The sequence below is a fragment of the Diospyros lotus genome, chromosome 7 (genome assembly GCF_014633365.1).
Source record: "Diospyros lotus cultivar Yz01 chromosome 7, ASM1463336v1, whole genome shotgun sequence".
Taxonomy (NCBI): Eukaryota; Viridiplantae; Streptophyta; class Magnoliopsida; order Ericales; family Ebenaceae; genus Diospyros; species Diospyros lotus.
The window spans coordinates 34,656,516-34,799,008 of NC_068344.1; the positions used below are offsets into that span (position 1 = coordinate 34,656,516).

At 34.8% G+C, this 142,493-nt stretch overlaps 13 protein-coding genes and 1 pseudogene across 32 annotated transcripts in view; 3 read left to right on the forward strand and 11 right to left on the reverse strand.

Annotated features, from left to right (window-relative positions):
• The window catches only part of LOC127805891 (strigolactone esterase D14), a 1,549-nt gene extending 993 nt beyond the window's left edge, over positions 1–556 (reverse strand). The window contains exon 1 of the mRNA XM_052342719.1: positions 88–556. Coding sequence (XP_052198679.1) covers positions 88–479 — 392 coding nt within the window. The 5' untranslated portion in view covers positions 480–556. The remainder of the gene's footprint in view (positions 1–87) is intronic.
• Positions 557–18,456: 17,900 nt separating this feature from the next.
• Positions 18,457–22,371, forward strand: LOC127806042 (uncharacterized). Of its 2 annotated transcripts, none has more exons than XM_052343000.1 (4): positions 18,457–18,699; positions 18,918–19,115; positions 20,304–20,403; positions 21,903–22,371. In XM_052343000.1, exons 2-4 carry the CDS (start codon positions 18,936–18,938, stop codon positions 22,157–22,159), a joined length of 537 nt encoding a protein of 178 aa, XP_052198960.1. In that variant the 5' UTR covers positions 18,457–18,699; positions 18,918–18,935; the 3' UTR covers positions 22,160–22,371. The 2 variants fall into 2 exon arrangements, with proteins under 2 accessions (XP_052198960.1, XP_052198959.1); XM_052342999.1 differs by having other exon boundaries at positions 18,461–18,699; positions 18,895–19,115.
• Positions 22,372–22,738: 367 nt separating this feature from the next.
• On the reverse strand, positions 22,739–30,361 carry LOC127806041 (fe-S cluster assembly factor HCF101, chloroplastic). The gene is made up of 16 exons (XM_052342998.1): positions 30,199–30,361; positions 29,921–30,067; positions 27,806–27,948; positions 27,670–27,720; positions 27,092–27,247; positions 26,415–26,558; positions 26,192–26,334; positions 25,921–25,990; positions 25,726–25,821; positions 25,461–25,550; positions 25,280–25,333; positions 24,737–24,860; positions 24,103–24,227; positions 23,490–23,612; positions 23,250–23,318; positions 22,739–23,086 (listed from the first exon to the last, which is right to left on the reverse strand). The coding sequence occupies exons 1-16, from the start codon at positions 30,341–30,343 to the stop codon at positions 23,081–23,083; spliced, it is 1,686 nt and encodes a 561-aa protein (XP_052198958.1). The 5' UTR covers positions 30,344–30,361; the 3' UTR covers positions 22,739–23,080.
• Positions 30,362–31,536: 1,175 nt separating this feature from the next.
• Positions 31,537–45,231, reverse strand: LOC127806043 (VIN3-like protein 1). 12 transcript variants are annotated; one of them, XM_052343006.1, is made up of 7 exons: positions 45,036–45,231; positions 37,709–38,152; positions 37,499–37,540; positions 36,722–36,779; positions 34,757–35,388; positions 34,020–34,327; positions 31,537–33,048 (listed from the first exon to the last, which is right to left on the reverse strand). In XM_052343006.1, the coding sequence occupies exons 5-7, from the start codon at positions 35,212–35,214 to the stop codon at positions 31,931–31,933; spliced, it is 1,884 nt and encodes a 627-aa protein (XP_052198966.1). In that variant the 5' UTR covers positions 35,215–35,388; positions 36,722–36,779; positions 37,499–37,540; positions 37,709–38,152; positions 45,036–45,231; the 3' UTR covers positions 31,537–31,930. The 12 variants fall into 12 exon arrangements, with proteins under 12 accessions (XP_052198966.1, XP_052198964.1, XP_052198962.1 ...); XM_052343004.1 differs by lacking the exon at positions 37,709–38,152; XM_052343002.1 differs by lacking the exon at positions 37,709–38,152 and having other exon boundaries at positions 37,499–37,565.
• A 1,296-nt stretch (positions 45,232–46,527) lies between these two features.
• LOC127806044 (uncharacterized) lies at positions 46,528–51,078 on the reverse strand. 3 transcript variants are annotated; one of them, XM_052343016.1, is made up of 3 exons: positions 50,518–51,078; positions 48,516–48,559; positions 46,528–46,768 (listed from the first exon to the last, which is right to left on the reverse strand). In XM_052343016.1, exon 1 carries the CDS (start codon positions 50,989–50,991, stop codon positions 50,518–50,520), a length of 474 nt encoding a protein of 157 aa, XP_052198976.1. In that variant the 5' UTR covers positions 50,992–51,078; the 3' UTR covers positions 46,528–46,768; positions 48,516–48,559. The 3 variants fall into 3 exon arrangements, with proteins under 3 accessions (XP_052198976.1, XP_052198977.1, XP_052198975.1); XM_052343017.1 differs by lacking the exon at positions 48,516–48,559 and having other exon boundaries at positions 50,499–51,078; XM_052343015.1 differs by lacking the exon at positions 48,516–48,559 and having other exon boundaries at positions 50,518–51,076.
• Positions 51,079–53,028: 1,950 nt separating this feature from the next.
• On the reverse strand, positions 53,029–54,769 carry LOC127806045 (protein SODIUM POTASSIUM ROOT DEFECTIVE 2). Its single transcript, XM_052343018.1, has 3 exons — positions 53,961–54,769; positions 53,609–53,684; positions 53,029–53,374 (listed from the first exon to the last, which is right to left on the reverse strand). The coding sequence occupies exons 1-3, from the start codon at positions 54,150–54,152 to the stop codon at positions 53,238–53,240; spliced, it is 405 nt and encodes a 134-aa protein (XP_052198978.1). The 5' UTR covers positions 54,153–54,769; the 3' UTR covers positions 53,029–53,237.
• A 9,067-nt stretch (positions 54,770–63,836) lies between these two features.
• On the forward strand, positions 63,837–72,428 carry LOC127806046 (probable ADP-ribosylation factor GTPase-activating protein AGD14). Its single transcript, XM_052343019.1, has 15 exons — positions 63,837–64,042; positions 64,189–64,330; positions 67,177–67,238; positions 67,402–67,489; positions 67,597–67,655; positions 67,770–67,866; positions 68,108–68,542; positions 68,868–69,186; positions 69,270–69,652; positions 69,736–69,900; positions 69,999–70,097; positions 70,190–70,273; positions 70,592–70,769; positions 70,884–70,926; positions 71,760–72,428. The coding sequence occupies exons 2-15, from the start codon at positions 64,232–64,234 to the stop codon at positions 71,905–71,907; spliced, it is 2,259 nt and encodes a 752-aa protein (XP_052198979.1). The 5' UTR covers positions 63,837–64,042; positions 64,189–64,231; the 3' UTR covers positions 71,908–72,428.
• A 494-nt stretch (positions 72,429–72,922) lies between these two features.
• Positions 72,923–80,132, reverse strand: LOC127806047 (uncharacterized). 6 transcript variants are annotated; one of them, XM_052343021.1, is made up of 13 exons: positions 79,946–80,132; positions 77,985–78,270; positions 77,049–77,122; positions 76,124–76,283; positions 75,983–76,007; positions 75,754–75,843; positions 75,215–75,386; positions 75,060–75,133; positions 74,391–74,460; positions 73,972–74,043; positions 73,772–73,905; positions 73,511–73,584; positions 72,923–73,222 (listed from the first exon to the last, which is right to left on the reverse strand). In XM_052343021.1, the coding sequence occupies exons 2-13, from the start codon at positions 78,175–78,177 to the stop codon at positions 73,164–73,166; spliced, it is 1,197 nt and encodes a 398-aa protein (XP_052198981.1). In that variant the 5' UTR covers positions 78,178–78,270; positions 79,946–80,132; the 3' UTR covers positions 72,923–73,163. The 6 variants fall into 6 exon arrangements, 3 of the variants coding, with proteins under 3 accessions (XP_052198981.1, XP_052198980.1, XP_052198982.1); XM_052343020.1 differs by having other exon boundaries at positions 75,060–75,386; XM_052343022.1 differs by lacking the exon at positions 79,946–80,132 and having other exon boundaries at positions 75,060–75,386; positions 76,124–76,249; positions 77,067–77,122; positions 77,985–78,132.
• Positions 80,133–82,302: 2,170 nt separating this feature from the next.
• LOC127805704 (ABC transporter G family member 39-like) lies at positions 82,303–89,403 on the reverse strand. The gene is made up of 24 exons (XM_052342459.1): positions 89,228–89,403; positions 88,893–89,013; positions 88,721–88,800; positions 88,410–88,494; positions 87,872–88,031; positions 87,717–87,793; positions 87,578–87,628; positions 87,378–87,468; positions 86,835–87,136; positions 86,297–86,578; positions 85,898–86,211; positions 85,657–85,817; positions 85,439–85,542; positions 85,194–85,353; positions 84,982–85,110; positions 84,795–84,901; positions 84,382–84,714; positions 83,999–84,289; positions 83,829–83,912; positions 83,603–83,736; positions 83,293–83,517; positions 83,044–83,215; positions 82,713–82,967; positions 82,303–82,632 (listed from the first exon to the last, which is right to left on the reverse strand). The coding sequence occupies exons 1-24, from the start codon at positions 89,401–89,403 to the stop codon at positions 82,375–82,377; spliced, it is 4,152 nt and encodes a 1,383-aa protein (XP_052198419.1). The 3' UTR covers positions 82,303–82,374.
• A 7,688-nt stretch (positions 89,404–97,091) lies between these two features.
• Positions 97,092–100,158, reverse strand: LOC127806049 (leucine-rich repeat extensin-like protein 4). Its single transcript, XM_052343024.1, has one exon. It carries the CDS (start codon positions 99,864–99,866, stop codon positions 97,605–97,607), a length of 2,262 nt encoding a protein of 753 aa, XP_052198984.1. The 5' UTR covers positions 99,867–100,158; the 3' UTR covers positions 97,092–97,604.
• Positions 100,159–111,442: 11,284 nt separating this feature from the next.
• Positions 111,443–118,843, reverse strand: LOC127806063 (probable sulfate transporter 3.5). The gene is made up of 12 exons (XM_052343054.1): positions 118,528–118,843; positions 117,675–117,882; positions 116,635–116,806; positions 115,422–115,487; positions 115,185–115,298; positions 113,583–113,699; positions 113,350–113,476; positions 112,968–113,254; positions 112,689–112,879; positions 112,467–112,537; positions 112,074–112,150; positions 111,443–111,639 (listed from the first exon to the last, which is right to left on the reverse strand). Exons 1-12 carry the CDS (start codon positions 118,841–118,843, stop codon positions 111,484–111,486), a joined length of 1,902 nt encoding a protein of 633 aa, XP_052199014.1. The 3' UTR covers positions 111,443–111,483.
• A 1,197-nt stretch (positions 118,844–120,040) lies between these two features.
• On the reverse strand, positions 120,041–125,290 carry LOC127806064 (probable sulfate transporter 3.5). Its single transcript, XM_052343056.1, has 12 exons — positions 124,950–125,290; positions 124,508–124,715; positions 123,308–123,479; positions 122,914–122,979; positions 122,690–122,803; positions 121,864–121,980; positions 121,619–121,745; positions 121,234–121,520; positions 120,936–121,126; positions 120,751–120,809; positions 120,497–120,573; positions 120,041–120,172 (listed from the first exon to the last, which is right to left on the reverse strand). Exons 1-12 carry the CDS (start codon positions 125,263–125,265, stop codon positions 120,041–120,043), a joined length of 1,866 nt encoding a protein of 621 aa, XP_052199016.1. The 5' UTR covers positions 125,266–125,290.
• Positions 125,291–135,359: 10,069 nt separating this feature from the next.
• Positions 135,360–139,111, forward strand: LOC127805705 (probable sulfate transporter 3.5; annotated as a pseudogene).
• A 1,744-nt stretch (positions 139,112–140,855) lies between these two features.
• Positions 140,856–142,493, reverse strand: part of LOC127806062 (probable sulfate transporter 3.5) — a 5,375-nt gene continuing 3,737 nt past the window's right edge. Inside the window, exons 8-12 of the mRNA XM_052343053.1 lie at positions 142,207–142,493; positions 141,906–142,096; positions 141,720–141,790; positions 141,462–141,538; positions 140,856–141,185 (exon numbers count right to left, since the gene is read on the reverse strand). Coding sequence (XP_052199013.1) covers positions 141,021–141,185; positions 141,462–141,538; positions 141,720–141,790; positions 141,906–142,096; positions 142,207–142,493 — 791 coding nt within the window. The 3' untranslated portion in view covers positions 140,856–141,020. The remainder of the gene's footprint in view (positions 141,186–141,461; positions 141,539–141,719; positions 141,791–141,905; positions 142,097–142,206) is intronic.

Consider the following 142,493-nt stretch of genomic DNA (forward strand, 5'->3'; position numbering starts at 1 on the left):
TATAGAAAAATTATCATCAAACTAATTAATTTGATAATATATATACATATATTCATGGTTTATGCACATATATATGTATATATGAACCTGGGCGAAGCTCCGATCAGTATGAGCCTCTTGAAGAGTTCGGGCCTCTTGATGGAAGCAATACATCCGATCATGGCAGACATGGAATGACCAACAAAAACCGACGAAGATCTGTGCAAGTTCATCTCCTCCATGAGAGAGATCAAGTCATCAGCAAAAGCATCATAACTGGAGTACTTCGCCGGATCAAACAGGCTTGGGTCTTTCACGGCGCCGGAGAAGCTCCAGTCGAAGAGGACAACCCGGTGCCTCTGAGCCAGGTCCGGGAGGATCTTGTCCCACAGCGACTGGTCTGTTCCTAACCCATGAGCCAGAACTACAGTTTCGCCGGCGCCAGATCCGACGGTTCTGGCATTCATGGCGACTGAGAGAGCTTTTCCGAGAATCACCATGGCCGGAGAGGTGTTGGAGAAGGAGAAGAAGAAGACGGAGACGGGAGTGAAAGAGAAGGAGAAAGGCGTAGCTTTGTGGGTTGTACCGGCTGTCTTATATAGACACCATAAGGAAGGTCCAATTGTACACAATTTTACTTATATAAAAAAATTGTTTCTATATTATTTAATTAGTTATTTATTTTAAATTTATGGTATATATATATATATATAGTTTTTTATTTTTGAATTTTAAGGGTATTTTAAAATTCAAAGATTTAAGCAGCACTGAGTTTGCCTATATATTATATTAAAATATACGTCGTTATGATAGATTTCTCTTTACTAAGACATAAATATTAATTAAACAACTCATATCATTTTTGTCTCAAATGTCATTTTCATTAGTGGATATAAGCACATAGGATTAATGTTGAAGACAGTTTAATGAGCGGTTTCATTGAGGTCACAATAATATTTAAGAATTTTATTTAAAGCATACAGTAAAATATATATTGTTTCAATGGTTATTAAACTTTGTACTAAAGTACAAAAATATTACTGAATTTCAATTTGTAACCAAAATGTCACTGAATATTAATTTAATATACAATTTTATAATTACAGTAGATTGTTGTTAAAAAAGACTAATAAAATGTTAATATTTTTTGTATTTTAGTGTAAAGTTTAGTGATATTTTTATACTTTTGTGTAAAATTTAGTGATCATTTGTACTATTTACTTGTTCATATAGTTAGACACATTAACATCTTATCAGTTTTTTTTAATAGCAATTGATGACAGATATAAAATTTTATACTAAATTGAAGTTTATTGACCTTTTGACTATAAATTAAATTTTAATAACTTTTTTGCACCTTAATATAAAATTCAATGATCATTTATACTATTTAACTTTGTTTCAACATCATTACTTATACGAGGAAAACAATCACTCTCTCTTCAACTTTCTTCTTACTCATGGAGATAGCAGAGTAATGCCATCAACCTAAACTTAGTTATTAATTAATTAAAAATATATGATCAATTATTTACTTATAATGTTTGTTAAAGTGAGTAAGATAAAATTACATCAAGATAACTTATCTATGAGATCCAAAACAACTTATTCGAAAAGAAAAAGAGATAAATTTATCTGAAAAATCTAAGATAAGAAGTCTAGAGAAATTTAAAAGCACAATAAAAAATATTTTTGTTCATAATACTTTTCATATTTCATTTTTTTTTGTTCATATATTAATTAACAAATATTATCTTACAGTACAACAAATGATTTATGCAGGCTTTTTGGGGTTAAAATTAATATATATTTATATTTATATATTTAGGTTGAAGTTAAAGTCAAACAACAAAGATGGAAGTACATAAAGTCAAAGAGCATGCTCCGACTCCTTAGGTTGCGGCTTGTGAACGAGGGTGAGAGGAAGAGGATGACTCAAAGTGCCCGGCCGGCAAGTAAGTAGACTCCAACATACAACATATATATGTATCCAATGAATTGCTTCCAATAACAAATATTAATTATTAAAAAATAAAAAAATATATACATAAATATTATAAATTTTTAAAATTTGGGACTCGTAATTTTTGGGACCTAATACCATAACATACATATGAATATGCAAAGCGTATGGTGGGAAAGCAAAATTGCTTTCACTTTTGTTGCGGCAGTCAATGTGCTTTAGAGGCAGGAAGGAAGATAGGTTGGGAGTCAATCGCGGCACCAAGCAATATTGCATGTTAAGAGGAGCTTCATCTTTTGTACGGGAGATTTTACAGAAAGTTGGATACCACTTAATGTACTGTTCGACCTTATGGTATATATGTGTGTGTGGGTGTGACCATATATCACAGAATTCGGCTATAAGGGCCACATTTATATATATATACCTACCCAACAAGGATAAGTTTGTGCTAGTTTTGGAGAGTTTTTTTTAGAGAGCTCTCACTGTTATATTTGTGGTTTTAATATTATTTTTACTATCATTAATTATATATGTTTAAAACGTAAAGAAATTAAAGATATTGTAATTCTTAAGATCAGGTAGAAATTAAGAGAAAAAGAAAGAAAATATGATACCTTCATATATATATATATATATGTATGAATTTGTCTGCGTTTTCATGGCATCAAAAGCCAGCCAGAATCTCTTGGGTAGGCTTCCCCCCACCATGATCTTCTCCTATCTCTGCCTACCCCAATTTAATGCACAAGAACCTTTCTTTTCCCAATTTAATGCACAAAAAAGTTTATTTTTGCATATGAATACGAGAGGAGAGGAGACGAAGGTGCCCACCCCATGGTTCATGAAATAAATGCAGAAAACGATGTCTCTCTTAGTGGAATTATGTGACAATATTATTCTTATTTTCATAAATAAATTAAAGTATATTGAATAGACAAATATATCTTGAATTTTAGGTTAATTTTTAATTTTATCTTGATTTGATCTTTGCTTCAATTTGATCATTAAATTTTTAATTTTATTTCAATTTTATTTTCGATCTAGCAAGCATGTGCCCAAATTTACGTGGTTGTTGATGTGTCAAATAACTAACAACTTAACTAAAACAACATTGTTTAAGTCATTTTGATGTTTTGGCCGTGCATAAAACACCCCTCGCCCTACCTTTTTTTGCGATTGCTTACTACGATTTCGAAAAAGACCACGAGACCAAGTTGACAGTGTAATACCTAAAATCAAAATAAGTAATATATTGAAATATCTCAGATTTCGTAATATTAGAAGAGTCAAGTTTAAGGGTCTAGAATACAATTTAAGCATTTTAAACGGCCGAATCAACTGTAGGGAATGCCCTGGAGCTTAAATGTTTAAGGAAAATAATATGTTATTGACGAGTGTTCCGAGATAGGATTTATGGTATTAAAAGAAATCGAAATCGAGATAGTTTTTGGTACCGCTTTGGTTCAGGCTAAAAAAATTGAATGATTGTAAGGAACCTTCGGGAAATCAACAAAACTTTGAGGGGGCTTCGATTTTATGCGAGGACCAATCTTTTTTTTTTTTTTTTTTTAGTTTAGAGGTTTGGAGTTCCCTTTATCTATGCAAGGACCAATCTTGAGGTGGTTTTGGGATGAAACAATAGTTCAGTGAGGACTCTGGGGCTAAATTGTCCTTATCGAGTAAACTTTAAATTATTAATTTCGCATTTTAAGTATCGTAATACAAATTAATTAGGTGTTTGAGGATGTAATTTTAATAAGAGAAATTGCCCAAGTGAAATATAAATGAAATTGGAGTTTAAATGTGTAATTTTCTATATCTATTGATGTAATATATAGTGTTATATATATATATATAGATGGGTGTGTGCGTGAAGGCCATACCCTACAACTTCATGGCCATACCTTTTTCTACAAGTGGAGTTTTACACGCAAAGAGGAATGGCTAAGGCGGGGGAGTCGGTGGGTGCATTGCTTATAAATAGAGGGAGAGATTGAGGGATTTGGAGGGAGGAAGAAGTGAAGATGGAAGCTGGGCATGGTACTAAGCAGCAACAGTCGCAGCCATGGCAGCAGTAGGCGAAGCAACAAGTACAGGTGGCTGACGGAGAGTGGGAATGGCAGCAGCGGTCACGGAAATGGTCGGCGGCGTGAAATGGCAATGAAAGAATAGTTGTTGCAGTAGTTAGGAGCAACCATGGCAGTAGACGGCGGTCGCGAACAGCAACAATGAAGGACTGGTGAAGTAAGCAGCGGTTAGTCGGTGGTTGCGCGGCGATCGGGGGCGATTGTCGACGACGGGTGATTGGTGGCTGTGCCCACATGGTTATTGTAATACCTGGGAATGATTTGAGGATATAAACAGTATTTAATGAAAGGCATAAATGGAATTTGCAGAAAAATGAGATTATAAGGTACACTAACGCAGCTTTGGAAGACCGAATTTGTCGGAGGGAGTACTCTGGACCCTAGATAGCCAAGGAAAATGGTATAGTATCGACGAGTGATTCAAATTATGATTTTTAGTGATGAAAGAAATTGGATTAGGAATAGTTTTCGGTACACCTGTCGACCAAGCTGAGAAAATCGAATCGACGTAGGAGACGTCCAAAAGGTCAACGAAGCATGTCAAAGACCAATATTTTATGTATAGAACAACCCTTAAGTGATTTCGGGTTAAAATGAATGGATTTAATGTCAAAACGATCAATCGGGCCTAAGTGTAATTTTCTAAATTTGCCTGAGGGACGTCAAAACGATAACTTTTTGGAAGTTTCAAAGGTGAAATGAGAAGTACATGACTTGTGGGCCTTAATGGTGGTAATGGAATGATTAGGGGCTCAAGGGAAAAGACAGAAATGCCACTGAAAGAAATCAAGGGGTCAAAATGCAATTTAGGAAAAATGGGTAGTGTGAACGCAGCAAGCCAAAATGGCCGCTGCAAATCCTAGCACATGGAGGCCGATCTCGGCGATGGGACGGCCGGGGAGGAGCTGGGGGAGGTTGTATACGGCCTGGGGTTTCTTGTAGGCCAATCCATGGCCGTTGATTGGTCGAAATTTGGCACGTTTTTGGGGATAAACAGAGGCCGAGGGTTTCGAGTTTTAAAGCCCAAATCGACCGTGTTTTTGAATGTTTTTGAGAGAGTAATTAAGTGGCTTTTGATCCTTGCATCAAGGAGAAGATTTTGGGAGTGTTTTGAAGCATTTGAGGGCTGTTTGAGTAAGGCCGAGAATCGGAGGCAGTTCGTCTCGCCGGACCTGCAACTCACCTTTTCAGGCATTTTTTGGTGGCCTTTCGGCCTGAAATCGGTGGCATCATGATCGATTCTTCGTGGGCTTCAAGGGGGTACCACTTTTGTGGCCATCGGAGCAACCGCCAGCAGTCGGTTCAACGAAGAAGACGATGGAGCGTGCGGCCACGAGCCAGCTTCCACCCGCACCCACGCGCTGAGCACGTGAAAGCGCGTGACAATGAGCTTTATGGTAATTTCAATTCCAGAATTTTTATTTAATTATTTGAGGATTTATCATGTTGAAATATTTGAAAAAATGGTTGAGGAAATAATTATTATGGAATTATCGAGGTGAAAATTGGGAGAAAATAGAGGAAATTATTGAAAATTTGAGAAAAATGAATTTTGATGCTTCCTTAATTAAATGTGGTGTTTAGGAAATATCTTGGCTTGAGGTTGAGAATAAATTCAAGTGTTTGTGATTTGGCACGCATAACGAGGTTGTGCACTAGGATCGAAGCGATCCGAATTCGTCGAGGTGAGTGTTCGCCCCCAAAACTTGATTTACTGCGGGTGCTTCTACCTTAAAAACTTGGTGTTTGTTTTATCTAAATGTGTTGTGACTTCTTGTAAAATGGTTTTGTTGGATGCAAACGGTAACTGGTGACAGTTTGTTTTATAAGGGAGCTTCGTCCCTAAATATTTTGAAATTGGCATTGCATTTTATAAAACTGTTGTTTATATGATGCTTTGAATTGTGAAATGTGGCATTGTCTTGAGTTTTGTGTGTACGTATGGAATGTCAGCCTAAGATGTTGTCTGGATAGTGTAGTCATAATTCTCCAAGGGCGTGATGAAATAATAAAGGTATCTGATGTTGGTGTGCATGTCAGGATAGCCGCCTTGGTTTCCGTGCCAAACCGTTTGGTCAGGGAGGTTGCACTAGGACGACTAGGTGGTCCATACTGTGTTGTTCATGTGGGAAGTCAGCCTAGGATGTTGTCTGGATAGTGTAGTCGTAATTCTCCAAGGGCATGATTGAATAATAAGGGTATCTGATGCTAGTGTGCATGTCAGGATAGCCGTCTTGGTTTCCGTGCCAGGCCATTTGGCCAGGGAAGTTGCACTATGATGACTAGGTGGTCCATGTGAAATTTTGGATCAGTTGAGATTGTATGGTAGTTCCTAGATGCTTAGAGTGGAAATGCAATTTAGAGAGATGCGTTGGCTTGCCCCTCTTAAGCTAGAACCGCGTCGTGTCGTCGTGTCGTTATGCTGGCATAGCTTTTAGAGAGATTGCTCTTCTCCCGTAGTAGGGTTAAGCGTTGGGGATTCTCTTGGGCTAGGGCTTACCGAGTGTATTGGTTTATTTCATGTCTTGCATTCATTCATGAAAAATGTGTTTTGAACTCTCACTTAGATGATTCATCATCTAATTTGGACTATGTCCCTGGAATATTCAAACGTTCCAGGTGAAGGCAGCGGTGCGAAAGGAAAGGAAATTGCCGAGGAGTGACGGCAATTAGTTGATAGCTTGTAATATGTCGCTTTCAATAAATGTTATTTATTTTGAGAACATTTTGTAAGTGTTGGTTTGATTTTATATTATAAATAAAGTGGTTTCGATTATGACCTATTAAAGTTTCGATCTAGCTTCCGCATTTTAGTTGGTGAACCTGTCTTAGTTTATTGGTGGTTCATAGTTGATATACTAAGAAGGTGTAACGGGATCTTCGGGGAACGGTTTTGTGATGGGTTTTTATTTGGAAAAAAAACAAATATTCCCGAAATATTACGTTACGTATCGCTCCAGAGAAGTGGGGTGGTATAGTTATTCACGCACAAAAGGAGGATGAAGGAAGAAGAAAAAGGGAAGAAGAAAAAAAAAAAGAAGGAAAAGAAAAAAAAATAGAGAAAAGGAAAAAAATAAAAATAGGAAAAAATTTCGGAAAGTTTTCATGTGTTTTGTCATGCCTCTTCCATGTTTTGTCCATGTTAAGCAACAATGATATTATTAAATTATTATTTGATTACTATTTTGTCCATTACTGTCCATTGCATTATTTAATAACAATATGCAACAAGTTGTGTACATCATATTATTTGATAACAATAGGCAACATGTTTTGTCTCTTAGTATTTTAAATACTGTGAGCATTTTCCCTAATGTATACATTTTTAAACCATATTTTTTCCATTGCGTTTTATGTAATATGCTACTTCACGAGAAAGACAAATTTATAACAAAAAAATATGCTACAAAAACATAAGGTTAATGTTTTATGCAATATGCTACAACATCTTTATGTGTTATGTACTGTATTGTATTCATGCATAGTGTTGATAAAAACATTATAATGTTTTTGTTAGCTTCAAATGATTTTGATTCCATTATCATCCACCAACGTACCCTAAACCCAATTGCATGCATGCACCTCCAAACAAACAAACATGACTTCAAAGTTCTCATTATGTGTGTTTGTATTCATTCATGCGGTTGTTTTGCATTATGGTGACAACATAGCTCAGATTTTTTTATGGGTACATTTGTTTAATGTCCATTTTTGTCTTATGGTGACAACATACTAGTGGAGTTATAGCATGAGGGTACATTTGTTAGTGAACCCGTGATGATGTATAGGGGTGGTAAGGTTGTTTTGATTCATAATATGGAAGGGTTGACATTGAGGTATTTCGTAAATAAAATAACAGACTTAGGGTATAGTTACATAATAAATGTGGCATATCAGATGCCTAGATCTAAAGGTTGGGAAGGGTTGGTGTTTATGGTTTAGGCCTTGATAATATGGACAACATGACTACACATTATTTTATTAAGGGTGAAAATGATGATGGAGATAAAATGAATGCTAGTGATAACAGTGGCTGCCACAGTATATATAATGACACTAACGATGATGACAAGACACTAGATAATAGTGAGGAAAGGGAATTGACTGTTAGGATGCGAAGCAAGAAAAAAGTTAATATTTAAACACAAGGAGTTTGACTTTTGTATTGGTATGATGTTTGACAATGGTGTATAATTTAAACAAGCTATTTAGAAGTATGGTATCGATTAATGGTATAACATAAGGTGGGTGAGAAAAACTAATAGAATGATAGAAGCCAAATGTAATGAGGTGTGCAAGTGAAGGATATATGGCTCTTAGAACAAGAGTGTGAGAACTTTTACAGTGAAGAGTTATGATTCCAGCCATACATGTTTTAGATCCATGAGCAATAGGCAAGCCACAACAGAGTGTTTGGCAATAAAATATTTATCAGAGTTTAGGAAGAACTCGAACTATCAAGTGCAGGCAATGGAGAAAGATTTGATGGAAAGATATGTCATGTCTGTCAATAGAGTTTCTTGTTATAGGGAAAGGAAAAAGGCTTTGAACAAAATTGGAAGAACCCTAGAAGATCATTATGGATGGTTGAGAGATTATATTCTTGAGTTAAAGAGAGTGGACCTTAAAGGCACATTTGAGATGAGAGTAGATAGGGATAATCAAAATAATAAACTTATATTTAAATGGTTGTATATAGGTTTCAACAATTTGAGAACAGAGTTTATTAAGGGTTACAAGCTCATTATCGATGTTGATGGTACTTTCTTGAAGACTCTAATTGGTGGGGCCCTTTTGAATGCAATTGGAAGAGATGAAAACAACTAGATGTTTCTAATTGCATGGGCAGTAGTGAGAGCTGAGATTGAAGTGACTTGGACGTGATTTTTATCTCTATTGGCACAAGATCTAAGGATGGACACTAGGCTTAGTTATACTATAATCAGTGACCACAAAAGGTTAATCACTAAAACTTGTTTATCTTTGTCTTTTATTTAGTTACAATGATGTTGCTTGTTGTTGGTGTTATTAACTCATTATTTGTTTGTCTTTTATATGGGGCTTATTAAATGTTGTGGCCAATCTATTCGTACATGATAAGCATCGAAATTATGCAAGACACATCTACTCAGACTGGAAAAAAGTGCACAAGGGATAGGAGCTGAAATTTCTATTTTGGAAGGCTGTGAATGCAACTTATGAGGTTGATTTCAATGCTACTATAAAGGAATTAAGGGCCAAAGTACCACAATCTGCTAAAGCTTTTCTTGAGCAAAGGGGTGCACCACTCATGTAAGGCATTTATTAGCATTATTCCAAAATGTGATAAGGTGGATAACAACATTGTTGAAACCTTTAATGGTTATGCCTTTAAGGTAAGAACAATGCCTTTTATTTGGATGTTAGAGGAGATTAGGCCATCACTTATGGAGAAGATGCACAACAAAGTAAACATGATGCTAAAATATGATGACGTGTTGTGTCCTAAAATTAGGAAGAAGATTAAAAAACTTAAGTTAGATTCAAGATGGTGCACTCCTAAACCAACTCTAAACAATAACTTTCAAGTCAAAGTTGGGGAAGATCAGTATATTGTGGATTTAAATGCTAGTACATGTTCATGCAGATTATGCAATCTTAGTAGTATTCCTTATAGTCATGCTATATCTTGCATTCATTACATGAAGCAAGATGTAGTTGATTATGTGGAAGACTATTTTTTAAAAAAATGCTTATTACTCGGCCTATAAGTATGCATTGGAGCCTATAAATGGTAAAAAGATGTGGCCTATTGCTAATGGAGAAAAAGTGAAATCCCTACTTTACAAGAAGAGTCTTTGTAGACCAAAAATTAGTAAGAAAAAAATAATGGATGAGAGAGATACATCCTCCCAAAAGATGTTCAGAGCTGGGGTTAGAATGCAATGCCAAATTTGCTATGATTATGGGCACAATAAAAGGGATATATAAAAAAAGACATTTCTATAACTTCTCCATCTAGACAAGACAATTTAGTGAGTTTTCTAAATCATTTAGTTTTACATTCTTCTTATGTTACATTTGACTATTTTGAGTTCTAATGCTTTTTTGAATATTATAACAGTCATAAAGTAGAAAAAAGGCCAAAGAGAAATAAGGTAGTTCATCTCAAGTTTAGTGTAGTCCCAATTCATCACATGCTCATTTTATTCCTGTTGAGACGCAACAATAGATGGAAACACAAGCCAGTTAAACAAGTCAAAGGCGAGTAATAAACAAAGAGAGAGCTCAAGTATAATTGTTATTAATCATTATCAATAGTTTTATTTGGTTGTCATATTTTTATTGTTGAAATTTTCGTTTGCTTTCTGTAGACTCGAAAATGATATGGAGTGAAGATGTTCTCTAAGACTGGAAATATATATTTACGGGTAAATATAAAACTTCTCAATGTGTTCATTTCAATTTTAATTTTCATATATTGAATTCTAATTACTATTTTTATTATTTTTCATAGATGTCAAAACAAATAAATGTTACATTTGTTAGTGGGCCTTCTACAGCAACAGTTGCTGCTAAGGTAGTCTCCAAACGAGCAGTTAATTTAGTAAGGAAGTCATCCAAGATTGCAAGTGTAACATCCCGCTCGAGCGATAGGAAGGACCGGAACAACTTACGCTGATGGGCCTACGCGAACTTCCCAGAGGGGTCACCCATCATTGGATTGCCCCAGGTCAAGCACGCTTAACTTGGGAGTTCTTTGCCAACATTCAGCCCAAAAGGTATCCAGCTGGTGTTGTTTCCTTTCTTACACTATCCTCGATATATACTAACTTCTCTGGGCTCTCGGGGTATTACATTCTCCCCCCCTTGAACACATGACGTCCTCGTCATGCGACCTTACAACCGGTCCCAGATCTCCCCCCGATGCATGGCCGATGTGGGATTTGCCTAAGGTGCCTACACGCACCCCCCATTGGGACTCAGCGTCCTCGCTGAGGTTTGCCCCACCACCGCGCTCAGAGGCTCGGGGGTCGACTCTGATACCATTTGTAACATCCCGCTCGAGCGATAGGAAGGACCGAAACAACTTACGCTGATGGGCCTACGCGAACTTCCCAGAGGGGTCACCCATCATTGGATTGCCCCAGGTCAAGCACGCTTAACTTGGGAGTTCTTTGCCAACATTCAGCCCAAAAGGTATCCAGCTGGTGTTGTTTCCTTTCTTACACTATCCTCGATATATACTAACTTCTCTGGGCTCTCGGGGTATTACAGCAAGTCAAGTGAAGAGTGGTTCTAGTAAGAGTATTGATCATACTGTTGTTGATTGAAATAGTAATTACAATTGGTGTATTGTTAATATTCAAAGACAAGACGAGTTTACAAAATGTTATGATGTTGACTGAGATTCACAAAATAGTTGTGGTGTTGATAGATTTGCTATGCAAGCTTATATTTGGATTTTCTCAAACTGTTTGTGTTATGGTAAATATGTTTTTTTGTGTATTGTTAATGATGAATAGCATGTATTGATAATATGATCTTATATTATATTTTATGTATTGTTAATGATGAACATCATGTTGTATTTTGGGCTTAAGGAATCTAAATTGTTAATCCATGTACATTTGTTTATGATTTTATGATGCATGTTAGTGCATTAAGGATATGATTGATGATGACGATGATTTTTCTTTATTGATGGGGGCTTGTACATGGTTTAGTTCAATTCCTTTCCTTTCTCTTGCCAGTTGAAATGTGCAATGGTATATGTGTGGCCTTTGTCTTTGAAATGTGAAATGTGCGTATATACCTTTGTTTATGTGGTCTTTGTCCTTATTGATGGGGCCTTGTATACTATGATTGTTGAGAGTGATGGTGTTAGTTTGCATATACATTGAGATTACATGATAATCATCTTAAGTAGAACAAGCCAACAAACGTTTTTATATTACTTGATGACTATTACATTAATTTACAATTATTCATACACAAATTACACTAAAGCCAAATATTTGAAACTACTTCTTTCATTTTTCATCAACCATAAAATTAACACAAAACAAACTAACCTTAACATGATTACTCCTAACAATTTGATTTTCTTTCGTTTTATACTCTCGAAATTACATTTTCAATTGAAAATTTTCTTTCAAAATATACCTAGGGTGTGTTTGATTGCATTACCTAGAATTTAATACTAGGTAATGATTGCCTAGAAAACAAAAATTATCACACCTCCTTGGAAAATAAATTCCATAGAAAGAAGCTTTAAATGCTTATACTATATACATATTTTTCATAGAAAAGTTAAGAGTATTTGATTACTTCCATAGAAAATATGTGTAATAATAACACATTTTCTATGGTAAATGTGTGCAATTTTCTCAAACTTTAGTAACTTTTCCTTTCTCCTTAAGGCTTTTTCTTCAAAAATTCTTGTTTATTCTTATAGCATTCTCTCCTCAACTATGTTTGCCATGTTATGTTTGATTTCATTCAATTTGTCCAATAAAACACCACATAATACTTTCTCACGAGTCGTGTGTTTATCATCAATCAATTGAAACCATTTGCAATTATCATCCAATCCACAAAATCATCAAATAATCAATATCATTCACATTAACATCTTTTTCAGGGATATTGATAACAAATTACCTTCCAGAATTGACATCTCAAGAATTTCCTTCCAAGATTAGACTTACTCCATCATGTATAGCACCAAATAGATACACCATGTTGACACACAGTTCTTTGATGCGAGATAAATGATTTGATTGAAGCTTCACCCATTTTCAAATTGAATGTCATCTTAATTGAGACAAGATAGTAAAATTTAATTCAGTTCAATGATTAGCTTTAAGTTTCAACATTACCAATATCCTCCAATTTATGCATTATAAAATATGTATACAACATTATTAAATATTACCAATTTATACATAAAAAATATTATTAAATATTACAAAGTCATAACAAAAGCAGATAAAGTCATAACAGAAAGACATATTACATTTATAGTGTGTTTGATTCCACACATTTACCATGAAAAATATGTAATTATTACACATTTTCTATGAAAAACAATCAAACACTATTAATTTCTCTATAGAAAAATATATAAGGTACAAGCATTTAAAGTTTATTTCCATGGTATTCATTTTCCAAGGGGGTGAGGTAGTTTTTATTTTCTAGGCAATATTATCTAGAATTAAATTATAGATAATGCAATCAAACACACTTTTAGGGTGCGTTTGATTGAAGGGTGGAAAGTGAGATAGAATTTCAATTCCATGGAATTTCAATTCTCACTTCACCCCCTAGGAATTTCAATTCCTTGATTTCAAGGAAAATCTCAACTTTTTGAACTAAAATGGAATTCGAATTCCATGAAAAAAAAAATGTTTGATAGAATTTCCTGGAATTTGGATGAAAAATGAATTTCACCCTCATTTTCCATCCCTTATCAAACGCATCTTTAGTGGAAGCCTACTTAAACTACTACTTCTTTACTCTAAATATCAAACATAAGCACAAAAGTGGAAGCCAGAAACAATGGAAAATAGGATTAGTCATGTGATTTGAAATATAGCGACAAGAAATAGACATAAATTTGTGTCGATTGTATAAAACAATAGGAATCAATATGCGATTCCACCAAGAGATAGAAAACAGGTTGGTCGAGAGACAGAACACAACCTAGAAAGAGAAGTTTCGTACCTGAGAGAAAGAAGTTGATGCCTAGCGAATGCCAATGGTTTTTGTGACCGTCGCCATTGATTCAGTCACCTTCGAACCCGTGCCACCGTCAATTCCAAATCCGTCAACTCCGTCGTTGCCTTCGATTCAATCACCTTTGAACCCATGCTCTTCCTTCATCGTCAAACCCTTGCGTCGCCTTCAATTACAGTGAGTTTTCGTCGGCGACGGCTTGGTCTCATGGTCCTTTTCGAAACCCTAGTTAGTAATTGCGAAAAGGGGTGGCGCCGGGAGGGGGAGTGTTTTATGCACAGCCAAAACGACATCATTTTAGCCATGCTCAATGATAAAAAAGACATAAACGACGCCATTTAACTGAGTTGTTAGTTATTTGACACATCAGCTGCTACCACATCAACAACCACGTAAGTTTGGGCACACACTTGCTAAATTGAGAATAAAATTAAAAATTTGATGATTAAATTTAAGTAAAGGTCAAATTAAGATAAAATTAAAAATTAACCTAAAATTTAAAATATATTTGTTTTTATTATAACACCATGCATGCATGATATATTTCACTCTCGGTCTTGGTTAAGATCATCTAAATTGGGCCGTTGAAAGTGAAAAAGTGACTAAGAAATGGATCCTTAATTAAGCTTAATTCTGAATTAATTGCGGTCATCCAATACAGTTGCATTGCGTACCATACATCAGAAAAGAAATGAAAAGACGAAACTACTGTGAAATTGGGAATTGGGATGGCGGTTTCAACACTCAAATGGCAAATATATATATATATATCTGATGTTTAAAATATTAACATTTTTATTGATGGATAGGATAGATGATGGAGCCTCAGCCTCGACAATAAAGGAAGGGGCAGGGCAGTTGGGTTGGGTTGGATATTTCCAAGACTTTAATTTAGAGGGGGAGAGAGAGAGAAGGACAGATAGCACTCGAAGACGCAAAAAGGACCCATTTGTCCGCTTGTGTTTATTGCGTTTGTAAAGCTTTTGGTGGCAATGAGTCCAACGACCACCTTTTCTGCCCAATTAATTCCCCCACTGACACTCACAGTCCTTCTCCGAAAATGATCTTTTTCACAGAATTAAGAATTTTTAAAATGGATTCTAGGGGTTGTGTTACTGTCTTCAACACGTGGGACAAATTAAACGGACAACTCATTTTGCATTATTGGTATTATTATTATTATTATTATCAAATTAAATGTTATTTAAATATTTAAATTTAATTTTTTTATTAAAATTTTATATTAATATCTTATATATTTTTATGATATAACAAGACATAAATATTAAATTTAATCGTACAAATAACATTTTTATTATTATAAATAATAAAACTTAAGAATATGATTGGATGGTCAAGTCCAATTCCTTATGTTTCTCTTAATTTTGAGGACTAAATTGAATCATTGTTAAAAGCCCAATAACGTCTAAAATGCCCTAGAATGTGTTGATCAAAGAAGACGGATATATCGCTTTAAATTATGTAAGAAAAAAAGATTAGAGACAATTTTGGTGTGTCCCTTGACGAGTCTTGTCTTTAAAAAAATTTCATTATAAGGCCACGCATGATGATGATGCAATTGATAATTATTTATTAAAATTTTTACATAGTAAGATAACCCTCCATAATTCAATCCTACTTCATTAAATTTTTATGGCCCTTTAATAAACCTGAAAAATCAATTACATGGAAATTTAAAAAAATATACAAAACTCACAAGAGAGAGAGAGAGAGAGAGAGAGAATGGGTTAATGGGAGTTTGAATGGAAAGTCATGCGGCAGCTTTGTCTTAATTGATGGATGAGATGTTGCATAGGGAAAGGGAAAGGCAGGGTACATTGAACCTAAAAAGTTAAAAGTAGCCCTTTTGATTGTGGCATGGGCTGAAGGAAGAAAGTAAACTGGCTTCTGCCTTTCTGCATTTAAAGCCTCAAATTGAAACAAGGATTCTAATATTATTAGATTAGATTCTTGAAACTAAATAAGGAGTCATTCTACGTGGCCAACGAATCAATCGAGCGACTGGCCAAAAAAAAAGATTAAAAGACAATTTTATCCTCATTTATTTTATAAATTTGCAAAGCGGGTCACTGTCTCCTTTTCTGCCCATCTCCCTTGCCATGGCCACTACCTCGCCTCTCTGATGCGCCTCACTGCAGTCGTCTCGCCTTGACTTGCCGACAGTTGATGCAGCGATTGTCGGCGAGACGGCGATGACAAAAAGGCAACGAAGAAAAGGCGAGGCAACTGTAGTGAGGCACGGCGAAAAGACGAGGCAACGACCATGGCAAGGGGAGGGAGAGAGCAGGGCGTGGGGGTAAAATTATCCTTTTGTCCCTTTTCGATAAACCTGTGGGTAAGTCTGTCGAGTTTTCTAGCATTTTTCCTAATTGAGAGAGAGTCCGAGTTTGAGTCCGAAACTTGCAGTTGAGATAGTGAAAAGTCAAATTTGTCCCTATTTTGAATTTTAAATTGAGGGCTTAAAATATGTGGTCGAGGCCCGAGGGAGTCCTTTGGAGGTTTTCACAAGACATCTTGGACTTAAAATCTCCAAGACGTTGGGTCAGCTCGACCCACCCAGGTTGGTATATAAAATGGCAGCAAATCCTACAGTAGTTGCCTTCCCCTGTTTCTCTTTCCTTCTCCCCTCCGTCTCCTCTTTTTCTTCGGCCAATTGACTGTCGTTTCAGACGTCGACGACCGGAGTTCTCCAATTTAAGGTAAGCACTTAAAAAGTTTTTTAGAAAAAAAATTATTTTTCAGATCTCAGGCGCTAACGACTGGAGTTCTCCAATTTAAGGTAAGCACTTAAAAAGTTTTTTAGAAAAAAAATTATTTTTCAGATCTCAGGCGCCGACGACCGGAGTTCTCCAATTTAAGGTAAACACTTAAAAAGTTTTTTAGAAAAAAAAAAATATTTTTCAGATCTAGTGATCATCAAATTGAGTTGGTTTTTGGACCGAGATAATTTCAATGGTCGGTTCCGATCATCAGAAACTGCCATAGACGGTGGCCGGCCAATGGCGACAGAAATAGCCAGCATTTTTCCCTGATTCCGCGCCTTACCCAGATCTATACACTTTTGAAGTGTGAAATATTATAATTAACGGGCAAAGTGAGCTATTTTAGAAAAGTTCATACAATAATTTAACAGAAAAAAAAGGGAGGAAAGTATACAGTTAATTTACTATAAATTAAAATTTTCTTAAATTTAGGCTTTAAAATAAAGAAAATTGCTATTTCGCGGAACAACAGATTTTTTTTATCTATTCTCCCATTAATTTCGTCCAATAAATATTTATTTACTAATTTACTTATTTATTTAATAAATATTTAAAATATATTTTATGTAGGAGTGAGTAAATGTTCAGTTAAATAGAAAAGAACTAATTGAATTTGTCGATTTGGTTTGATTATTTTATTAAAATGGTTTGATTCGGTTACTTATTGTAAGAAATTTGATTTTCTTTGTAAGAGTAATTGAATTAAATGAACCGATCAAAATACAAAACGTCGTGATTTTGATATTTGCAAAATGTTGTCATTTTGTATCCTGTCGCTTGCAAATGAAGAAGGGAGAGTAGGACCCAAGCTGGAACTCGAGAGAGACTGACACCAAGAGAGAGACTCACAACACAAATCGAATCCTAATTGGAACCCTTATCAGTTTTGTGTTTGTCGTCGTCGATATTCGCCGTCAGCCGTCTTTCCCTTCGCCATCCCCTGCGTCTTCTTTGTTAGACCCATACTAACGACCGACCCGACCCACACCTTTCCTTCACTTCCTTGTTTTTTCCTTTCCTTGTGTTTGGACGATCGACCCAAATCGACGACTGACTGTCGACAAAGGTTAGGATCGACATTTAGATTAGGATTTTGTATGGTCTTTCAATTTTTTTGACTTTCAATTAGGCTAGTTTCTTAATATATTTCCTTCGTTTGCATTATAGATTTTCCGTTGGTATTTTCTTCATCCTCACACACGAGTTTGTATTTTCTGTATGTATTTCCTTCATTTCTTCTTGTTGCAACCCTTTTAACTTTCGAGGTTGGTCTTCCATTGATTAAATGTGCATCTTAAAATTTGAAGTGTTCAAATGATAACTTTTGTTTGTATATCATTGTAGTTCAATTACTTAGCCATGCTGCATAATAGGTACACAGGTTCTGGTCAGAACTGCAAGCATATCAGGATTTGTGGATGATTATATGACCTTTCTTCCTCATTGTAAATGGTTTTGTATTTTTCTCTATCAATTTTTGCTATTCCTTTGTTTCTCTTAAGCGTAATCAGTATGTTCGGTTAGTTTGATTTTTTCCAGTTTTTTGTGTTACTTTGGTTTTTGATTTTCAGTTCAGTTTCTACAATTCACTTTCAGTTCCCGATTCAGTTATTATGGTTTAGATTCGATTAGTTCAATTTTTAGTTAATTCGGTTATTTCAGGTGACTCGATCGGTTTAGTTCGATTTTATCGCTTGGTTTGATTATTTCAATTAATAATTTTCAATCGATTTGATAACCAAAGTGACCGTATACACACCCCTTTTACGTTTATATCATTTATAAATAATTTTTTTGGAGTTATTTTAATTTTAAATTTTATAGTTATTTCTATTTTAAATGAATAAATAAGATATTTATTAGTCCATTGTGGGAGAGTTGGAGGCTTGTTGGCACTGTGGCGCGGACGGAAAGAATGTCGCCATCGGACAGGTCTAGGGTTAGGGTTTTGGAAAAACCTGAATGGACTTCACCTTTGGGCTGGGCCGATCTTTTATGTCAAATTTAGGCTTTTCTGTTGTTGGGTCAACAGTGAATTTGTACAACTTTTCACGGGAAAGGAAATTCCTCAATTTTTCATCCAGGTTCCAATCTCGGAGTCTAGATCTGTCGCCACAGCGACACTCGTTGAGGATGAAATCACTGTGCGAAGATAGTCACTGACCGGGTAAGGTTTTTCCAATAATTTATGGAATAAGAAGAACCCCCCTGTTGATCTCTCCATTAATCAATACCAACTTAGGGCTTCTGTTTGCTTTCTCAATCTCCCTCTTTGCTTGTCGTGCTTCTCTGAATTCTTTGTTACTCAATTATGACTATCTGGGTGATTGTTTTGTTTGGCCTTGCTTCTGACTATCATCAGGCTTGGGTTGCGTGATTCTACAGAAGACACCGGCGTCATATATGGGTGAAACTGATGATAGTATGAAGTCAAAGAGAATTGTTTTTGTGACTGTGGGAACGACTTGTTTCGATGCCCTTGTCAGAGCAGTGGACACTCCACAAGTTAAACGCGAATTTTTTAGGAAAGGGTATACTCATCTTCTCATTCAGATGGGCCGCGGGACCTACATCCCTACCAAGGTGTGTTGAATTTCATTTCTAGGTTTAATTTTTACTTGGATTCGTTGCTTTTATATCCAGTATAATGTTTTAACCATTTTCAGATGTGTATGATGTCTTCTTTCTTGTTCTTCTCCGTATTTTGTTTTCTTTCCTGTGTTCCTGAATCCGTTGAGTTCCGTGAAGTTGAAAGAACATTGCAAGCTGAAACTGAAGAATAATGAGAATCATTTCTGATATTTTCCTAGGGGTGGCAACTTGTACCTCAAAAGGTAAAGAAGTTTGAAAAATACAAATATAATTTACAAACTGACTTGCTACTTTTTTGGCTTTTTGACGAGCAACTCCAAGTTACTTCTAAATTGGTGGATCTTTGATAGTGATTCTGAGATTGCTGCATAATTTGTGAATTGGAAAAGACAAATCCTCTGTTTTAGAGATTTATTTATTTGGTTTGAAATATAAGCTGAAGAATGCCACAGAAATGGAGAAACAGAACTAGCAAGATCATGTATCTGCGTACTAGATTAACATGGCTCTATGATAGTGGGTTCCATTAAAGTATGTGAGATGACACCAGACTAAAATGGATTAAAGATATTTAATAATGTGATTCTACTAGAGAGATGATGAAATCAAATATGAATGCCAAAATAAAATCCAGTCAAGAGGGAGGAAAAGAGAAACTGGCAGTTACAAAGTACAGAGGCTGGCTCTTTGGTTGTGAAGGGAGGATAGGAAAGAAAGAAACCTGATCTTCCATTGTATTTATTGAAGGTAATACCAGAAATCTTAAAATATGTATTGGTTACCTCACTTCAAACATTTGGTAGACATACAGGGGGCAAGGGTGAATTCAGTTAATAGGTGGCCTGGGCTAACCTCACTTTGAAGCAGTCTTGGTTTATGCATCTTCTTCTATACTCTATTATTGAAGTCCAATACTTGTCTGGCTGTCCCTTTATTTATTTATTTTTTTATATTATTATTATTATTATTATTTTATTATTATTTTTTTTTTTGGGGGGGGGGGGTATTATTTTCTGTCAATATGTTTAAGCAGTTCTGTAATGGCAGATAATTTACTTTTTTACGAGCGGGTGTTAAGTTATTATAGACTTGCAAATGATAATCTTTTCCCATCAGACATTATTTAGGTTCCTGCTGTCATCTTAATTCTTTCTCCGCATCAAATTATTATCTTTGCAGTCTAGTGGGGAGGATGGGTGTGTGGCTGTAGACTACTTCCCTTTTTCACCCAGCATTGCCGACAATTTGAAGTCAGCATCTCTTGTTATCAGTCATGCAGGTAAGCGTATGCTCTTATATTGAATAATTTTAATGATGTGAATATTGTAATTTTCCTTCAGTGCCAGGTTACTGTTTCATATTCTCCCCCCAAAGGAATTCAAGTTTTTTGGTAACATAAATAAAGAACTATTGAGAGCCTAAAAATTGAGCAATAGAACATATATGTGGCCTTGCATCTTCTTTTGGTAACTAAGGATAAATTTGAATTAAAGAGATGCTAATGGGGTGACACCATTCAGGTTTATGCATTTCCTATTATAAAGTTTAGAAGTGTATAATAAAACATGAACATTCACACCAAACAAGGGTCATAAGCATGCATCAGATATGACAATTAAATATCATCGCATAAAAGTGTAAGGATTCTGAATTTTGTGTCAACCAGGCCACAACCATAAATTTACCAATGTGCAACACCAATAATGACAATTAACTAGTATGAAGAAAGATAATAAAAGTTTAAACAAAGTTGAACAGATGTTTAACATTAATAAAGGAAAAGTAATTCTAAAAAATTAAAGGAAAAAAAGTCATTCAGAGGAAAGGAGGGTTAGCCATTTCTGACATGTCCAGTTTCTACATGCATTAAAGCAGCGTAAGATCATATCCATAATCACAAAGAATTCATGTGTTAAATTTCCAGTCTCTTAAAGCAGCACTGCATATTCCTGATAGTTATAAGTTTTGGCTACATTGATCCTCTTTTGCATTTGTGCTCCGTGTGCAACAAAATTCTCTTGCGAGCAAAACGGCAAAAGATGATCCATCCATCTAGCCAACCTATAACAATTGAGGTATCTGCACTTCTGGAGGTTGCCATATATCTCACTTCTGCATATGGTGTCCTCAACACCCAAATCTGTAGTCATCATGAAACATATGTGTTCCATGAATTATCTACCTAATCTCATTTGATCCTTACATTTTAAAACATACTAAAAGTCAAATCTCTCTCTCTCTCTCTCTCTCTCTCTTGTCTTCTATACATCCAACAATCTTGAAACATTACGAGCATATATAGATAAGTTTAAAAAGAATCTATATTTGACAAATCCCTGTGAAACCTTCCTATGTGTCTTTGAGGTGGCAAACACAAGAAGCTATAAGGTTTTTTCGAGTTATTTCAGTTTATTATAGGTGGGTTCTTATGATGGAGTTCAATTGCCAGGAATGTAGAAATAAAAAGAAACAATGAGTTAAGCATTCATTGTGCGGATGTATGCTTCTGAATTTGCAAGCAAAACGGAAAAGCATAAAATAATGAACAAGTGAAGTCTGTTGAACTCTGAATCACTTTTCTTTTTTTTTTGTTTTGGAATAACTCTTGTGTGTGATTCTTGAATATCTTCAGTTATCCAGAATATTATATTTTATATTGCTCATAAATTTAATCATGTTTAAGGGCGCCTTTTACTCCTTAAGGTGTGAGAAACATGAGGATTGATGAGAGAGGTGCGTGGAGTATCCTTTTTGAGACTGAATTTAAGATTTCTGCAGGTTCAGGGAGCATATTTGAGACGCTGAAGCTGGGTAAGCCTTTAATCGTGGTGGTAAATGAGGATCTGATGGACAATCATCAAAGTGAATTAGCTGAAGAACTAGCAGAGAGGAAGCATTTGTCTTGTGCTCACCCTCAAACACTGTTACACACTATCACGGGTATGAGTTTGGAGGCCCTTGTTCCATACCATCCAGGTGATGCCAGACCAGTTGCTAAACTCATAAACCAGTTTCTCGGCTTTCCAGATGATTGATCTAAGCTCATAATAAACTTACACGTGAAGAGATGCTCGACTCCTGCATTCTCTTTCATATTCAATGAGTTTGGAGAATGTGGTGAAAATTGTGATCTGCTTATATTTTGTTTACAATTTTTGTTTTTTTCTTCTCAAAGAAAGTTGTATCCTTTAGGCTCTTTTCACAAACGTTACGAATAATAAAAGGAATCTCGTATTCATGTAAGAAATTTCTGTTGCAGCCACCCTGTCATCGCAGATGGTGATGTCTTGCTTTTCTTGTACCGTTGGCGACTAGATTGGCAGCCAGTTGGCCGGAGAGGAGGAGAGAAGGCGCTGTCGGACGAGAGGAAGAGAGGGTACAACCCGAGTGGGTCGGGCTGACCCGGCGTCCTGGACTTTTTAGTCCAGGACGTCCTGTAAAAACCTTACAAAGGACTCTTTAAACTAAATTATTTTAACTAGGCAAATCAAAGAATAAAATTTACAGTTTGATTAATATAAAAATATTGTATATATTTTATTTTTACAGCAAGCTCAAAAAAAGATAAAATAAAAGAAATAATTAAATAACAAAACAAAGGAAAACATTATAAGCGCTTTGATGGGCTTTATGCTTTTACAATCTAGTCAAAAGATCGCTCTTCAATTAGTCAAAATTTAAGAAAATAAGCAGGTGGAAGTTTGAAACTATTGTCCTGTGATTTGACTGCTTATACATAGATGCATTAGAATTAATACCCAGTGGATTTTTTTAATTATTTTTTCTTTTTGTTAATTAACAAATGAACTGTGACACGTCATAATTCCGGAAATTCAACAGTCAAATAAAATAAAATAAAATAAAATGAAAAACTTCCAAAAGCCTACATTACTGCTGCACCTGAAGAATTATCAAATCTTCCAGTCAAAAAAACTCCATGTGGTTCCCAGTTGAAGCTATGCCTGTCGGAGAGAAATTAAAGCAATCACAAGTTTGATTCTAATTTAAATACTGATTAGTTAATGAAGAAAGAATATAACTCAAACTCAAGACATATATATATATAAATATTGTGGCAATTTCCATATGTTCCACCATATAGAGTCATGTTTGAGCTTTTTTCACCTGTGCAGGAGTTGGTTGAGGAACATCGACTAGGCGCTCGATTGTCTGCAGCTGATCATAAGGGGCGATCTGTAGCGTAAGAAAGAGAGCCATAATGAGAGCAGATGCGGCGTGTGTTCATAAATAACGCGGTTTGATTCCAGTAAAAATGGCAAGTATTATTCCATCGATGAAGCATAAGCAGAAGTGAACGTTTTTTTGGCAGTTTAATTGGTTGGCAGAAATGAAAAGGTAGAAAACCTGGCTAAACCCATCTGGCCATGTTATCGATACGGCATAGTTTCCCATTGGACGAATTTCTTCGGGTTCAATATCTTCTGGAACATCGGTGTATTGAAGTTTCTGCTCTCCGGTCCATTCATCCTGTCAAAACCCAAAAGGAAGAAACAATGCCACAGCTGACTTGAATGGAATAGATTAATAAAGTCAAGTCATGCATTTGGTAGATAGATTCAAAGAAAGGAAAAAAGAAACTATCTGAGAGAAAAGACAAGAAAAGAGTAATACGACTTTTGTTTCCATAAAGTAGCATTTTGTTTTGAGTACAATTAGGACTAACACAATTCTCCTAGCCCTGGATCACAATCAGTCGAGTGCTCCCTCTAACTAATCCATTTGATTGACTCTCCCAGATTACACTGTAAAATCGTATTCTTATTTGTTCCAACAAGTTGAACTGAATCTCAGACTTGTCAGAGAAACAATGCGCATATTTTGTACCAGGGAAACAATCACAAGCAAGGTAGAAATGCAGAACTAAATAATGATCCATAATTGAATAAAAATAGAAAACGATCCATGTTGAGAGGTAACAAAAATGGTAAGATGCTTCGTTAAAGAATTTTCTGCATACCACACTTTGGGCTGAACGATCATTTCGTCTCACTGTTGCAGGATGCAGAAGGAACTCTTCATCTGAATCAGGCACCTTGACCCTGATTGCCTTAATAGACTTGTCATAGGTGACTGCAGTTGAAACTGGATAAAAGGGAAGATATTGTTTCAGTTACTAAGGCCAAGGCCAATAAGTTTTTCAAGCCTAAATTTTCTACATTTTACATCATTAAGCTACCGAGTCAAACACCAAGCATGGCCTCCAATTATCATTTGATGTTGCCTTGACGCAAGCATTAGGTAATATGGACGAATTCTCGCCCTCCTTAGGTTCTCAACTTGAAATGATACAATTTTTAGATCTGAATATGTTCTTTGCCTGCATGATTCAAAAAAGAACTTCCAAATTTCTCATAGAAATTTCATTATTTAGTTAGGCCCTCCCAAACCCATAGTGGTGGCCCTGATGATGGGAGACTTTTGCACTATGGTATCATTATTATTATTGTTCACGAGCTTAAGAGGCTTATCACTAATTTTGACGTTGAAACATGCACCGTTGGTCATTATCTGGGAAAAAAAAGTTAGCTATAAGTGCTTTGGTCCTTCGCTAATTTAACACATCCCTGGGAGATAAAAGGGATAAAACACACCTTGCTGACGAATCTTGGCACACTGTTGTACAACACAAACTCCAAGGTCTTGGAACGTTTTGGCAATTTCACCTCGAGGATCATCTACCACTTCAGGCATCCCACTATCTCCAGAAGCCGATAGCTGGCACAGTAAAAGAAACCAAATAACAAGTTTAATGCTCTTGCACATGCAGGTAGCTTTCTAAGAATGCATGCTCATTTTATGTCTTAAATTCAACGCAGAGAAAATAAGCTCAAGTGAACATCCCTCTGTTCAAGATTATGAAATTTTATGGGTTAAGCTGCCTTAAACAATTAATATGGGTCTTGGGATGTGAAAACTTGCACCTTCCACAGGCTACAAAGAATAAGCTTTCAGAAAACTAATAGTCAATATCGGAAGGCATTTGGAGTTTTTCAACAAATAAAAGTTGAATATAATTACAATAATACAAGGGAAGAGGCTTATGTACCAAAAAGGAGGCTTATTGAATCAAAATATGCAGAAAGCAGATAAGAACATTTCTGTACTCGCTAAGAAAATTCAATGTAAGTACTCACAGTTGGTCTGATCGGAAGGTCAAACAAATGGGGGATTCCAAACTGCTGAACAACCTGCAGAATAATGGATAAGATGATTAGAGAAGTATAGGAACGCATACATCTTGCTATGTGTCTGTGGGAATGAGCAAATATTTTAAGTGACCCAAAAAAAGTTGCAGATGCGGAATTAGGTGCATGCCTGGGAACCTGAACCTCTACCAAATGGATAATACCGTTTTCCATCAGCGTCAAAATGGCACATATTCTCAACTACAGCAACACATGGAACCTGAAAAACAAATATACAGAGTACAGAGTGCATTTATGAATGGCCAACAGTAAAAGAATGGATTTATACTATCACAAACTACCCTTTCTTTCCGCCTACAAAGAAAAAAGAAATTTCAGATGCAAAACCAGTTTGAAATAAGGGTAGGTCTTGAAACATAAGCAGTAGCAGATACCTTAAGCTTTGAAAACATGCGAACTCCTTTTGCAACGTCAATGAATGCAAGCTTCTGTGGTGTGGTGACAATAACAGCAGCAGTTAATGGCACAACCTGCAAGTTGATATTCCAAGTCAAGAAGAATATAAGAAGTTTGCCACACAGCAATCTCTCTAGAAATGTTGTAGAAAATGAGGGTATTATAGCAAGAACCTGGCACAAGGTAAGTTGAATGTCACCAGTTCCAGGGGGCATATCAATCACAAGGTAATCCAGCTCTCCCCTGCATAGGTGAAAATAATGCCTATCAAATTCACTAAAATGAGTAACAAATTGAAACACACTAACATCTATTTCCAAATAGCAGTGAACTTGCTGATTGATGCATCAATAAACAAACAGTTAGTTTCAGTTTCTCTATAACATCTACTTGTCATATCTTGTGCCTACTGAAGTTTTAATATAAATGGGAGGCATACCATACCACTCAGTTGTAGTCAGTAATTGGTTGATAACACCAGAAACCATTGGTCCCCGCATTATTGCACGACCTTGCCCAGCAAATCCAAATGATACCAACTTGACTCCCAAATATTCTGTTGGAATAATGGTTCTCTTCTCTGCATTCTATAGGACATTTGTGAATCCATAATTGCAGTAATGCAGCTAGTTCTATATCAATTTTTTATTCAACATTAGAAAATTACCATTTCAAGCAGCCTGTTTTCAGGGGAGACCATTGTTGGTAAGCTAGGACCATAAACATCGGCGTCAAAGATACCAACTCTAGCACCCATACCAGCCAAAGTGTAAGCTAGATTTACAGCTACAGTTGATTTACCCACACCTCCCTGTAGTTGCAGCAGTTTGTATGTAAAACTAAGATATTTTCATGAACAAGTAACAAAAAGACAACACCCAGAATTGTAACAAGAGCTGATACTACACTTTTGAGCAACACTTTTCTAGAAATACAACATAATATATGTCACCATATTTAACATAATATTCTATCATCCTTTTGAAGAAAGAAATTTTCAGAGTGGATTTTTTCAGCAAGGCCCAGGAAATACAACAACGGACTTGGGGGAAAAACCAAATTAATATGGCTCCATGCAATTGTTTATTAATTTTATGATTTTACAGAAAAAGGCCACGGCCAGTGGAAAAGGTCACGGCCGTTTTACTTGGTCACAGACTCTAGAAATGAGCATTTATCAGAATTGTAAACAACCGTACAGAGAATTCCTCCCACAGGTTTGTATGGTTGAAGATATTCAATATAACTGTGGCAAAAAGTGCCGCCAGAAATGATACGTCATACATAGAAGATTAAAAATCACCAATAGACAGAAAAAGAATTCCCATCATGCAGAACTTCTACCTTGCAACTTGATACTGCTACAATATTAGAAATTGTCTGTAGTCCTAGTGGAAGGTCTCCAGCAAAAACAGGGCGGGCTGGTTGGGCTGACATTATCACGTTGACTGTTCTAACCCAAGGAAGTGCTGCCACCACCTCATTTGCTCTCTGCTCAAACTGCCAAGACAATGAAAATTTGCTATTGATCGTACGTTTTGATATACTTAAAGAAGTTAAAAGCCCATCCAGATTGGAAATTGAAAAGTACAGAATAGAAATTCAGAATAAAAAAGTTTATCATGAATTGGTAGTTTTCTCTCTCTCTCTCTCTCTCTCTCTCTCTCTCTCTCTCTTCCTTTTTTGCTCATTGTACTTTGTCTTGAAAGGCCCAGCTTCAATGCATCTTCTTGAAGAAAATTTGATGACACAACAACAAGAACAAAACAAAGAGAAAAAAATAATGGAGAAAAATTCATACAGGCTCCTCCAAAAATTCTTGTTTATAACATCGTTAAGTAAATGAAAAAAAAAAAAAAAACTACTGACACTTGAAACATACATCAGTTGTGATCAAACAATGGTGGTTGTGTTTCATTTACCATGTCCTTGATTGGACATGCTGGTGTAGTGAGCTCTAACCGAAATGAAACCTGAAAACCAAAGTTGGAAAATTGGATCAGGACATCAAACATAGATACAGGTTAGGTAACTTATCACATCCATTTGTAAATTGACCTCTCCTGAAGCTTCATGGATGTGCAGATCCTTCACAAACCCACATGAGACAATGTCTGTCCCAAAGTCAGGATCAATAATTTGAGACAAGGCTTTCAATACATCAGCTGCAGCTGCCTCAGTTGGAACTTCAGAAGCACCAGCTACATTAATAGAATACAAGTTATGTTTTCAATTCATACCAAACTGTCGCAGAAAAAAACACGTGTTCAAATAATAAAGAAAAGAAGAGTATGGAAGGACAAAGTTGTAGAATTATACTACAATATGGAGGCATAGCCACAGGAAGCAAAAAAGCAGGACACTAACCAGGCAATTAGAACTCAAGAACTGTTATCTAGCATGGATATCATAATTGCTTCTTGATCTATTTATCAGATTTTAAACCTAATGAATTAAAATCTTATGCAATTGGGCAATACACAGGCCTGAAGAAAATATTCTTTTTTAGTTCAGAGAGGGTGGATATAGAGGTGAAGAAGCATGTTTTGCACACAGGTGATAGAAAGGACCAACATAAGCAAGATTGGCAGTAGCCGCAGTACAAATGACATTTGTCAAGATTGTCTAAGCTCCTTGCTTCTCTGTAGTTTTATATAATCCTTTTAATCTTCAGAATTAACAGGGATCAAAACTCAAACTATCACACAATTCATCAGTATGATCGTCATCAATTCAAAAAATTTCAGCAGGCTCCATATAATTCAGGATCAAATCCCTCAATGTATGAGCTCAAAAAATATAATCATTCAGGGCCAGATGCTCGGCCCTCCTAGGGTTGGGCTGGGATGAGTTGAGATGGCTACCAACCTCAGATGGGGTGTTTTCTGTACATTTTGCTTTGCAGGGTCTTCTGATGCAAGGCCCACGTGTTCCCTGGCATCATTTGGTATGGCATAGCAATGGTAATCTTGCTCATATGTTTATTTTTAGGTTAGTGATTAGAGAGCAGTTATATACTCTTGATGGTATTAACCTTTTTTTGCCTTTTTCAAATGGATGCTTTCTTTGCAGGGAGGCAGTGAAGTGTCCCAGTCATCTTTTCTTTGATCGTTCCTATTCCTGTCGGGTGCTGTCCTTTTTTCGTTGTTCGAAAAAATTTGGATGGCATTGGCGTCAATGGGAGACAAGAATATTATGGGTGGCGGCAAGGTGGAATGGTAAGAACCCTTGGCAAGTTGCTAATCGTTTGGTTTTGCATGCTACGGTCTATTTTCTATGGTGAGAATGCAATAACAGATGCTTTAGGGACTAAGAACGATCTGCGTCCTAATTGGTGCATCAAATCCAGTGTGCTGTCTGGATAAGATTAGCTACTATTTCTTTCCCTCCTACTTTATAGAGTCGAGCTCTGTGGCACTTTTGACGGCTTCCAAATGACCAGTCTTCTTTACTCTACTAATTTGAATTGCTTATGGTATTTGAGTTATGAGTATGCTTATGCACCCTAAGTGATTATTTTGATGAGTATTTTGGGGTTGTCAGCACAACTGTTAACCTTCGACTACCTAAGCCAACATTTTTCCTAAATGGATTTAGAAGGTGACGCTGGTGAAGATTTCCTCTGACGGTTGTACATATTTCTCTTAATGTTAGGAGGATTGTACATTTTTATTAGTTGTTTACATCTTCTAGTTTGGTCTTTTGTTGTGAGACTTGGGGTATGCCCAAACTTAAAGCTGTAAACGCTTTTTGGTTGTTTTCAATAAAAATTCTTATTTACAGGAAAAAAAAATAATCAAAATTCCTAGGAACGTCTCACCAGCACACTTAATTTATAATTTGGAGAGAAACATATAATCAAAGATGAACTTCATCTTTCACAATTCTTTTTCAATTCTAAGAGTGAGTCGTTCAAAACCAAGCACCATTCGGCATTCACAATATACCAGCATATTCCATTCCAATATATATATATATATATATATACATATACATATACATATACATATACATATACATGTATGTATGTATATAAGATGTGGAGCTTAAAAGAAATTACCACAAGACACTAATCTATGGCACCATATCCACAACAAATATAGAGCTCCAAAAAAGGGTTTTTCTAAAATGTGAAAAAAAAATTCAGGGTTTTTGGGGGAGGTAGAAATTCACCTTCAACAGAAGCAGCTCTGGCTGAAATGGAGCTCAAGAATGGCCTGTTACGGGATGCCCAAATATGCTTTACATGTTTCGGAGATTTAACAAAACTTCTTGTTATAGTGGAGAGGTGAAAAATCTTCTCCGACGGAAGAAGTACACCTACAAGAAGATAGCAAGTTGAAGGCCAGAGTTCGTATTGGCAAATATACACAAAGGAAACCGATACTTAAGAAATTAGTGTGCCAACAGACGTAACTCAAATGAAAGGGAACAGAACAGGTATATATTACCTTCTTTGAATTGCGATTTTGGGTTCTGAAATGTGAGATGTGGAGAAGACGGAGCTTGAAGGAGCTGCATCTCTGAGAGCGAGAGAGAGAGAGAGAGAGAGAGAGAGGGAGGAGGGGTGAACTGCGAGTGTTCTGTGAGCCTCATGTTTCTATGACAAGTAAGATGATCGGCTTGAATTATCTTAGATAGAAACGTCGCCGTTTAGTGACCTGCTTGCTTCAGTCGCAAAATGGCTGCCACGAACTTTTTTCTTCATACATACATGACGATGATTTATTACATTAAATTTGATCAATCCTTATAAGAAAAATAGTAACTTACTTGGGACTATGTCAAATGTTAGCTCATTTTTTCTTTAAACAATAGTGTTATTATGACCATCATATTTATTATTTATTTATATAATAATATAATTACTCGATTGAAATATGGAAGAGGTTTTGGACCTTTGAGCTCTTGTAGCAGAAAAATGTAAAATATTATAAGCTACTAATGGGCAATTTTTTGGGTAAATTAGAATTCATCCAAAAATAATGACCTTTAACTTTTGTTAATGTAGATATCATATTATCAACTATATTTTTATTCTAAATAAATAAATATTGATATCATAACATCTATAATGTCAATTAAGTTTTAAAAGTTATATTCACAATACAAATTCATACTAAAAAATAATGTGACAAAACTTTACATCAATATCAAGATAAAGTGTTAAAATCATCTTTATGCAAAATAAAAAAAATCATAGAATAATTATAAATAAAGATAATTGAGAAAATAGATTATAATAAATATTAGTTCATAAATATATATATATATATATTTTATGAATTAAGTATTCAGACTTTGTCTGCCTAGTTTTGGAAGAGACCGACCTTCCCCTAATTCAACTTCCGGATAAATTAGATGTGATCACAAACTTATACATTTTCAAGCAGACACGCGATCAATCCTTGTCAAATGGGACATGTTTTTCTCCATCAGAAATTGATCTCTCACCACTCTTAAGAAAACTTGAGAATTTTAGCACTTGTGCTATACCCAAAAGCAAATATATGTTAAATATACGGGAGAAATGGGCAAGGCAACCCAGTGTGTTACATTAGTTCTCCCTCTATCGTAAGCATTGGAATACCGATATAACTCCTGGTGTGAAATAAACAAACAATATCCATTCTGATAATTGAATGGTAGAGCAAAGTATACTCGAACATGACTTGAGGGAGAGAGCCACAAGCTGACTGCACTGCATCATCATCCTAACCAATAATTAGACAAATAAGCCTGGAATGGCCAGGAGCAAGATCTCAAAAAACATAGCGGCAGAGAGAAACTAAAGATAAATCATCCAAATTTTCATCAAAACAAACCAGAAATGCAACGGTGCAAAACATTCATCAACATTCTACAAATCATATTGAAAGACAATAAATAAAAAGAGCTACTTGATCTTCATGCCTAATTCTCCATTGCCATGTCAACCTCACTGTTTCAGAACTAATTGATTGAATGACCAAATCTGCCTGCTGAGAAAATCAGGAACTATCCCTGCAAACAGCTACTGAAAACCCTCTAATGCTGTCCATAATATAAATGAATTGCTTCCAATGGTGATTAAGAAATGCATGTACAGATGACCGGTGAAGCAATCCGCAGTTAAGTTACCAGAGTTTAAGATGAGCATCAATTGAAAAGAGTAATCCTGTCCTGAATAACGCCTTTGAGTTGTCAGTGCCACAGTTTGCTACAAAAACCATTGCGCTGCCTCTTGCTGGATACGATATCTGAAAAGGAGTCAACCAGTTGAGCAGCTAAGCCACTTGGATCATCAATCAGGGTTTGAACAAAGGTGTTGACCACCCTTCGTTCCTGCTCAGTTGCTCTCAAGCTAAACCATGTTAAAAATTTCAGCCTGAAATCCTGTTTAATGTGACCTTCACATTCCAACCACCGAATGATCTTCACACAGTATTCAAAATTCTCATCCAAGCACCCTGTTCCTTCGGTGACACACAATGGTGACCCATTTGTTAGAATGCTATTGCAGTCATGTGTATCTTCGTTTGTGGCTAGTGACCTTGCTAGCACTTCTGCAGATGCACCATGTGCCCAGTTCTGAGAGTCACCACTACCATGTGATCTTGCTATACCATTCTTCCCAGTGCCATGAGAGAGAGCATCATCCTGAACTAAAGTGTTGTCCTCGTCATCCCTAGAGGATGAAGGAGGGGTGAGCTCCTCATTGAGATCAGGCACTGAAGCGACATTCAAGTCTGGAACAGCTGGCAGCTGATCCTTGGAAATTTCCAGAGGCTTAATCATATCATTAACTTGACAACATTCATCTATGTCTATCCCAGAAATGCCCTCAAGGCAGCCCTGTTCTTGAGCTTGAACCAGGTGCAGGATCTTCCCAAGGTCTCGGACCTTGAAGCTGGAAGAACATTCAATGGCTGCTGCAGTGTTAGGCTCCACCCTGACTTCAGAACTTCCTCCATTTTCAGATTTCGGGGCATGCGAACTGGGATTCTTTTGAATTATCTCAATGCTCTTGGTAAAACATTTTGCCTCAGAATGTCCCAAGTCACCAGCTTCTGTGTACGAAATTATCCTAAAGGAGTACTCTGTGCATGGTTGCAGGTTGGATATCAAAATCTTTCTCTCTGTCCTGGGGAAAACACAAATAGGCTCTTTTGGGTGTGTCTCATTTCTGCTCTTGCAATACCACAACTTGTATCCCTCGATATCATTAACTGATGTGGCGGATAATTCTATCAAAACAAGCACAACTGAAGAAGCTGTCACTTCTTCAAAGTGAAATCTACAAGCTGCAGGAAGTGATCCCTCTGCCAATTGGAAAAGAGAGGAAAAACAGGAGTTCGTCATGTTCATAACTATAGATCAGAGGAAAAAGTCTCTTTACTGAATTTTTTTCTCTTTATTGTAGATCTGTCATCTGTGCGCATTCTATATTTCTTATATTTTTAGAATGTTATGTCACAACCGCAGTCCCACAAAATCCACCAAAGCCCTAAAGCATAAATTCTCTGTTCATTCATGTCCAACATAAATACATGTAACTCATTTCTAAACAATTAACTACTTTTTTGCCTAAAAATTATTTGATAGGAGATGCTTCTTAAATATAATATTCTCCTTGCCTCATTCACCAACACCGCTCCCCAAGCATCCTACTTTCTCAATCTCTATTGTTCTTTCTTTTGGTTTCTCTACATTATGATTTTTTTTAATAATTTAATGAATTGATTCATTTTCCTACTCTTGATATTGATGTGGCTAGCTAAATGTTTTAACTATCCCATTCGATTTTTTATTCATTACACAGTATTATATTACTTTGTCTATAAAATTACTATCTTTCTAATATCTAATAAACTAAATGAAGGGAATATTTTATTATTTTATTCTCTCACCTTCTATTATGTGGATTCAAACTCTAATTTATTTTTTTCTTAAGATTTTATCTCTCTATATCTCAGTTTATTCATATATTAAGGTGCTCATTAACATTTTTTCTTTTTACACAGCAAGCAATTAGAAAGATAAATAGCCTTCTAAAAGATATATGGCAATTTATAAACCTAGTCGTATATGTGCATGATTATTAATTATATTAATGAACAAAAAGTCATTACTGTAAATTTAGCAAAGCATAAAAGCTTTTACTATAGAATGTCAGTAGAAGAACTAAATAAGAGGTAATCAAATACAGTATTTGTCAAAAATTTATAGTTTTAATAATTTTTTTTCATGCCATGCTTTGCACTTGTCAACTGCTAGTTTTCATGGTAATTACCTCTATAATTGTTTGTGTCAGAAACAGCACCCAGCCATTCATCTGCTTTGTCAATTGCAAGAGTGCAGAGTCTTTGAACTTCTCCTGCAATAGAGAGTCTACTGACAATACCCCGTGCCATCTTGACTGACAATCCATTCACTGGACCCACCTCCGTTTCTAGCTTGGCCTTCACATCACTCACAATTTCATGCAGTTCTTTAAACTTGGAAGTCCCATCCAGGAGCCTGTAACTCAAGAATATCCTATAACAAAGGACATCAACTCGGCGAGCATCCTTTGCTAAATTAAGTTGCTTCTTCCAACATCTGCCAGAATTAATATAGTTACAGCATTGGAACTTATTTACCAACAATTTTTATTCAAGGAAACAGTTTTTTCATGTTCCATCAATCAAACATAAAAAGACATAAAAAATAGCAAGCTCTTTTCCACAGCAAAACAGAACTGGTGTAACATAATTTGAACTAATTCTTCAAGGGAAAACGCATGAACATGATACAAGAGAAAGAAGAATTGAAAACATTGTTGGAAAAAAAATTAAGCTAAAAACACACATCAATTTTGAGTTAAATAATAATGAATTCTTTCGCTGAGATAACTTGCAAGAGCAGACACTAAAATCAAGAGTGTTTTTTACTTTTTCTTCATCATTTTTTTTTTACTCTGTGTGTGTGTGTTATACAGTGAAATTACAGTTTATTTCAGAAGTTATAAAGTGCTCAAACGAAACTTACCCAAGTATTCCTGAAACTTTACCACATGATGCACAGCAATAACTCCCATCTAGCTGCATCAACTGGCCAAGATCAACAACTCCCACCTTTTGATGTTGGAGTGCACACTCAATGTGACAAGATAAACCACAGGAGTCTTTGTTGCCAGATTCAGATGTGCACACCAACCAAAGACTAGGATCCTTGTTGTCATCAAATAAGTGACAGATGCAACAAGAGCACCTCTTGCAGAATGTGTCATCGATTGACAGGACAGCTCTACATGCAGAATTTTTACAGATCCATGAATTTGAACAACCAAAATCCTGACACCCTGTAGCAGGTGGAATCCGAACAGGGTTTTGACCTTTCCTCTGATGTTTCCGTGAAGAAGGCTGATCCTTAGCACTTGAAGACATTTTTCTCAGCTCCTGATTCTTCAATGTCTTCTTGCTTGTCTTTGGAGGTTGTTCAGACATTTTGCATTTAGATGATGCTGTGTATTTCTTCAATGTCTTCTTACTTGTCAAGGCAACTTAAGAAATCTATCCTGATTTCAGATACTCTTGCAGAAGTTCTGGAGTTCTTGAAGAATCGTCTGAATGTCCAGATCTCTTGGGGGTGCTTTGCAGATGGACTTCGAACACCAGAAACTGGTGGCAATTAACATACCCACTGGAACGTGAGAAATTTTATGCAAGGGCAAATATGAAAAAGAAATTAACTAAAACACGCTAAATATAAAAGTCAGCATCACTGGGACACAATATTGTGAAAATGAGAATCTCCACCATGTTCTGCTGGGCTTTTTTGTTAAGTCATCCTAAAAAACCAGAACTCGTTTTTTTTTTTTCCCTTTTTTTTGTGGGGGAATAAGTAATCATCCATAAAGAGAAAAGGCCCCCTAAGGAAGTGAACCCTGTACAGGAAGAGGGATTAGCACCTCAAGGAACAAAAGGCCAAATACCTATGGGAGCTAATGGACAGCTCAACCAGGGCACCTCAAAAAGGCTCAATACTTGGGACATGAAGGGTTTTCCTTGTCCCCAGAGAAAGGGTATTGAGAATGATTCCCTTCAAAAAGGCTATAGACAGCTCAACCAGACACAAAAAGGAAAGACACCCCAAATATGGCACAATCTATGATCAGGGAATCAGGATTCCAACGATGCCTTCAGATAATAGAAACCAGCACTAGTTTTATTTGTTAAAAGCGTTCTCCCAAATAGCTTAAATGGTGTGAAAGAAACAAAAGGAAAAGAAACTTGGAAAGGATGGAAAAACAAAACATAGGGAACCTTATGGAACAAATCAGAAGCTTGCATTAAGGTAGAGATAAACAGAGCAGAGTGACCACGCATGTATGAAACAATATTGGATCTGCCACAGATGAGAACAAGTATAACAATATCAACCATCTTACTTGCCCATCTGTGTACTCATAGGGGAACAATAACATGCTCATGGAGATAGTTTTACAAAAATTGGACAGCCCAAGAAGATATACACACACACCCATGAGTTATTATACCAGAATAGCAGTGCCCCATGATCAAACAAAATTGCTGTCCAGAATCAATATGAAATGCTAATGCCATAATAAGAATTAAATAAAATAAAACTTTAATTCACTTCATGACTCCAGAAAAATCAAGCAAACTATCCAAATTTAAAGATCCATGCATGAATTGCATCTACAGGTATAGTTTATCTTTTCCTCTGAATGCACCTACAGATATTCTGAGTAGAAATAAAGAACAAAGAAACGAAATGTGCATGTGCTCAACTCTTGAATCAACCATTCTCAGACAATAATTACAAATCAGTAAGTACCCAGCAATTAAATCACCACGGCACGACCTTGTGAGATAAGAAAGTGGAATATAATTATCCCATTCAAATTGCTCCTTTCATCCCTTTTTTTATGGAAAATTATTTCAAATTGCTTCTCCAACATAATTTAAAAGAAAAATAGGAGTTATGTACCTTATCTGGTGCTTCAACAAAAAAAGATGAATTTTCATTAATGAGTTGGAAGGATGTTCTGCAATCACAAAGGCATGATTTGCTAAGCTGTAGCTGGGTTCATCAGGGAAATTAATTACATTACACATGCTAACACCCCGCCCCCCCCCAGCAATTTTTAATTTTTTGACCAGTGAACACCAATTGCAAGAATAATGAGAAAAAGAAAAACATTTCTGATCCAAGCTATCGTAGATATACTTTGTACAAAATCTTTGTATGTTCACCCTAAAGAAAAATAAACAGAGCCACTTCATCTAATACAAGTCAATATGTGTTCTTGGCAACAGTATTTAAGGGTATCTTTCAGGCCAGATAAAGTCTGTTCACATTCTTTCTTAGGAAAAAAAAGAAAGCAAACAAAAAAACAGCAGATATGCATCAGGCAAAGACTACAACTCAACCTAATAATTTCTCCATGATTAGGATTTTCTTTTTGTGCTTCAAAATGAAGATTATTTACAATTCAAGATCACTTCTATTTATCATACAGATCTGATGCACCGATCCGTCTATACAACAAATATGGCTTTGAAAATAACACATTATACAACTACAGCAATAATTTTGCAATATTCAAGAAATCAAGAACCGTATAAAAATTAAATCATAAATAACAGTATCGGAAGAAATTTTATCTTTTCATGTAAAATATATTGATGGAAGTCCCATATGAAGAAGAGATTCCACAAAAAACATTACCAAAAACAAAAAATCAACAGTCATATATCTTCTTACCAGCAAAAACGACGGGTTACTGAAGCCATACTATATGAACCTCTGCAACAAAACAGAAGAAGATGGACTGAAATGGGAAAAAAAATAGGTTACAGATGAAAAAAGTAAAAGAAAAATATTTTCGATAAAGAACATCAAACTGATAACACAATCTTGGCCCTAATTGAAAGAAAAAGAGAGGAGGTAAAGATTTTCAGAAAACCAACATACATCATGTCGAAGAGCAGCCATAAACTCAATTGAGTCGGCGGATTTTCAGAGAAGAACCCATACTGGAAAGCATAGATCATGCGGAGAAGCAGCCATAAACTCAATTGAGTCGATGCTTCTAGGGCTTGGAGAAGACCTTTTAAAGCCTCCAACCTCCATTTCATATGACCTTTATACCCTTGGTCGGATTAGTCATCAAATGGTATCAAAATTACACTGCTGTCCTTAATAATGATGGGATCAGGTTATTAATGTATCAGATTGCCTCATGCCAAAATTGCTAACGGGTGAGCAAGAACTGTATTTCAACTAGCCGCTCATTAATCCCCGTTGAGAAAATTAAAGGGCCCTTGCCAAAGGCTCAAGGTGCACTGAGGCAGAGGCACAAGAGGGCATGGAGCGTAGGCGCGAGCCTTTTGGATGCAAGGCGCACATTTAAAAAATCTGTATAAAAATACTTTTACATAATTATTTTCAATATATATCTATAAAGGGTAAATGTAAACTTATAAACTCATAAATAACAAATAACCAATGCTGCTTAACTAAATAATGCGGTGTTTTATTTCTTTCGGAATTTTTTTCTGGTTATTACTGATTACATTTTAACAAGTCCATCAAGAAAAAAAAAAAAGAAAAAAGATTACATAGGACCAAAAGGCATACACCTTGAGCCTCAACATGAGGCACACCTTAGTGCCTAGGCATGCTCCTCATGGAGTGAGGTGCCCTCAACTGAGCCTTGAGCCTAGGCACGCCTAGGTGTACCTCAAGCCCATCTTTGACAACTATGCCCTTGACAAGGACAAATCCGCCTCAATCCTTCTAAGATAACAACAGCACCTCTTGAATAACATATTTTAAAAATGTAGCCATGCCCCTAGTTTTTCCAAATCTAAGAGGTCTTTTTGCAATGATGGAAGCACCCATATATCTAAAGAACATCGTAGACAGGACATGATTAAATATTTTTTGGTTGACATCATAAAAAGAGAAGGGGCATGATTTTCTTATGATGCTTTGAATAAAAGGGCATCCCAGATACACAAGACTCCTTGTTGTGCAAGGGTCGGGGAGGGTGTTATCAGGACCCTAGTCCTAATTGATGTTTTCTTTGGAGATAGAACTGAAAATTGAGGGAGAAATAGCAAGAATAAAGGGGGAAATAGAGTATCAGGGAGAACAAACTGAAATGAGGAAGGAGAATGACAAAAATGAGGGGGAAATCAAAGAGAACAATAGGGAAAAATAGACAGAATTAAGGAAGAACGGAGAGACTTCAATAAATTCTTGATAACTTGTGACATTGATCTGCACTGTGAGATTACAAGTTTATATAGAAAGCTAACCAACAGTTATTTGTGGCAGTCATCATATCCTCCACTACTAATAAATGCTTCTAAATCACTCCACTACCTCCCCACAACTCAATTACTCCTAAAACATAATTATAAAAATACTACAACTGCCCCTAATTAACTAGCAAGTCGTGACAGATGTTTTTATGCAAGTCACCTTACCCTTTCTTTGCAAAGAGGCTATTCCCACAACTCAAACAACAACAACATACCAAGCCTTTATCCCACCATTGCAATAAGCTATGTGAATTCTAGTCTTCCATGCGTTTCTATCTATGGCCTTATCTTATGTAAGGCCCATATAATATCAAATCAAAGTGTCTCCAATCAAGTTCTTTTGGTCTTTCTCTACCTCTTTTCATAAATATTTGTTTCATTCTGTCCACTCTCCTTACAGAAGCCTCTATTAATCTTCTTCTCACATGTCCACCATCTTAATCACGTCTCATGTATCTTATCTTTTAATAGAACCTACTCCAATCTTATTACAAATAGCCTCATTTCAAATTTTATCTTTTCTAGTATGGTTGCACATCTATCTTAGCATCCTCATGTTTGTTATACCCATATATTACACATGTTGGTGTTTTACTACCCAACATTTTGTACCATAAACAAAGCTAGTCTTATAGCTGTCAAATAAAATTTTCCTTTTAATTTTAATGGAATCCTATTATCACATAAAAATCTATATGCACTTTTCCATTTTAAACCTCCTCTATTAGTTCTATGGGTAAAATACTCATTAATATCCCCCATCTTTTTGTATGACTAATCCAAGATATCCAAACTGATCTTTTCTTTGTATTGTTTGATCTTCTAATTTTTACCATAACATTGCCCACACTTATATTTTTATCAAACTTACGTTCCATATATTTAGATTTCACTCAATCTAAAACCTTTAGATTCTAAAAAGGTTGTTAGGCTGTAGAAAATGATTTTTGATTTTATGTCTCCAATTTTCTATAAAATCTCTGGGCATGTTCAGTTATAGAAAACATTTTCTAAATTTTCATCTCCAATTTTTTATTGAATTGTTGAATCTCCAACAAGAAAATAGAAAACTCAATTTTCTAATTTTTTTCAAGTTTATATTATGAATTGGAAAAACATCAAAAGATATATTTTCTAAATTTTCTAGATATGAATGCTATTACATTCTGAAACATAAAATGTTAGAGCATGCTTAGTTGTAAAATTAGAGTTGAAAATTAGAAAATGTTTTCCACAACTAAACAGACCCTCTAGTTTTCATTTTCCAAAGAAAAGTTGAAAAACACGTCCAGATATTAAAAATACCGAAAACTAATTCCAATCTAGAAATTGGAACATACGTTTGAAAACAGAGATGTTTTAATTTCTTTTATATAAGTTATAACTTGTGTTAAAGAAGGAGATAGAGATGATTTGGGGAAAAATGTTGGAAAACTATGCTTTCTGAATCTCCAAATTAATAGGGAAAACTTGGAAACTCATTTTTTAGGCGTTTTCTAAGTTCAGTTCAATTTTGGAAAACTGATTTTTCTGAATCTCCATTTTCTATTTGGAAAATTTTGTATTTGAACAAGTTTTCTAGTTTTCCATTTTCTGTGGAGTAATTTTCTAGAAAACTGGGACTGGTTTCCACAACTAAATAGTCCCTAAAGCATTCCTCCATGTCTTCATCTTAGAATACACCATAGCACAATGCCCTCTGCAAATGGCATACACCATAGCACATCTGCCTGGACATGTTTAGCGACTTCATTCATAATATGGGAAAATGAACCCCTGTAAAAAAAGTTTCTTTTTCTTTTTTTTTTTCTTTTTCTTTTTTCTTTTTTCTTTTTTTCTTGGACGGAGGTGGGAGGTGCTACTATGTAAGACAGCATCAATTGGTACTAGAATCAATTGAGAATGGGAACGATAAAGCCAAGGCTTGCACCATATACTGTAAAAGATGGCATGACTGGTGCAAAAAATTATGATGGTTGAAGAGTGTTGCAATACTTCTTAATGTAATATGGTTCTACAAAAAATTTTTAATATTTATTTACCTTTTTGTTACTTATTTTAATAAATAGAGGTTAAAAAAATAATTTTAATTCATTCCAATAATGTCTCTCCTATAAAGAAGAAAACCCAAAGGATATTTAAAAAAAATGGAAATCCGGATCCTAAATATAATATAGACTGCACAATATTTTGGAATGTCTTCTGGTAGACAAATCAATTGAGAATAAGCTTCTCTTGCCCATGCTTTTAAAGAAAATTGTAGGTTATAGTTTAACCCTCAAAATCCACTTCATAATTTTGCAAGGGTTCTTCAAAGCCCACATTGCAGCCACGAAGTAAAGATCTAACCCTGAATTTTCTTAATGAATTATGCAAGGCTTCTTCAAAGCCATTAATGGAGATATAAATACAGGTCCATGAAGGAAATGTGCAAGGACAAAGAAACTTTAATAACCCACAGCAGTGTATAAGCAAGATTCTGATAATAAAGAAGGGGCTGTAGAAAAGGATTTCCAGTTTTCTATCTCTGATTTTCAATAAAATCTCTAGCTTTCATTTTCCATAGAAAATTTGAAAAATAAATTTAAATGTTAGGAATACAGAAAACTAATTTCTAATCTAGAAAATTGGAACACATGTTCAAAAAATGATAGAGATGTTTTAATTTCTTTTATCTAACTTCTGTTAGAGAAGGAGATGGAGATGAATTGGGGAAAATTTTTAGAGAACTGTGTTCTCCAAATCTCCAAATTAATAAGGATAAATTAGAAAACTCATTTTAGGTGTTTTCCAAGTTTGCTTCAATTTTGGAAAACCACATTTTTCAGATCTCCATTTTCTATTTGGAATTTTTTTTGTTTTTGATTGAGTTTTCTAATTTTCTGTTTCCGTGGAGTAAGTTTCCAGAAAAGTATCCTACAATGGATTAGTTTGAAAGGGGCATCCCCAATGCACGAAACTCCTCAGTTTGAGAGGGTTGCTCTTGTATGCAGTGTTACCCTTACTTTGCAAAGAGACTATTTAGTATTTCCACAAGGGAAAAAGAAAAACCAACACCCCATCCTCCATGACAGGTTTCACGTGACTCTAGGAAAGGTATCTGAGTTATTATGTGGTTCATCACTACAGATTTGCCAATGATCTCATATATTTCTTTAATAGCCTCTCTTTTAACTTTCCATGAAGTTTCTTCACGTGTTCTCATCCTAAGTTCCTAACCTACTGTTCATTGTGCTATAGTTACCAAGATTAATGCTGATATCGGTAAGTTCATATAGATTCAGAAATGTATAAAAACACAGTATATAGCTCATAAGAAAAGACAATGAGAATACAGACACGGACAGGATACAGCAAAAAGAAAATTACTATTACATACTTCCAACATAATTCTATAAAGTGCATATTATTATACCACAAATATAAAAAAAATTACGTTAAATAGTTGATAAGTCATCAAAAAACTAGATTAAAGATACAAGTCCAAGTAGGTTGTCATTCGAAATATTATTGGTGGTCTTAAAAATATTAACATTACTAAAAAAATACACAAAAAGAAAGAACAGGACTTTCTAACTTTTTTAACTTTCAACTTATCCAATTTCATCTAAGTTAACAGTACCCAACATGCTACTTGGCGTGTCGGACACATGTTTTAATATGTTCAATGAGCACACTTGTCCCTTTAGTCTTGGATATGTATACAGGATATATTTTGGAATGCTCATGCTTTGAACACAGTCAATCAATAATTTTTGATTTTCCATTTAACTCGCAAGAAAGTTTCACTGACCTGTCTATGACAAGAATATCTAGTCTTTTTCTTTAATTTATGTCTCTAACATGACATGATCACACCACCTCCAGCATAAGTTTCACAAGGTTTCTATATCAATAACATTAACTGGTAGATATTATCATAGATTTAATTAGCAGCTCCGTTGTAACTATTTGTTAGATTTGTTCCAAATGTCCTTTTTTGTTTGCAAAGACAATTGTGCAGTAATTTTGGATTTTTCATTTAGCTCGAAATAAGTTCTAAAGACTCATTTATAATAGCAATTTCGGGTCACTTTTTCTGCTTTAGTTCTTGACAAAAGCTAGAGGTTTAAGCATCTCACCTAAGGTCCCCTTACATGACATTAGTAATCTAACCATCCACAGGAGAAGAGCATTTCTTTGGTCACTGAAATATGTATTATATTTTTTTTTTGGGTTGTGCGGGGGGGGGTTAAATCTCTTAGCATATGATTATTCTACTTACAAAAACACCTTAATCTGACAAGGTAATCAATTCTCATGCAAGAGGCAGAAAGGGAATCAATGCATACTAGTACAAATGTACAATGATTTCACTGCATTATATGTATTCTTACATCTCGCATCTTACAGAGCACCAAATATTCTCTCAAAACCACCAATATTTATGGCTTTACCTCTTATCTGCAGTTCTTCAAAATTGATCATAAAACTCTTTTTTTGTGGTATAGTAGTTACTTCATGAAAACAAAATGTAAGCAGTTCAAACTGTCATATTGTCATCCTATCTTTGATTCCAAGCATTACTCTACCTATACCTTCTCATATGATGCAATTGACAAGTTGCAAACACCCTTGGATCAACTTGAATGTATTTAGTCCATATTAAAACTTAGCTAGAGAGAACATTCAAAGAAAATGTCGTATATGTGTTAAACACCAACGCTCATTAGACACTCCCCAAAACATGTTAGATACCTGTTGAAATTTACCCTACTACTTTCTTAACTGGATTGACATGTTTTAGTCCTTGGAGTCACACGTGCTAGCAAAAAAGATATTGGTAAGAAAAGAAAATGTAGGATTTTATTTTCTCTACATACTTTATAGACAATCCTACCAGGGAGTAGGCAAAAACATGAGCTAGAAAATCAACAGCAATGATATTAAGAAATTTTTTTGTTAACAAATTATATTAAGAAATTATCCATGCCAAAGATGGGCATTCATATCTAAGATTGATTATGACAAGATCATACCAAATATTCCCCTTGGTTGCATTAACAGCTTAAATCAGACTCCATTACATTAGAAATTACAATATAAAAAAGAATAAAGGATTGTGTTGTTCAATGCCTAACTCAATGCAGTGCAAGTTCAAATTTGTGAGATCAGCATGTCATAACTGAGCCACCACCCTTCATTCACCCTATTTGTAGATTGGTCCACATTTGTGGATGGGCAGGAAGAGACCTCTAAGTAAGGTTAACTCATGTCCCCATTTGGCAGTGATGAGTAGGTTGGCCTTTGATGGTACTTAGATCGTGTGATTATCTCATTTGGTGTTAGGCTAGGCAATCCCAAAAAAAAATGTCCCGTGCAATGTGGAACAGAAAAATACAAGTACTTAACATCAAAATCCAGGGGCAAAAACTCATGATTCTAAATAAAACTACACAAAAGAAACTGCAAGTATGAACTAATACAACAAAATGTATTATTTATATCTTAAAAAATTCAACCTTGCATTGTCTCACCCAAAAAGAAAAAATGTAAACACGAGAAAAAAAAACATAACATGTATGATGACATTGTAATCACTATCAAAGCGACGAGCCTACTTGCTCCAAACAAGACGCCCGTCTGAAAAGAAACCAACCGATGCAGAACATGAACAGGCACCAATCACATGCATTTAGCATTTCCAACAACCATTTGCAGACTACAATCGACACATTCCACCAATCAACACTAAACGGATCCACGCAGCTTGTACAGAACCATTCGAATTGGGGCAAAGCATTTCACAAAAATTCGCAAACAAAATGTCAACACAATCAGCAGAACACAACGACAACACATTACGTGCAGAGCAATAGGGATCTGAAACACGTAACTAATCAGCATGAACACAAATCATAAAACCACGCACGTCCAACAACAACAACATATAACACGTAGAGAATGAAGACAAGAAGACACAAAAAGAGCACCTGTGAAGAATGTGAGAAGAGAGAGAAGACGAATCTAGGGTTTTTTTGGCTTCGGAGGTTCCTCTCTCTCTCTCTCTCTCTCTCTCTCCGTGGAAGAACAAGACTTTGGTTCGATTGTTAGTTGGTTGTGATGAGTCGTACGAATTGGTTCTATGAATTGCGTTTTCACGCCCGGCTCCGAGCGGAAGGCGGCCGTGGAGTCACGCGCCGCGGCAGAGCGTGGGGCCAGCAGGATCAGTTGAAAAGCGGAAGCAGTTGATTCCGAACCAAAAGTACAAGTAGCACTTGTTCGGCTTCTGATTGGTGCGTGGTCTCACTCGCCTCGCGAGGGCGTGAGGTTCTAACAATTCCCAAACGTGCCTTGCAATTTGTCTTTCGATTCGATTTTTACTTGAATACGCTTTCATTCATTCAATCCAATCGATCATAATAATAATAATAATAATCTGTTCATAAATTAGACAATTATTTTGATAATACATTATTTAAATTCTACAAAAATAAATAAATAAATAAATCTTATTGTCTTGTCAACGTGATAGGAGCTACAAATACCTCCGGTCTTTGGAGTTTAAAATTTCTATCATGATTTAATGAATTAACACCAATTCTAAACAGAAAAAGTCGTGGCGGTCACCGTGAGAGCCAGCTTTGAACAAGTTATGAAAGAAGACGTCAAAGAGAGCTGAGAGTTTGAAGCACCGGGGAAGTTTTACGCGCAGGAGGAGGAATGATCTTGCAAGGTTGGGGAGTGAATCGGCTTCGTGTGATTGGTGGGTCAAATTCAGAACGATTGATATTTATTTATTCGTTTTGAAGTGGTGAATATCACAAGCGTGCGCGGCCTAGCAAGGACAAGTCTTCTGCCGTCCAAACCTAACACATGTTTCTTTCCTTTATTATTATGGTCTTTGCTTCGTTGAAGACCATGAAATTCACAAGGTTAGGCAAAGGGTGTGAAACCAATTTCTGTAAAAATGGGTTAAGACCGGTGTGTCACGTAGAAGAATATCAGTAAATATTAAAGTTTAAATGTTAGGCAGAGGAAGACCCCGTACAGCAATTATTCAGTAACTTGTACGTTCCTATGTTTCCACGAACTATAATGTTTAAAAAGCTAATTATTATTATTATTATTATTATTAAATATCGATGCTAACGCCAGAGTTTTGGAAAATAACGGCAACTAAATTTGTTAGTTGCAACATTGTGAATCATTGTAAATTCAGTTTCCCCTTTCATGCAAAGAGGCATTTAGCATAAATGGTTAAACATATTGTGCCTCTGCTTTCAACTCCTTCCATGACCAATCCATATGTGGCAAGAACCTTTTCAAAATCCGTTCAAGTTATACAGTCTAAAACCATCCACTTTTGGTTAAATTTTCGGTGAGAAAGCTGCAATATTTATGCTAAAATCATGTCATATAACATTGACTAGATGCAAGAGTATTTCCAAATTTGCAGCTAAATATATAAGTAGAGGAAGAGGATGATTAAATGAGGAGGGGGGAAACAGCTTAGCCAATACAAAGTTAATGTAGTACTCATGGATAAGTAACAGAGTATATGTCTGAATATACAGCACACCACGAAGTGGGAAATGTTTCACATAAAGCATTTGCCTAGACTTTATTCACTATAACGCCTTAAGCAAGCTTTTTTGGTCATAATCCCCTAGCTTATCTGTCGAATCTACCGCACAATCTATAGCTCAAAAGCAGCCGATAAGATCTGCAATAGGAACGAAAAGGTGTTAAGTGAACATGTGTTTAGTCCATATGAAAGTAAAGGGAGAACAGCAGCTGGTATCGGAACGGGAGAATGAAGATCCACATAAAAAAGCAAACAAAAATCCAGTGCATCATATAATTGTTCATCATTCTGATAAAAGGATCGACCATGAAATATAAGAGCACGGCCTTATCGATGTCATAGAGCAAAATAATTTTATAGACAAATCAAGTCATCTAAAATCTACTTTTAAAACATACATCTTGATCTTATTATTTTTTTTCTTCTTTTCCTTATGAAATCAACAGACAGAGTTATAACCACAGTGCTCTCTAAGTAGCATCACAATGGGTGCTCTCTAAGTAGCGGGCCCAATCTGAAGCTTAGTAAGACTGAGAGCACACAATGCCCATGATCACCTTGCCAGTAGCGATACTTAGCTTAGGGGCCAGTTGAGAGTTTTCAGTTTACATATTCAATTTTAATTTTTATTTATAGTGCATTTGCACTCGTGCCATTCATTTGGAATTTGGAATTTCAAATTTCAAATCCAAATTCCAAATTCCAAATTCTTTATTTGAATATTATTGAAGACATTTGGATTTTTGGGTCCAAATAAAAGATGAATTTGAAATCACTCATGTTGTGGTGCTATTTCAAGCAAAACAATTAAGTTTATCGCAAGTCAGTCTCATTGAATTTGATTAACACCCAAATTACGCAAATCTTTTACATTGATCCAACTGTAAACATTTTGGTAATATTTTTTATTAGAATTGTAATGTGAAAAATGTTTAAGCATATACTTTTAGTTTTATTTTAAATTTTTTTTCACATTTTCTTTTTACAATTAAGTTGAAGAATTGAAATTGAAATCCTTCACTTAATATACTTATCTGAACCCTTGAATTTGAAATGTAAGAATTTCAAATCATACCATTTGAAATCCATTAATCCAAACACAACCTTAAAGAAAATGAAAATTAAACATGGTGTTTGATAACTTTGTTTTGATTTCAATTTTGCATTTGATTTTTTTTATTTTTGTATATTTTCCCTACCCGTTCACTGCTGGAGACCTACCAAAGGTCACCAACAACTCCTCTGGGAAGTTGCCAGCAACTCCTAGAAGAGATTGTCCCAGCCAGGAATAGAAACTTGCTCTTCGAGGCTGTATAGCAGGAGAACAACAAGAAAGGGGACAAGTCTGTCATTGGAGTTTGTTTGATGACTTAAAATAAATTGCAAAACTAAAAGATTAATTTGATGGGCTTGATCTTTCCAATCCTTGCATTTAAGGTTGAAGAATTTCTTTTTGATTGTGATCGCTCTTCTACTGATTCCTTGCTTGGCTATTTGTTAAGAGAAGCTATTTGCCCAGGAAGCCTTCTGGGAGTCCCTCTTGTTATGGTGGTCGACGACTCCCATGGGGGTCGTTAGCAACTAGCAACACCAACATTAGGGTCAGGCGACTTCCTGGTGATATCAGGGCACCAAGGGTGCCGTTGGGGAGCGAAAAGAAAATGAAAACTGTTTCAAATTTTTTCACAAATTTTAAAGATGAAAACAAGTAATCTAAAACTTTTTTTTTTTTTTTTTGGGTCAAAATAATGAAAACAGAAGGTGAAAACTAAAAATAAAAGCTCATCCAAATGTGCCCTTTGGAATTTATAAAAATAAGTCCCCACTGCCCAAGACTTCTACTCCACGAGGATTGGGGAAAGATCATGTTTGAATGCAACCTTACCATTGTTTTGCAGATAGGCTATTTCCACAACTTGAACATATCACCTACCAGTCAAAAAAGAGTAATCTTAATGTTGCCGCTCAAGCTTGTGTTCTATGACTGAACTATTTTCATTATAAAAAAAAAAGAACTCTAACTTCATGATGGAAACTACAAGCCATCATCTAAAATAGTAATCTGAATCTGGCCAAGTTGGTGATGCTCTCCTAATATAGAAATTGTAACACTAAAAAAGGAATTTCAAATGACTAATTTTCCAGCCATATAGTTTATTGCTTTGAAATTAAAATGCAAACAAAAAAAAACACGAAATCAAACCCCCTATCAGTGCCTTCATTGAGCAACTAGTTAAACATCAAACCTGAACTTTCAACTTAATAGGACAACCATGACAAAAAATACCTCCAATTCTACTGGGTTGTAGTTCTTGCAACCCCAAGAAATAAATGTTATAAGATTCACTAAAAAAGGATGTTTAAAAGTCTATTTGTAGTAATATAAAGTTAAATTTTAGATTGTGCAATATATTTCCATAAGTAAAAATTTGACAGAACATGCAAACACATCCAAACTCATTCAGAATATCATAAGATCATAATTAATCGAAAAAAAATTTAATTATCACAATTCATAATTAGTCCAAAAGAGTCAATGAAGCAAACTTAAAGTCGAAACACAATTAGATTAATTAACCCAAAGCAATGGTTTGATTTCTTTAGCAGAAGCATCTAATGTTTTTGATAATAATATAGGCTAACATAGATTTTATGGACGGATATCCCGGCCTTTGATCTAGTGTTTGGGGGAGTTCAGATTCAAAAAGAACCCTGCAGTTATATTAAGGCTTGCCATATTACACTGTTGCTGAGAGATAAAGGGTGCATGTAATGGAGCAAACCTTGTACAAACCAAATATTGTACAACATCTTGGGCTATGCATAGATATACTTGTCCATACAAATGGGCAGCATCTTTTGATGCCTTTTCATACATATCTTTTCAGAAAATGCACACCGAATGACTAGAAAAACCACCTGCCACCTAGAGATTCCAAGCCCTTTTGGGAAAAAAATAGTCACTTTCTTTTTTTGACAAAGCTTAACAAACAAAAGGTAGCAGAACGCATGATAAGAACCAACTATAGGATAAAATTGAATAATCATTAAACAAGAAGCCACTACCCAATGAAATCACGCGGATAAAATAATATTCTTTCATGGAGGCAGAATTCCGTTCTAGCAAAAGTACTCAGACCCATCATGATTAAACATATGCCTTTCTGGTTATTAAATAGCTATCCACAAGAAAGTTCATAGTAGAAAGATTAAAATCAGACAAAAATCACATGAATCAAAAGGCTTAGCTAAATCCTTTTTTACTTAAATAATTCCTCCCATCAATAACAGTACAAAGTCCCCATCCTGAGTTCAAGCTTAAAGTTAAAACTTGGGACCAAAAGCATTCACTGAAACAACATATAAAAACCAAAAGAAACCCACCTTCTACCATAATTCACAAATACCGACAAATTATAGGTCGCAACATGGAATGTGTCATCAGTCCAGTCCACCACATTGCATAGATTCGGTATTACTAAGTGTCTGGCAACTGGAAAACATTAAAATTATCTACGGCCAATGTCTTCAAGAAGTAGATGCCCAACATTGAAGTTACGTCCAATAATGAATCCAAAATATAAATAAACAAAAAACATGATAATATTCAAGATTCCAGTAAAGTAGAGAACACTAGCAGAGTGATGCAAATTCAATTTAAAAGGTTCAGAAGCCAATTTTAAGCACTTGATTGCTCAATATCACCAAGCTTTCTCTAAAAGCAGCAATAAACAACTTGCTATTTAGAAGCCTTTTCTTTTCTTCCCTCTAAATTCAACCGAAATAGTTTTCCGTGAGTGCGTAAACAGTGCATATATATAAATGTGTGTATGTGCATACACGTGCATATAAGCATGTATTCACATACTGGATCAGAAAAATCGAACCTACGAATCGGAGCGCTTGCCCTCGCACGCTGGACTCTCGACAAAGTTCTTGGAGGGGTATTTGGCGGTGACCATGCCGACCTCGAACACCAAATCGTCGCCGCTGGACCGGATGCCGGTGATGGACCACCACTTGAAGAACGCCCGAACCCTAATGCCGTCGAGATCCGCGATGCGGCCGGCCACGATTTTGCCGGTGATGCGCCTGGAGTAGGTGGCCTTGTAGTTGTCCGGAGGGAGGGTGAGCTTGCAGTCGTCGCCGAGGCGGATGGCGAATTCGCCGGAGGTGGTGTTGAGGCTGTAGCCTAGCACGTCGGCCGGGAGCAGGCCGGTGGGGAAGCCGTAGTTATTTAGCTCGGCGTGGGCCGTCGACGGCGAAGGTACAGATGACTCATCAAGGATAGCATTTGAAGAGGAGAGGTGAGAGAGGGAGAGGATAAGGAGAGCAACGACGAAGAGCGGCTTGGCGGCCATGGCTGGATTCGTTGAGATTTTGTGATTTTTTTCTCAGAATTGGGGAGGCAAGACGATGGAGTAGATTTCGAAGTGATTGGGGAATATTCGTGCAGAGGTACTGAAACGGTGTCGTATTTTTGCAGTTTACGTTGGAATCGAGGAAGGATGGGATTGAGTGGGATTACGACACGTGTTACATCGAAGTTGCCGTCATGCCTGATTCATGCGCCGTTAAGAGCGCTACGTAGACTCTTTTACGAGAAACTTTTTTGTGTTTCAGATTATATTAAATTAGTAAAAATTTTAATACGTCATAATATATCATTAAGTTTTAAATCTAGACAATATAAATTTACTTAGAAGTGTTCAATAACATTATCATTAAATTAATTGGGACATTTCCAAAATTTAAAAAATTATTTATTAATTAAAAGGAATTATGTTACTATTTTATAAAATTTAATGATATTGAGTATAATTTTTAAAAATCAAGAAACGAACTTTTTACTTATTTAATATTACATATGCAAACGTAAATCTAATTCATCCATTATTTAAATTTTAAAATTTTTTCTTCTGTAAGTCAAATTTTAAGTTTGATGTTATATAAATGTAATAAAGTATTTATGAGAGTTGATATCTTATCTGATGCGAGTTAATAGGAGATAATGTGTGACCTCATCACGTTTCTTAAGATTCACATTTTTTTTTTCTTAAATTATTTGTGTTAGGTAATTGTTATGTTGTCTGACGTGAGCAACATAATAATTTTGATATATTTATTACTAGAAAAAGTCATCTCTAAAACTCCATAAATTCTATAAAAAAATAAATATCCAAAAAACATAAAGGGTAGTGATAAACAAAGTTGTAGAATTTTTAACAGGGTTAAAGTGTTTTGCACAAAAAAAAAAATGAGTATTCAACTATTTATAGTTGAGTTAAGTAGTGATAACTCCTAATTTCTTAATATTAATACTGATCTTATTAAATATTATTTATTATCTATTATAAAAAATGATTACAAAGGTATATTTGCCCGTCTTTATAATAAAAAAAAAAAACGCCCAACTAGAGAAATTTTGAAAAACCCTAAAGATTTTAATTCTTGGATAAGTGTTTTACTTTTTTTTCTTAAAACTTTTTGAGACGGCCTCGTGAAAATCCTTTACTTGAGTGAATCTCCTAAAATCATTCCCTTGTTGAATTTTTTTTTTTTTTTTTTGTCCATAACTCTATCTTTTAAACTTAATTTTTATAGATCTCATGAATAGGTTTAGACTTAGGTACATATCAAAAGCAAGAAAAAAAATTGATGATTGGAGAAAAAATACACTACTTTGAGAGACTTTTTTATAGAAATAATATAATTTTATTTCTATAATAGTGAATCATCATTTTAGACTTTTGGTGTTACTTTTATTATTTTGTTTGTTACCTCTTTAGCTCAGCCGCGCGACCAGAAAGAAAAGGTCAAGATGTACAAAATTTTTATAAATAGGCATCACTAAAATAATATAGCATTGACATTAATGCTTTTAATTATAAACTATTATATTGTACACATCATTTCTTAACAACCATACATATGTTTCAAATTTTGAATTGGATCGATGGAAAAAATTTTAATTTAAAGATTGAAGATCAGATCAATTATTTAGTAAATTGGATCGAAATGAACTGCCATATAGTCTGGTCTAGTTTAAATCATTCTAACAAAAAAATTTATTCTTGTTTAATGTGCATCTTAAATATATATATATATATAAGACATTTAATTTTTTATTCAACAAAACAATTAATTTATATTTATACACACACAGACACTTGGTTCCATATTAGACTAGACCAAGATTGAAAACCGAAAATTGCTATTTTCAAATGGAAGACATAATTGGAACAATTTGAACTTAGATTAGATGGGTATTTTCAATCCGGACTAAAATTTATATGCCCCTACAATATCTGTGTTAATATTAATCTATCGTCCATAACTAGGCTTCATATATAGAAGATCTGGACTACCCAGTTAGACTAGATCAACAAAAATAGATCTTGAAATCCAATACCGTCTGGGAATTCATCTTCTTCATAAAAAATGAGAAGAAAGGGAAAACAGATTGGGAAATTTGCCATGTACGTGTATAGCACTAATTTCACAGTGATGGTGAAGAAGAAATAGTGAGATTGTAAAAGAGTGTGTATGTGTGTATATGGGGGGAGGAATGTATCAATGAGATATATTGTGTGGCATGATCATGAAGCTAGCAAGGTGTAGGAGGAGCTGCCCAAAGCTGTGCATTCTTGATCTTTGAGACACTCTCCAACACTTCAAGAGGAATGATATCTCCAGTCACCACCACCATCTTGGTTTCCAAGTCCACTTGGTAGGAGCTCACTCCTGTCACCCACCCACAAGTCCAGACAAACACAGTAATACGTATATATATATATATGTGTGTGTGTGTGTGTGTAATATACAAATGGATGCACACATGGACGAGACTGGACAGATATTTTAAAGTCATTCTCGCGGGTCCCTTAGATGGAGAGCTTATTAAGAGTGGCCAAGCTTGGAGTTAGAATTTTTCACAAAACAAAAAGAAAACTAAGGTATTTGTACAGCAAAATTTACCTTCCATCTTTGAGATATGTTTCTCAACCTTTCTTGCACAGCCGTGGCAGTGCATGGAAACCTTTAGCACCACCATCTGCACCATTCATCAACACAAGTTCAATGAGCTATTGTGTTAAATTTGATCCACTACTAGAACTCAACAACTAATTTAAACATGATCCTTTTCTATGAATTTTTAACAAATCAATGCTACAATACAAGAAATTAGGTGCTATTCTTGAGGGTTGATTTGATAATAAAAGACGATTTTTATAAACTTTTCACCAAAAATATATCAGAAAAATGGAGATTGCGAGCTAAACGGAAGGTAATTAAGTAGAGCAAAGATGGAAGGAAATTAACCTCTCACCTTAGGCTTCAATTGGAAAGCCAGGGTCTGGGGAGCTGCAAGAGCATCCTTCAATCTCTTCACTTCACTTGGAACCAGTGGCTGTCTCTCAAACTCATCTGGGTTTTCTAAAGAATTGATGCAGAAACAAGAGCTTGAACCAGAAGAAATACACAGGCAATCCAGCACCTTCCCAAGACGAAGCTTTCCCATGTCACCCAGCTTCTTCGTTATCTCACCCACAAGCTGAATGAGTCTTATTTAAACTAATACCCAAATCTGGGACAAGTTCACCAGCGTGAAATGACAAGCTTAAGGTCAAAATTTTCTAGGGAAAATCAAAATTAAGCTTGGCAGAATCCAAGAAGCTATATATTGTTGTGGAGTCTTCAACACTCAACAAGCATTTTTCTAGGGTGGATCAACTAGCTTGAGATTTGGAGGACAGTGGCATAAAGGCTCTTCCAACCACAACCAGGTTTTGCCATAGGGTATGCTGAGGAGCAAAGAGAATAAATTGTACAAAAAGCTTGCTTGAAGTTCACGTGAAGAATTAGCTGGTTCGTGCGACAATATTCTAATTAATGAAAGAAACTACATGCTTCTTGTGAAAAGCCAAGAAAAGAGAAGCTTTTTCACGAGGAAGCAAAGAGGAAATATGCCATTTATGGAGGAGGAGGATCATGTCAGGCTTTGTGGCATGCGAGCATGGGGCACAAGCTAGAGATGGTGGGTATTTATAAAAGGCATTGATATATATATATAAGCTCTCACACAATGCACAGTCTTGTGATCATAATCCAAATCAAAGTTTAACACAATATAACTGTAAGGAAAGCTTATCTTTGCAGAATTTCTGGACAGGAAATGTTGTTCACAATGATGTGGCATTAGCATTTATATACATTTATAAACCACTTTCTTAATTTATGGGTATTTTAATATCTTCTTAATTATTTTGTATGAACATTTTTCGATAAGGACAAAATGTCAGCTTCTTGTGGGTTTGTAAGCAATATTATGGCAATAATGACATTGCTAAAAACTTTCAAAATTAAGTACTTGATGCTTCTTATTTAGTATTACTATTACCAATTATAATCGCGTATTTTGAGTGTTGATTACTTCATTAAAAGGCCGACCTAACAAACAAATTAAAATAATGTGGCCGGTTTAGATTTCATCACTTTGTAATAAACAATCCATCAAAGTGGTTAGTATTTCCAAATTTATTATTGTCATGTCATTCTTCAAATAGGTTTTTTATATAATAATACCATATATTCCTATCTGAAATAACCATTATTTCAAAGCTGCTGAGCAACCAAAGAATCTAAGAGCTCACTATCTTCTTTTACTGTCTCAAGCAATGAGAGACGATAGTATCAATCTACAGAGGCGGCAAGAGAGGTGAAAGGGTCAAAAGTTGTTGAGAAACCTTGCCTTGGCCCTGAATATAATAAGTGGGAAAGTGGACAAGGGTCCTGAATTATTGTGGCCTATGAGCTAGAAAGGGCCCTTGAATTATTGGAGGACTGGGATTGTTTTTCTTCTTCTTCTTAATTTATTGTGGTTTAGTGGGTCTGTTGTCAAACAGTTTGCTCCATGTGATAATGGCAAGAAGCAGAGGAACCTTGATGGCACAGTCACGTTATGGGCATGTGTCCATCACATGAATACTTGCTAGCAACAGCAAAAGTTGGGTTGGTGTTGTTTGCTTCATACCAAAAATAAGAAAAAAAATATATCTATTTCGAATTCGTTTAGTGTGTTAAGTTTAAGATACGGACACAAAAAACAGTAAAATTTAAAAAAATTAAGACTCAAGAGTACAATAATGCATGTACATGCACGTTATGTTTTTATTACTTTTATATAATTGTAGAAAATTATAATTCATAAATTTAAATTTTACATAATTATATAAATAATTAAAATAGTTAAAAAATAACTTATCCTTAAATTTGCCAGGTACTATAAAATACAAATTGGTTTTAAAAATTGCTAAAACTATTTTGTAAAAATTTCAAAAAAAAAAATCATATCTTATCTTTAAGTGTGATATGTCTGTTTAAAATGTTACATATGTATGTCTGTAATTTTTTTTTTTAAATTTTTTTATAAGATCACATGTTGAACATACTCAAAGCGATGGCAACTATCGAGACAACACGGATTCATCAAACACGAACACGACTTCTTTTCTAACGTGTCTATCCTACTTAAATTGTATGAAATAATATGAAACATCGTCTTATTGTCATAAAATATAAAAATTCATCCAACTCAACTAATATTATGAAAAGTAAAATATATAAAAGCCAAATAGAGAACTTTGCTAAATAATTATCTTAATATTTTTAATTCTTATTTTTGTGTAAAACTTTGGAATTACTTTGACAATGAGTTTTGAAAAAGAAATTAAATAATTAAAATTCATATAACCGCCATAAATTAAAGAACTGTTTGCCATCTCGGCGTTGGCGTTGGCGTTGGCGTTGGCGTTGGCGTTGGCGTTGGCGTTGGCGTGCCCATTCTGATCACTAGGCAGAGGCTTTACAGATGGAGAATGGAGTTAGGATGAGAAGGAATTCCAGAGATAATTGTTCTGACCCACCATCCAGCCTTAAATTGACTGAAAAATAGTGTCTGATTTGACACTACATTTATTTCAAATCTTAAGTTTGATATTTTGTATTAAATTTTAATATTTTATATTATATTAATGTAAATATATAAGAGGTTATGAAAATAAAATAGATTTTTTTTTTAAACAGTTTCTGTAACAATAAAATTACCCCAAAATGTGTTACAAAGATGTTTATGTAATTTTAAATGTTGAATGGGGTAATTTTATTGGAAAATAATTTTATTTTTCACTTTTTTATTTTCTTTTTTGAGTTTCACAAGAGAAATTCAAAATTCCTACAGGCAAATAGCAATTTTTTCTCCATCTAAGATGAAAAAAAAAAAAAAGAAAAGATAATGTTGAGGTCAAAATACATTAATGAATTTATTAGTGCGGGAGAGTGTCTCCATGATATAACAAGTGACTCGTTCACATTTGACTTGATTGCGAGTGATCTACTTGCAAGTGATTTATAAGAAAAAAATTAATTAGAGGCACGAGTGGGTGTCCTGCATAGACCCTTTGATGTTTAAGTTAGACACCGAATAACTGTAAAGAACTAAAAACAAGTAAAATTACAATAGTATTAGAGTTTTAAACATATCTAAATAAAGGGGGTGGGCTCCCCTATTTATAAAATGGAGAGTAAAAGAAAAGCCATGTATTTTGGCTGACACTTCAAACACTCATCCAAATTTATCAACAAGTATATTAGAGGTAGGTTTGACCAATTCTTCATGATACCATATTAATTTAGAGATTAAGTCTTTCAGGATCTATAGTCTCCCACGAGGATCTCTCACATGGTTTAGAGAAAAATTTATAGGTTTGGACCGTCCACTAGAACTTCTCATATATCTTCTTGCTAGTGAGTGAGTTGAGAGATACCGTGAAAATATCTCTTTTGATAGCATATTGAAAAGGGCTTCTAGGGGATTACTCGTCCATATCTGCTTGGTTAACAAACTATTTTTTAGTGTAAGTAACCTTACTCAACTATGTATAATATCTCACATAATCTCTCGATCCATTTTACTGTATGGTCTCTTGCATGTCCCTCAACCAACTCAGTCACACGATTTCCGACATGTCTCTTGGCCCATTTGGTTGCACGATCTCCTGCATGTCTCTCGGCGTTAGCAATGTGGTGTCTCGCATGGTCTTACTATGTAATGTGGTCTCTCAACCACTTGATTGTCAAGAGACCCTCACCCGATTAACCCATTTTCTTAGCCATTCAACCCATTTTTCAGTCACTCTGTTGGGTTCCTTCCATTAGCCATTTGACTGCTTACCCAATGTGCAGTGGCCTAATTCATCAAATTTGGGTTCATCATTGGTCATAACAGATATAAAATAGAAAAAGAATAGAGATAAAAAAATATATAGAATAAATCTTTTTAAGTAAAGGCATTTTTCATTCATATCAATTGAAATATTATATAATTTTATTAAGTAAGAATAAATAAATTTAGCAAAAATATATTTTTTATTATTATAATTAAAGATGTTAAATGAATAAACTAAACTAGGCCGCAGTATACGGGTTGATGTGTTGGGCTGGGTTGTGTTTCCACTCAAGGGAGCAGCCCAGCACCGTTCATGGGACCAACCCTAAGTGATTCATGATGGGGCAGCCCACGAACCAATTTGGGTCACCCATTGGGCATCTTGATGAATCAATTATTATTTTATATTTTATATATTTTTCCCGTATTTTGTAATATGGTTGTCATTTTTGTGATATTTTTAGTTGGTCTAAATTTCATTTCCTTTTTTTCTATAAGTTAACTTAAAACAAAAAGCACTTCTAATAACTTTAGACACTCCTTTCTTTTATTATTTTATTATGATAGGTTTTAATAAGATATATATTTTAATTAAGAGTTTTAATTTATATTTATAAATTTCTAATATATATATATATATATTTTCCTATCAAATCTTAGGGCTCAAGCCATGTTTAGACATATTATAATAGTGTTTATGTCAAATTACCCATTTAACATTTTTAGTTAGTGTCTAAGAAAGTAGACTTAGGTCTAAAAAAAATAAACCTAAGAAAAAAATTTCGAAAAGACCATCGGGAGATCTTCTCAACAGGGTAGTCCCCAAGCGACTCTCAAACAACTTTTCCAGAGTGACCTTAAAAGATCTCGATGGGACTCTCTCAAATGTTTTTAAGAGACCTTTTTTGGAAGCCTCTTCTCAATATATTTGAGAGATCTTTTGAATCATGGATCAACAAGAATATGTCAAACTCACATTCGACGTCTCTGCTTTAAAATTCAAAATAGACAATTCTAAAAGATGTAGATACTTTTTCATATATTAACTTCAACTTATATAAATAGAGAGTGATTCATCAAATTGATGTATGATTATAATTTTACTCAAATTATATTTTTACCATTTCTACATATTCTTTCGATGAAACTAACTTAAGCATTAAAAGACCCTTGCAAATTACAAACTATGCTCTTAATTGACTTATATTTTATAATTCTATTGGAGATTAAAAACTCGAGAAAAATATTTTTCTATAATTATAAATTAATAGTATCTTAATAACAACAGTAACGAGAACAACTAAAAAAGTGTTATTGAATATTTGAAAAATAAAAGTAACTTACTAAAAATTACAAAAAATAAACATAAAAAGAAAAAAAAGTCTAAAAAGTACCAAATATGAAGAAAAAAAACAAATGCTTAAAGAAAGCATAATCTTTTTTGTATTTTTTGGTTTGTTGACTTTTGTGGTCCAAAAATGACTGTCTTTTCCCTCCTTTTCAACCTTTTGAAGTAAAAAAAAAAAAAGTATTGAAATAACTTTTGAGAGGATGTTGGGCCATGGATTTAGTTTCAATTGGACAAATGGGCCACGGCCTATCCATCATATTTTGTTGGGCTTTTGGCCCAATTTGGGCCCGAATGATTATAAGGGCCAGATGACCCTTATAATCATACTAAATGAGTTATTATATTGTCTTATCTTGTCTTTGAAAAAAAAAAAAAAAACTTTTAAATCATATCATTACAAATGAACACATGATGGAACTGGAATCTATTGGTAAAAATATTTTGTATTTGGAAAAGGGTAAATTACAACAAAAATTAAATTAAATTTGTTACAATTTTAAAATGAAATTTTAAATTTTGTAATTCACTAATTGAATTTTTAAATTTGATATAATTTCATAACAAATTTTTAATTTTTGTAATTCACCAACTAAATTTACAAGTTTGTTATTATCATAAAACCTCAATATAAATCTTTAACTTTTAGCGTAAAAAAATATCAAACCATGTCGAACAATATGTGTCTTGTTAATTTTATTTATTTATTTCTCAATTATGTTTGAGTTTTTCGTAAGGTAAAAGTTAACTTTTTCTATTGGCATTCTATGTAACAGCCTTATAAATTTGGTAAGTAAATTATAAAATTAAAAATAGATTAAAAATTTGTAATAAACTTAAAATTTTAATAATTACAAAAAATTAAAAATTTATTTTAAAATTCATTTTTTTTTAATTAACCTTTGAAAAATACTATTTTGGATAATATAATTAGGGGTGTTTAAAACTAGACTAGATTAGATCGAAAAATTCAATTTAGTTTGAGACTGAATAAGTTCACTTGAAATTCTGATCCAAAAAACTTGAAAAATCAATATTTGATTCGATTTTAAATTTGAATCAAATATCAAATAAATTATTATATATATTAACATATATATATATAAGTACCTATTGTTATAAATATTATTATATTTATAATAGTACTTATTATTGTTAATACTGTAATACTAATATATATTTGCTGTTACATATATAAAAATTAAATAAGACCGAACTAGATCAGACAGACTTAATCGAATCAATTCAATTCGATCCCGCTCTAATACAATTCGATCTTTAATTTAATTTTTTTTTTTTTATCAATTTCCATTCTGATTGGGTTCAATTTTGTAGGGATAAATTCTAACACCCCTAAGTACTGTCACGTGACAAGAATGGCGGCCCTAGAAGCAAGATTTAAGAATAATAATAATAAGCAAGATTTGTGGTGGATATGTATTATATAGTCATAAACTATAATAAATGGCTGGCATGCGTTGGCTAATTATGGCTGCCTTAGAAAAGTTAGTTCATCATGGACCTGAATCCTCTGCATCTCAACATCTTTCATAAACATTGCCATCAATTAATATTTATATCAGCCTCATGTTATTCGAATAATAATTAAATTATTTAATATTAATGTGACAATAGATTAAGACACGTGAAATCTAATTAATTCTCACTCTCAAACAATATAATTATTGCCTGACATAGATAATAAATTAAATTTGTATATTATTTTATATTTTAAATTATAATTTATTTAAAAATATATATATATAAGCAAATTTGTCATTAAACTAATGAGACAAAAATTTTGACTAGTTTGAAAATGTTAAAAGATGGTTTTTATAATTTCACAATTTATCTTTATGATTATGTTTCAACATTCATTATACCTAAAATTATTTAAGTCATAATTATCATTTTTTTAATGTCTTGTCTATAATTTAGAGGATTAATTAAAAAATATCTTAATGTTTTGTCCATCGTGTTATGTAATTATTACTAAAGTAATTATAATTATTATATAATTTTACTTTAAAATTTATTTTATATTGAAATTAAAATTTAGCATGAATTTAAAAGAATATATGAAAAATACCTCAAAAGTTATATATTTTAATTTCTCTTAAGAAAAAAAATTAATTTTGAAGATCATAGTCAAATCAATCCCTTATATTATATTTTGTGAAAAAGAAAAAGGAATATAACTTTGAGAGGGGTGCAGAAAAGGTAAATACCAAAAAATAAAGGTAACTTTTACTATTTTTCAAATTTCTTTTACCTAGTAAACCTTAATTATAGAAATACCCCCAGATTCCATCAGATTCTCGTGCGGCCCTTTTGGATGGACCACAAGGGATCCGGATTAAGATGGTTGAGGGTGCAATCACTATGTGCTCTATTATGGCTCCTTCAATTTGCTTTTACTTTTCTTTCTTATTTTTAGTTTTCTTAACAAAAATAAAAAAAATTATAGACATGAGTGTGACATTAATGGATTTGAAATACTCAATTTTTTTATTTATCTGTATTATTCACATTTGTAATTTTTATTTGAAAACAATTAGTTAAATATTCATATTCTTAACGTAAAACTCTCATATTTTAATGCTAATTAAGGGTGTTTAAAATGATTGAATTGACTGAAATTTACTAATTGATTAAATCAAATTGGGGAGTAAAATCGAACCGAACCAACCAATTAACTCGAAAAAAAAAACTACCCGATAATCTAAAAAATAAAACTTAAACCATATAAACTAAATAAACATAAAAAGTCTAAGTAATCGATATAAAATACACAAAATCAAAAAAAATGATGTCATTTTTATAAATATCAAAATAATATTATTTTAAAGTTCGGTCGATTCGGTTATTCCAACAAAAAAATTAAACTGAAAATTGAAAATCAATTTTTTTAAAAAATTAACTGAACCAAATTGATGCAAAAAAAAAAAATTGAATGACTAAGTTCAGTCGGTTCAATTGGGATAATAACTAGTCAACCTATAGCTCAATAGCTTGTTTTTCTAAAATTTTAATTTATCTTGCAAGTTTGATGTTATAAATATAATTTTTAACTTGGGATGACCGTCCTTACTCGACCTCTTGTGTCATGTCTTCGATTATGCAGGGGGAAGTAAATCGAAAGTTGGGTTTTTGGCTCTTATATAACGGAGGAATCAAACTCACAACCCATTAAACTGTACCGGCGTATCATTCATCCTTTTACTATCTAACCTATGTCCTGAGGGCATATGATTTCTAATATTTAGATCATTGTCTTTATGCAGTTCCCTATAGCTCGTGCCTTTGATTTCGACAAAAGAGGTAAATTGTAGGTGAAGGATTTGCCTCACTGTATAAGATAAAAAATTAAACCTATAATCTACTGATACAAATATCAATTTATCGTAGCCTATTTATTTGAACCGTGACATGAGAACTATATCATTTCTAACCTTGTCAATATTTGGGTGATCTCATGGATAAAATTCTATTAATGAGGTATTTTTTTAGCCTACTATTTGACTTCTTCAACAGGTCAAATTTTTAAAGTTTAAATTAACTCATTCCCATTCTATTTTTATTTTAAATTAATGCTAAAACATCCCATATTATCATAACAAGGGAAGTGGGATTTTTTAAATCTTAGGTTCAAGTCTTGTCGTGTGTAAATTTTTTTCCTTCAACTACTTGTCGGTATTTTTTTTAATAAAAAAAAATCACCATCACCTAACTCCCAAGAAGTTTCCTTAATATGAAGGTACATTAATAGCTTCCCCATCAATTAGTTGCATGAAAATGATATAAAGTTGGGAGTGTTCTAACAGAAGAACAATTGATCTTTTAAGAGTTTGTTTGGTAGTCACTTTGTGATTAGGGTTTGAATTTTTAATTCTAAATTATAATTAAAGGATTTTTTTATTCATAAATTAAAAAATTGAGTTTTTCATTTTATAATGAGAAATTGAACTATTCAATAGAAAATTGGGGTGTGGGAATGACTATAACCAAACATGCTCTAAGTTTTGTGTTTTTTTTTTATTTTTAATAAAAATATTTAATCATTAAGAAAATATAAAAACCTAAAAACAAAGCCTATTTTGTACAAGCAAACATGTCCCAATTGTTTTAGGATAAGTTTCACATAAACTCCTTATAATTTGGGTCATTTTACAAACACCCATATAATTTATTGTTAATATTTTTATTTATTACTTGTTAAAACTTATTTATTTATTTAAATAATAAGGTAAGATTTGATTAGCAAATAAAAGAGGTAATCAAATAATTTAATTGCTCAATTATAAACATGCTTGTGCTTGTTCCAAAATAATGTATATGTTATTTAAAATGCTAAAAACTAATTTCAAAATACTTAATTAAAAATATTTAATATAAATAAATAAACTCGAATCTTGGGACCAAGGATCCGGACCTAAGCCCAACAAAGTCTCTATCAGGTGGGCTTGTCTGGAGTCTGACTCCTAGCCATCCGCAAACTAACAGATTACAACTTGTGCGCGGCAAATGCGTAATTAAGCGGAAAATGGAGGTTGATTTAACCGCCTACCGTACCGCAGTCGCCTCTTATGACCAGACTGGCCCTCGAGCATTTTCTATTTTCTAAAGTTGAAAGCAAAGACCGTCAAATTAACAGATCCACTGCCGTTTTCTGCATCTACCCGCACCGTATTCCTCTCTCTCTCTCTCTACATTTTCAGTAGTAAAAGCGAAGTCTCTCTCTATCGTCTCTCTCTCTCTCACACACACGCACACCGTTGGCTGTCCAAAGAAAGGCCTCGTCGCTTCCGAATCCCGCACCGTCGCTACAACCGATCAGGTTTCGTCTCTCGCACTCCCTTTCTCTCTATGTGCATATGATTTCTCAGATCTGATGCTTGTCGACAGTGAATTTCGATTTAAGTTTGATCACTTCACTTTTTTTCTGGTGCGGATTTGACGTGTTTGTGTTGTCTGGCTGTGAAGGCGTAGGGTTTTGAATTTCGATTGAAGGTTTTGTTGCGGGGGAATGGCGAATCGAGTGAAGGAGGACGAGAAGAACGAGAGGATTATACGGAATCTTCTCAAGCTCCCCGATAACCGCCGCTGTATCAACTGTAACAGTCTGGTATGCCTGCTTTTTGAACTTGCTTCGGGCCGGATGGTAGGGTTTTGTGTGTGTTTGTGGTTCGAATCTAACTGCCTGACAGGATATTGGAAGCTTAATTTCTGTGTGAGATTCGTTGGTTGTAGGAGGTCAAAAACTTGGTGTCTTTTGAACTTAGTTTCCTTTTCACTTCGGATGGAAATGGAGAATGCTTTTCCTTGCTTCTTATGTTTGTTAGTACAGACTTATAGTAATTGGCATTGTATGACCAAGAGAATTGGGGATCCATTTGCTTTGAATCGAAAGGGGACTTAATGTGTTTGTGTCATTGGTGACACGGGAGTTTTGTTTAGGCCTACTTCAGGTTCAGGTGGATGTTGGGTGGTTCTTGGGCTTACAAGGGCTTAAAGTGGTCAGGCCTAATAGCTCTAAGCTTTTGGGTGGAATGATTTGTGCCCGGGGTGTGACCCCTTGTCATCACTGCATCCATCCATCCATCCATTTCCGTTGGAAGATGTTAGTTCCTAAAAATGTTTCTGTATTGTGTGACAGCATGGAGATTCTTGAATGTTGATCATTTACTACTGAGTTGCGGACTTTTCAAATTTATTCGTATCAGCCTGGATATAGAACATTTCCAACACTTTCCCATTATTATACTCTTGTTATTGGAGAGTGCATTAAATTAAGTTTTACTGCTAGGATCTCTCTGATAAGTTGTGGTGAATTTTGTTATTTTGAGATTCTCATTGTCAAAGAAGAATGTATTGAGATTTGAAAGAGTGTACCTGGACTTATTAATGATCATAAAATGCATTCTTCTCATTCTGTATGAGATTTGCTTATTAATCTTTTGGTCATCAGCACATACTCATTCCTAAAACTTGGCATATCTGTTAGCACTGTCTAGCATTTTGAAATCTCTGTGCAACATAATGAAAATGAACACAAGCTAAGAATAGACCGCTATGAGTTAGTATGTGAGCTGCAATGGTATAACCTGTACTAAAGATGAAAATATGATCCCATTTTCTTGTTATGAACTTCTTGATTCTGACATGCACTCAGGTATTTTGGTCCTTATCATCCTGATCCTGTAACCTATATTTCTTATTTACCACTAAAATAAAACCACATCCCAACTTCTGAGACATATTAGATTCATGTCGAGAAGTTTGGAGCAGTATTGTTTTACTGACAAAGGGCTTACAGAGACAGATTCATATTGTTGTATGGTTGATGAGGAGTTAGAATGATTAAATTTTAATGTTTGATATTAGGGTTTAGGAACCCATTATTGGGGATCTGGATCACATTCCCTAGCAATTCAAGGGCACAAAAGAACCACAATCTGGAACATGAGATCTAGATCACGGTTCTGGGGGGAGGAGTGGACTCAATTACTATGGAGAGAGATGTGGTGGTATGGCAGTGCTTCTTTGTAGCTTCAGATTGTGTTGGGGTCTTTTAGTTTAGATGTAACTTCCATGACTAGGAGATTGTTTACTCAATTACTTTATTTGGCATCCTTAATGATTGTTCTCTAAGTAAACATGGTTTTCCTCCTTTTGGCACTTCTTGCCAATATAGTTTTTTTAATGAAAAAAAGATTGATCTCCAACTAGACAAGGGAAGAATAAGTGAAATTTGGTTGTTATGAGAGGAGGATTTTTCTGCATGAGCTTTATGAGGTTCATAGAATGGTACACTTTCTTAAACTACCACATTGAGACTTAAGGTTCCTCTAGGATGGGTGTTTGAGCCACCATGTTGTGAATAAGCCATCATGTTGTGAATAAGGATTGAAGTGATCGACTGTTTCAGTGGCAGTGTATCTTAGCTTTTGAAGGTGGAGATGCCCTTGTTCCTTGGGCTGCAGCTTGTTGCTCCTTTTCTGTGCCATATGGTGCCTTTAGAGCAAGCAGAAATGGGCATGTTTCATATTTCCATGACGAGGTTAAGTGAGTTTAAGAGACAATATCCACTATCTGTTGTGACAATTCCCATCCACAGTCACGCTCAAATCTCCCTCAAGATGGATACAATCCTTCACACATGGATAGGACAGAAAGTAGGATACAAGAAAACAATACAAAAGCAAGGCACTCACACACATGATGAGATTTATCCTGGTTCAGAACTCCTAATGGAGAACCTACATCTAGACTAGGATGATCTCATCCTATACTATCTTGAAATCGGAAAACCAAGATTACATGCACTGATTACACTCACAACCCTGTTACCAAGCTGCCCTACCCGGAGATTACAAAGCAATGAACACTTTCCTCTCTCGCACATACACAACACATACTCTTTCTCTAGATAGAAAGAAAACTGATTAGAAGAAAATGAGACCCCTGGACCCTTTATTTATAGACTATAGAGGGCGGGAATTACAAGGATACTAACCTTGGTAGCTGCCTTATACACGTGGTGGTTACCGTTACAATCCCTAACTACTATTCTTCTAGAAGCTTTAATCTAATTCCTTCTCTTTGACCTTCCTCTCCCGCGACCATATTTCTAATCCTTAGGCAAATACTTCAACACTATCTATTATGTACTTATGTTTAGGTTTTGGATTAGATGTGCTCGTAGATATATAGCATCCAGCTTTCTTTTGTTTAGAGCTTGCCTGCCCTATATAAGGCACTTTCTATTTGTGAATTTTACTTTCTTTTTTTAAAAAAAGGAACCATTATTGTAGGTTCTGTATGGATGGTGTTATTATTTAATTCTGTAGGATTTAAAATTGTTTGAAATATTGTTATTATGGATATTTGATAGTGCTTATCACTAATAGTTTTCTTATGAAAAACATTTGATCTTTGACAATGGGGCTAAAATTGTCTTCTGCATAACAGGGACCGCAATATGTATGCACAAATTTCTGGACCTTTGTTTGCACAACATGTAGTGGAATACAGTAAGAACATTTTTTCTTTGCATAATACTCCTATGTTTATGAGTTATTTATGCTTATCTGAAGAGGAGAAAGAATTCAGGAGTGGGGATAGACTTTTAGTATGGTGTAGATTATGGTATTGGCTCAGTAAAAGCTAAATCAAATATTTATTCATAACTTTCAGTCGGGAGTTCACACACAGAGTCAAGTCAGTTTCCATGGCTAAATTTACTTCTCAAGAAGTTAGTGCTCTTCAGGCAGGGGGAAATGCGGTATGGATGCATATATCAATAGAAGTTCTGCATAGTAGTACTTCATTGTCAATTTCTAGTAATTTCTGCTTTATCATGACAAACTCAATTTTGTTTTATGTCAACAGCGTGCAAAGGAAATATATTTCAAGGAATGGGATTCACAGCGTTCAGTCCCAGATAGCAGGTTATTACTTGTTTATGTGCTTTATGCTATATTTTTTTCCAATAAAATTGCAATTCTAATTTACATATTGGAAACAAAAGCTTCAATTCTGATTCATTTATTTGCTGCTGCTAGCAATGTGGAGAGACTTCGCGACTTCATTAAGCATGTTTATGTGGATAGAAGATATACTGGCGACAAGAGCTTTGATAAACCTCCAAGGATGAAGATGGTAAGCCACCCCCCACAACCCACCAGAAACAAAAAAAAAGAAAAAGAAAAAAAAGGAAAGGGAAGCAAGCATAAACACTCAAAAGCAAACCTTTCTTCCTCTTCCTTCCTCCTTGAGGGATTACTTAGGATAGAAAATGGTCATTTTATAAGGTAGTGATCGGATCATTTTAGTACTTGTTAATCTGCCACTCCAGTGGTTTTTTGACGCCATAAAAATGATACATTTGTATGTCATGCAGGGTGAAGCAGAGGACACTTATGAAAATAGGAGAGATACATACCAGGGTGGATCTAGAAGCCCCCCATATGAGGATGCATATGAACGTCGTTATAGTGACAGACCTAGTCCTGGTGGAAGAAGTCCAGGATATGATCAAGAAAGCCGGCAATATGGTGATTTCGGGAGAAGTCCTGCTCGTACTGAGATAGTCAATGACTGGCGACGTGAAGATAGATTTGGAAATGGAAGGAAATCTGATGACAGCAGAATTTCTGATGGAAGTTCTAAGCTTGGAGGAAGGTCACCTGACCACCAGAAGGATCCGGATATGTCCAGTCCTCCTATAGTTCGGCCTGTTAGGGAGATTTTGGGTGAAAACATATCTCCCCTTAGAATAATTGAACCCCCAAAACACACTGGTGGCAGGGCCATTGATGGATCTGTGCACGCACAGGTGAGAATTCTGCTTTCTTAGGTTGCATCCTGTATGTGCTCCCCATATCTCATATTCTTATTTTTAACTTATTAGTTGTGGGTTATTATTTCCCTTTGTAGCAATTATTGTATGATTTAGGTACAATATTTTTTTCATACAACTGCGTCATATACCTCCCCTAGACTTATGTGCTGCAGCGCCACATTTTCTAGAGTTGAAATTTGCTCACCTATTCAATTTTTATGGAACCCAATTGCATTGTTAATCAGTGATAGATTATTTTCTTTTTGCTTTGACTTCCCCCTTGAGAGAGTATGCAACTCATTTAATGTTCTAATTGCAGAGAACTGCTTCTTCCAGTAGTTTGGCATCCTCCAATGGGAATGCAGCAGAAGTTAAAGTGGAGAGTTTGGGTACTTTAATTGATTTTGATACTGTTCCTGAACCACCTACATCTGGCGCAGTTCTTCAAACACCATCAGCAGCTACTGGACAATCAGTTGTGCAGCCAACAGCTTCACCTAGTGCTGACAACTGGGCAAATTTTGACTCTCCGGCGGAGGTAAAAGTAACCCAGGCATCCTCCAAGGCAAATTCACTGGAGTCTGTACTGTCAGAATTGACAGTTCCAGCATCTGTACCAGCTCAAGCAGCTATACCTGGTAATAGTGGCATCCCAACAACTTCATCTGCAAGCAATATGTCGGCATTACTGTCTTCTGATATTTTATTTGGTGCACTGCAGGGCAAATGTCTATCTTCCCTTCTGGCAATAGTAGCACTCTAGCTGCAACACCAGTAAACAACTCAACAATGTTCCCCCCTGTAAATGCTTCTGTACTGGCTCCTGTTGGACAGATGTCTGCATCACCATTTGGTGTTGATGTTGGTGCTCCAGCAGTTGCGACAACAAACATCCCAACATTTCCCAGTGGTGGTGTTCCGGTAGCAGCTGCTGGATTGACAACAGTATTGCCCTCAAATAATGTCAATTCTGTTGCCAAGGTCACTAACGGAGGGCAGTGGCCTACCCTGCTCTCTCAGCAACAATCTTTCTTTCCTCCTGCTGGTAGTCAGGCTACTGCTCAGCCATTTGCTCCAACAGTTAGTGGACACCCAAGCAGTCAGGTCTGCCCCGTAGCATGTCTTTTTTCAGGCATGCATAATAACACTGCCACCGTTATCTGATTATCTCTGTGCAATTTATGTAGCCATGGAATTCATCTCTTACGCCTAATGCACAAGGGCCTTCTACCATGCCAGTTGCTCCAACATCCCAGTCTGTCTTGAGACCCGCAGCTGATGTTACCCTTGGAGTGGTAAAGCAATCCCTTTCCCCAGAAGTTATGCCTAGTGGAAGACAAGCACTACCAGAGGTGATAGGTTTTGTATTTGATTTGTTCTTTCATCTGTTGTAAGATAGTTTTTATTTTTGATTTTCCATTTCTTACAGTCAATTGTACTTTGTCTGCAGGATCTGTTTACTGCAAGTTATCCATCTTCTGTGCCACTTCCAGGCTGGCAACGTGGTCCTCCCCATGGATTTGGGTTCAATATGCAATATAATGCTGTGGTATCTAGACAAGTTCAACATCTTTGCTTCACATTTTTATCTTGCTTAGCTAAATGTACTTTATTTGTTGTAAATGCTTTTTGTTTTTACAGCCTATGCAAACTTTTACACAGTCATCAAGATCAGTTAATCCATTCGATTTGAGCAACGAAACATCTCAAATTCAAGCTCCAACGGTATGCCAAACTGTTCATTTTAAAATTGAATTTGGTCCCAAACTGCTTTTGAGTCAGCAGTGTCATTTGGATGCATTTAGTAATACATATATTGAAAGGACATTAATAGAAGATGGACTGTGTGATTCGGTACTTGCATTTTTTTGAACCAATTTGTCTCAATATGCTGCTGAAATTTATGCTTAATTGGCCTGCTTGTGTCATGCCATGGGGTTGAATTTTGTGCTTTTCAGATAACTTTTTGCAGTTCACATTCTTAAATTTTGTATGATTTAATGGAAGGTTTTAATTATATACCATGTGTTTTCTGTACTGTAGTTCCCTTCCATGGCATCCTTGCAAGGTGCCCTGCCAAACATGGTGGCTCCAACACAGGCAGGTTTATTACACAATTCTAGTCTTGGAACTCCCTCACCAACATGGATGCCATCCCAATTATCTTATTCGTCTGTCATGCCTCCCCAGGCACCATCCTTTACATCTGCAATTCCTCCAAGTAATGTTTCCGCTTTTTTCTGTTCAAAAGAAAAGGAAAGAAAAAACTTCCTTGCTGGGCATTAATTGTATCTACCATTTAAATATTAAAACATTTTTCTTGATGATATTTCAGGTGCATACATGGGGCAACATATACCTAATAACTTGCCACCTAGGTAACCTATGTTCTACTGTATCTTTGTTAGCATTATCAGTGTTTACTTCCTAAAGGCAGGGCTGCTAGCTATAGCAGTTACTTGTTTATTTAGCGAAAATGTTCAAGAAGGTTATAGCCAATTGATTACATTTGCTGCAAGTCTCTTCTATCTGTTTTTGAGTTCCTAGAAATGCATGGCAACTTGATTTCTAGCATAGACATGGGTGGCAACATGATTCCTAGAATGCATGGCAATATGACTCCTATAGCACAAATAAATAGAGGACAATGTGCGGATATAAAGCTTCAGAACTGTGGCATGCTACTACTGCCAACATTATTTGAAGTGTTCTCATTACAATAACTCTCTGTTAGTCATACACACATACATCAAATATCTTCTTTTTAAAATTTTAAATTTTTGGAAAATGATCCATGTTTCCAAGAATGTTTTGCAGTGCTTATGTTGAGGGCTCACCAGACAGGTAGCTCAATGTTAATTATGTGTTGCTTGTGAAGCATCCTCAAGGGGTCTCAAATGTTTGGATTTTATATTCTAGATCAGGAGATTGAGGACACACCCTGGAATTGTTACAGATGTTGTTCTAAGACTGTTCCAGGATGTCCGTCTGCAACCAGAGATGCCTACTCCCTACACAATTTTTGTTAATTCGCCTCTGTAGTTGATATTTACCCTCTTCATTCATTATTCTGCTTGGTCAGTATTTGCCGCTAGCATTCTTTGTCTAGAATTAGCCAATAGTATTAACTTTAGATAATAAATTATGTCCTAGTGGAATTTATGCCATCCACATACCCTATTTACTGAAGTATTTTGGGAAATCTCTGCAGGCAGCAACCAGTTGTGGGGTTTGGAGGCGAGGGGGCTGGATTTGGATCCTTGAATCCAAGCCAACCCCATCAGCAGCTTGGTGGAATTTATTCAGCACCCGCCACCCCAAATACTTTCTCTGCTGTTGGAGGGAACCCATTCGGGTAAATCAAAAGATGACTATGCCTTTCTGTCTTTGGGGCAAGTATCATGTTGCTCGCTCCCAGGCCACTAGGTGGAAATTTTGGGTTCTTTTGTTGTTGTAGATTAAGTGATCCAGCCAAGTGTGAGGGTTTATTTGTTGGTGCTTTCGTTCGGTTCTCCTTACTGGCCATGTAGAATTAGTGTGGTGCTGTAAGGAAAGAAGCTTTGAGAGAGCAGTACATAGAGAGATTAGGAGAAATATTATACAACGATGGGCATGGCTTGTGCCACCTTCAAAGTATTTATGGTTTATCGGCTGTGTTCCATCGAGCAAAATCTATGTGCAGCCTCTGCCCAGGAGTTGTATCAATATTATTAGCTTTTTATTGGCGTTGTATGGTTTTGATATTTTCTTGGTAATTGTGGTGAGTTAATTTTGCTGGTAACTTTTGTGAGACGATTGTGCCTGTAAAGCATATTTGGTGTTCATAACATTATTGACATGAATGTTGATATTTATAAACCATTTTGTGTGAATAATGTAATACGCGGTTGTTGAGTCATTTGTATATTCTTGTGTTTAAAACTTCTTCCCAGGGTTGTGGTGAGTTAATTGGCACATGGGTTAAGAATCTAACTTACTATTTATGCTCTCATTTTGAAGAATTAAAAAGTGAAAACATCACGAAGCTTAATTTCACCGGCAACATAAATTTTAGATATCTAGATTTATATTTAAAGGCATTCCTAAGGTTTTTAACACACAATTTTCTCTAGTTTTTCTCTTCTTTTGTTACAATTTTTTTTTCTCATTTTATTTACTAGGTTTATTGATGCATTTAGTCATTTATATTTATAGGCATGTCAAAGGTTTTAAGACACATAATTTTCTGTAGTTTTTCTCTTCTTTTCTTACAAATTTGTTCACATTTTAAACCCTTGGCGCATTTATTGATCTTCTCACATGAGAATTTTTAACTATAGGAAGCAGCATGTTATGTCCCTAAATCAGAAAAAAAGGACAAACGTATACTTATAGTTGTAGGACGCTTGAACATAATCTTGTATTTCAAGCCCTAGGATTGTGAACGAATCTAGTAGCGTTGCAAGACCGAGAACAGAAATGTCCATCTACTTGTAAATGGAACAAATCAAATTTGTGCAATATAGTCCTCATCAAAGTATTCGACGAAGTGTGCTGCTTCGTCTCCAAATCGGCTGATGCAGAGGAAAAGTGGAGCTATCTTTGGAGCTGGGAAAAGAATTGTTCAAGAACTGCATTAAACCGACTCAGCTGTTTCCCGGCTTTTCCATAGAACTGGCCCTACCAGCATCCATACTGCCAAAAAGCCACCATTTTCTTTCAGTTGATGACGGCATTTTAAACCCTTAAAAGGCATAATACTCTCCAGTTAAAAGGGCTCATAATTTTTTTTTCTTTGTTGGGTTAGCTATCCATGAGAATAATATCTCACAAATCATGCGCACCAATTAAGCAAGCACATAACAATCTGTGTATGCACTTGTCCCAAAAAGTTTTGAATTCTACGGCAGAGATTGTAGCACTAGCACCATGCGAGAAAAAAAAAAAAGAAAAAAGAAATTTGAGTTTTGGTCAAGGACTCACTATAAAGACTTGCTGCCAGCCATTCATTCACTATTCTGACCCAAGTACTGGTCCAACCAACATCAATTGTCCACCTGCACAATAGGAAAAGTAGTTCCTTAACTGTCACGTCCAGATTTAGAAATTTCTTCTTTCATGGTTTTAGCAGAAACTTTTTCGAAGTTTCATTCTGTTTTGAGTAACAATGTAATTGTTCACAACTACTGCACATAACAAATCTTTCATTTAAATTGAAAAATTCTGCTAGATATTGTAACTCACCTTCTCATGGTATGATGAGGATTCCAACTAACCAATAGCATAGCAAAATACATGGCTCCAGTGGCAAAAACGAAATGGAAGAAGCCAAAACCATATGGCACGTCATCTTCGGCCTCTGTCTCATCCTTCTTGAGCTGCAACTTTTGTTATTAGATTCAGAGTAGTACTAAAATAATTGGGAGAGGTTCACCGAGACATACCTGAAAGCATTTGGAATCAATGCCTGTTGAAAATGTTGCAAAAACGATTGTAAGTACCGCAACAACAAAGCTCTGTCGAGATATGAGATCCATTGTCATCAAAAGGGTGAAGATCCAAACACTTGTTTATAAAAACTGTGCAAATCTCTATGTATAAAAGGCTACCTAAATCTAATGTTTGGTAGTTGATGATGAAGGTCTCGGTCTGGTGTATTTTGAAGTGAAAATATATCAACCTAGCATATTGAAAAATAACTGTGATGAGCTATGACAGTAACTTTAACATTGCTTTTGATGGAACAGAATAAGAGTGGATCTATCGAGGCAGTCAAAAGTTGAGGGGTTTCAGCGAATGCCTATGCTATGTTTAAAGTCGGCTGGAAGGAAATTGGTGGAGATTTCTGAGAAATCCAAATTACTATGATGTTGAGCCAGTCCTCCTTGTTTCCAGCTTCTGCTTTCTTGATGCATTTTGTTTCTGGTGGTTCACTGTGAAAAACAAAGGTGTAACTTCTAAGTCCAGAAATCAATGGAACATAAAACCAGAAAGAAAGAGCTAAAAACTGTACTGTTGAGAAATTTTAGAATTTGAAGATCGGTAGAATAAAATTCTCCCACATTAGCATGGACTATTTATCATTAGAGTTCCCAGCTTCCATCCAAGAAATCTGAGAACTGGAAACTGATTTTTGAGGAAAAGAGAATATTATATCCAACTCCAGTTACTTGTCCTTTTGAGCAAGTAAGTCTATGCCTATTGACAGAACAGGTTGCATTTTTCTTCAAACAAATGTTTGAAGTTCCACTGTTTGAGTAAGTTCATAGCAATATAATTTTAGAGAGAGAGAGTGAGTGAGTAAGTTCATAGCAATATAATTTTAGAGAGAGAGAGAGAGAGTCAATTCATTGCTTATTGAACATCTTGGCCGAGTGTGGGCTTAGAGAGGCTGAGTGTGTCCATTGTTTCGGAGGGTTTCATTTCAGTGATTGCATCTCACACGGGGAAGGCTAAGGTTTATGAAGAGGGCATTTTTACGATTAGTAAATTGATGACTGTGATAATAGAGATAGAAAATTGAAAACCATACCTTCTAATGGCACACCAACAAAGGAAAACCACATAAAGTCCCATTAATCCTGGAGTTAAGAAGCCAGCATTCACCTGTTTCAGGCAAAATGCACAAGTACAGATTTTACTGGACATTATCAATGCACTAGAAGTTACACTAAAGATTGAACTTACTTTTGGGTGGAGAGAGGCACTGGTCATGAGTTGGAGGAGTACAAGTGTCCAGGTGATGAAAAAAATATTAAGAAGGCATGACGAGTCTGGGGCATACCAAATGTACATCAAAATGATCCCCAATATGCATACTATATATGCCGTAGTTGCAAGTAGCATCACATGGATATGGCTGCAGTGCGAATTTCACTCAATACTAATAATAAATGTCCAGAGAATTATAATTGGATGCTGAGTGCTTAAAAAGCAAATATCTGATGTTTCAAAAGTTCTTTGCTTTTCTTCTCCATTTTTTTTTTCTTTTTCTTAGTACTTTCGGAATTGCCTAGACGATAGATTTGCTTACTCGGGCTACCATCACTTGAAATAGGCAACCCAATAACAGCGACATGTTGGCAAAGGCCAGGCTAGTATGTTTAAGCAATGAGCCAACTGCCTGAATGATTTTATGCTGATCATATTAGCTAAAGTCAATCAGTCGTCAACTCTATGCAAAGAGAGTTCTACATTAACATAGGTGTGAATTAGAGGTCACTTACCATCTAACTGCACATTTTTCAGATTGCCAACTATCGTTTAGCCATGTAATGAAACTGATTATGCTTATTAGCTGAATTAGTAGGAAGACCCTGTAAAGGATGATCAGAAATACGTAAGCAATTGGACTGAAATAATAAACCCAGCTTGCCCCTTTTGAACGTCCGCACCAGTTAATTCCGAAAGCAACGCATAATTTCAAGAGAAGTAAAGAATAGGAATCAGGTATACCCTGCGCCAAAATGTGCTACCTCTCCTGTAGGAAAAATTAATGTATCACAATTAATAGATGATTCCAAAAAGAAACACAGGTATAATACACAGGAGAAATGATATATCAGGAGCCCTGTTTGAGGACAGAACCGAACTAACCATAAACCCGAATAACAGCAGAGGGAACAAAAAAGGGAAGCACTGTAAGCCCAAACAACAGGACAATCTTGGCAGACCACCATCCAGAATGCCACAGTTCTCTAGCTTCACACAACTTTGAGGTACCTGCTGTAGAAAAAAACATCACAAAATAGAATATCTGTCTACCGTTGAGGCTTGTATCCGACAGAAGTGATGGAACATTATAGGAGTAAATCATAGTTGAACTACTTAGCAAAAAAAAAAAAAAAATCAAAGATCTGACTAACTAATGGCATCCGGCATAAATCACGGAAGTTAAATTTTATTTTCCCAACAAATGCAGATTGCATTGTCACCAAATTTCGAATTTTATAATTCCAATTGTGGTCAATCTCACAAGTTTCAATCCTCAATCTGCTTGTTTTTCCATCATAGGCTCAAACTCCAGCACGGAAAATAACAATAAGAATAATAATTTAATGCATACATAGAGAACAGATAGCAAAACTATTATTGGTAGCCAAATGGCACAACATTGGTGGTCCAACCTTGATGCAAATTGTTTTTCTTGTGTTTCGGGGCCCAAAGAAAAAAAAAAAAAAACAGAGAGAGGCACCGCAACTTACATTGCACAAACTCATTATTAACGCATAAAGATCATTTTGCATAAAAATTCAGTGAAGGACTTGATATTTCAAGAGATTTCTGGACTTCTCTTGAAACAGTTATCCTACTTTTTGTGTTTTCTGCTACAGACCAGGCCAACTTAGAGGAGAGAACTTTCTTACGTGGGATCTAAAAAGTTGCTATCAACTAGAAAAGATTTCAGAATTGTTGAGCAGAAATTTTTTTTTTTTTTGTTTTTTTTTTCAAAGACAGAACACGCTTAAAGATTTCAGAGCTGTTAGAAGAGATGAAGTAATGTTATTCAATTGAAGGATACAGAACATCCTAAGCTCACTCTCAGAACTCCTTCTGTACCCAAGCATTCTTTGCCAGCTTCACATCCTTTTAGTCCTGTATACAAATCAACTATGTGAGTATCCCGTGGAAAATATTGTTCTGGACCTTAATGTAATAGAGAGTTCACATGGCAAAAAGGGCATCAAAATTTTGGCCGGTCTTATGATACTGGTTGAACTTTGTCAACTCTATAGTGTACTTTGTAGGCACCATATGATGTGATTCTCATCACATGGTCACTTCAAAAGGCATGAGGAGAGTACCTCAAACTGTCAACATGCCACATGAGGAAGGTAATGCAATTTAAGAAACACGGCAGGAGATCATTGAGATTGTAATAAACCTCATATGAAATATGTGGGGACAATCTTGGGCTTTGAAGCTATCAGGTTCTGGAAAAGTTAGTGGTACACAACCTTGCCCTGTGTTGGATACACTATTCCATGTTTTAACATGTGATGCTTAAGTTGCAATGGAGCAACCTTACTTCTACGACAAGGCCTGCTTTCCTCACAGGAAATTAAACTCATTTCTCCAAAAAAGTTCAAGATAATGGTAGTTTATGAATGCTACAGACCAATCCAATAGGACTGGTGCTGACCTTATAAAACTATAATGGGACTCCCAACTTGTTTCTTTTTTCACTCTTTGTCTGAACGCAGTGGTCATGCAGGCACTCATCCCTTAGAATCAGTAAACATCAGGATTTCTCCAGGATCAAAGCGAGACAATATCAGATATGAGGCATTTTATTTCTTTTTTTAGATAAATAGGTTTTAGGTGGTCTTATATGAAACTGTAACCTGACATCTCGGTGGCATGATCCAATCAGAGTTATAGTCTGATGAGTGATGGCTAGCAGAATAATTTCTTCAAAGCAAACAAACAAATAATTCAAGAAATTAATCCATCTTACTTTTCATTGTTGTCAAAGCATTATGGCCATAATCCCGAACAGCCCATGCAAGCAAAGTCGCAATGAGAAAGATAAAGCTATAAACATATCTGGCCATCCAAGGATTGGAGCCACTATAGAACTGACTGCACCAAGTGCCCCTCATGAGCTTGGCATACCGTTCCATGGTGCTATTTTTAATGGCCTTCTCCATTTTGTGATTCAGTGTTGGTTATTATCTTCCATCACATGCAGCATCAACAGATGGTCAGGGACCTAGTAGATTGATTCCAGTGGCTCCTCTCAACTGCAATGCAACAATCATGATGTTTAGTAAGACATGAGGGGATTGCCTTTTCCACGTGGGACAAGGTTAAAAAAAAAAAAAATGAATGACCAAGTTTCAACAATTACAAAGCTTTGTTTTAAAGATGGACCTTAGCCAATTATTATTTGGAAATCAAATTCTTAAGCAAATCACTACTCGAATAGAGGGTCTTAAAGTAAACTTGCCATTCTTGAAGTGATGTCCTAGTTCATTCTAAGAATTAATTAGTATTCTTGGGGTTTCCTTTTGATTTCCCCAGACCACAAGAAAAGTCAGCTCCTCCCCAATTTTACCATAATTCATATAGAAGAATGTTTATATTAACATTACTGGATATGAGAGAGGGTTGATTTCAATATTAAAAAAAAAGGTGCCTCACAAGGCCGAATTTCAGGAATCCAAAGTATATGCACTACTATGGATGTACAATATATTAGCTGGTTGACTAAAATTTAATGTAACACCAGTACTGCTAGCAGTAGTTGCAGGAGTGACAGGTAATCAAACAGAAAACAACACATAAAAAAGGAAAGAAAAAGGGCAGACAGCTAAAGAAAGTGACGTTTTCCATAGACAGCACATGGCTACACTGGTCAAATGGCTGGTGTGCCGAGTCCTACAATGCAGTCACTTAAGCTAGAAATACACTTAGCAGTATGATGTATAATATGATTGAATAATATGATCAAATGGATGATGTTATCTATTACGTCAATGTTATGAAATTGAGTCAAGGATATTACATCTTGTTTTGGGGAGGATTAAATTTGGACATAAAACTTCAACCATAAGACCAAGATATTTCTTCTTTTATGTGGATGAAGAAACCTCATTATAGGAGTTCTTCGCCGTTGAAGCCTTTTCCAGTGGTAACTAGCATCGACCAACACTCTTACATGCCTATATTGGTAACTGGAAGTGGAGAAACCATTTCTATATTAATCATTAGAGAAAAAAGGAACTTCCAGATTCTTATAGGACTTCCCGGAAGAGTCAGGACATTAACCCAAAAGTATCTCATTAATTTATATAGTAATCCCAGTATCCGCGCCACACCTATATAGTAATCCCAGTATCTCATTAATTTATATTTCCAACATCACTGCCAATAATTGTTCAACTCGAACAGAAGCGTTTACTTCTTAGTATTTATTCACCAGGCCCACACACTCTCTTTTCTCTAGCACCTGTAGAGAAAGATAAACTGGAGCTAGAGAGAAGGTGAGATACGAACGCATTTCCTATAACAATTCAGAAAAAAATACAGCATTAATTAGAGAAAAAGTGAGATTGTCATTCAACTCCAAATTGTGGTGAAATATTTCCATTCCTACATCTCCAAAAATGAACAATAGAGTTAATTTTTTTTACTGAATGAGCTCACTAAATAAGAGTAAGAATTAACGACAAAAGCTCGATCACACAGGCCAAGTAGATGAATGCATAAAACAAAATGCGCACATATATCCAGATTTCATTGAACATCACACTGAGTTTCATTTCAGATCGTAATCGTATTCACGCACATTGAACTGATCAACGAAACCGATCAAAAGTGAACAAATTAATCAAACGAACTCACGCAGTTCCACAACATATATAACAAATATTCAAGCATAACAGTGCATTCAAGATGTAAAACAGATGATGTTACCTGAAAGACAGAGACCTCAGAAGCAAACTCAAATAGCGGATTCGTATCTCAAGTAGAGGACATTGCCTTCCTGCAGAAGAAGCTTCAAGCAACCTCTCTCTCTCTCTCTCTCTCTCTCTATATATATATATATATATCTGAGATCTTCGACTTGTATGTATATTGTCGACTAGTCCCGACTATTTCAACAAACACCGGGCTTTTCAGTCACTTGGGCTCGCACTGGATATTTATAATTTTTAAACTTTTTATTTTTATCAAAAATTAAATTGGTAGCATCTGAATAAAAAAAAAAAAAAAACCCAAACGTTCCTTCTTCCCCTGCTTTGAGGGTGTCCGGCAAATAGCTTGCCGCGAATTGTGCTTTCCTGTTTCTTTTTCTTAATATTATCATGAAATAGTTTAATACTAAACAAAATAAAAATATGTAATATTATATCAAACATACATATGAATATTAAAAGGATAATATTAATAATGACTCATATTTTTATATTTTAAAATTTTAAAAGTAAAAGTTGAAAACATTAACACATGCAATATTTTGCTTAATTAATATGGTTGAAATATTAATATATTTTAAATTGCAAGGAAACAGAAACAAATACAATATAAAATAAAAACAGAGAAATAATATTATCTTACAAAAAGTAAAATTAGAAACACGAGAATATAAGGGTATTTTGTAAATATAATTTTTAATATAAAAATTATAAAAAATAGTTATTTAATTTAAAAATAAACATAAATTTCATAATGTATTCAAACAAAATTTAAAAATAATTTAAAATTTTGAATTAGAGATTGAATCGGTTAAAGATAGAATTTTTTTTCATCTCTAACCTTTTCATGAACAGATAAAAAACATGTTTTCGATATCTTTTTAATATTATGAAATAATTTTGAAATAATTTTAAAATTATAAAATAAGTTAAAAATATTTTTTAAAATTTTTTTAACATTTTAAAAATAAAAACATTTTAAAAACACCAAAACACCACTGCCGAAATATTTCCATGCACCATAGGACATGTTCACAAAGTAAATATATATATTTTTGATCATTATAAGGTAAATAAATCTTAAATATGTGATTTTAATGTCACGCTTGGTTGTGATGATGGATGCATGGGCTGTTTGCCATTACCAACCACAAAGTAATTATTAAAGTAAATGGCAAAATAATAGTAGTAGTTTGAATCATTGCCTTCTCACTTTCCTTCTTTGCATTTTTAATCCTTAGTCTTCCATCATTATGAAAATAGGCATGAAATATATGCATTGGGGTGGACCAGAATTTTGGGTTGCAAATATTATATTATTAATATTTAATATAATAATGTTATTAAATATTAATACAGTTAAGATACTATATTTTAATGTTACATGAAATTAATTTCTTTTTTTTTTTTTTGGGAGTGCAGTGTTGGATCTTAGAACTTCAATTTTGGGTATGAAAATTTGAGGAGGTGAATAAGGACAAAAGAGTGGAAGTTAATGGTGATATTGAAGTGACAATGATGATGATAGCACATGGTCCAATATTAATCAACACAAGCATGTTTGGTCTATCTACCATATTCGAATAATTCACATCAATTGCTTGGCTATGGTGTTAGGTAACATACTATTTTTGTTTAGGGTACAAAAGGAAATTATGTTTTTTGCTTGATGGGGTCATTGTATTGAATGTTCACGAACAAAAATTGTCCAATTAGATGAACGGTGATTTTATAAATAATTAATTAACCAAGTCGGGTGAGGCAAGTGGACCACGTTTGGTGTAATGGTTGTGGGCTCAGGCCAACCAAAGGCATCATATTGCTTGGGATATGGTAGCTGGAGTGGCCAATTTATTGCTCATGATGTGGTGCCGGGAATAAGCTAAATTGTTGGTAACAAATAGAATTTGAGACTTTTAGCTCACTTCTTATCATATCATTATAACTTTTAATACTTAAAGTTTACACGCTTCGTCATCTTTGTGGTGCTTGATTGTAAATAAAATTATTATATTATTTGTATAGAATAATATAATATTTGATTAACATGAACAAAATTAAAGAGGGACATGAACTTCACCTATCTGTATGTTTATTTCAAGTTTGAATTATATAATTAATTAATAATTAAAAATAAAATATAATAAAATTTAGAATTATTACACCCGAAACATAAATCAAGTGGTCGAATAAATAATATATCAATATTAATTCGATGGATTATAAGTTCGATCCTCATTTTATGTAAGAACTAAAGATTTAATTTGTAATTATTAGATCAAGAGCATGAAGAAGAACGTGCTAAGACAATCATCCCAATAAAAATTAAGATTATTATTCAAAAATTGAGTGATTTTCACCCAACAACTTAGGTGTCCGATGGTTAGCACTCTTTGAAATTATGTGATTTATGCTGTTTGAGCTTCTTCATCTTTTCTGGAAATTTAAACCCCAAAGGGCACCGCAAAACACCAGTGCAAAGATGGCCGCGAATCCGATCATGCCGCCAGAGATGGCTCCCAGAAATTCTTTTCTGTACCCGAAATACCTTGACGTGAATTCGGCCACCGTCTCGCCGTTGCTGAGCACCAGCTCCGAATCTCCATATTGCGAAGACGCCAGTCCGTACAAGCTCCACGAAACGGGGCACGCCCATTCGTACCACTTCCACCATGGCGGAATCCTCTGCAATAAAATCAAGTGACGCGGGTTTATTAGTTCCGTCTGTTCTTCGGCAGGAAGATTCAGTTTAGATGGCTACGTACTGGTCGAGGAATCAGGAAGCCTGAGAAGAGATTCCACACAGTGAAGAAGACGCCGCATAGTGATGCGGAGGTCTCTAGATTTGGAGTTAGGGCTACCACCATCATCCCGAAGTAGGTGTAGTAGAGAATGGTGATGAAGAAGAAGGACAGGTATAGGAAGAGCTTCGTCGGCTGCCACACGAATCCGATCATGGCGTAGACTGTGATCCCATAGATAAGAGTCTGAGCCAATATGTAGGGGATTTCAATTACCAGCTGAACATTGGAGGGAATTTTGATTAGTTGTAAATAGAAATGATGAACGACCGAAGATCGTGTTGTGAATTGATACCTCAGCAATTGCATAAGGAAAGGTGGAATACACCCCTGCAGCCCTCTCTCTGTAAAAGATGGCTCGTTCAGTAGTGATGACTGGGAGCACCGAGAAGCAGGCATGTGTTGCCAAGAACATTATGGCCATGTACATGGAGCCGACCCCATCGAGTACGTCCTGTTCCTCGCACCTGTGAATTTAAGGTAACGCTATAGATAGAGATGGCTGATGATATAAACCATAATTAGCCGTTTGAGGTTTTTGTACCTTCTTGAGCCGAGGCCCCAAAACACAATTCCAAGAGTGAAGCCTGTTAGAATTCCACATAGGAGCCGGACAGAGTTGTACGGCGTGTTGCGCCAGTATGACTTGCATTGTCTCCATAGGCATGTTTTGAATTGAGCGAGGAAAGGCTGAAAGTAATTAGGCAAGTCGAGATCTCTTGAATTAGGCATCGGTGTACTCAACTGCTCAATCAAGGCTTTGTTTCTCCTGCAGGAATTCATTTTAACTGTTTAACTATCTGTTTGGATAATAAGACCACAAGGGAGAGTTATCTTTATTGCTATATGCTAACCTATAGAGATCGGAGTTCTTGTATACATGGGAAAAATTAGCATCTGGAGGCTCTTGCTCCACTCCTGTGATCACTTCCATCAACCATGTTGCCGGGTTGTACCCCCTTTTTATCTTAGGAACTCCTTTGATTTCCTTCAAACCACAAATAGAAGAAATATAAGGGGAGATAGAAGAAGAGGTTCCCCTTTTTGAGGTCAAGAAGTCTTAATTCTGTCTTGAACTACCTCAAAGTACTTGATCATATGGCGCGACTCGTTTCCCAGAGGACCCACATATATTTCCTCGCCACCTTGGCTCAGTAGGAAGAGCTGCCATCGCGAAAGATCAAAAATTTGTGTAGGGAACGGGAATTGAAATAGGTGTTGTAGGAGATGAACAACTTCTCAGTTCTCACCTCGTCAAAAGATTCAAAAATTTCAGTACTTGGTTGATGAACTGTACACACCACGGCTCTTCCAGCATCCACGATGTTTCTGACGTTTCTCATGACAATTGCAGCCGCTCTAGAGTCGAGCCCTGTGGTTGGCTCGTCCATGAATATTATCGAGGGGTTGGCTACTAGTTCCACTGCAACCGTTAGCCTTTTGTGCTGCTCGATTGAGAGGCCATTCGTTGTAGGAAATCCAACCAACGCGTCTTTTAATGGTGTGAGTTCAATCATTTCCATGACCTCCATGACAAAAATCTGTACCATTTGAGGAAGAAATGTGAATAGCGCAAACAGAAAGAAATATTGAAAAAGACGACTAACTAGAGATAAAACTTCACTGGACTCGCCTCTTTAATCTCAGACTTGACCTCTGAAGGCAACCGAAGGAAAGCTGAGAAAAGTAGGGACTCATAGACCGTGAGAAGTGGAGAGTGGATGCCATTTTGTTCGCAGTATCCAGAAATTCGAGCAAATGTTTTCTGCTTCTTAGGGTAGCCTGAAATGTTGATGTTTCCTTCTATATGTCCAATGTTTTTCCTTCCAGCCAACACCTCGAGCAGTGTGGTCTTACCAGCCCCGCTAACACCCATAAGTGCTGTTAGGACTCCCGGCCTTACAGTTCCGCTTACTCCCTTGAGAATTTCCAGCCGATCCCCTTGACTGCCTTTAGCTTTTGATTCCTAAATGAATATAAAGCTCATTTAACTACTGACTTCTTGTGAACAAATTACCTCATCAGAAATCTAGAAATCACAGTTACCTTCGGGATATCTACTGAATATCGGATATTCTCAAATGTGATGGAAAGAGGTATAAATGGGAGAAACATTCCTTTACCCTTTCGGCTTGCTCCAACAGAACATTCACCTGTCATTCAATCAATGTTTTTTTCTGTGATTCTGAAGTTAATGTTGAGACCATGTGAGGCATCAAAAGAGCTTGCTTACGCTTGGAAGGTTTCTTGTTCACAGAGCTTGCATCCTTCTCTGTTGTTCCGTTGGCCTCTGTTTCACCTGTTATGTTCACATGTCTCTCCTTCAAATATTCTTTAGACAGAAACACTACCTTCCGAGATTCTGCAGGATTTGGTTAAAAAAATCGGTTAGTTGGCTTAAAATCAAAGCCCCACAAGTAGCCCGTAACGATGGATAGAGCTTACGATTGAGATAGGCATGAGCCACAATATGGATCCCAATGAACAATATTATGAAACCGACAAGTGCACCAACGCCAATCCAATACCAATATCTAGTAGCAAAAATCCCACGAGACTTCAAGATGGATATACCAAGCGGTTCTGCTGATGATGTATTGTAAACCTACAATTTGGGAGAAAAATGATTTTAAGGTTCCCATTCACAGTCAAGGTTTCTGAACCCGACTTTCTCTGACAAGAAGACTTACGTTTTCCCAATTCAAGCCGAGGAATTCGTTGATCGAAAGTGCAGTATTCACGTACATCAGAGGTGAAGTCCAGTAACCCCAAATCAGCCAATTCTTCATATTCTCTGGAAAAGAAACAGAACCTCGTTAGAGCAGGATTCCACATTAACAAATGCTCAAAAGTCTAATTTCATTTAAAAAAAAAAACAAAAATCTTGGGGATCCATATGAATTCGTACGCCGCGACAAGGCAAAGCCACTAAAAACCAAAAGCCAGACCAGTGCAATGTTTGCCCCTGTATTGGCAACATTATGGTCCCTACTTAATCCGGCAATGCATCTAAAAAGTCCATAAGACATCTGGCCGCTCAATGCAAGGAGCAAAAATTGCCTAAACAACCTGGATTAAAATAAGTAGAGATTTTAGTAGAGATCGAGGAAGAGGAAGCTACTTAAAAGATAACTTGTCTTAAGACTGACCCTTCAGCAGTAGGATCAAATCCAATTGCATAGTAAGTTATCGAAACCCAGATGGCAACTTCAACTGTCGATATAGGGGACCTGACAATTGATGCTGGCAATGAGCATGCCCATGAAGGATAAAAATGGCCCGTTTGTTTGTAGAAGACCGGAAGTCTGGCGATTGTCATCGGTAATTCAGGAAACCCAGTGAACAAAGTTGCAATTAAACTGCAATAGAGAGCACCCAAATAAACCGTTCCATCTTCCATCGTTTGATGATGCCTTCTGCTCTGCCTGAAGAGTGTTGCAGCTATGGTTGCGAGAATTAAATGCTGCAGCAAGAAAATATTTTATTTTTATTTCCTCCTGTAGAGACAGAATTTTGTTAAAAGAGTATGAGAAAACTTCGTCGCTCACTTGAATTATCTTGACTTTGTATACACCCGAGCTCCTCTTGACCAGAATGCATTCTCTAGATATGCAAGCTCTCAGCAATTCAACCCTGCTAGTTGCATAGCCAGATGTTACTAAAGCTGGAGAATGGTCGTTCAGCTTGCCGAATGGGGTGGCAAGCTCTTTATGGATCACCTTTCCGATGTGGAATAACTGGAAGGCTGCTGCAAACTCATTGACAGAAATGTAGCCGTGCGTTTTCTCTGCATTAGCCCAGTAATGCTTTTGATCCTTTCTTGATGTTACCTAAATTCAAAAGATTGGCATCGGAGAGATATATACAAGAATACAATTAATCTTCAATATATATAGTGGTATATGCTCTATGAGTTATTTATAACTATAGACACTAGAAAGATTTTTCCATTCTAGAAATATGGTGGCATATGCCAATGTCATGCCACATTTATGAGTTAACCATGTTTAGAATTTGCAAAACTTTCAAGCAACATGAGATGTGCAAGTATCGAAGACTACAAGGATCAGTTTAGTTTTAACTTACTTCCAGCAGGTAGTCAGCAACATTTTTTCTAATAGGACATTTAAAACCCATGGATTCGAAGAACTCAAGAACATATTCACGGGGGCCTTGGTAAACAATATGTCCCTCCGAGAGAAGAATAATGTCATCGAACAGATTGTAAGTTTCTGGTGCAGGTTGGAGCAGAGAGATTACTGCAGTTTTTTTGAAAGTATGGACCAACTGCTTGATCGAGTTGATGATCCGAAAAGTTGTCACGCTGTCAAGACCAGTCGATATATTGTCCATGAAAATTGCCCTTGCAGGACCCATTAGCATTTCCCCTGTATCAACCAAAATAGCTTCTGACTGAATTGTTCCGTTAATAACAACAATAACAACATGTCAAGCTTTTATCATACTACGTTGATGGACTACGTGGGTGGGCTCATATCAATCTATGTGTCTCGCACCATGTTTCACTTGGTTTCTTCCTCTACATCTTTTGTTAAATACACCCTACTTTAATAACATTCATAATGAAGATTCTCATAAAGAATTCAATGAAGTACTATTTTGCTGTACCTATAGTCACGCGTTTTCTTTGTCCTCCTGAAACACCCCTTACCATTTCATTTCCGATAATTGTATCCGCACAATCTTCCAAACCTAAAATCTGAAAAAGGTCAAAATAGTAAGTAAAAGAGACAGAAAGAGAAGAACAATGAGTATATGTTGGAAAAAAACCTGAAGCAAGCTTCATAAATATCTTGCAAATTACATACCTTAAGAATATAGTCCACAACTATGCTCTCTTTCAGCTTCGAATCTGCAATCTATATTTGAAGATTTGGTCAGCTCCCCCTTATAACTAGTCGATAATCAAAAATTAAAGTTCATAAAAATAGGCTGATTTCCTCGTACTGTCATCAATGCATCAAGATCCAAGTCTGGCTTCTTGTTTAATTCGTTCTCTTTTCTCTTAAGCTCTATAACCATGTCTGCCATTGATACAACCAAAAGCATGCAATTAAACTTCCATGAATTGAAATCTTCAATATAACTGCAGAGGAACTCACCATAGGCAGCATCAACTCCTTGACATCTAACAGAGAATGATAATGTTTCCCTTACTGTCATTTCAGCAATGTGAACATCAGATTGGCTGGTATAAGAGGAGATCCTATGAGGGGCAAACTCATGTATATTGTGACCATTGTATGTCACTGTACCAGAAATCTGATTATTGTGGAACAAGTAATATCAGTTTCAAAAGGTCAACTAAAAAGGGTTTAGTATAAATACAAGGAGTGCCCTCATTTTTCAGAGATTACACTAACTTCCCTTATTGTTCAGAAGTTATCAGATAATTCCTTAAGCTTAGATTTACTATATGGAATACCATGAAGTTCTATAAAGTTGCATGGATTTCTGAACAATTATTTGAACAAGGGGAAGTCATTGTAATTTCCTGAATGTACAGGTACATGCTGTAATTTAGTGAAACCTCTAGGGTGTTGAGTGTAATTTATCCTAAAAATAAAAATAAAAAAAAGGGAAAAGGAAAGAAAGAAGAAAGGGTGTAACATAGCAAGGGATGAATCAGGTTTTCTTTACCTTCAATTCCAAATCAAGTTTTCCAGACAAAGCTAACAAGAAAATGGTCTTTCCTGCCCCTGGTGGCCCTAAAAGCAGAGTCATCCTACAACACATTTTCACATATAATATACGGGATAAAAAATTATCACGAGAATAATAATAACAATAACATATCAAGTCTTAATCTTATTAAATAGGGTTGACTACATAAATTCTAACCTGCAACTCATTTCATTTCTATTTATAGCCATATCATAAAAAAAATCCCATGACACTGCAAAAGAAATTAGCCCCAAACATCCATCCATTTCATTGGGGCTTGATCTTACCTGCCAGGCTTGATAATTCCATTGGCATCATGAAGAATTGAAAACCTTCTCTTCTTGGTCGGAAGAATGTGGAGATAACCCTTTAAAGCAAGAGGACAGTGCACATTAGTATAGAGAAAATTAAAATATTAGATACAATATATATATATATATATATATATATATTAGATACCTCAAGGAAATTAAGAAGAGAGTTGGGGACTGTGGGTAAGCCTCTCCTACCCAGGTAGACCTGGGCATCAACATTCAAATTCCGAAATCTAACTTCAATTGTTGGCATATCAAGAGAGGCTCTGCAGATTTTAGAACAAAACACATTAGTCAATCTGTGGTGCTATGATCCAAACTCAAAACAGTAAAACAAAAAAGGGCAAAAATGAATGCAGTCATATGAATAAAAAGGGTGTAAAACAAAAAAGGGCAAAAATGAATGCAATCATATGAATAAAAAGGGTACTTAAAACAGTTATAAACACACAAAACAAAGAACTAAACAGCCAAGAACACCTCTCAATACTCTGTTTCCCCACTCGATCCCCATATTGATTATGTTCTTCTTCTCCTCGAACAATGCTGCCTCCCGATACGTCTATCGCCACCGCTCTGTGACTCTCAGACTCCATCAAATTCGGTCGCGGAGAACAAAAAGCACGGAAAAGGCGAAAACCACAAAGCTCTACCATCGACTTATATAATAACTCCAAACTTATCCAGATGTGGTAAGTGAAGCTGTACAGCGGAAACAGACGGTTCATCCATGGAATTCTTTACAGGTGCATTGAACTGCATTCAGCTTGACAAATGTCGGCAATAGCCACATAATGATGAAACCGTAACCGGCAGGTGTTTCCATATTTTGGGTATCGGAGGAGGGAAAGTACTTGCAGTGCAGCATCGCAGCGTATCGTAGCTCATCAGAGAAATTGGGGAAACGGTCGCACCTCTTCTGAGCAGAAGAACAGTTCCAATTTCCCACTTCGTTCCATTGAGGTGCATGCATAGAACATTGGTCTCTTCCGTCAGTTCTCTTGACTTCTTTCCCGTTGTTTCCATTTATATAATCAAAAACACGTCGAGAAGAGATTTTCAAAATGCCTTGTTTCCACTTATTTACTTTCTATAAAATAATAATAATAATAATAATATTTTTTTAGATAAAATATTTAAATCCATAATGTCAAATAACACTTTTTCACAAATTATCAATTATTTTTAAAAATTATAAACACTTATAATTTTTTACTAAGTAATTAATAATTTAAAAAATATTATTAATTCCTTAAATAAGTGTTGTTAATGATATTTAGCATAATATTATTGTATTCAAATAACTTAGCTAAATAAAGGATATTCTTTTTGAATGTTGGTATTGACGATCAAAATATTAGGCCGAATGAACAAATTGTACCCTTTTATTCTTATTTTCTAACAATCATTGTGATTATTAATTAGTGTAAGGATAAAATAGATAATTTGCATATTTAGTATAATATTTGTTAATGTATATTTAATTTAGGTCCATTGTGCATTCAAGAGATTGAGATAATATGAGATATTAGGTTCGATTCTACCTCCACGCGGGATCGTGCAATCGATTGTGTCTATCTAAGGAGTCAACCCCTTAAGTTTTGGTTCATGACGAACTTGTTCATTTATCTAAAGTTGTAGAACAGATAGACCGTGAGTTTTATAAAGGGTGAGATAGATCCAACCAAATGTTTATTGTGATCGAGAAATCCTTCGAGTTTTTCATAATATAAAAAAATAATATTTTAGTAAATAAAACTTTAATTTATTAATAGAACCGATAATTTAATTTAGAGGTTTCAAGTTCAAATTTTGAATGTTATATAAAACTTATTATTAGTTTTAATAAATTTATATATGTTGTGTTTAAAGTGATTAATAAATTTATATACTTGTATTTATGAGAAAAACATGTATCATTTTACAAAATTAGAATGCTGTGAAAATCCTTTAGGGGCAAAAGAAATTCTCAGAATTCCAAAATTAGAATTAGACAAAGGGAACAAATAAAACCCTTTTGTTTCTTTAATAATTTCTAGGTGGGTTATTTGGGCTTTACGAAATAAACAAAAGTGGCCTAAGAACCTAATTTATGGTATTTCATGAGACAAATCAATGTTGTTTCTTGTTCTCTTTTTATTCCGAATATTCCACTCAATTTCTGACCTTTTCTTCCATTTAAATTATTGAAAATTACATGCATATATATATATATATATATATATGGTTCTTTGGCACAACAAATTGTGCCCTTACAAGTCTATTTATAATAAGATATTTGAGGAGCATGAAACATATATAATAAATGCATTGTGATTTGTGCATCATAATCTCATAAGCAAAACATTCATGGGTGATGTCTACATGAGATTATAAAATTTTTCCTTTTCAAAAGTTGTTAAAGAAATTTTATATTGTATTTGAGAAGAATTTATAGGCTAACTATTAACTACTTGACACAGTACTCTTCTTTTATCTGAAGGAGAGTGTCTTTTCTAACAATAGATATTAATGAGGGATATCACTTCACATTATAAAATGAATAATTAAAAATTCCATAAATTGTAGCATCATCTTGTTCTTTAGTTTTTTTTTTTTTTTTGGGTGCTAAATTTGTGGGTTTTTTTTTTTGTTTCAAGTACACCATTTGTGTGGTTAATGGAGCCTAATGATCCCTGATTATATTGCAGATTGGTTTTCTGTCAAGCCCAAAAGCCTATTGGGCTTATATAATTTGGGCTGGCCATGTCATTTTGTTTTCATTGCTTTTCGGTTTGTACAAGCTTTTCTATATTGGCATTTCAAGATATGGGCCTTATGCCCAAATCATCACTGTCCCTCAACAGCTTGAGCATTTTTAGTTGGGCCCTTCGGCCCACCATTCCGGCAAATCGGTCTGTGTTTGGATGGAGTGGTTTTTTTGTCGAGTTCCATTTCTGAGAAAAATTAAATTTGATTATTACTTTCTATTTTTAAAATTGTTGAAGAAAATATTTATTTTATTTTATTGATCCCCACCATATTGGTGCATTTTCTTATCTTTTTTTTTTTATTTTAGATAACTAAATAATCTTCCAAAAATAAAAATAAAAATAAAAAGTAGGTTCACAATAGCATAATTAAAATAAAAATCTCAAATTATTTGCTAATCTTGAAGTATTTGTTCATCCTGTAATTTATTTTGAATAAATAACATTTTGATGTTTGAACTTTATAATTTATAAATAAATAGCTTTCTATAGCCATCTAACAATCTCATCTCAACTGATCACGTGATTCTATCTAGACTATTCTCCTAACACATAATATCTATATATAATGACAATATCTAATGAGTAAAGTACGTCATTTATTACACTTTAATTGCACAACTATAGCATTTTTTTCAAGTATAATGATTGATTTGAGTATCAAATAATTTGTCATGAAACGAGACTTTGCCCTTTTTTATTTTTTCTCCTCTTATGAGAGTATCTCAGACATGTTCAAGTCCTAAAGTTACCATGTTAATAAAGGATTTGAATACTACACAAAGAGAATATGAGCAAATAGTGAATTCAACGGTGATCAACCCTTCAACCCTTATCAACGGGACAAAAATAAAAGAAGTATTTAATTAACCCAAATCTAATCTATTATCTTCAAAATAATTATTGATAAATATAGTCTTTAATATAAAATGTCACTACAAATATCAAATTGGAATGTAGATTTAAGATTTTCAATTTAATTTTGGTGCTAAAGCATACAACAACATTTTTCTCAACTTCAAATGTTGTATTTCTTTAATTTTAATTAATATATATTTATTTTATTTTATAAAACTACATCCCGATTCACCCACTACTTAATTTTGACTTACCACTAAACCGTGAATCTCTCCGCTCTCTTTTTTTTTTTTTTTTCCAATTTGGTAATGATTTAATCATAATGTTAGATTAAACGTAAAGAAAGTTGGCGTAATTAAATTACTAATTAATCTTAATATACCTAACTCTGGTGGTGATGATCAATTATGAAAGCAATACTAGCCACCAATAATTATGTAGCCTAAGCACGAAACAGCTACAATTGCCATTCATCTCTCCATCCTCATTAAATACTTTATCACTAATTAAGAGGATTAAAGATTAGGATAATTATCTACCTGCTCATAAACAATTAACAATTGCCAACCATTAATGTAACCAACTCTTCTCCATTTAATAATTAAAATATATAGATACATATACCCACACGTATACCCAATTTTGATCAAACATTATTTTAATTCTATTATTTAATTTCTTTTAAAATTATCTAAGTTCTTATGTTAGTAATATACGATTCTGCAAATAATTGTACCACTCCCAGAAGATGTGATCCTATTGGGATTTGGCAAGTACAGATGGGGTCACTCTTATATTATAAAAATGGATTCGATTATGTAAATTATTGATAAGATCAATATATTAGTTTTTTTTTTTCATTTTTTTTCTATTTGTGGCCCTATGAATAAAAAATTAGGTGACATGATTAGGAGAATTCATCCGATTTAAATTGGATTGAATTTGATCGAGAATCGAAATTTTTAAAAAGTTTAAACAAAAAAATAATAACTAAATATAATATTTAATTTAATAACATACAATTGGTCTAGTCGATTTTTAGTCTTGGATCATCAGATTGGACCAATGATCGGGTCGTGCCTTTAGGAGGATCGAGAATTGGGTTGCTTAGAGGTTGGTTCGAATTGATATTTGAATACCTCTAGATATGAAAGCAAAAATTATTGTCATAATAAATAATATTAAGAGGCGAATGGATTAATGATGCTACCATTAAAATCCACTATCTAGTAATGTCGGTTTATTTATGGTCCTGAAATACAGTTAGGCTAAGTAGTGTTTCATATTAATAGCTAAAAAGTTATTAAGTCTAACTTAATAAGTTGGATTAGAACTAGTTTAATCTCGTCCACACACCAAAATTACTTAATATGTGACATATCCTAAGGAAAAGAACAAAAGAAAAGAAGACCTAAACATGTAAGGGAGTGTGATGCATTAATTAAAAACTTCAATATGTTTAAGTGGATGTGTTTCATTGGTCTATTCATTGTCTCAATTGCTGCAATGCAATTTACTTACTTAATGTAATTTGGTCAGATTGGATGGAAATGAAATTAAAGGTATGCCATTAATAGGCTCGACCTACTTACCACACAGGCTGTCATTTGAGGCCCTCTAAATAGATAGGCAGTAATTTGTGCTGCTTAAAGCATGAGATATCAAGTCAACAACAACATTACAAACGTCAAATGAAATAAATTTAAATCACACACACACATATATATATATATATATTATATGATATGATATGAGAAAAGCCCTAACAGCCCATGTGAGGGTAGTGCAATTTGGGCCCATTTCCATCCAATAACTACAATATATCCATTAATGGGGTTATAACTTTTTAGTTTCGGACCCCACCAATTCCTAAGACTAGAAAGTGACAAGTGGCAGCCCCTCCTTTCTAGCTTCTAGATATCTACCAACAAGGTCCCCTAATTCAATGAAATTGTCACTTTATTATTTTGGGATTTATTTGATTTTGTTGACAGTTTTTATGTGCTTGTTTTTAATACTTTTAGTTAGAAAAATAACCCATTGTTTCATTTTTGCTGTCACCTTCAAAGATTTGAAAAATTGAAAATATAAAATGTAGTTTGATAAATCTATTTATGTTAATTATCCTATTTCATATGAATTCTTTCCTCACATCATGGCTGAATGGAAGGGAAGGGAAGGGAAGGGATGGGGCTAATTACCATATACGTGACATGATGTGCATTAGATGCATGCGTCTACAAATACATCATATACATGCACATTGGCATGTAAGGTCATGTTATATATATTTCACAAAAATGATCATCATTGTGATTTATTAGTATATACATATACACAGATGTGTATGTATGATGTAATTGGCATGTTATTGTTGATCATTACTGGTAATTATACACTACACAAACAGGCCCCATATACTTGTCCTTCTCGCCACTGGCTTTTCTTGACTTAGCCCATATTGTAGATGACAACATTCATTTCTCTGCAAAATCGTGCAGCCTGCTGCTTTCTTTAGGTTTGGCGCCGGGCCCAGTTCTCATGTTGCCATTAAAACAAAGCATGTATTAAGTATTAAACACTAACAATATCGATATTAACAGGTATTTTATACAACACAAAACATAAATACATTATGTACAGTATATTCCTCACATAATATAGAACAACTTTGGATACTGACACTTTTAGTTTTAAATACCCTAAAATTTTCCCAAACTTAGTGTTGTGGGTGTGGCATTTGGCTTCTCTGAGTGAGAATCTTCCCATTAAGATAGTAAGATGCCCATCCAATCAAGCCATCCATATGTGACAATTTCAGTCTTTAATCTAAATTTAGGACATTAGATTAACATATGTATATTCAAATCGACAGGTCAAAATCAATTCAGATTTTTTGGGGAAAAAAAATCATTTAATTGTGAGTGTTTCAGTTTGCTGGGTGGTAGGCCGGCCTATTGCAGGGACTGCTATGTCTTGCTCATAGAAAATCAGTGCAGTCTACCCCCCTCCACCTTAAAAAAAAAAAAAAAAAATGAAGTGTCGGTGGAAGTTTCAAAGTTATGATAGTACTAGAAGTAATTTTTTTTTTTTACTATTTAGATGGGGAATAAGATGGCTTCCCATTAGCTCAATCATGTTTAATGATAAATACGCTTTGTATTATTAAAGAGAACTAGATAGGACCGGTTGGCTTAATTGAAAAAATTAGGAACTATTGGATGGAACCCATTTGCTTAAAAGCCAAAAATTGGTAAAGAAGTAGAAAAAACCTGAGTGGGAACTGATGGATGAATTGGGTTAAGAGGTGTGGACAAAAAAGTTGGAAGTTATTAATAATGGAAAGTAGACAATGTTGTGGGAAGGTTGAATTAGCAATTGAACTGGGTTTTCATTTCCCAGACCAACCTGGAACTGGAAACGAATTCTTGAATTAGAAAATGACATGTTAACGCAGAAATTCAAGGTCCCCCAGGCAGTTATGGGCTGTCAGCTCCACATGCAATGTTAGGAAAAATACAACATCATCCATGGATAGCACTGAATTTCTTGCTGTGAGGAGCAGGGATATATATATATATATATATCTAGATCGTTGCGGAAATTTATCAAACACCTTGCATGCGATCAACCCCCTTTTTCCATTCTAGAGAAAGCAACCCAAGTTGTACCTTGACATGGCCTTGAAGGGGCATCGCACTCGGCTTCCCTACAGGCAAGGGATTAATGAATACCACAAGGGGAACTTCAAGGCCACTCTGGCCTTCCGGGACCAAACTAAATTTGAATTACGAAGGGATAATTTTATTATGGTCCAAAGGAATAGAATATGTATTTTGAAGGAATCAAAGACCAAAAAGATAACAGGAATCAGGTGTTGGGGTTCCAAAGGGTACATTCTGTAGAAAAATGCGATTGGTGAGAAGGAATGAATAGTATAAAGGAGCTCTTGAAAGTTGAAATGAGCATATATTTTTCAAAAGAAGCTGGTCCACTCTAGTGACAATCAGATTCACCTCTAATCTCACCTTCTATTACTTTTATTTTTTTAACTTTTTCCCATGGGCTTCAAAAAGATTTCTCTCTCTCTCTCTCTCTCATGGTGAAACTCCCACATTCCAAGGGCGAAGTGTCAACTTCAAGGAAACAGGGGCTTGAATTTGAACGACGTTCAAATCCCAATTGGATTCAAATTCATCTTTTTAAAGCCAAGATCTAGTTTTGGGTTGAACGCAACAGCCTCAATAGGAACTTGATCTGGCCATTCAAGAAAACAGGCCTGAGGATGGTAGGCCTAAATGTCACCATTTGAAAATAAGATGAGATTTCAAATATTGCATTATACTGGAAATTTGATAAATGTCAAGATCAATCATCGACCCATATGGGCACCCCCCACCACAGCGATGAGAATTGTTTCAACATGTTACAGCCTCAAATTCGTATCCATTACCATCAATGGTTTTCAGTGGTTCTTCATGCCAAGTGACTGAAATAATAGTTCGATTCATACTTTTTGAAGTTATAAAGCGAAAATCTTTTAGTTTCCTTGAGATTTTGGCTTGGCACAAATCCAGTAGTGATCATCAGCCAAATCCAACAAGGACAACACAGAAATGGGTATATTTTATCAATTGGATTTCTACGAATCCATCTCGTCATTGAAGAAGAAGAAGAAGAAGAAGAAGAAGAAGAACAGAGATATATAATGAACTGAACTTGGAAATCAATACAAGTAAACAATAATGTTCATCATTGTAGTATAAATAAATTGGAAAGCTAAAGAAGGAAGAAGGAAAGAAAAGTATGATATAGAAAGAGATAATAACAATGAACCCACAAACCAGAAGCGGTAGCAGAAGCAATGCTACCATCTCCTGACCTCAGATTATGGTCTCTATACATAAAACTTGTCTGCAAGCCTACTGTTTTTTCTCTGCCAATTTATTTCACAACTCAAATTACCCCCATAACAATTCAAATAAATATGGAGCGAGACTTTCTCCTCTTACCTCCTCTCTCTAATTCAAATTACCCTTTTTTTCTCTGTATCTTCAGCAGCAGCAGCAACAAGAACAATTGAAATGGTTTCCAATTGATTGAGCTTTTTTCTTGTTGGGCAACAGGAATGCCAGGAGAAGAACTAAATGGTGGTGAGGCAGTAGAAGCAATGACTCCAAATGTAACTGATAATTCTTGCGTGCTGTTTTTTTTTTTGAGGACAGGTTAGAGGAAAATTCTCAAAAGAATCAATAGAAAGGTGGTGGCGGAGGAGATGCGTATGAAATCCCGAAGATCGGTGGCAATGGCCCCGAATAGGTCGGAGCCGGTGGGGGCGGGCTTCCATAGATAATTGGCGGTGGCTGTGTTGGAGCCGGTGGGGGCGGGCTTCCATAGATAATTGGCGGTGGCTGTGTTGGAGCCGGTGGCGGGTGCTCACAAGGCAACGGAGGTGGAGGTGGCGACGGCGATGGCGGAGGTGGAGACTGGTAGTGAATTGGCGGCGGGGAATATTGAATTGGTGGTGACGGCGATGGAGGAGGTGGAGAATTGTAGTGAACTGGCGGTGGTGGGGAAGCATACACCAGAGGAGGTGGTGGAGGCGAATTATAGATGACTGGTGGAGGGGAGGGTGATGGAGGCGGCAAATAGTGAACTGGCGGCGGAGGTGGTGGTGATGGCGGTGGTGGGGAGTACTCTACACACGGTGGCGGGGAAGGTGGAGGTGGTGGCGGTTCTATACAAGGTAGTGGAGATGGAGGTGGCGGTGAGTGAGTTGGGGGAGGCGGAGAATGGGCTGGTGGAGGCGGTGATGAGTAGACATAAACAGGTGGTGGCGGTGGAGAATGTGGGGGAGGCGGTGGCGGCGAAGGGCTTGGTGGAGGAGGTGAATTATAGTAATAGGGAGCAGGGGGAGGTGGAGAATACAAGGGAGGAGGTGGAGGTGGCGAGTTTGGTGGCGGTGGTGGTGGCGAGCGAATGCAATAGGGCGGAGATGGTGACGGAAGTGGTGGAGGCGGCGACGGCGGAGGTGGAGACATAACAGGTGGCGGAGGAGATGGTGGTGGAGGAGACGGTGGAGGGGGAGACATAACAGGCGGCGGCGGCGACGGTGGAGGTGGGGAAGGCGGAGGTGGTGGCGAAGAGTAAACTGGTGGCGGCGGAGGAGGTGAGTAAACAGGCGGAGGTGGTGAAGAGGGAGGAGGCGGTGGGGGCGAAGGTGGCGGCGGTGGAGGAGAAAACACCGGCGCCGGGGGAGGCGTCGGTAAAACAACCGGGGGCGGAGGAGAAGGTGGAGGCGGCGGGGGTAGAGTCGGAACAAAAGGCTTACACTTAAATGCACTACAATCCACCATCGGCCTCTTCCGGCACTGAAGCGCCGACCTTTGCGCCGGACGGCCAGGCAAACAGTTCCGGCGATCGTCAAACTCCGGCAAGCGCAAGCACACCGGCGGTTCGCCGGTGAAGAAATTATACGAAAACGTAAAGTTTTCAAGTCTGGGAAGCTTACAAATACTTGCCGGAATAGTCCCCGTCAACAAATTATGCGCCACATTGAGCTGCTCCAAGCTCACCATCCCGCCGATCGTGTCCGGCAACGGCCCCATCAGCTCATTGAAACTCACATCAAAAACCGTCAAGTCCTTCAGCAGCCCAATCTCCGGCGGCAAGCACGACTTCAAACCGTTCTGCAAAAATATGATCTCGTTCAGCGTATCGGACATATTCCCCAAACTTGCAGGCAAGCAGCCGTGGAACTTGTTGTTCGCCAGAACGATCACCGACACCGGCGAGTTCCCAAAATTGTCCGGCAAGTCGAACTGGAACCGGTTGTGGTTGATGAAAATGGCGTCCAGATCCTTGTCGAAGAGCTCTCGCGGAACATTGCCTTCAAACTCGTTGAACCGGAGATCCAAGAACTTGAGAGTCGGTAATTCCAGAACAAGGTGAGGGAATTTTCCGGCGAACCTGTTGTTGCTGAGATCGAGCTCGAAGAGAATCTTCAGGTTCCGGAACTTCTTCGGGACCGTGCCGCAGAACCGGTTGGAGTTGATGTGGAACAATGCAAGATCAGTGAGCAACCCAAGCTCCTCCGGGAGGTAGCCAGCGATGTCTCCGTGGTTGAGATCGATGCCGGCGACGGTCAGGATTGACTGATTATCCGGCGCCGGAGCGCAGAACACGCCGGTGTAGTCACACACTCCAGATCCGACCCAATTGGCAGTGAGATTTTGCGGGTCGGAGAGAATCGCTTGCTTCCAGGCCTGGAGAGCAATGTACGCGTTCCGGAGCCGGGGATTTTGGAAAACCAGGGCCGGGTCGACCCTTACCCGCTCGCCCCGATCGCCGTTCTCGTCGATGTAGTACAGAAGTTGGCGTTTCTTGATGTAGCGAGCTTCGGCGTCGGAGAGGCGGCCATTGCCGACGAAATGGGAAGTTGCAGAAGAGAGAAGGAAGGAAAGACAAGAAAGGAGAATAAAGAGAGATGGGCTGATAGTCTTCTTCCTCATCTCACATGAGACATCTACACTGCTAGACGAAGCTCTTTGCTTTGGCCCCGCAGCAGCAATGGCTTCTCTGCGAGTGTCTTTGAGAATGTGGGAAGGAAAATGGGTGAGATCTGAGAGAGAGTTGAGGGGGCTGTTTGGGGAGAGAGAAAGTGAGGGTGGAGGAGGGTTTTTTCTAGGGATTTTGGGGCAGTGTGTTGGAGATTTAGAGAGAGAGACAGGGGGAGGGGAAATTCAATAAGACAGCTAAATCACAGCTCAAAGCCCACCAGATTCTCTCTCTTACTTTCTCCCTCTAAAGGCAGGACCTTTATTCTTTTGTATCAAACCGCTCCTATTCAACCCCCCGAGCTAAGGCTTGGCACAAAACTCCAATTTAAATTTTTTTTTTTTTTTAAAAAGCTCCAAATTAATCATTAATTATTAATTATTCCCCCCCCCCCCACCCTTAATTATGAGATTAGTTCGAAAGCTCTAATTATTTGGAGCTGTTAGCTTTTGGCAGTCACCGGCGTGTTGACCCTTCCCCGGCGACACCCCTTCCCCCGGTTGCCGGCTATTTCCAAATAATAATGATTATTCCAAGACCCATATCAAAACCCTTCTTTATTAATAATGGAAGAAAGAAAGAATTACAACTAAATCTCAAATCATTTGCGAAAAACTATGACGTGGTGGTTTAGACTTAGAGGGTCTTTGTTGGGGGGATGGGAGTGTTTGGATGGTTCGTTTCAGGTGTCAATTGTCAAATCAGATGGGGGTGGTGGAAGGAAGAGTTAAAAAAAGAAAGGGGCAATAACGAAACGTAACGTAACTTAAGCCGAAATGACGAGACTGCCCATGTGCGCTTTCATTCCATCACATTACTTTGGGGTACCGTTACTGCGTTACCGTTTGACTTCAAGCGGCATCTATGACGGCCATCTACGTAGAAGCACCAGCCCTAATAAAAGCATATACTTTTTTGCCTTTATCGGCAGTAATTACTGCTCGAAAATAGGTGTATATCTGTTTATTTTTATTAAATATATGTAAACATTTAATTTCATATGTAAAGTTTTGACTAGGGCGGGGTCCATCGCCGCACAATTCACTTTTTTTCAATTTTGAAATATTTTTAGTGATTTCTGAGTTGATGTTTATATAAAACTTACTTTTATCACTAAAATTCAGCCTCTTGATGGATCATTCGACGTTTAAGTTAGTCTTTATACTCGAGATTGAATCATACAGTAATAATATAATTAATATGTAATTAATAATTTTTTTTATTTTTAGATAATTGTGCCTTTATATATCATTATTGTAAATAGATAAAATGTTAGAACTATATAATATGGATAGTCGAATCTTAATTTTTTGAGTGAGCTTAGTTAGTCAATGATACAATATGGACTCAATCTTTACATTCGGGCCTCTCATCCTAGCTTGCATAATTTTAAGATTGAGTTTTTCCTATCCAACTCTTCAAGTTTGAATCTCTTAAGCTTGATAGACCTTTAAATTAAATCTGAGCTACTAGCTTAGATCTTATCCCAATGAAAGATATTATCGTATTTACTCCTAGAGCTATCTATCATTAAACTTGAACTTGTGACATATTTAAATAAGACTTCTCTTATTTAAACAATGGTACGTAAAATTAAAGTCTAAAATATGAGATATATAATTAAAACGTATAAATATATCACATGAAAAATATATCAACGTATAAATATTAAATTGATTAAAAAAATTATAAATTTAATAATATAATTAAAATAACAAAAAAAATTCGTCACAAAAAAAAAAAACATGAATTCCATTAGAGGAAAAATAAACATGGGTTTGGCATATGAATTTTAGATAATCGATTTCATCTAAAAGATTTTTATATATGAATAATGTTAATTATTATTTTAAAATTAAATAAGTGTATTATGTTCTTAATTTTTAAATAATTTTGTTAGTAAATTTTATATTTAACATGATAAATTTATCATCAATTAATAAAAATTTTAAAAAAATAAAATATAAACTATAATAAATATATTTTAATTTAAAATAAAATTCACTTATTATATCTTAGCTTAATTTTATTTTTTTAGATATATATTTATTAAGAAATGTAAACATAAATAAGAAAAAGTTGAAGTTTTGAAATGGAAAATATGCATATTTGGATGTGCGGCGGAACTGGGCACCATGATATGATGGTCATGGTGATGAGGGTAATGTATGTGCATGTATGTATGATGTGGGGACTGAGTGGATGTATGTACAGATGGAAGAAAGGGACAGAATGTGTGTGTGAGAGAGAGAGAAGGACCCACAAGTGTCACGTCGAGCACGGCTGGATCGTCGGCGGAGCGGGAGGAGGAGGTGGACCCCACCAACACCTTTTACTTTATATATATATATTTATTTATTTATATTTGGAGCACCGCGTCGTACAGCCACTCCGCCTTCCCTTTCCGCGTTTTTACATTTAATTTTGCATTTTAACCGCTCCCAGCCCCTTCTCTATTCATTAAAGGACGGCTTCGTCGATGAGTGTTTTTAAGTGTATATTTAATATATTATATTTTAAAATATTAATAAAAATATATAAGTACTATAATTTTTAAATAATAATTAACTTATTACATAATTTTTAAAATTATACTAAAATTTCTTTTGTTTAAAATTCTATTTATAAAAATTGAAACTAAACTATAATTATTAAACCTCTTTCAATAAATTAAAATAATATTTTAAACAAAACTATAACCATTAAATTATTGCCACGGTGTCAGGTGGACCAGGGGAGGAGCGTGTGGGGCAGAGAAGCCACGTAGGAAAATGAAGCCATCCGATACGCGACAGTTGACAGCCGGCACTGCCAGCTGGAAAGAACTCGTAAGCCGCGCAACGTGGCTTACAAGTCCTTCCATGTCGCTTCCTAGTTCTCCTGGGCCCAACTGCCACCTGGCAGATGGCTCCTTTGTCATCACTGTCCCTCCGTTTTTGAAAATTGACCAAAATTCGGTTTGAGGTTATCTATTTGCCACGTGGCAGTATACTAAATTCTATTCTTGCAAGGTGTACTCTAGACAGCTCTTTAAGGATACTTATTGGGCTATCTTTAAACATAAAATGAATAATATAATAAAATTGAATATATATACAAATAAAATAAAATATAATAACTGTAGTACAGTTCATTTGAGAATATTATTTGCCCGCCTAGCGGTCTAAATTATTTATTCTTTGTTGCGTGTGCGTTCATTTAATATAGAAAAATTAAAAGCCAAAAGGTAAAGATGACCACGCCCCTATATGCCTGGACCTGTATTTATATGATTAATTATATATTTATTTATATAACTAATCAATTATAAATTTTCTAAATTACTTTCTACGTACAGCTTTAATTCTACAATGGGATTCTTAAAAAAAATATTTGAATGTTAAAAATAAGATTAAAAAAAAACACATTGTCTTAGGACAATAATTAATGTTATTTCTTAAAAAAATGGTTATTGTAATATTTTTTTATTTAAATATAATCGCTAAAAATGTATATTCTAATCACTCAATTCCAATATATTATTTTTATTTTACTTTATTGTATATTACTCAAATCACAAAAAAAATAATAATAATGACACGTGACACCCGACCCGACCAACCACCTTTAGTCAATCAATCTTGCACTATCAACCGTTTTGAGGGGCCCAAAACATATAACTCTGCATATTTTATGACTTTAATATTTGTTAGTTTCTGAGTAATATGTTAAGATATAAAAAAAATCCCGTACAAATTTATTTTTAAAGAAATTAAAATTTTAGTAATAAAAAGGCCATTATTATATATATATATATTTATATGTGAGAAACTTTGATCACAGGCGCTTTTTGATCCAAATTTATTTTATTATTTTTAAAATTTATAGTCCACCTGCTTATAAATATATTTATTACGAGTTGAATCTTAAAATTTTGCTTGTTAAATTTAGAATAAATATATATAATTGTACAATTTTATACGAAAATAGATTTAAACTCACAATGTTGTAATATTCCAAACTCTCGAATGAATATGGTAGATCATTTACAGTAATTCGTAGGATTTGTAATTATAATATATTACTATTAAGCCATTGGCGAAGGGTATAAAACAACTTTTAATAATCAATAATTTTTTAATGAAATTGAGTTATTATTGGCAGTAAGTATTATTATATATACTATTCTGAATATTTGATTGATAGTAGTGTTAATAACAATTTTGTTAAAGTAATTTTATATTGATTTATTTAGGATTGAGAGCAATGAGAAAAGAGAAAAAGGAGAAATAATAAGTGGAAACGGTGGCGTTGGGAAGAGCAAATTACGGATGCAATCACCCGGAATTTAAGAGAGTCAAGCTCCCCCCATGTCACGGTTCTCTTGCTTACAATATTACTATGCTACTTTCGCCGGCCTTTTTGCGGTGGCGACTGGTGGCCGGTGGGCCCCCCCCCCCCACCACCACCCAATTTCATGACCCTTCTCTCTCTGGGACCCATTATTTTGACCATTTACACTTCTCTGTCGCTTGGACCCATTATTTTGACCATATGCACAAGTGTAAATACTGTTATGCCTTTAAGTTAGACAATCGCACTGTGTGGTCCACTTGCTAGCGAGTTTTTTATTTTTATTTTTCTTTTTTGGTTAAAGAATTAATGCTTAAACACAAAGTCTGATGGTGAGAAGAAGGGTTGGAATTAAACAGACTCGAGCCGAGCTTAGCTTTGGCTTGGCTCGAGTTCAGGCTTTCCAAGTTAGTTTAGGCTCGATAAGCTTTTGGCGAGCCCAAATATGGATTCGAGCTCGGACTTGTTAGATTTATATTTAAAAAAAATAATAATTTGATATATAAATAATCAATAAATATAATTTTAAATTGAACCTAATAATTAATAAATTCTAATAGTAAATTAAGTATTAATTAATTAATTTTTAAATCACATTATATCTTCTTACCAACACATTTTAATGAAGAAAATGTATTAAATTTTGTAATTATTTTCTCATTGACAAAACATTCTCAAAATCAAACTCAATAAAATTTAATAATATTATTAAAATAATTTAAAATTTAATAAATTTATATTTATTAATATATTTATAAACGAGTGAATTCACAGACTTGTAATCAAGTTTTTTTTTTCAAACCTCTAATCGATTCAACTCGCGAACTAACAGACCAATTTTAGTAAATTCAAATTTTAACTCGTTTACAAATTGATCTTCAAAATTAGACTCAACATTATTTTATTTACTTTAACGGATGAATTTTTATTGAATTAAATACCAAAAAGCAGCTCATTGGCAACCTTAGAAAAAAATAGAATACAGTTGATGGGTCTATCTGGAATTAAGATGATAAGCTCGTTTTTTTTTTTTATAATAATTATAATTTAAATTGAACCTTCTCAATAGTTATAGGGAGCTGAGCCTTATAATCACATCAACTGTGGTTATTACATTAATTAATTACTCTATTTTTGACGAGTGAAAGTGGTACTTATTGGGCTTCAAGAGTGAGTTATTGTAAGTTTAGAATAATTAGTAGCTGAATTTTGGGTGTAATTATTTTTGTTATTGAGAATTGTATGGCGATGTGATTTAAGTTTAAAAAGTGAAGAGACTTGCGATGTTATTAATCAAATTTGACAAAAAGGCTTTAATCCCCCGCTCGGAGTGTCTTTTCATGATGGATGCAACCAGAAAGAGCTTTATAAGATAAAAAAAAAAAAGGCCCCTATCCCCAGAGAAACCCGAAATCTCTCTAACCATTTAGCTTGTTGTCGATCTACGTTTCGCCACTTTGTTGCCGACACCAGTTTCAACTGTTGTTGGACCCCCCCCCCCCCCCCCATGCCTCTACCTCACCTATTCATTACCATCGTGACCCAAACCTAGTGCTTGCTTGCTCGCTCGCTATCATTGGCCATTCGCCACCTCAGTGTGGCTCGTGAGTTTTCTACCACCCACCCTCTGCGCATTTTTATTAGCCTTCCCCTGTCGACGGTTGGTTTTGTTTGTGGTGCCGTGTTGCCAGTGATGATTGGGTCCCTCGGCTTGCATTTTTGACAAAGGAAAATACAAAGACCAAAATGGTTCGATTTGATTCAGCCCCGACGACCCTAATCGATATAGTCTTCAATTTAACTTTTTTTTTTTTTTTGAAAAAATCAATCTCAATTCGGTTAAATCTAAACTGATTGAACACTCCTAGTAAAATCATACAACCATATGACTGTTCATATCTGCATTGCACATATGAAGATAGCATGAGTGAGTGATTAAGACACTCAACGGTCACCACAAGGGGCAGTACGAACTTTGTCTTTAATCAGCAGTCGATTGTATGCCGTTGAAATTTGCAGGTTTGGTGTTGCCCTGGAAGGGCTCAAATTCATGTGAAATTTCAGACTAACCAGTGGTCTCACCCCCTGCTCTGCTCTGCTCTGCTCAGCTCAGACTCCTTGTTTGGCTGCATTGGTAAAAGTCATTTGGGTCACTTCCTTTTTTCTGTTCTTTGTTTTAAGAGATATTCCATGTGCTCACATTTTTAGTGATATTAATATATTATATTTTTATCTCATATCAATATGACAAGTGGTGATAGAAACCAAATTGGAATTCCCTAGTGACAAATGAAAATACATTCAAATGAACTCAAAACACAAAATTCTTTACTTAAATCGGCAACACTTACATCACCAGACTACCACTTGGTGGTATTTGAACTCACTCACTCCTTTTGTTTATAGTTGTGTGGTGAACAGTCACCTTTTCCTTTTGTCCCACTTCATAGTTGCATTTTTTTATTTACAAAACTAACATTTATTTTTTAGACTTAAAAATGATAGTGGGTATCCTACTTTGTAAGTACATGCTAAAACCCTATTTTGATAGAGATGTTTAAGTATTAAAAAAAAATACCAATGGAAAAGATTGATATAAATAAGGTATTTTAAATACTTGTTTGGTACAAGTAAAGCGACAAAGATGTAGAGTTAAATAAACTAAGGTGATATCCTTTATTACTTAATGTATTGAAATAATCTAAAATAATAGTAATAGGCTCAACAAGCTTACAGCCCTAGACAAGGTAAGTTGGGCCCACCCTTCTATTAGGCTGGGCCGAATGTAACTCCACCGCCTGAACCAAGAACAACTTTACCACTAAAAACAATTTTCAATTAACTAATTTTAAAAGGTATTTTATTCTTAAACATTTTTTTTTTTGGCTATTTTTATCTTTAACGCTTAAATCATTAAATAAATTACACCCTCCTACGTAAAAATTATATTGCGAATTGATATGATGATATTTCAAGTAAATTACATGCCCCTAAGGTAAATCACAACATACATGTTGTAAAAAAGTATATTAATCTCTGATCATCCATTTAACAAATATTCAGAAATTTGTATAAAATCTCCAAATATCTGTAAATCTACTAACATCTAAGTTGTAGATAATAGTAAGATTATCAATGTAATGCCTGAAACATGAACAAGTGTGCTACAATATATTTTACCCTCATATTCACATATATAATTCTTATTATATTACACAGTTTTATATAAAAACTCATAAAAAATGCAACAGAAATAGACAGATTAAATATTTAAAAAGGGTCAATTTTGACAGAGACTTAAGCGTACCAGTGATGATGAGATGACACAAGAAGCTAGTGGTCCTCTCTCTAGCTCCCTTTCCATAATGTGCTGTCTCTCACCTTTGATGGGAATTAGGTTCCCTCTAAAAATATAAGCAAAAAAATACAAAATAAAGAAAGAGAGAAAGAATATGCTTTCCTTCCTCTACAGGGACAGGGACAGGTACAGGTACCCCTTACCAAAGGTTTCCGCGTAAATGACTGATTACATGCATCCGATTTTGCTGTTGTATGAAATCTAGAAATAGAATCAGGCAATTCATTCCTGGGCCTCTACGTATTCTCTCAAGTCTCAGCCCAGTTTTGTACTTTCCTCGACTTTTTGGCAGATCAAAACCAATTTCATAATGATTGTCTAACTATGCTTTTGTTTGCATAGTCTCCCATCCAGCCTAGCCAAGTTCCCAATCTCTAACTCATGCTTAAATTGGAAACTCTGACAACTATACATCAGCATATGGGAACAAGACCAATACCCAGAATTAGATCAATTGTACATGGGATGGAAATTTGGAAACCCAACAGAAATTAAGTCACCATATACGCAAACACCAAATGCCCACTACCATAATTCACAGTTACAAAATTTTTAATGTAAATTGATGAGTACAAAACAAATTACCAAAAACAGGAGTTTTAAAAATATTTTCCAGATTCACACTATTTGGCATTAACACTGCTAAAGATTCTAGTCAAAGCCCACAATTTGCATTTTTGTCTTATGGATGAAAATTCGTAATCATTGCCTTTTGAGCTTGCATTATTATGTTCATCGTTCATTGGAGTACATTAATAATTCAAAAAACTATGTATGAGTACCCAAAATTTGTGGGAGCTCACTTCACTATATGATAAACCTCAAACAAGTTCAAGACATTGAACCTGAAAGGTAACCCAATTCATGCTCTCTCAGTGTGATGCGTCGCAGTAATGATAGCTAAGTGGAATTCTAGTCTGATTTGGGACCAAATCCAGGGGTCAAATGAGATGAGTAAGGGTCAGATGGAGATTTTTCACCCCATTTAACATATGATTTTTAACCCAAATTTGGATAAAAAATCATTATTCAAAAATAATAACTGAGGCAGATAAGAGAGTCGTGTGAACGGAGCTCTCTCCACCACAGAATCCATGACTGTTGGCACGTGAGAGAGCAAGGAATATGCAATAATTGAACCTAATCTATGACTAGTATTAAAACGCAGGGAACCAACCCCAACATATATGCAAAAACCAGAGATGCCAGCTAAGTCTCCATACCCGATTGAATTAACAAAGACCTTCTTTTAACAAAACTACTCGCCTAATATTCCAGTTTTCTTCTGCCAACGAAGTTTCCCGTCCACCTCTCTTCTCATAAAGTTTCTGATTATAGGTAGTCAAATGATTGGGTATGATTGGGACTCTTCTTTTTTATTTTTTTCATAATTATCAAAACATTAACATTGCAAGAACTGAACAAAAGACAAATTAAACCACGCCAACTGGATATCACCAATTGAGCCTATTATAATAATTTCTTAATAATATTGTACATAATGTGAAAGAGAAGAGCAAGAGAGCAGTGGATGTGTACCAATTATACATGATGTCTCAACCTACACATTTCTGAAGTTATTCACTTCTGTAAAGTGTCACGAGAAGAACTATCCAACTTAAAAGAGGAGGGATACTTTTGAATTATGGAAGTTTTTACATAACAAAAATATCACAGATCTCCCAATGGGGATAAGATATGGAAGAAAGGCGTGGAAGGTGACAGTACAGAGCAGCAAAGACAACATATTGGTTGGTTGGTGGAATGCTTTGGTAATTGGGTCCCAATGTTTTGGTTTAGCTAACAGATTGAGAATCACGAAGCAACACCATGAAACAACTGGGAACTTATAACTCAGCTCTACATTACATAGGTTAGCTAATCTCTAGCTAATAATTAGATTATGTTCTTTTTTGTCCTTTTCAACTATAGAAAAGAAAAAAAAAGGGGTTTTAGAGCACAAAGCTCCTCACCTTGTGAGGGTAGAGAAATAGTCATATTTGCATGCCCCCCCCCCCCCCCCCCCCCCCCCTTTTTTAGAAAGAGACTACTATTCCAATAATTTGAATTCGTAACTTTCCTATAATGTTACTATTAAACGCACTCTTGAAGCAAATGCTTAAGCATATCCAAAGACTTGGTAAAGAAACATCTGACTTCAAGTAATGAGACCCTATAGGGAATTGTCCAAATATGTGGCCATCGGGCCTTGGAAGTAAGATTATTATTATTATTATTATTATTTTGCTAAATTGGGGAGTGTGATTTCAAACACACGATTGGAGAATAAGATTTTTCAGAATGAGTCAGTCAATCTGAAGTTGACTTCAAAAAGAACTGGATAGATTGAAAATTGTGTCTCTCTCTAAATATAGTGCAGAGGGTATTTTGCATGTAAGAGGCACAGAAGAAAACGGTCACAGTTGAACAGATGAAATGCTTCTTTATCTCACTGAATGATGGGTCCATGACAGCTGGAATCTGCTGTGATGATGGGGACTATTGAGATGTAGCGCAAGCACTGCCATCTCTCAACAGCCAAAAACCAAGAAAATCAGATATATACGGACAATGTTGACTCATAACAGGACGTATCGTAAACACCACGTCTATGATTAAAAATGAACATATATGCAACTCGTTCCAAACAGATAGTCAGAATAGTGAAGAATCAACTCTAATTAAGGGGATGCGATGCAACACGAAAAAGGTGGGGACATGCAATGAAGTGCCACCTTAGGTGCTCTAGAACTTGCCACTGGTTTCATGCTCTTTCAAGCGCATCCGCTCAGGCAAAGCTTCAAGGCAAATGATATTCTAACTGTGAATTAAAGGATGAGAGCTTATTCTGTTTTCGTGCATCTTTATGCTATTCTAACTGTGAATTAGCAATTAATTGTCATGCATCTTTATGTTGATTTATGATATACTTACACGTTAATTATCATTATGTTATGTTTTCTCAAATCACTCAAACTGTATTTCAACTGTATAGTGATTTAATTATGATTTGAAAGATAGTCAAACCTCATTAGTAATTTAGTTTGAGAAAAGACTTTCTAAATTAAATAAATCAACCATTCCACACTCTTAAACACAACTTTTATTACTTAAAAGAGCTTATCGAAATATCAATTATTTCATTTACATTCCACATTTTTTTTTCTTAGCCTCCAAACAAATAGAGATGACCTGCTCAGCTGGGTACTTGAACATAAAATATCTCCCGATCCATACAACAGAGGGGAAAAAATGGCAAATTTTATTTTGTAAATATGCATATAACAAATATGACAAGTAATTAATCTTCCCATCAACATACTGCATGGTATGGTGATGAGAATCCAAATAACAAATAATCAATGGCAAAATATATATTATAGCCCCTATATTTGCATGTTTTTTTTTTTTTTTTCTTTAGACACTCAAATTTTTTGTTGTTTCAATTACACCTTGAACTATACAATTTTAAGTCAATTGGACTCTTGAACATTTTATTGTTTCAATTACACCATTGAACTATACTTAATTCTATTCTCAATAAATTTGTCGAGATATGCAATTGACTCAAAATTATATAATTTAAGGTTTAATTGAAATAATAAAAAATTTGATTATTTAAATAAAAAAAAGTGCAAGTACAAAACTAAAACATATATTTGACAAATAATTAATCTTCCACTCAACATATTGCATGATATGGCCATGAGAATCCAAATAAGACTAATTTACCCATTTTAAATTAACATAAGTGTAAAAATTGTTAAATGGACTTAAATTTTATTTAAAAGTTTATTAAAACAAGTACCTGCAGGAGAGTTAGGCATAAATGGCTTCTTCTTTTATATTTACACACATTTAACAATTGCACAATTCCGCCGTTATGGTACAACTTGGTGTGATCTTTTGAGTGCAAATCTGCATCCATCTACTGCGTCTTTGATTGATAAAAATACATTTTCTTTCCCAATTTTCTCTATGAAATTTGTTATTATCAACTTCTCCATAACTCGAAGTCTTGGGTTCACTAAACTCATCTGCAAAACAAAATCAAGAAAAATATAACTTTATAAAACTTTCATACAGAAAATGTTGTTAATTAAATAAAACAACAGTGTTCCTTTCGTAATTAAAAATCACTTTAATAAGTATTTTTTAAATATAAATACAAAAGTTTTATAAAATTCCTATTTACATATATCATTAGAGAACTTAAAATATGAAAAGTGCTATCCATACAGAAATTTTATGTAAAAAAACATTATCCGAATAATGTGATAGAGATATTCACATAAATATATAGCCCACTTCAAAGGCATGCATTTTTAGTTTTAATGAATAGTTAATTATGAGTCATAATCATTTTATATAATAAAACTATTATTATTATTATTTTCGATCATGTTAAGACTACTATTTTCATATCATGCACAATAATTAAGAATGAGAATTGGAGAGTGTTGAAGGGCACCTGAATCTCTCTCGCTTTCAAGGTTTTTAAGATCTCAATTAGGGTTTCCACCCCTGTTATATCAATGGCTGTAACTCCTGCAAACCCATATTGTGTTATATGTTATATTACAAATATGAATGCACAAATTATGATACAGTATTGTACACAAATTAGAAGAGAGCACGTGCTCTCGAGTTAAGTTGTCATCTCTGCAAGAGATAAAATAACAATAATTTTGAAATTATTAATATTTAATTGAAATATTGAATGTTAGGACATATAGTGCATCAAGATTTTGTACAAAAAGTTTCTTCATATGACATTACTCTTATGGATTAAAAAGGTTGCATGTAAATTTGACCAATCTTGCCAAGCTTAAATAATAATTTACTATGTAGATCACAAACTTACCTCCCAAATCTATCACAATCAGCCCAATTTCGTTACTTTTTTCCTCTTCATCTCTAATCCATCTCAAGATCCTGCTCAAAAATTTGAAAAAAGAAAGAAACACAAGAGCAACACTAATTCAATCTTAACTTGCTCAAAATGTATAATAATATACAACAACAACAATAAAATACTAAGTTCTTATATATACAGAAGTAAAATCAAAAGCAAAATCAAAGTTACCTTTCAGTAATGTAAGTGCAATTTGCAAAGTAAATAGGGGAACCAAGTTGGAGCACAATAATTCCCGGCAGCTCGGTTGCCTCGGGATATTGCTCCACATCGCGATGCAACGTTGAGTTTCTTATCTTCCCCAACTTGCAGCTAGCAGGCCTGGCCACATACAAAAGGGCCCTAACAATAGAAAGCCCTACCTAAATCCAAAAGGGGTCGTAAACAAGCCAACATGAAAAATTTTATAGAGAATGAGACTCATTGACGATCATATATTGAAACACTTACTGACATCATGATGCCAATGCTCATGCTAATGAAGGCAACACCGATTAAAGCAGCCATGCAAATGCAGAAATCAAACTTGTCAGTCTTGAACAAGTGATAAACCTTCTTGTACTTGATCAAACCGAACATCGCCGTCATGATAATGGCGGAAAGGGAAACGAGAGGGGTGTAGCTGAAGAGAGGAGCCAAGAAGATAAGAGTGAGCATCATGCAGATGGCCATCACAACGTTCGACATTGCTGTCTTGCACCCGGAGTTGAAGTTAACGGCGGTTTTTGAAAATGGCCCTGCAGATTAAACCACCATTATTGTGAAAAATTAACTTCATGAGCTCAGCTATGGATAGACTATTTTGTTGGAGTTGTAATTAGGGTTTCGTTACCAGTAGTCAAGTAGCAAGAAGTGAAGGAGCCCACAATGTTCATCAAGCCAAAGGCTATCATCTCCTTGCTCCCATCAATCTGTTCATTATTCATTATGGCAAAGCTCCTCCCAATTGCTATTCCTTCCTGCAGTGACATTTTTCAACTTGATATATATGTTGGCAAAGGAGTACAATAACTATGACAACATAGAAAAAGGATGATTTTATAGAATGAAGTTCTTGGTTCTTACAGCAAGAGCCACCATGGCAGTAATGATCCCAACTTGCAGGGGGGCTAGTAAATATTTGGTGTCAAAGTTCAGGTATTGAATGGAGAGAGGATTTAAACCCTTTTTCAGGTCACCAATCTGCAATTACAAGACCATGAAGAAAAGTAAAGTCACATTCGGAATAAAGATTTTATTTTATGTTTGGATTAAGGGGATGAAGAGGAAGGAAAAAGAAGAATGAGGAAGGGAAATAATTCCCTTGTTTGGAATAAATTTAAATCCAAACAATTTCAAGAGAAGAGGGGAAGGGTACGTATAGAGGGAACATTATCTCCCCCTTGCCCACGTTCTTTTAATTCTGTGTGGGGAAAATGAAGTCTGCTTTAGTGACTTTATGTTTATTTTATTGTTTTTTTTCTTTATTTTAAAGCATATTCATTAAAAACATAAATCTTATATTTAAAATTTAATATTATCTCTTTTCTGCTTTTCATTTTCTCTTTTGACTATCAAATAACAGGAAGATTTTTTTTTCTTTTCCCCATTAAATATCTAAATAAGAGAAAAATAAGTACTTTTCTTTTCCCCTCATTCCCTTTCTTTTTCTTTTATAACCTAAAAGCAGAATATTGTGGTGTGATACCCAACAAGTCCAAGGCGATGATGTTTTTTGGTCGGGTAAGTTATCTATCATAGGCTTTGGCCTGGGATTGATAGGATGAAGAGAGGTCCAACCCACAAATAGGTGGCCCGACAAAAAGATGGCCCAAATAAACTTGTCTTGTTTTTTTGGAGGAAAGTTGGGCTTAGCCCAGCTGCTCAAAACATGGACCAAGCCCACTGATTCAAGCCCATTACTTGCCTCCTATCTAAAAGCCCTGATTCAGCCCATACTCTATCTTATCTTGCCCTAGTTGATCTGATGGAAGAGCTGCAACTTGGTCGCTGGCTGTTTGAAGCTCCAGGTTTGATTCTTCCTTATCCCTCATCCCCTTCTCATCTCTTTCGGATACCTAGGAGGCTGATCCTCATCTTGATGGCCTGCTATCTGTTCTTCGAGGGTTATCTATATCTATTGAGTATACGAGAAGAGTAAAAAAGGTGTGCAGAAAATCGGAGAAGAAAGATAGAGCCAAGAGTGAGAAGAGTGTTCCTTTAGTGGGGTTGTTTCGCATCCCTGTGTGGGTGTATCATTCTCGGTTGGGGTTTTCGATAGAGGCAGATTTGGGTGTTGATCAAAGGGTTCTTGGGTTGTGCTTGGAACCGATTCTGAGTTGCCATTTGTGGGTGACGGACCGATCAACGCTGAGCCTTGAAAATTCATCTTCTTCTTCTCCATTGCCGAACAAACAGGGAGTTTTATTGTTCTTTGATTTCAACTTTTATTTTCTGCATTATTGCTTATTGTTTTGTGCGATTTTCTTTGCCCTAACATTTTGGTTTCTTGTGGGTTTTGCGAGGATAAATCCCTACAGAGAAAATCAAAGAGAAATAATTCCTTCACTTTTAAAGAATAATATAATAGAGTGTGATTAATAATTCTTGAGGTGAAAATAATAGTACCTGTAAATATTAAAGTCATTAATTGTTAATTCAAAGCAAAAAAATATGAAGGGAACTAACAATTGGAATCCCGTGCTTCTCAGCATGAGCAAAATAGGCGAAGAGACCGCCGGTAACCACCACCACCATCGGAGATACAGCGGATACCCAGAATAGCCTTGGCTGCTTTTTCGACTGCAAGTCTCAAAAATCTCACACTAATTACATATATTTTAATTACTAATATAAATATGATTCCTTATTTATGACTACTTTTTTTATATGTATATATGAAACCAAAACTCACAATATACTCACAAGATATCTTGTGAATTGGAGGAATGTCAGGAAAATTACACCCACGATCACGCTCTCTACTCGCCACTGTCCAATAAGCAAAAATTAAAATGGTTAGCAAAATTATAAGCCAAATACATATTTTAGTTCTTATATTTGTACATTTTTTTCATTTAGATATTTAAATTTTTTATTTTTTCAAAGATACATTTGAATTATGCAATTTCAAGTTAATTGTATATATGAACTTTTTGTTATTTTAATTATATCTTTAAACTATGCAATTTCAAGTTAATTGCATATCTCACAAATTTGTTAAACATAATAAATTCAGAAGTGTAATTAAAATAACAAAAAATTTAAGAGTGCAATTGAGTGAAATTATAAGTTCATGAGTGTTTTTGAAATAACAAAAAAAAAATTAATTTTTTTAAGAAAAAAATATGCAGGGATTAAAATATATATTTTATCAAAATTATACATAGTCAATAATAACATGCGACTGACATACTGTTGTTTATAAAATAAATAAGCTAATTTGGTCATTTTAAAGTTTGGCACAAAGTTAGGACTGGATTTGAATCCCAGGAGGACATGAAATCATGTATTTTTCTTTTTTCAGGATATATATAATATATAAGCACTTGCTATTACCTAATTATTGTCCTTCCTAAAGAAGGGCTTTCATATAAGCAACAAAGACTCTAGAAAAATACAAATGGATCAATGATACGTGGGGAGTCAAAACGTCGAAATAAATCTCCTACAAAGTGATGGAAGAACAAAGAGAGAGAGAAAAAAAACCAGTAATATATAAATATAATAAATATTTTTACAGATTAGAGTAATTTATTAATACGAAAAAAAGGCAATTTATTAATACTAACAGACAAACCGTAATTTGTTAGTAATTATATGGGAACATTGATTAGAGACTTCCTAATTTTAAAATTTATTTAATAAATTTTTGAATTTTAAAACTAACCGCAACATCTTATATTAGTCAAGTCATTCCATAAATTTTGGTTTTTTGAGGGAGTATTGTAGTTAATTTTAAAAATTTACTGATTAAACAAATTTTAAAATTTATTTGATGTCTGAACCAATGAGCCAAAGTTGATAGGGTATAGATTTAATTTGCCCTAATTATATATCTTAAAAATTTATTAAAATAATTTACAGTCTGTAAAATATATAGTTCTATATATGAGAGTGAGTATGATGAAAACTAAACCTCGTTTCTATACTGGAAAACTGCACGTAAAACGGAAACCACATCAGTTTTGGTGGTGAAATGCATCAATCCAAGCATGCCCTTAAGCTGTTGCAGGCAGATGAGAAGGGCAGTGCCGCCCATGAATCCGGTAATTGTTGAATGGGATAAGAAATCCACCAATATCCCAAGCCTGCATAAAAGTAATTAAGTTGTAATCACTACAGTATTATTTTAAATGCAATTAATTATGCGATATTCATATTTATCGTTAAAAATAAGAACAATTTTATAAAATAATTATCAAATTATATGTTAGAGATTAAAAATGATAATATGAAAACTATAACATTACACTTCTTTACAAGCCTTATTAGTGAATTAGTCTGATTAAATGTTGAGATTAAAAATAATAACATGCAAAGATTGACAAAACAACCAAATTTTCTTTACAAGTTCGAGCTTATAGATGAGACCATAATTAATAATTTAATAGTATGTATAGTATTCTTGAATTTGAAAACAAAGCAACTGATAATATTCGTTGATTCAAATTTTAAATACAAGGAATAAGAGTAAATCTATTGAGTTATCCCACTATTTCTTCCTACCCTGCTTGTCCTCTTCTCAATAAAGATGCATTTAGAGATTAATTTTAAATAATTTTATTTAAAATTTGCAATTAAAACCAGTTATATTTGTCATTTCAAATAACATTTATTTTTGTATCATTTTAATTTCTTCATTTTTTTTGGGTTTAAATCTTCCCACAATTTATACCTAATCCAACTGCCTTTAACAAAAATATATCCCAATAATAAGTTTGATATATATCCACATAATGAATTTTGAATTTATAAATTTCATGATATGAACGAATGACTACTACAATATAGGCCACATCCTGTGTACGAACATAGAATTTATACAAATATTCAAACAAAACAATTATGACTTATAGGGATTAACTACTAATCTATAATCTTTTATTATCATTTTTTTGGCACAAAATCTTATAAATATATATCATATTCTTCCTCAATTTTATTGAAAGATCTCACCTCAACAAGCCCATGGCCGTTTGAAAGAGACCTGTGATGAATGTGGCCGTAAAAACCAGGTGAAGATACAACTCTGGACTATCAATAGGTGACACTTTGTCTCCGATCGTCGACGATATGAGCAAAGAACAGGCCGCCACTGTTCCAACAGCCAGATGCTTTGAGCTACCGAAAACAGCATAAACAAGAGGAGGAACAAAGCTTGAATCTGCAGAAACAAAACGCAATTTGGTTTCTTTTAAAAGGAAAAAACAAACAAACAAACACTCAGTACAGGCAATGGAAATACATAAATTCACGCACAATCTTTTCCCTGTTATCGAAGAAAATTCGCAGCCCTTAATCGTTGAATCATCATTGGCTAAACTCATCCGATCGAATCATGCAATAATCCACACAAATCATAGAATATCTATAGATCAGTTGCCTCAAGGAATCTCAACTCTAATAGCAGAGGAAATTCAGACAATCCTTATGCAGAATGACAGCAATCATTACTAACCATGCATTGAACATAAGAAAACATTAACCGAACTGATTCCTAATTATTTAAGTGTGATACAATACAAATAGAATTTCATATTAAATAATTCGAAATTCATATTTAATGATGACTCATTGATGATTAATCATGATCAGTCGTACAAGAAAAATGATCCAACCGAATTGACTTATAACTGCAAGAGTGCATTGCCATATTACTTCCAGTGGCAAATTCTGTTGAAAAATCTTTTTAGGTTTGTTTACAATAGAAATTCTGCAACTGTATATATGCTATGATTGTACGTAATTAAGGCATATGTATATGTATATATATATATATATGTTTATGTTTGTCGACGGAAAGGCTTACAGAGGCCGATGACGACAGGGATGTTGGCGAGCTTGGCATAGCTGATTCCTTGGGGAATGGCGAGGCTGGCAATGGTGATTCCGGCCAGAAGATCGTACCTGAACAAGCGCAGATTGTAGGTCGGCAGCCACTGGCAGATTGGGACAAAGTACTGGATCGCCTTCTTGGTTTTGGTGGAGAATGGCTGGTCCTTGAAATCGTGGAACGGATCGTCGGGGAAGAGAGCCTCCTTGGCGGCCGCCTTGAATGTAGTGGCGAAGCTTCTAGGAACGGCAAAGTTCACGCTATGATCGACTGATTCCGCAGAAGTTGTCATGGCGAGAGAGAGAGAGAGAGAGAGAAGGGTTTGTTATTCGTTATAGTGTAAATCTGCCCATTTATAGACGAATCCAGAACGGAAGAAGGATAAGGGGGATGACGAAGATAATTGGATTGGGGTTAATCAATCGTATAATTTTAATTAATTAATTATACATTAAAATGTTTCGAAACTATACAAATAAAATGTCACACTATTTCAATAGTATTTTACTGTAAAAATATCAATTTTCCTAATATATATATATAGATTGACATCTTATTCAAGATCACACTAGCACGTTTATAACTATTTTATTTAACATTTCTTTACTAATACGAATTTCCATACTCACACTAAGGTTGAGTTTGGCATCGGTTTTTTTAGTTATCTGTCTCATTTTTTGCTTTCAAAAGTAAGGTTTGGAAGTTAGGTAAATGTTTTTGGATAACTTCTAAAAAGAAAAGAAATGTTCTTCTAAGGAGATGTAACATATTTCATTTACATACATAATTTAGTTTATTTTAAAGATAATGTTACATAGAGTTGGACATATGAACTCAATTGAATAGGGATTTGGGAGTTGGTTTAAATTGTTTTGTGGCCTAAGAGAAGAACATCTTAATGATCAGAGAGAGAGAGAGAGAGAGATTACAGAACAGAGTGGTGACTTGCCTTATGGCTCTATTTCGGCCCATCAAGGTCTTGGGCATGGCCCAAGATTTGCTTCAAATTTCGTTGCATGCAGGTCTATTAGGTAATGGTTAAATCCATGTTCAATTGTAACAATTTGGCTAGTGTGGTAGCCTCAGTTATCAAAACATTTTGTTAGATATATTTAATATCTAACAATGGCTGTGACCAAAACATTTTATTTCCTAAGAAAAAAAAAACTCATTACGTACTGAAAAACAAAAATACTAATCAAAATGATCCCAAAAAATGCAAAAATGCCATCGTAAGATATAATCAAATGATGAAAACATTAACCAATATAGACCACCAAGGACACAAAAAAAGGTGATAATTTTATTTAAAAGATTGAAAATCAAACATGAAAGTTGATACAAAACTTAAAAATAACTAATATATATATATATATATATATTCTCATCCAGTCTACACGGATAAATGTCTTTCTTCATTAACATACATTTAGGGTTACAAGAGCTAACTGCATAATTCCATCCTTAATGTATCGACTTGCTTTGATCTTTAGAGTGCAAATCTGCATGCCTCTACTGCATCTTCGATTGATAAGAATACATTTTCTCGTCCAATTTTATCTAGGAAATTTGTTACTGTGAACTTCTCCATGACCTGAAGCCTAGGGTTCACTAAACCCACCTGCAAAATTTACTCGATAGGGTAAGGAAAATGATAGTTTTAAAAAATGTTGAATACAAAATGTTGTTTGAATAAAATACCAATATCATTTCTGTAATCATTTATTACTTCAATGGGTTTTTTTTCCTTAATTAGAATGACGTGATAGTAGTATTCTTTGTAATTGTAACCCAGTTTACTAGATGCTTTTATTTTCAAATGAATAGTTAATTACAAATTATGTCATTTCATATAAAAAGAATATATGTATAAAATATTTATTATTATATCATGACAATTAGAATCTATAATTATGGATAAGAACTACAGAATGGTGAAGGGCACCTTAATCTCTCTTGCTTCCATGCTTTCTAGGATTTCAACTAGGGTTTCCACCCCCGTTGTGTCAATGGATGTAACTCCTGCATAGCAACATTCATGTTGTATTACAAACTTTAGTAGCACAAATCAAAATAAAATTGTGCCATCACTAACCATCTACAAGACATCATATACATTAATATTGTTGCCATGTAAACTTGTTCAATCTTGCCAAGCTTAATTAAATTGTAATTTACTACTTAGATCATCAAACTTACCTCCCAAATCCAACAAAATATGCTTAATATCCTCTTCATCTCTAACCCACCTTAAAATTCTGGTAAAAAATTTGAACAACGACAAGAACGCAAGATCAAAACTTCATCAATCTAAATTGTTCACGAATGAAATATATATTTATATATATATATATATAAAAGTAAAATCAAAAACTAAAGTTTACCTTTCTCTAATGTAAGTGGAGTTTGCAAAGTAGATAGGGGAACTGAGTTGCAGAACAATGATTCCTGGCAGCTCGGTTGCGCTAGGATATTGCTCGATATCACGATATAATGTTGAGTTTGGTATCTTTCCAAGTTTGCAGCTAGCAGGCCTTGCCACAAATAAGAGGGCTCTAAGGATTGAAAGCCCAACCTGAAACAGAAGGGTTGTAAACAATTTAACAAGGTAAATTTTTATACAAAATGATTCAGACTCATTAATGATCAATCACATATCGATGTGCTATATATGTAGCTTACGGATAAGATGAGGCCAATGTCCATGCTAATGAAGGAGACGCCGAAGAAAGCGACCACGCAAATGCAGAAATCGAACTTGTCAGTCTTGAAGAGGTGATAAGCCTTCTTGTACTGAATCAAGTCGAACATGGCTGACATGATAATGGCGGAAAGGGCGACGAGAGGGGTGTAGCGGAAGAGAGGAGCTAGCCAGAGAAGGGTGAGCATCATGCAGAGGGACATCACCACGTTCGACATAGCTGTCTTGCACCCAGCTGTTAAGTTAACCGCGGTTTTGGAGAATGGCCCTGTTGATTAATTAAGAAACCGTCATCTTGAAACGTTAAAAAGAAAATCCTTTTGTTCCTTTCTCAATCAAATTCTTTATCAAGTTTCGATTAGGGACCTGTGGTTAAGTAACAAGAAGTGAGGGAGCCGACTATGTTCATCAAACCGAAGGCAATCATCTCCTTGTTCCCATCAATCTGTTCATTCTCCATTATGGCAAAGCTCTTTCCAATTGCAATTCCCTCCTGCAGTAACGTTAATATTTTAATTTTAGCATTATATATACATATGTTTGGAAACAACTATATATATATAGTTAGGAGGGTGATTTTAAATTTTAATGACGAAGTTGTTGTTTCTTACAGCAAGAGCCACCATGGCAGTGATGATCCCAGCTTGCAGAGGGGCTGATATGTACTTCGTATCAAAGTTTAGGTCCTTAATAGAAAGGGGATTTAACCCTTCTTTCAGCTCACCGACCTGCAATCTCAAGCCCAGAGAAAGTTAATTTGGAAGATTTCTAAAAGACAAAACCAAAGGAAAACAATCCACTTGTTTTTAAGAATAATAAACTAAATAAGTTTTCTTTTTCTTCTGCGTAAATGTGTTCGTTTTCTTCTCTTTTATTCAAGTAAATAAAAAGATATATAATTTAAACTTTAAGGGTCTACACATATACAATATACATGATTAATAGGTTATTGGGAATGTTTAAAAAACCAGACCTAGCTATTCTTATCATTAGTCCAAATAAATGATAAAAGCATTTTTAGATTACTTTTTTGCTGCCCTCTTACATGAAGAAATCTAGAATCTAGAACCTATAGCTAGCAAATAGGGATGTAAGTACCTGGCTTTAGGCCGGCCAGTCCGGCCTAATCCCAATATTTGGGCCGAACAAGATGACACACAGCCCACTAGTGCAACTTTGAAAAGGACAAAATAGGAAAAACCAGAAGAGAAGGAAAATTTTGTTGGTGTGTAAAGTGACCTATTATCTAATACTTAAAATTTGATCATATTATTAAAGATTTTTTAATTTGATTTTATTATTTATTAAATAAAAATTATTTTAATCTTCTGTTACCAGATTAATCGTGAAGGAAAGTAATTAATGATTAATTCAAAGCTAAAAAGGCAGCTTAGTAAATAAAATAAAATAAAATAAAGAGAGGCAAAAGGAACTAACAATTTGAATTCCATGCTTCTCGGCATGAGCTAAATAGGCAAAGAGGCCGCCGGTAACCACCACCACCATAGGAGCTACTGCGGATACCCAGAATAGCTTTGGTTTCTTTTTTGACTACAAAGTCAAAAACCCAATTTAATTATATATAATATTTTTAATTATTAATATAAATATGAGCTGTTATTTATAACTGTTTTTCAAAAATATGTGATGAAGGAACTCACAATATATCTTGTGATTTGGAGAAATACCAAGAAAAATATACCCACGATCACACTCTCTGCTCGCCACTGCATTTTACAGAAATTAATAAAAATATATATTAGTTAAGCATTTTAAATCTTAATTAATAAAAATAGATATTAATTAGGCATATATTATTGCCTAATTATTGTCCTTCATAAGGGCGGGCCTTCATTTAAGCAACGGATGCTATAGAAATAACCGGGGACCAATATGGGGGAGTCCAGACGTCATAGTAAATCTTGAAGAAAGTGATGGAACCAACAGACAGATAAAATAATTTTGATTGTACATAGTAACTTAATTTAATAAATAGTTATATAGTTTAAAATAACAATTGATTCAAATAATTTATATTATTTATGGCCGTCAAACCTCATTTCTGTGACTGAAGATTGAACGTAAAACCGAAACTACGTCAGTCTTGGTGGTGAAATGCTTTAATCCAAGCATGCCCATCAGCTGTTGCCGGCAGATCACCATGGCGGTGCCGCCCATGAATCCGGTGATCGTCGAATGCGATACGAAATCCACCAATATTCCAACCCTGCACGAACATCACTAAAACATGTAGTTAATCACTGGAGATTATAATAAATTTGAAGAGCTTAATCAAATGAAAAGATGTGATAATCCCATAGTTTGTTATTGTAAAATAAGATGTTATCTGTAAACTAATTTATATTCAATTGGCTCGTATCATACGCAAATCTATCCATGTTTTCTCACCATCTCTATCTATTTTCTTCTTCCCTTCCTCTCTCTCTTCCTGTATAAAATTTATATACACATGTGATGTTGGAATATATCGAGAACGATTTCGGTGCATCTGAATCCCTAACACAAAAGAGGCATCACCAAGATCTTTCATCTCAAAATTTTTTAATAGATATCTCTTGGTTTCATGCAACAAGCCTATATCATTAGTGGCAAGCAATATGTTATCAACATACAAAACTAGGAAAATATGTTTACTCCCACTCAATTTTTGATACACACAATCATTCATAGCATTAACTTCAAAACCAAACGAGATAATGACTTGATGAAATTATGTATTGTTAAATGTGTAATGCTATCTTAAGGTTTAGCCAATTAAAAGTGATCTATAAAGTTTATTTTTTGGCTATTGGGTATTAAACTATCATGGAATTAATGTATAGAGACATAAGTTATATTTCTAAATTGATGATGGGCCAATTTGAAAATATTAAAAGTTATTATTAACTGCTATATAAAGGGGTTATTGTCCCCAATTGAAAAAGTAGTTTTGATATCTTTGCATCCCCATCAACAGAGAAATTCTAAGAAATTAGAAATCAATTGGAAGATCAAAATACCCGTTTTTTGATTAATCATCATAATGGATACAAGTACGCTTCCGTTTGTTATTTATTTCATTCTTAGTGATTTGATATGAACGTTCTTGAAATTTGGATAAGCATTCTACATGTTACACTATTTTGTTCATTTACTGCAAAAGAAAAACTCATAATTTAGAATAATCCTGTAATTATCACTTTAATGTGTGTGTGTGTACATCAGCTTCTTCCTTAATTTCATCGAAGGTCTCACCTCAAGAAGCCCATGGCCGTTTGAAGGAGACCTGCGAAGAAGGTGGCCGTGAAAACCAGGTGAAGATACAAGTCCGGATTATCATTTGGCGACACTTTGTCTCCGATCGTCGATGATATAAGCAAAGAACAGGCCGCCACCGTTCCAACAGCAACATGCTTGGAGCTGCCAAACACGGCATAAACAAGGGGAGGAACAAAGCTTGAATCTGCATGTTATATAAACAAATTAAAACACGAATTTTTTTTTTTAAAGCAAAACCAATTACCACCTTGCCTTGCGTGCACTAACAATGACACATGAGTGATCTTTATCCTAAATTTCTTGATCTTTATTCAGTATCAATGATTTATGACTTAAGACAGTGTTATTCGAGGCAGTAGTATGAGCGAATGCAATTTCATAGTGTTAAAGCATATATTTTGTCGACGGAAGGACTTACAGAGGCCGATGACCGGAGGGACGTTGGCGAGCTTGGCGTAGCTGATTCCCTGGGGAATGGCGAGGCTGGCGATGGTGGTTCCGGCCAGAAGATCGTACCGGAACAGGCGAAGGTTGTAGTTGGGGAGCCACTGGAAGATTGGGACGAAGTATTGGATTGCTTTCTTGGTTTTACCGGAAAATGTCTGGTTCTTGAAGTCGTGGAACGGATCGTCGGGGAAGAGAGTCTCCTTGACGGCCGCCTTGAATGTGGTGGCGAAGCTTCTTGGAGTGGCGAAGCTCACCGTCTGGTCGGCGGATTCAGCTGGACTTGCCATGGCCGGCCGCTACAGAGAGAGATACAGAGCTAGGGGGAGAGAGACAGAGTTTGTTGTTCGTTTGAAGTGGCTTAAACAGACGTACTGACATGGGAATGAGCCTCTTATCTTTGAGCCGGGATGTTGTGCAGCTGTCCCCTTCCTTGTACAGTTAGGATGCACATCATTCATTTTTAAATAATAATTTTTACAAAAAAATTATAAAATCAAATAAAAAAATTATAAAATCAAATAATAACATATATATAATCAACATATATTTCATTTATAATTTTTTTTTTAATTTTATAACTTTTTTACAAAAATTATTATTTAAAAATTGGTGATGTAACTGTTTTTCATTGGCTGGACAATAAAAAAGATAACAAAATGGGACAGCAGATCATGTCCCCTTATTTTTTCTCTTATCCCCTAAATGGTATTCCAATAAATAAAAAAATATAATAGGGCCCTCTTATCTTTCACCTAATTCCTTCCCCCCCCAACCATCTTGCCCGCTCCCCCCTAGTGGCAGGACAGGGGCCGGGGGAGGAACCTTGTAAACATGGGGAGGGGAAAACGTTGTAAAACAAGTGTTCTCTGCAAATAAAAAAAAAAAAAATAAGAGGACCCTCAATTTTTCCCCTTATTTTTCCACATATGTGATGGAAAAATAAGCCTGAGGGCCCCTCTTATCTTCCCCCAACCCCAACCCCCACCCCCCCCAAAAAAAAAATCATGTTAGTGGCAGCACAGCACTGGAGAACGTTGTAAATAAGAGGGGAGGGGGAAACGTTGTAAATAACGGAAAACAAGTGTTCCTGCAAATAAAAAAAATAAATACGAGGGCCCGCCGTCAATCGATCATTCCCCTTATATTTCCACATGTGATGGAAAAGTAAGCCTTTGAAAAATAAGACTTTAGATAGTGACAGGGAGCGGAGAAAAATAAAGAAAAAAATACTGACAAATTATAAATGAGTAGAAAAATAAAAAAAAAATACTGACAAATAAGGGGGGAAAATTCATTTTTCCCCTTATTTACGGTCATGCCACATGTACACACGTGGCATGACCGTAAATACACAGGACATTCCTTTCTTCTTGCGTCGGGTGCACTTCGGCCCATTTCCAACTAGGCCAATCCACAGGACATTCCTTTCTTCTTGCCTAGCACAGCATCTTGTTCGGCCCAAATATTGGGCTTAGGCCGGATGGGCCGGCCTAAAGCCAGATACTTACATCCGTATTTGCAATGTATGGGTTCTAGATTCTAGATTTGTTCATGTAAAAGGGCAGCAAAAAAGTAATCTAAAAAATGCTTATATCATTTATTTGAACTAATGATAAGAATAGCTAGGTCTGGTTTTTTAAGCATGCCCGATAACCTATTAATTATGTATATTGTACATGTGTAGGCTCTTAAAGTTTGAATTATATATCTTTTTATTTACTTGAATAAAAGAGAAGAAAACGAACACATTTACACAGACCAAAAAGAAAACTACGTCGTTTTGGGCAGCCAGCAGCTGCCACGCGACATGCGCTGAGCTGCCTTCCAAATGACTTTTTAATTAAACCCTGAATTTCAATGTGTTCGGGCAGAAGAAATTGTGCAACAAAAGAGGGAAATAAGGAGAGGAAGAGGAATGCGCACAGTGGTGAAAGTGGGATAAATTTGGGGAATAAATCTGATTTAATCAAAGATTAATTAACTAGGTAAGTAGCTAGAGAAATATGTATTAATAATTTTGTACTGTTAGAATTTAATCTTGGGTACGATTTTGTTAACTTTGGAATGTTATATTATTTTGCAGTGTATATTAATTTGGTGGTGTGTGGACGTAAAAACATTAAAATCCTTTAACTAAAGGCAAGCTTCTTACTACTTTTGTAAGCTCTTTCTATTTTATGAATTCTATGCCTTCCTTTAATTTAATTCAATTTCGTGTATTAATTATATCAGTTAAGAAATTTATTAATATAAATTAATTTAGATTTAATAAGAGACTCGCTGAAGTTTTATTTGTTGAGTGCCTACGGGGTATTGTGTTGCCCCTATTTCTTTTGAAATGATGTCGAACCTGATTCGAGACTAGGTTTCTAGAGGTTTGGCGGGATTTGGTTGTGGTTATGGTTTTCTGTGAGTTGGAGTCTTGATAACGAGAGACATGAATTGTCAACTGGTGAGATGAAGTGTTGATCATTTAGTGATACTGGAGCGAACCATTTACCAGGTCGATGACGGTTCTCGACTGGTTGTCCCTAGTCACAGTTGGTTGATCGGTACCTGGTAATTGTTAATCAGTACCCGGTCATTGTTGATCGACTCTATCATTATGTAGCATAACGCATGGCTTGACATTGCATGAGATTGGGTTTACATCACTAAGGGAATAAATAAGATGAGTATGCTTGGACACGAGGATGTTAGTTTGCCTAGGTGCACAAGCATTACATTGTATGTGTATTCTTAGGTGGGCAGAACATGGCTTGATGCCTGACTTATAGAGGTTGATGTATCACGTTAATACTCACTATACCATTGCATATGTTATTTTTTGCATTGCATGGTTATGATATCATATATCTTTACTAGCTAAGGCCTTGGGCCCATATGATCTATGCTAGTCTGGGCCTCGGGCTCATATGATTTATGCCAACCAGTTCGTGACTGCATGCAGTAGGTTTGTATGCCGATATTTAGGTGTCAAGTTGTGCATTTCTTATATGGGCCCCAAGGACTGCCATTATGTGCATTGGTATATAGTAAATTACAGTTTAATTAAGCTTGGCAAGATCGAACAAGTTTTCATGGCAATAATATTAATGTATATGATGTCCTGTAGATGGCTAGTGATGGCACAATTTTATTCCGAATGTTGCTATGCAGGAGTTAAATTTATTGACATAATGGGTTGGAAACCCTAGTTGAGGTCCTAAAAACATGGAAGCAAGAGAGATTAAGGTGCCCTTTACCATTCTACAATTCTTATTCATAATTATATATTATAATCACTACAAAAAAATCAGCATTTAGCGGCAATTTTTTTTGCATTTTAACCGCCGCTAAGTATTTTAGTAGCGGTTTTCACCACCGATAAGTCAGCCATCGCGAAGCGTTTAGCGGCGATTTTCAGCAATCGCTGGAATAACCGCCGCTAATTTTAAATTTTGTAGTGGTTTTTAAAACCGCCACTAAATAAACGATTTAATGGCGGTTTCTATAATATTTAGTGGCGGTTTTGAAACCGCCGCTAAAATTAACATTTTATTTTTAAAAATTTTTAAAAAAATAAAATTTTAATTTTAGCGGTGGTTTCAAAACTGCTGCTAAAATTAACAATTTAATTTTTTTTATTAATTTTAGCGGCGATTTTAAAACCGTCGCTAAAATAAAAAATTTAATTTTTTTACGGCCCGCACAAGCCAGGCCGACCCGTTCGCTCGGCCCATTCACGCTAGGTGGCGATGCTGGAAATTAAATCCCAGCATGCTCTCCCCAAGTTTTGAACCCAAGACCTCTTATGCGCGCGTGCGCATGCGAAGAATTCCTTAACATATATGCACATATATATATATTATATACTAATTTAATAACTAATTTCCAAAATTATATTTTATATTTTTTAATATATATTAAAAATATTTATTAATTGATTATTTTTAAAAGAATAATAGAATAAATTAAAAATAAATTAATTGATTAAAAATAAAAAAGAAGATTTTATATATTTTTTAAAAATTATTAAAATTTTATATATTAATTTTTTTTATTTTTTAAATTATATTTTTAATGAATTTTACTATTAATTTAAATGCAATTTTATATTTATTTTTAAGATTTTATATTTATTTAATTTTTAATTATTTTCTTAAGCAAAATTTAATTTTTTAATAAAAATAATGAATTTTAATATTTCAGATTTTTATTTAATTTAATTTTTATTTTTTTTTTCAATTTAGCGGCGGTTTTGAAAACCGCCGCTAAATTTAATTTTTTAATGAAAAATTTTATTTTATTTTTAATTTTGAATTATTTAATTTTTTTAATTTTAGCGACGGTTTTAAAAAAATCGTCTCTAAATTTAATAATTTTTGAATTTTGCGGCGATTTTTGAAAACCGTCCCAAATGTTAATTTAATTTTAATTTTAAATTATTTAATTTTTTTAAATTTAACGCAGATTTAATTTTTTTTGAATTTTGTGGCGGTTTTTGAAAACCGCCGCAAATGTTAATTTAATTTTAATTTTAAATTATTATTATTTTTTTAATTTTCGTGAAAAAGAATTTAATTTTTTTATTATTTAATTATTTTTTAAATTTAGCGACGATTTTTCAAAATCACCGCAAAAAAATATGTTTTACTGAATTTTGTAGCGGTTTTATGAAACCGCCGCAAAATTTTAAAGAAACCGTCGCAAAAATCATATTTTGCGGCGGTTTCAAAACCACTGCAAAATACCATATTTTGCGGCGGTTTTTAGAACCGCCGCAAAAAAATTGTCGCAAAAAATTAATTTTTTTATAGTGAATTGTTATGATATAATAATAACGATTTTATACATATTTTTTTTATATGAAACGACGTATTTCATAATTAACTATTCATTGAAAATACAAAATATCTAGTAAACCGGGTTACAATTACAAAGAATGCAACTATCACGTCATTCTAATTAAGAAAAAACCACATTAAAGTAATATATGATTACATAAATGATATTAGTATTTCATTCTAATGACATTTTTTATTCAACATTTTGTAAAACAATAATTTTCCTTACCCTATTGAGTAAATTTTAATTTGTAGGTGGGTTTTGTGAACCCTGGGCTTTAGATCATGGAGAAGTTGATAGTAACAAATTTGGTAGAGAAAATTGGGAAAGAAATATATTCTTATCACTTGAAGATGCTGTGGAGGCATGCAGATTTGAACTCAAAAGATCAAAGCAAGTCAATACATTAAGGGTGGAATTATGCAGTTAGAACTTGTAACCCTAAATGTATGTAAATGAAGAAAGGCATCCATCCGTTTAGGCTGGGTGGGAAAATATATACATATATTAGTTATCCTCAAGTTTTGTATTAGCTTTTATGTTTGATTTTTAATATTTTGAATAAAATTATCACCTTTTTTTTTTTTTTAATCCTTGGTGGTCTATGACATTTTAAAAAGACGTCAAAAGTGTTGCAAAGCTCGGTTACGTAAAATAGAAAAGGAAAAGAAATACTGGTTAAACCTAATTATATACTTACCTTAGGTTTAACTACTTTTACTTTCTTTTTGAAGTTAAAATTATTATTATATTTTAAAAATTAAAATTAAATTAATTTTAATAAAAATTAAATACCTGTGATTGTGTAATTATTATAAGTGGGGGACACGATATTAAAAAAGTATTTATTAATATGCTTTTGACTTTGAAAATTTAACGATCTCTTTAAAATGTATTGATTGATTTAACCTTCATTCTAAAAGTTATAGTAATTTATTGAAATCCTTTTAAAACTCATTCATGAAATTAAATCTATAATTAAAATGTAAAAACTTACTTAACACTTCATCGTGCTATTGAATATACAAAACATTTGGACATTAGGTATTTGAGAAAGATTTAAACTTTGGTCAAAACAAAGACCCAAATTTGGTCCAATATAGTTTGCCCGTCTAAGATAAAATTTATACACCTTTATACCTAATGGTAAAGGAGGTGACAAAAAGATAACCCATGACGATCCGATAGGAAAGTAATGATTGTAACAAAAATATTCCATTTCTTGAGAAAACAAACTAATTACATAATGAAAAACAAAAATACTCATCAAAATGATCCAAAAAATGCAAAAATGCCATTGCTAGATGTAATCAAATGAAAACATGGACCACCAAGGACAAAAAAAAATAAAAAAAAAATGTGATAATTTTATTCAAAAGATTAAAAACCAAACATGAAAACTGATACAAAACTTGAGGATAACTAATATATGTTACTTTAATGGGTTTTATAGTTGCATTCTTTGTAATTGTAACCCAGTTCATTAGATATTTTTATTTTCAATGGATAATTAATTATGAATTATGTCATTTCATATAAAAAGAAAAAAATATGTATAAAATTGTTATTATTATATCATGATGATAATTATAATATATAATTATGAATAAGAACTATAGAATGGTGAAGAACACCTTAATCTCTCTTGCTTCCATGTTTTTTAGGACCTCAATTAGGGTTTCCACCCCCGTTATGTCAATAGATGTAACTCCTGCATAGCAATATTCATATTTGTATTACAAACTTCAATAACAAAAATCAGAATAAAATTGTGCCATCACTAGCCATCTACAAGACATCATATACATTAATATTGTTGCCATGGAAACTTGTTCAATCTTCCCAAGCTTAATTAAACTGTACATTACTACTTAGATCATCAAACTTACCTCCCAAATCCAACAAAATATGCTCAATGTCATTCTCTTTATCCTCTTCATCTCTAACCCACCTCAAAATTCTGATAAAAAATTTGAACAAAGACAAGAACGCAAGAGCAAAACTTCATCAATCTCAATTGTTCACAAAAATCAAAGATTAAAGTAAAATCAAAGATTAAAGTTTACCTTTCTCTAATGTAAGTGTAGTTTGCAAAGTAAATAGGGGAACCGAGTTGCAGAACGATGATTCTAACCGGATTGATTGCACCAGGATACTGCTTGACATCGCCATATAATGTCGAGTTTGGTACCTTCCCTAGTTTGCAGCTAGCTGGCCTTGCCACATACAGTAGTAGGGCTATAGAAATAGAAGGGTTGTAAACAATTCAACAAGGTAAATTTTTATACAAAAATAATGCGACTCATTAATAATCAACCATATATCGATGTGCTTTGTATATAGCTTAAGGATAACATGAGGCCAATGTCCATGCTAATGAAGGAGACGCCGAAGAAAGCAACCATGCAAATGCAGAAATCGAACTTGTCAGTCTTAAAGAGGTGATAGGCCTTCTTGTACTTGACCAAGCCGAACATAGCTGACATGATAGTGGTGAAAAAGGCGACGAGATGGGTGTAGCGAAAGAGATGAGCTAGCAAGAGAAGGATGAGCATCATGCAGAGGACACCACCACGTTTGACATTGCTGTCTTGCACCCAGCGTTGAAGTTAACGGCGGATTTCACGAACAACGGATTTGAGATTGAAATGTTAGATTGATTTTGAGACGAAAAAAATTTAATTCAGATTTGAGATGAATTTTGAGACAAAAAATTTTCTTATTTAGATTTGAGGTGGATTTTAAAATGAAAAAATATTTGTCTGAAATTTGAGATAATTTTTTTTTTTGTCTTAGATTAGAGATGAATTTTCAAACGAAAATTATTCATCTCAAATTAGAGACGAATTTTAAGACGAAAAATACCTCATTCAAGAATTGTTTTTGATCCAATCCGTAGGAATCAATAGAAAAGGCAAATCCCTTATGATACACCAAATCTGGCTCAGTTATTGATAGAGTGAATAGATCTGCCATTTCTTAAAATCTCTCTTCTGATTCAAAATCGTGGTGTAACGTGTATCCTCCCCTGTTCTGATCATGGAATAGATGAAATAAATCAAAAAATGGATTTTTGTTCAAGAATGAAATCTTATTGGAACTATCCATATCCGGTTCATCCTTCGGAACCATATCACATCCCGGATCTGATGAAATAGGATGAATTGAGACAGGATTTTGTAAATACGTAATTATTTTGAATATATTCACCATTTCTTTATCCGTTTTAGATTAGAGATGGATTTTGAGACGAAAAATTATCCATCCCAAATTTGAGACAAAATTTTCTTTTCAATTTGGAGACTGATTTGGAGACGAAAAGTTATCCATCTTAGATTAGAGATGAATTTTGATATGAAAAATTATTCGTCTCAAATTTGAGATGGATTTTGTGATGGATTTTATATCTGTCTCAAACTTTAGTTGAATTGAAAAAATTAATTTATAAAAATTAAAATTTTTATTTATAAAAATAGAAAAAAATATTGTGCAATTAATAAAATATATTTATTAAAATTAATGTCTAAATATGTTTATTTTAATTCTAAGTATATAAATAAATATATTTCATGTGCATAAAATATAAAATAAGTATACATAAATGTAAACTAAATATGAAAAAATTATAAATTAAAATATATATTAAATGTATAATAATTAATTATTAGCAATATTTATTAAATGTATACAAAATAAAAAAAAGGGAGAGAAGATAGAGAACCAAATGAAAAAAAGGGAGAGAAGATAGAGAACCGGGCATTTTCGCATTTAAAAAAAATAGTGTATGAATTATATTTTGTTTAATGTTAAAAATATACTAAAACTGAATGGAATAATATTTATAGAGTATATAAATACTATTCTTAAATTGAAAAGATTATATAAATATTCTTAGATTGATGATAGAACAAAAAAAGAAAAAAAATACATCAAATTTTAAAATATTGATATATTGCACCATTAACACTACAAAATATTAGATGATTTTTTAATAATCAATTTTAATTTGTGTTTGATTAATCAATTTTCTTTTAAAAGTTCTTTGAGGAGAATTTGATTTTGGAATTTATCCTAAATAATTAGTAATTTAAATTCATATGGTGGAGGTAAATGAAATTTAAAAATATAATCTAAGTTTATTTTAATATAAATGAGTTTAAATTATTGTTTGAAATTGAATAAAAATATGAATGAAATTTTATTTGATCTGTTAGGATCATTAAAACAAATAGTAGTTAATTATATATTAAAGTTAACATTTCATGTACTTATAAATCTGCTATAATTATATATGTTTATTTAAATATCCTAAATACTAAATTAATTTTTTGATCATAAATACTTAATTCATGTTGAATAGATTTAACTAATATATCATTAAATATTATAGATACATTATGGGATTATTAATATTGCATAAGAATTTAATTAGGCTTAGGATTGCCATCTACTCGCTGCTTTCTTCTATTGTTGCAATTTTGATCTTTTCAATTGTAATTATAAATTATTTAATAATTTTATTAATTGTATAACAAGATTATAATTAGTTACTCATTGAATTTATTTGGGTCATTTTCAATTAAGTAATTTATATAAATCATTAATCTTCCTTTCATAGAATTTCTCCATTATTCATATCATTCCGTATTTCAAAAATATATGAAAAAACGGCACCAAATGCTAGTATTATCCTAGTATAGCACATATATTATTTAATCAATCAAATATTTTGGACGAAAAATACATAAATCCCATATACTTCAAAAGTCAATTTAATTCATAAAATATTTGAAAACTAAAAGAGGTTATGTATTTCTTGTGACTACTGCAATAGTTAGGTATTATTAATCTCTGTTAGTTAGGTATTTATACTCAATTGAAACTTTAATCACATAGTTACTTATTTCATAGATGTTCGTTAACCATATGTGATTTTAAAATAGCCCACGGCCATGGTGGGCTTCAGCCCACCCATTTTTTTATTTTTTTTTCTAAAAATGGACTTTCTTGCATAAAAAAATAATCCAAGCCCACCCCCAATCAGCGCCCAACCCCAAATCTATTGCCTCTCTACAAACCCTACTCGCTCGCTCGCTCGCTCGCCCTCGCTCTCAATCGATAGCTGGGGAGGTCGCATCTGTGGTTCTCTTGCTCTCGCTGGATTGCTGAAGGCTCCTCTGCTCCTCAACGTCTCCGCCACCTCAACACCGCTGCTGCCTCAACATCACTGCCTTCTCTAGCTCCTCGCTGTCTCAACGCTGCCGTTGCTGCATCACACCGAAATCACTGGTACAAATATGAGTTTCCTTCTTTCATTTCTGCACCCAAACCAAAGGTACACATTTCAATTTCCTTCTTCCATTTCTACCATATTTCAGTTTCCTTTCATCTCTATTATTACCCTTTACTACTTCAAAAATATTTTTATCACTTGTGGGGTTTTGGCCGAAAATTAAAAACCATATCTATGGAAATCCAGCTTTTAGATCTGACCCATTTTTAGATATATTAACCCCCTTGTCTTGACCTTTCAAAAGGTAGGCGCCGATGGTGAAAATCAAGAACCAGACATTTTCCCCGTAAAATCAAGAAAGCAATCCAATACTTCGTCCCAATCTTCCAGTGGCTCCCCAACTACAACCTTCGCCTGCTCCGGTACGATCTTCTGGCAGGAATCACCATCGCCAGCCTCGCCATTCCCCAAGGAGTCAGCTACGCCAAGCTCGCCAACGTCCCTCCGGTCATCGGACTCTGTAAGCCCTTCCGTCGACAACATATGCTTTGACACTGAAATTTCATTCGCTCATACTACTGCCTCGAAAACACAGTCTTAAGTCATAAATCAAAGATACTGAATAAAGATCACTCATGTGTCGTTAGTGCACGCAAGGTGGTAATTGGTTTTGCTTTTAAAAAAAAACTAAATTGTGTTTTAATTTGTTTATATAATATGCAGATTCAAGCTTTGTTCCTCCCCTTGTTTATGCCGTGTTTGGCAGCTCCAAGCATGTTGCTGTTGGAACGGTGGCGGCCTGTTCTTTGCTTATATCATCGACGATCGAAGACAAAGTGTCGCCAAATGAAAATCCGGACTTGTATCTTCACCTGGTTTTCACGGCCACCTTCTTCGCAGGTCTCCTTCAAACGGCTATGGGCTTCTTGAGGTGAGACCTTCGATGAAATTAAGGCTGATTCATGGGCGGCACATGGATTTCGTATCGCATTCGACGAATACCGGATTCATGGGCGGCACCGCCATGGTGATCTGCCAGTTACAGCTAATGGGCATGCTTGGATTGAAGCATTTCACCGAATCACCACCAAGACTGACGTAGTTTCCGTTTTACGTTCAATCTTCAGCCACAGAAATGAGGTTTTACGTTAGTTCCATCCCTTTCATCGAGATTTACTATGACGGTCCCCCCCCCCCCCCCCCCCCCCCCCCCACACACACACACACACACACACACACACACACACGATTTTTTCTAGTATAAATCATGATTGATGATGGTATCATTAGTTATATAACACTTTTTCATTAAATAAGGTTAAGAAGACCATGTGTTATTGTCTTATGTGTCTCGGACATCATCTAATGGGAATGTGACATATAATTGATGATACCGTCATGAGTGACTGACTCATAGTATTACACTTTTTGAATAATGGTACAAGTCATGATTGATGACAGTGTCATTAGTTATGTGACGCTTTCTCATTAAAAAAGACTAAGAAGACCATGTATCATTGTCTTCTATACTTAGCTAGCATCTCCTTTAATGAGGATGTGACACATGACTGATGATACTGTCATCAGTTATTATCAGTCATGACTCATAACATTACTCTTTTGAATAATGGTACAAGTCATAATTAATGATGATATCATTAGTTATGTGGCACTTTATCATTGAAAGGGACTAAGGAGACCATGTGTCATTATCTTTTGTGTCTAGCACATCCTTTAACGAGTATGTAACACATGACTGATGATACCGTCATCAATAATCATGACTCGTAGTATTATTTTTTTAAATAATGATACAAGTTATGATTGATAACGGTGTTATCAGTTATGTGATGCTTCCTCATTAAAGGAGACTAAGGAGACCATGTGTTATTATCTCATATGTCTAGCACCTCTTATAATGAGAATGCGACACATGATTGATGATACCATCATCAGTCATGACTCATCCCATTACTTCTTTTGAATAATGGTACAACTCATGATTGATGACGGTGTCATCAGTTATGTGATGCTTTCTCATTGAAGGAGACTAAGAAGACCATGTGTAACACCTCTTTTAATGAGGATGTGATACATGACTGATGATACCGTTATCAGTCATGACTCATAACATTACTCTTTTGAATAATGGTATAAGTCATGATTAATGACGATGTCATCAATTATGTGACACTTCATCATTAAAGAGGGTTAAAGAGACCATATATCATTATTTCTTGTATTATATCTAGCACCTCCTCTAATGTGGATGTGACACATGACTGTTGCTTAAATGAAGGTCGGCCCTTAGGAAGGACAATAATTAGGCAATAATACATGCTTAATTAATATCTAATCCTAACTTTGTGCAAGATTTAAAATCACTAAATTAATTATTAACTTTAGGCAATAATACATATGATTAATTAAGATATATTTTTATTAATTTTTATAAAATGCAGTGCTAAGAGAGCGTGGTCATGGGTCTAATTTTCTTGGTATTTCTCCAAATCACAAGATATATTGTGAGTTCCTCCCTCACATATTTTTGAAAAACAGTTATAAATAAAATCTTGTATTTATATTAATAATTAAAAATATTATATATAATTAAATTGGAATTTTGACTTTGCAGTCAAAGAAGAAACCAAAGTTATTCTTGGTATCTGCAGTAGCGCTGATGGTGGTGGTGGTTACTGGCGGCCTCTTTGCCTATTTAGCTCATGTCGAGAAGCATGGAATTCAAATCGTATAAAAATTTATCTTGTTGAATTTTTTACGACCCTTCTGTTTTAGGTTGGGCTTCCTATCCGTGGAGCCCTATTGCATGTAGTAAGGCCTGCTAGTTGCAAATTAGGGAAGATACCAAACTCGATGTTATATCTCGATGTCGAGCAGTATCTTGGTGCAGCTGAGCTATCGGGAATCATCGTTCTGCAACTCGGTTCCCCTATATATTTACTTTGCAAACTGCACTTACATTAAAGAAAGGTAAACTTTAATCTTTGATTTTACTTATATATATATTTGATTTGTGAACAATTGAGATTGATGAAGTTTTGCTCTTGCGTTCTTGTCTTTGTTCAAATTTTTTACCATAATTTTGAGGTGGGCTAGAGATGAAGATGATAAGGAGAATGACAATTGAGCATATTTTGTTGGATTTGGGAGGCAAGTTTGATGATCTAAGTAGTAAAGTACAGTTTAATTAAGCTTGGCAAGATTGAACAAGTTTGCATGGCAACAATATTAATGTATATGATGTCTTGTAGATGGCTAGTGATGGCATAATTTTATTTTAATTTTTGTTACTAAAGTTTGTAATACAACATGAATGTTGCTATGCAAGATGTTGATTTTATGTGATTTAAAATTGTTTAAATGATTTTTTCATTTGCATTTTGATTTATTAAATCTGATTGCATACTGTTATATGAAATTGAGAATTATATTATATTCATTTCATTTGAATTTAATTGTTATGCATATTCTGTTGTTATATAAATCATGTTGGCCATTTGGTTTCATTTGGGTTGAGTTTATTATGGGCCGAGCCTTGTCCATATGTGTTTTCCGTGTTGCATTTGCTGCTGGCCTAGCCCATTTTTCGTCCATTAGATGCTGCTATATAAGGGCTATGTGTTGCCTTAATCTAGACAGATTGCATACTCTCTCTTTCTAAAACCCTAAATCAGCGCCTTCTCTTGAAGCGAGACACATCTTGTGAATCCTTCTCTCGTGTTTTGATCAGTAGGTTATTTCCGTGGTAAGATCATGTGATAAGTGACTTTATTGCTTTAATCTCTATGTTATTTTAAGTGCCTGAGACGTGAGAAATTGGTTGGCTAAAAGAACATATTCGAGGCCTTGATTTTGAGATTGGTTTAGAACATATATTCACTTGTTCTTGTTTTTTGGATTTTGTTTCAGTTGTATTTTTTGCAATATTGTTTTACTTTCGTTTGAAGATCTTGTAACCGATCTGTCGTGAGTAGGATCTATTGATCCAAACACGTATCTCGTTGTGTCACTATTTGTGTGTGTGAGTTGTGTTTGTATTTTTTGTTTCTTTATTCTTGTTTATTGAGCTTAATCTGTGTTTGATCGAAAAATAGGTTGATTCGAAAACCAATACAAAAGTTACATCTATTGACATAAGAGGGGGTGGAAACCTAGTTGAGGTCCTAAAAAACATGGAAGCAATAGAGATTAAGGTGTCCTTCGCCATTCTATAGTTCTTATTCATAATTATATATTATAATTGTCATGATATAATAATAATAATAATGATTTTATACATTTTTTTTCTTTTTATATGAAATGACGTAATTTATAATTAATTACTTATTAAAAATAAAAATATCTAGTGAATTGGGTTACAATTACAAAGAATGCAACTATCATGCCGTTCTATTTAAGAAAAAAAATCCATTAAAGTAACATATGATTACAGAAATGATATTGGTATTTTATTCTAATGACATTTTTTATTCAACATTTTGTAAAACAATCATTTTCCTTGCCCTATTAAGTAAATTTTGCAGGTGGGTTTAGTGAACCCTAGGCTTCAAGTCATGGAGAAGTTGATAGTAACAAATTTAAGAGAAAAAATTGGGGAAGAAAATGTATTCTTATCAATTGAAGATGCAGTAGTGGCATGCAGATTTGCACTTAAAAGATCAAAGCAAGTCAATACATATCAAGGGTGGAATGGTGCAGGTAGAACTTGTAACCCTAAATGTATGTAAATAAAGAAAGATATCCATCCGTTTAGATTGGGTGGAAAAATATATAAATATATATATTAGTTATCCTCAAATTTTGTATCAGCTTTCGTGTTTGATTTTCAAAATTAACTATTCATCAAAAATAAAAGTATCTAGTGAATTGGGTTACAATTACAAAGAATGCAACTATCAGGCGGTTTTAATTAAAAAAAAAATCCATTAAAGGAACATATAATTACAGAAATGATATTGATATTTTATTTTAATGACATTTTTTATTCAACATTTTTGTAAAACAATAACTTTTCTTACCCTATTAAGTAAATTTTGCAGGTGGGTTTAGTGAACCCTAGGTTTTAACGAAAAAAAATGCTATTTGTACAGAAAATTTTTTTACAGAATACTTACATGATGATATATCGCGATATTTTGACAATAAAATATCGCGATATTTTGATTCCTGTTCATCTCCTTCTCCCTCTCCCCCATTCCCTCGCCGTTGCAACCTCACCTACCGTCGCCTCGCCACTGCAACTTTCGGCGCCTCGCCCCGTCGCCTCATCGCATCGTGTCGCCTCAGTTGCCTCGCCTCGCCACTGCCACCGCCGTCGCTTGTCGCTGCTATCGCCGTCGTTGGGGCCGATGGTGTGAGAGGGAGAGCGAGAGAGAGACATGGAGAGAGATGTTTTAGGCATTTGGATCATTAATTGCAGGGGTAAAATGGATATTTTGACTCTTCTGTAAATATTTCTGTAATATATGTTCTGCACAAATATGACTCTCTCTAATATATGTTCTGTAAATATATGTTTTGCAGGTGGGTTTAGTGAACCCTAGGTTTTAATGAATCAGGCAGTTATCGATGTCTGCAGTTATAGTTTATTTATTTATTTTGTCTCCAGCAGCAGATTTGTTTGGGATCTGTCACCTCACTAGGAGGAGCACCGACCGTATCCACAAAAGGCATACAGTCAGCCACCACTTCATCCTGTAAACCAGCCGTTCAGATAACTGAAGGATCCAAAATTTAAGTGTGAAAAGACATTAGGCTGATGATTTTAATCAAAAGATTGAAAACCACAACCACAAGGACAAAAAAAGGCTGATGATTTTATTCAAAAGATTGAAAACCAAACATGAAAGCTGATACATAACTTGAGGATAACTAATATATATATTTTCTTACCCAATCTAAACGGATGGATGCCTTTTTTTCATTTACATACATTTAGGATTACAAAAGCTAACTGCATAATTACACCCTTAACGTATCAACTTGTTTTGATCTTTTGAGTGCAAATCTGCATGCCTCTACTGCATATTCGATTGATAAGAATACATTTTCTTTTCCAATTTTCTCTACGAATTTTGATACTATCAACTTCTCCATGACCTCAAGCCTAGGGTTCACTAAACCCACCTGCAAAATTTACTCAATAGGGTAAGGAAAATGATAGTTTTACAAAATATTGATTAAAAAATATCGCTAGGGTAATGGATTTTTTTTTCTTAATTAGAATGACACGATAGTTGCATTCTTTGTAAATGTAACGGAGTTTGGTAGATACTTTTATTTTTGATGAATAGTTAAATATAAATTATGTCATTTCATATAAAAAGAATATATGTATAGTTATTATTAAATCATGGCAATTATAATAATTATGGATAAGAACTAAAGAACGGTGAAGGGCACCTTAATCTCTCTTGCTTCCATATTTTTTAAGAGCTCAACTAGGGTTTCCACCCCAGTTATGTCAATGGATGTAACTCCTGCATAGCAACATTCATCTTGTATTAAACTTACAGTAACACAAATCAGAATAAAATTGTGCCATCACTAGCCATCTACAAGAAATCATAAACATTAATATTGTTGCCATGTAAACTTGTTTCAATCCTGCCAAGCTTAAGTAAACTGCAATTTACTACTTAATTAGATCATCAAACTTACCTCCGAAATCCAACAAAAGATGCTCAATGTCATTCTCTTTATCCTCTTCATCTCTAACCCACCTCAAAATTCTGGTAAAAATTTTGAACAAAGACAAGAACGCATGATCAGCACAACTTCATCAATCTCAATTGTTCACAAATCAAATATATATATATAAGTATAAAATAAAAAATTAAAGTTTACCTTTCTCTAATGTAAGTGCAGTTTGCAAAGTAAATAGGGGAACCGAGTTGCACAACAATGGTTCCCGGCAGCTCGGTTGCGCCAGGATATTGCTCGACGTCGCGATATAATGTTGAGTTTGGTACCTTCCCTAGTTTGCAGCTAGCAGGCCTTGCCACATACAGTAGGGCTCTAAGGATGGAAAGCCCAATCTGAAACGGAAAGGTCGTGAACAATTCAACAAGGTAAATTTTTATACAAAATGATGCGACTCATTAGTGATCAATCACATATCGATGTGCTATATATATATATAGCTTACGGATAACATGAGGCCAATGTCCATGCTAATGAAGGAGACGCCAAAGAAAGCGACCATGCAGATGCAGAAATCGAATTTGTCAGTCTTGAAGAGGTGATAGGCCTTCTTGTACTTGATCAAGCCGAACATAGCTGACATGATAATGGCGGAAAGGGCGACGAGAGGGGTGTAGCGAAAGAGATGAGCTAGCAAGAGAAGGGTGAGCATCATGCAGAGGGACATCACCACGTTCGACATTGCTGTCTTGCACCCAGCGTTGAAGTTGACAGCGGTTTTAGAGAATGGCC

What these genes read in the sequence shown, in the direction of transcription:
- LOC127806042 (XM_052343000.1), top strand. Translation starts at nt 18,936, where the DNA reads ATGGGTGAAACTGATGATAGTATGAAGTCAAAGAGAATTGTTTTTGTG. An exon ending in GGACCTACATCCCTACCAAG is followed by an intron (nt 19,116 to 20,303) that starts GTGTGTTGAATT and finishes TTATCTTTGCAG; the next exon opens with TCTAGTGGGGAGGATGGGTG. An exon ending in TCTTGTTATCAGTCATGCAG is followed by an intron (nt 20,404 to 21,902) that starts GTAAGCGTATGC and finishes AGATTTCTGCAG; the next exon opens with GTTCAGGGAGCATATTTGAG.
- LOC127806041 (XM_052342998.1), bottom strand. Translation starts at nt 30,343, where the DNA reads ATGAGGCTCACAGAACACTCGCAGTTCACCCCTCCTCCCTCTCTCTCT. An exon ending in AAAATCGCAATTCAAAGAAG is followed by an intron (nt 30,068 to 30,198) that starts GTAATATATACC and finishes ATCTTCTTGTAG; the next exon opens with GTGTACTTCTTCCGTCGGAG. An exon ending in AAAACAGGCTGCTTGAAATG is followed by an intron (nt 26,335 to 26,414) that starts GTAATTTTCTAA and finishes AATGTCCTATAG; the next exon opens with AATGCAGAGAAGAGAACCAT.
- LOC127806043 (XM_052343012.1), bottom strand. Translation starts at nt 35,214, where the DNA reads ATGTCTGAACAACCTCCAAAGACAAGCAAGAAGACATTGAAGAATCAG. An exon ending in AAAGTTTCAGGAATACTTGG is followed by an intron (nt 34,328 to 34,756) that starts GTAAGTTTCGTT and finishes TAATTCTGGCAG; the next exon opens with ATGTTGGAAGAAGCAACTTA. An exon ending in TGACACAAACAATTATAGAG is followed by an intron (nt 33,049 to 34,019) that starts GTAATTACCATG and finishes TCCAATTGGCAG; the next exon opens with AGGGATCACTTCCTGCAGCT.
- LOC127806044 (XM_052343016.1), bottom strand. Translation starts at nt 50,991, where the DNA reads ATGGCCGCCAAGCCGCTCTTCGTCGTTGCTCTCCTTATCCTCTCCCTC.
- LOC127806045 (XM_052343018.1), bottom strand. Translation starts at nt 54,152, where the DNA reads ATGGGAAAGCTTCGTCTTGGGAAGGTGCTGGATTGCCTGTGTATTTCT. An exon ending in CTTTCCAATTGAAGCCTAAG is followed by an intron (nt 53,685 to 53,960) that starts GTGAGAGGTTAA and finishes TGAATGGTGCAG; the next exon opens with ATGGTGGTGCTAAAGGTTTC. An exon ending in ACATATCTCAAAGATGGAAG is followed by an intron (nt 53,375 to 53,608) that starts GTAAATTTTGCT and finishes GGTGGGTGACAG; the next exon opens with GAGTGAGCTCCTACCAAGTG.
- LOC127806046 (XM_052343019.1), top strand. Translation starts at nt 64,232, where the DNA reads ATGGCGAATCGAGTGAAGGAGGACGAGAAGAACGAGAGGATTATACGG. An exon ending in TTCAGGCAGGGGGAAATGCG is followed by an intron (nt 67,490 to 67,596) that starts GTATGGATGCAT and finishes TTATGTCAACAG; the next exon opens with CGTGCAAAGGAAATATATTT. An exon ending in AGCTCAAGCAGCTATACCTG is followed by an intron (nt 69,187 to 69,269) that starts GTAATAGTGGCA and finishes GGTGCACTGCAG; the next exon opens with GGCAAATGTCTATCTTCCCT.
- LOC127806047 (XM_052343020.1), bottom strand. Translation starts at nt 78,177, where the DNA reads ATGGAGAAGGCCATTAAAAATAGCACCATGGAACGGTATGCCAAGCTC. An exon ending in AGGACTGGCTCAACATCATA is followed by an intron (nt 74,044 to 74,390) that starts GTAATTTGGATT and finishes ATATCTCGACAG; the next exon opens with AGCTTTGTTGTTGCGGTACT. An exon ending in CCTCATCATACCATGAGAAG is followed by an intron (nt 73,585 to 73,771) that starts GTGAGTTACAAT and finishes CCTATTGTGCAG; the next exon opens with GTGGACAATTGATGTTGGTT.
- LOC127805704 (XM_052342459.1), bottom strand. Translation starts at nt 89,403, where the DNA reads ATGGTAGAGCTTTGTGGTTTTCGCCTTTTCCGTGCTTTTTGTTCTCCG. An exon ending in GGGAAACAGAGTATTGAGAG is followed by an intron (nt 89,014 to 89,227) that starts GTGTTCTTGGCT and finishes TAAAATCTGCAG; the next exon opens with AGCCTCTCTTGATATGCCAA. An exon ending in AGGAGTTGATGCTGCCTATG is followed by an intron (nt 87,794 to 87,871) that starts GTGAGTTCCTCT and finishes TATCAATGGCAG; the next exon opens with ACATGGTTATAGAGCTTAAG.
- LOC127806049 (XM_052343024.1), bottom strand. Translation starts at nt 99,866, where the DNA reads ATGAGGAAGAAGACTATCAGCCCATCTCTCTTTATTCTCCTTTCTTGT.
- LOC127806063 (XM_052343054.1), bottom strand. Translation starts at nt 118,843, where the DNA reads ATGACAACTTCTGCGGAATCAGTCGATCATAGCGTGAACTTTGCCGTT. An exon ending in TGCACTTACATTACTGAAAG is followed by an intron (nt 112,538 to 112,688) that starts GTAACTTTGATT and finishes ATTTTTGAGCAG; the next exon opens with GATCTTGAGATGGATTAGAG. An exon ending in TGAAAGCGAGAGAGATTCAG is followed by an intron (nt 111,640 to 112,073) that starts GTGCCCTTCAAC and finishes TTTGTTTTGCAG; the next exon opens with ATGAGTTTAGTGAACCCAAG.
- LOC127806064 (XM_052343056.1), bottom strand. Translation starts at nt 125,265, where the DNA reads ATGGCAAGTCCAGCTGAATCCGCCGACCAGACGGTGAGCTTCGCCACT. An exon ending in CCCTCCGGTCATCGGCCTCT is followed by an intron (nt 124,716 to 124,949) that starts GTAAGTCCTTCC and finishes TATAACATGCAG; the next exon opens with ATTCAAGCTTTGTTCCTCCC. An exon ending in ACATTGGCCTCATCTTATCC is followed by an intron (nt 121,127 to 121,233) that starts GTAAGCTACATA and finishes CTTCTGTTTCAG; the next exon opens with GTTGGGCTTTCAATCCTTAG.